General features: G+C 45.5%; 3 protein-coding genes, 2 long non-coding RNA genes and 1 pseudogene across 7 annotated transcripts; 4 read left to right on the plus strand and 2 right to left on the minus strand.

Moving 5' to 3' along the window:
- The first annotated feature begins 8,971 nt into the window (after nucleotides 1-8,971).
- On the plus strand, nucleotides 8,972-42,378 carry LOC102964173 (solute carrier family 22 member 9). Its single transcript, XM_007091937.3, has 10 exons — nucleotides 8,972-9,373; nucleotides 10,289-10,392; nucleotides 23,518-23,672; nucleotides 23,783-23,951; nucleotides 24,698-24,821; nucleotides 37,360-37,475; nucleotides 38,355-38,569; nucleotides 40,413-40,521; nucleotides 40,973-41,176; nucleotides 42,172-42,378. The coding sequence occupies exons 1-10, from the start codon at nucleotides 8,972-8,974 to the stop codon at nucleotides 42,230-42,232; spliced, it is 1,659 nt and encodes a 552-aa protein (XP_007091999.1). The 3' UTR covers nucleotides 42,233-42,378.
- Nucleotides 42,379-66,425: 24,047 nt separating this feature from the next.
- On the minus strand, nucleotides 66,426-77,748 carry LOC122231428. The gene is made up of 3 exons (XR_006208671.1): nucleotides 77,420-77,748; nucleotides 70,927-71,001; nucleotides 66,426-66,897 (listed from the first exon to the last, which is right to left on the minus strand). It is a non-coding gene; the product is annotated as an uncharacterized LOC122231428 (long non-coding RNA).
- A 4,554-nt stretch (nucleotides 77,749-82,302) lies between these two features.
- PLAAT5 (phospholipase A and acyltransferase 5) lies at nucleotides 82,303-99,932 on the minus strand. The gene is made up of 6 exons (XM_042959040.1): nucleotides 99,752-99,932; nucleotides 99,020-99,104; nucleotides 97,023-97,131; nucleotides 87,352-87,460; nucleotides 85,079-85,341; nucleotides 82,303-82,978 (listed from the first exon to the last, which is right to left on the minus strand). Exons 1-6 carry the CDS (start codon nucleotides 99,840-99,842, stop codon nucleotides 82,886-82,888), a joined length of 750 nt encoding a protein of 249 aa, XP_042814974.1. The 5' UTR covers nucleotides 99,843-99,932; the 3' UTR covers nucleotides 82,303-82,885.
- LOC122231319 lies at nucleotides 99,450-106,477 on the plus strand. 2 transcript variants are annotated; one of them, XR_006208508.1, is made up of 4 exons: nucleotides 99,450-99,620; nucleotides 104,339-104,501; nucleotides 105,833-105,964; nucleotides 106,222-106,477. It is a non-coding gene; the product is annotated as an uncharacterized LOC122231319 (long non-coding RNA). The 2 variants fall into 2 exon arrangements; XR_006208507.1 differs by having other exon boundaries at nucleotides 104,383-104,501.
- On the plus strand, nucleotides 105,591-105,688 carry LOC122231567 (annotated as a pseudogene).
- A 3,085-nt stretch (nucleotides 106,478-109,562) lies between the features above and the next one.
- On the plus strand, nucleotides 109,563-121,629 carry LGALS12 (galectin 12). 2 transcript variants are annotated; one of them, XM_042958473.1, is made up of 9 exons: nucleotides 109,563-109,726; nucleotides 111,640-111,728; nucleotides 111,812-112,025; nucleotides 112,917-113,036; nucleotides 113,565-113,603; nucleotides 114,182-114,208; nucleotides 114,800-114,888; nucleotides 119,491-119,641; nucleotides 120,492-121,629. In XM_042958473.1, the coding sequence occupies exons 1-9, from the start codon at nucleotides 109,658-109,660 to the stop codon at nucleotides 120,636-120,638; spliced, it is 945 nt and encodes a 314-aa protein (XP_042814407.1). In that variant the 5' UTR covers nucleotides 109,563-109,657; the 3' UTR covers nucleotides 120,639-121,629. The 2 variants fall into 2 exon arrangements, with proteins under 2 accessions (XP_042814407.1, XP_042814406.1); XM_042958472.1 differs by lacking the exon at nucleotides 114,182-114,208 and having other exon boundaries at nucleotides 109,602-109,726.
- Nucleotides 121,630-121,896: the final 267 nt, after the last annotated feature.

Below are 121,896 nucleotides of genomic sequence, written 5' to 3' on the forward strand. Positions count from 1 at the left end.
GTCTCTAACGAAAGGGCCAAAGTCCTTCTGTACTTTGCTTCGGCCAATATGTTGGTGTATTTAACATTTTCACTACAGGAGGCAATTGGACGGGTTCTCGTTGGACAGCTCTCCAGAGAAAGGCCAGGAATTTGGGTTTATTCCCAGGCGTGTCACTGAGCGAGGGCATTGGTACTTCTGATAGGAAAAAACAAGAGAGCTAGGGGGCCACCACCATTGGCAACTGTTCTAGAAATACGGTGCCAATAGACACATCTAGATTAATATTCACTCCCTTTAGAGTTACAGCTGCCATGTCTTGTAGACTATGGTCGCTGGGGGAACTGAGAAGGGTTACCTGGTAATTGTCCTGACTTGAGCTCCTATGTTTTAATAGGACCAGTCGATATATAAATGGGTGACTGTCCTTAGGAGGCGGGGCAAGCTCCAGGGAGCCACCAGGTCCCTGGGGTAATGCCCTGGGGAACTGATGGCTGCAGTTGGGGAAGTTGTTTGGGAGCAGAGGGGGCCTTGAGATCTTGGGCCATTGAAGTTGGCCTCTGTTAGTGAGATCATTGCTTGTTTTAAGGAGAGGAATTTGCACCAGGGCTACTGTGGGTCAAGGTCATCAGAGACCAATTGGCAGAACTGCCAGTATAGGGCACTGTGCTGTTAAGAATCATTTTAAGGGTCGCTTCCCAATAGGCTTAGCATGGGGCTCAGGGACCAGGAGGTGGGAAGGGTGCTCTGCAAGGAGCGTTGCAGGGCCCAGCACCCAAGGGCTGGCATTGGGGTTGTGGGCTGTCTAGGCCCACACCTGGGAGTCTGTGTGAATATCTCCTTCATAGCTGACCCCCATGTATGTTCCCTCCAGGGCTTCCTGAATCGTATAGGAGGCCCCATGAAGTAAAGGAGTCCAGACTTGTAATTGGGGTGGGGGGTCCCTACAAGGAGAATTCTCTGGATTTGGGGTCGATTTGGGGCCTCTTTGGAATTAGATATAAAATCCAGATCATTTGGGTTGCTACATTTAAAGAAAATGAGAGGTGTGTCTGGGTGGCTCAGTCAGTTAAACGTCCGACTCCTGATTTCGGCTCAGGTCATGACGTCGGTTCAGGTCGTGAGCTCCCGGTTCGTGAGTTCAAGCCTCACGTCAGGCTCCGCACTGACAGTGGGGAGCCTGCTCGGGATTCTCTCTCTCTCTTTCCCTCTCTCTCTTCCCCTCCCAAGTGCGCCCCCCTCAAAATAAATAAATTAACTTAAAAAAATAAATGAGAAACTCATTGGACTATACCAATCTCAGGGAGAAGGAGTCGGGCCTCATCTAGTGTCTTCCACTGGCTTTGAGAGGGTGGTTTACGTTTAATGGGTAGCATGCGAACTTCCTTGGGTGTTTTAGGTGGTACCAGCACCAAGTGCTCAGGCCATTTATAGTTCAGGCCATTCGATCTTGTGCCACCATGCCCGGGGGGGGGGGGGGGGGGGCGGAACCCATGATATTCCATAGGGCTGGGGTGGGGGACGGAAGTACCACAGCAGCACGGTATGCAGCAACAGAGAACTGCAAATCTGGGCTGCAAGTGCCTTTGCAAGGAGCCACGCCTCCCCCAGCTGGGGTGTCCCTGTTGTGCTGGTTAGGACTTAGGGTTCTGGTGGAGCCCACCAAGACAGCAGTCAGAGAAGAGGGGTCTGCCCCTCCTCCTTCTAAGGGCACTGCTGGCACCTTTATCCAGCAGCCCACACTTGGACGGAGGTTGCGACTCACATGCCCCAGCCATGAACTCATTCAACAGGACCTTGAGAAAATCATAGTTCATGTACCTACCAGTTGGCAGCGGGTCTGTGCTGAGAGTTGTGAGACATACCCAAAGTGGATTCCCTGCTGGGGGAATTCACCCTCTGTGGGCGTTAGCAGGTAGAAGACACATCCACCACCAAGCTCTGAACTGTGTGCGGGGTCTTCTTCCCTTTACCTTTAAGGCTAAAGCATGTTCACAGCCAGGGAGTTTTCTTGGCCCATGCCGTAGAATCCCAACAGTCTGCCTTGCTTCCTTTCTCCCTCTTTCTCTTATCTTCAGTCCAGGCTGGCCGTGTGTCTGTTAACAACAAATTCTCTAAAAATGGGTTGGCCTCCCATGCAACCCGGAGGCGCCTAAGCCATTAGACAAGCAGTTCCTACCCAGATCTTTCCTTGTTAGCGACATCGCTACCCTGACCTCTGCAGTGATGCTGCTCGATTTTATGAGCCACCTCCGAAAACACTTTAGCAAGTGGTGGCCCAGCCGCACCTCTGATCTTATCTCCAGGACATTCTTTCTCATTGTTTTTGCAATATGTGTAAGCTAAGAATGTTCCAAATATTCAAGTTATGGTTACTGTTTGCTTACGACTTCCTTCTTTGATGTCTCTCTCCCCTCTTCCAACTTCATGTCAGGGGCAAAGAGAAACCAGGTGGTACCTCCAATGCTTTGCTTAGCAACCTCCTTAGTTAAATATTCAAGTTCATAACTTATTAGTTCTACTTTTCCCAAAACACTAGAACACAATTCAACCAAATTCATTGGTATGTTATAAGAAGGATCTTTTTTCTATTCCAATTTCCAATGACATGTTCTGTCCATCTGAAACCTCACCAGAAGCATCTTTAACAGTCACATGTCTACCAATACTCTATTCAGGATGGTGTATGTATCATCTAAGATGATAAAAAAAACTTTCTCTAAAGCCCTCTCCTTTTTTCTTCCTGAGCTCTCAAAAGAATTGCCTTTGACATACATTTATCTACTAACAGTCTCTTCTGGGCAATTGAAGCATTTTCTAGCATGCACTTCAAAACCTTTCCAGCCTCTACCCATTACCAACTTCTAAGGCCACTTGCTTCTATATTTTTAGGTATTTGTTACCAGGAAGTAGAACTCCATATCCCAGTGCCAAAATCTGCACCACTATCTGGTACAAAGAACAGTAGGGATAGAAGCTATGCATAAACCCAACAACATTACTCCCATTGAGTAAGTCTGAATTAGCTACCATCACGGCTGAATGTCAATGTGCTGGGTCAATAATATGCCAATGTTGGATCAACAATGTGAGGCCATTTCTCAAAGAGACCAGCTAGAATACGGATGCCGAATTGGTCACATTAGATCCCTTTCAAGACCAAAGGGCAGTGATTCATCTTGACTCGGATCAACCCATATTCTGGCTAAGTATTTCTCTTTCTTGCCTTCATGACTCCACGGTTCAATAACCATTCCAAGGCACAGAGAAGCACGTGATTCACCCACACAAGCTTATTCGTAACAGTTCATTGAGCCAAAGAAGACATGCATGGAGCGTAAAAAAAGGCATGGCAGGGGGATCATGACCACCAAACCCCCTGGTTCAAATTTGCACTCTACCACACAGAAGCTGCCACTATCATAGAGCAATGGGATAGCTTTGTTAAATTTACAGTGCACCGAGAGCCAGTTAGGAGATGATACTCTGCAAAGACAGACAACTATTTCCAAATTGAATTACATACTCTAAATCAATGACCCCACTATGGTTCTTTATTCCCCATAGGTAGAGTAAATAGTTCCGGGAACAAAACGGTACAAATTGAAATAGCCCCATGTACCGAACTCTTAGTACCCTACCTGGGGATCTTGTTCCCTTCATCCCTACAAATCAGACTATGTATATAACATGGGGGTCTTGGTATCCAGAATGGGAACATTTCCACCAGGAAACACAGGAAGAGCATCATATGTCAGATTCTGCTGACTCCACCATCATGTCAGTTTCCTAGGCTAAGAGGCCAGAAGTCAAGGAAAAGAGTCGCCAACCTGACTGGATTAATAAAGCCTCAGCATCAGCAAGACGCAAAGCCGATCTTTCCAGTATGCCTACACATTCTTTTCCTCCAGAGTTGTTCCACTGGGGTGTCTCTTGGTACCTCCTTGCCCCACTTTGATGGTAAAGGGACATGGTAAAGTATGGAATGTAGGAAGTCTGACCTCTCAAAGATTAGGCCAATCCTGGTTATGCCTCCTGGTTATGGCTCTTACACCAGGACTGTCAGTGGTACCTAGGAGGTGTTATAGCAGAGAGAGAAGGAATCACACTCACAGAACTGAGATTAGGAGCAATGATGGGATCTATAGTTCATCAGACTTATTTCCTTTGTAAGTTCTCCCTGAAGGAACATTTCCATGGTGGTGATCGAACTTATTACACACATCATATGCATTGATCCAGCACAAGAGATGCACTATGTGGGTTGTGGGACACCACCTAGATACCCCAGGCTGTTAGGAGTTTTAACAGATAGTGGCTCATAACAGTATCTATCCCTTGGAATTACCCTTGGTGAAAGGAAGGTATACCCTGCAATGTTGTATCCCAGGGGCACTGCCTGTATCCACTAACAGGTCAATGGGGGGTGCAATGTGTTGTTCTGTGCCTCAATTACAGACATTTGTGAAGAATCAAGCTTGCGTTAAAAAGCGAAAACTTCTAGCTGTAAAATAAATAAATAAGCAACAAATAAATAAACTAAACCTCCAGCCGTAATATAACTATTTTGTAAATATAACTGGTGTATGGCGAGTAAGGAAGCAATAACTACAACTAAAATATTTTCTCGACAAATTATTACCCTTTCAAAAGTATAATTGTTGCTAAAACTTGACGGCTGTTACCATTAAGGAAAATTCATAACGTTGTTTCGAAAGTGAAATCTTGTTCACTTCATAAATGCGGCCGAACAGAAACTAATCTTTGGTTCACAAATTTGTGTTGTCAAAGGAATGAATAAAGTAGAAAATAACTTTGAATAAATAACACAGTTTCATTCTCAGCTAGTGGTGTGGTTTATATTATGACCATCCAAAGTTTTTCTAGTTTTCTTTGCACAGAGTTTTATGTATTCCAGCTAATTTTTAAAAGCAAGCATTTCATTCTTACAGACTGATGTTGTATAGCCATTTCTAATGCACTAAGATTTTTTCCCATCATTGATTAAGATGACTTTGTTTATAAACTTTATGTACTTAAACGGTAGAGAAACTGGATTGTTTCTGTTTAGAAGACCACTTTCACATGAATGCCATTACGGGCATTTGGGAGTTTATGCTGTAGGAGGTATTGTTGGAGGTAATAATAAATAATCTAATATTATGAACTATTTATCTGACTTCTTAAATTCATATATCCCTGATGTTAACCATTTCTAAAAAGCTGATTTCTACATATACATAAATGTGTGTGTGTGTGTGTGTGTGTGTGTGTGTGTGTGTGTGTATCTATTATACATATATATATTTTAGTAGAAATATCTGGTCTAAGTAGGGCCGTTAGGGTCAGATTTCTTTCTTTAAAAAAAAATTTTTTTTAAACGTTTATTTATTATTGAGAGACAGAGCATGAGCATGGGAGGGGCAGAGAGAGAGAGGGAGACACAGAATCCGAAGCAGGCCCCAGGCTCCGAGCTGTCAGCACAGAGCCAATGCAGGGCTCGAACCCATAAACCGCGAGATCATGTCCTGAGCCGAAGTTGGACGGCTAACCGACTGAGCCACCCAGGCGCCCCTAAAAAAATGTGTTTTAATGTTTATTTATTTTTGAGAGAAAGACAGGCAGAGCACAAGCAAGGGAGACACAGAGAGAGGGAGACACAGAATCTGAAGCAGGCTTCAGACTCTGAGCTGTCAGCAGAGTCCAACACGAGGCTTGAACTCAGTTACCTCAGGATCATGACCTGAGCCAAAGTCGGACACTTAACCGACTGAGCCGCCCAGGCGCCCCAGGGTCAGATTTATTCCAATGCTGCTGAGCAAACAATTGCATTTGCTTTAAATAAACAGAAAAATTACCAAATCTACTATTCGTATTGCCAAGCAAAATACATTACAGTTGTCAACTCTGAATTTCACATGGGCTAGTTTTACCAGGCTTCTGGAACTCAGTCTAGGAAAGTTAGAGGAAAAGACTTCAGGTTTCTGCTCTGACTTGTAAAGGGCATGAAAGATGTCATTCCTGTCCTCACAAAAAGAAGAAAAGAAACTACATAAACTGAAAACTATTCTTAGATCTATCAGAGAACTTAGGTCCCAGGGCACCCACCACTTGCCAAACTGAAGAGACAGAAAGCTACATAGAATCACAGCTTCCCGGGAGCAGAGGCGCCCTGCTGGAGCTGGCAGGAAGACTTACACCTTAATTAAAGAATTTGTCAAAGTCTCAGCAGTAGACCAGTTTGGGATTTAAAAGCTCTGAGGCTGTGGGGCTCCCACACATTCATGGAGCCCCACCAAGTTCTCCCTATGCAGAGAAAAAAAAAAAAAAAGAATAAAATGCCTTTTCCTTCCAAGAGGATGAGAAACAAAGTAAACATTTTGAAATATACCCAGAGCCCGGGTATCTGTTCTGGGCTCTACTTTCTGTAAGGAAGGAGGGTCCTTAAGAGAAACGATGTCACCAAAGCCTTATCTGGCCTGGAGAAAGGCAGTCAACTTCAGACCCTCTAGCCTTTCTATCTCATATATCCGGAGAGAAAAAAAAAAACAAAAACAAAAACAAAAAAATGAAACTCATCTGAAGATCACAGCGCAGGGACTCTTACCCTCCACAAAGAAAAAGAAATAAAGAAATGAGATTAATATCCTAAGGGCTCTAATGGAAAAAGCGGGCTATACGCTAGAACAGACAGATAATATAAGGCAGACAGAAACTCTAAGAAGGAATGCATGGAAATGCTGGAAAGCAGAAACTCTGTAATGGAAATGATGAATGCCTTTGATGGGCTCGACAGCAGCCTGGACACGGCCAAGTGAAGAATCCATAAGCTTGAAGGCTGGTTAACAGAAACCTTCCAAACTTAAATGCAAAACAAAAAATAGAATTTTAACCGTGAGACAGCAGCAAGCAGTGTGATATCCCTGCAATTGGGAATGCCAGAGGGCGAAAGGAAAATTGAGAATAACAATGCCTGAGCATCTTCCCAAATTAAGGACAGATCAAAAATCAGTGGAAAGGCCCTAAGGGGACTGATTTCTTTCAAGCCGAGGCAAATGCATCCAGGCAGAAATTGTACCGTTGGTTGCCAGAGTTTGGATGGAGGTAATCGGGATTGCACGTTAATAGTTAATGGAATGGTTTCTTTTTGGGGGTGATGAAAATGTTCTAAAACTAGGTGATCATTACAGTTTCAAAGTTTTCCCAGATACTAGACTTAGCAGAAAAATACTTCAAAGCAGCTATTAGATACGTTCAAAAACATATTTACATTTTTACACACTACATATTTTAAAGCGTTACGTTTTTGCGTATTAAAAAGATGTTACATTCTTATTTGAGAACGAAAGGCACGAGAACGACGGCTTGTCAAATAGAAGATATCAGCAAAGAGAATTTGTGACTTGGAAAGTACAGTTGCTGATGCGCTAAATTCACCCAGGTGTCTCCACAGTTGACTTGAAATGGCAGCAAAAAAGAATTCTCGAACGTGAAGATAGGGCCATAGAGATTATGACACCCAAAGGGCAGGAAGAAAAAACACTACTGAATTCTCCAAGACAGCATAACACCTTTGATGTGCAGAATGTAGCCTTTTCGAACTGGCTTCTTTTATGTAATAATTTACATTTATGGCTCAACCATGTCTTTTCCTCTCTTGACAGCTCGTTGTTGTTTTTTTTTCTTCTTTTCTTCTTTTTTAAGGTAATGGTCCATCCAGACAATGGACTCTTTATTTATCCATGCACCCACTGACGGATATTTGGGCAATGATAAAGAAACTGCTATGAACATCTGTGTGCACATAAGTTTTCAACTCATTTGGGTAAATACCAAGAAGCATGAGGGTCCCCATGTTTTCTCTTCAATTCCTCTCTGGCATATTGTGCATTTGCTATGTATGTGTTTTATAATAGCAGGTGGGGGCGCCTGGGTGGCTCAATCGGTTAAGTGTCCGACTTCGGCTCAGGTCATGATCTCATGGTTCGTGGGTTCGAGCCCCACATCAGGCTCTGTGCTGACAGCTCAGAGCCTGGAGTCTGCTTCGGATTCTGTGTCTCCCTCTCTCTCTGCCCCTCCCCCACTTGTGCTCTGTCTCTGTCTGTCTCTCTCTCTCTCAAAAATGAATAAACACTTAAAAAATATATAATATAATATAATATAATATAATATAATATAATATAATAGCAGAGTGTATTTATGTGCCCCTCCCTTACCCACCACAGCAGGAGACCCTTAAAGACCTTGTCTTACCCACTGCTGTCTTCCTGGCACAGAACAGGTCTTCACAAACATTACCCGAAGAAATCAATAAGCCTGTAAAAAAGTAAATGCCTTTCTGAGCTTACCACTGACTTAGCCCCCGCCCTCCATTGCTACCCACCCTGCCCACATTTCGAGTAATTTCTTTTCCCTGTGAACCCATGGTTGCATCTGAAGTGAAGCAGAATGTTACTTTCCAAAATGGAAGGATTGCACCACATTGCACTTGCTTGAGTTTAACTCACAGTGACTTTCATTAACTCTTTTAATCAAAATTCAGGACTACACAAGCCGCGCGCTGACCTTCAGTACTTTTCACAGGACAATCCCAAGCCGTTCGCTGTGAGGTCTCACAAGCGACACGTCCTGACAGGCATTGCAACCCACGCAGTAGGTTTATTTTATTTACAGACGTGGGGATCGAAGTTCAATGCCACTTCAGGGCACTGCTGACGAAAAGAATTTTTGCAAAGTACACCTTTAAACAGTGTTGGCTGTCAGCTGTTGGAAGTATCTCAGCGAAATACCGCTTGGTGACTTTAAAGACAGCGGTTACCCACCTGCTCCCCCCAAAGAGCCTGGAGAAACAGCTTCTGGGGCCCATTGAGGAAAAAGTGGGATCAGGATCAACACACGCTTACTGTGACGTACTGAAGGGAGAACTTTCTCCCTTTGAACTTTGCGTAATAAAGTCATTTTGCTCACATTGGAGATCGCTTGTTCGGCCACGATGGCCTTTCAGGACCTTCTGAATCAAGTTGGAGGCTGGGGGAGATTCCACATCCTTCAGATAGTTTTCTACAGCATCTTCAACCTCATAGCGTACCCTCACGTTTTATTGGAGAGCTTCACTGCAATCGTCCCTGGTCACCGCTGCTGGGTCCACATCCTCGACAATGACACGGTCTCTGCTAACAGCACTGGGATCCTCAACCAAGACGCCCTCCTGAGAATCTCCATTCCACTGGACTCAAACCTGAGGCCAGACAAGTGTCATCGCTTCCTCCACCTGCAATGGGGGCTCCTTCACCTGAATGGGACCTTCCCTAACACAAATGAGCTGGACACGGAACCCTGTGTGGACGGCTGGGTGTATGACCAGAGCTCCTTTCCCTCCACCATCGTGACGGAGGTAAGAGGTCCCATTTGCCTCTTGCGAGTACTAGGTCCGGGTGTTTAGAGGTAATAGCACAAATAACGAACATGCGCCAAGTTTTTGAATCACTGTTTGGGTGCTCGTTCTTTATTATTTCAGCAAATAGTAGTTACGTCTTTCTTAGATACCACCAATCTGCATATTTTATGAGTCTCATGAGCTAAAAAGTAGACGTGACCTTGAGATTATACGGCTTTTATTCTTAGAAAGACCAAAGGTTAAACACATAGTTTGTGTAATGTGTTAAAGGTGTTGTTTGCAAATGAGACACATCTGGGGATATTGATCAAAACTTCCCAAAGCACTGACTGTGTCTCCGGCCAGCCTTAGGAGATTGGTAGTGAAACTCTGCCATCGGTAAACGTTTAAAGCTCTTCAAAGGATTGCATTCTGTGGCCCAGGCTGAGAACCGCTTCATATGAAATAAAACAAGGCATGAATATAGCCAACAGGTTTAGATGAGTCTTCCTACAGGAAGTTGTATTTAAGCTGATACCTGAATGATAACGGTCAGCTAATGCAAAAAACAAATGGAAATTGGAAGAAGGGGGGCTGATATACAGAAGCTTGTAAATCATCTCAGTTGTTTCTTTAAAAAAAATTTTTTTTTAATCTTTATTTATTTTTGAGAGAGAGACAGAGTGTGAGCAGGGGAGGAGCAGAGAGAGGGAGACACAGAATCTGAAGCAGGCTCCAGGCCCCGAGCTGTGAGCACAGAGCCCGATGTGGGGCTCGAACTCACAAACTGTGAGACCGTGACCTGAGCCAAAGTTAGACGCTCAACCGACTGAGCCACCCAGGCGCCCTATATCTTAGCTGTTTCAATCAGGTTTCCATGAGGGGTTATAGGCTGCTATAGAGCACTCCTTTGCTGGTTTCCTTCTCTTCCAGTGGGACCTGGTGTGTGAATCTCAGTCACTGAAATCAGTGACCAAATTCTTATTCATGGCTGGCATGTTGGTGGGAAACATCATATTTGGCCATTTATCAGACAGGTGAGTGTCTCTGGATCACTGGGATATTTTCTCGGGGGTATTTTCATGAACTAACATACCATTCTTCCATTAAGCAACACTTGTTGTTACTTACACTGTCCTGGGGTTTCCTTAGTCCTGAGGGGTCTAGAAATACATGGGGAATCACAGTCAGTATAGCAAATGCTATTTTGTCAGCTGTGAGCTCAGCATACAGGACACAGAAACACCAGCTCCAGCAGACATGGGGACATTTTAGGACAGGGTTTATGAAGGAGGTGACACAACATGTGGTTTAGGAAGGTGAGAAAAAGTTAGCCGTGGGAACAGAGGAAGATGCTTCATGACAAAAGATCCAGCCTGTCTGAAGGCACACATATGTAAAACAGTGTTGCAGATTTTGGCCTGGGAGGCCATATTCAGTCCCTCCTGGACCCTGTGAACTGAGTGCTTATGGATTTCCAGAGCATGGTCATCATGTCCCTGTTTCCCAAGTGTGATGGGCAGGCATTCCCATTAAACTTGGGGTGTCCACAGCAATGTGTTTTGATGGTGTATAGAAAAAACCTTTTCCAGTAACCTCGATTGATATTTTTGTTGCCGAAAATAAAGCACTTTCAAGGTAAGTTTTCAACCATGTAAAGGCAAGTTTTCAACCATGTCTGACTTTGGCTCAGGTTGTGATCTCATGGTTCATGAGTTCGAGCCCCACATCGGGCTCTGTGTTGACAGCTCAGAGCCTGGAGCCTGCTCCAGATTCTGTGTCTCCCTCTCTCTCTGCCCCTCCTACTCATTCTCTCTCTCTCTCTCTTTCTCTCTCTCAAAAATAAATCAACATTAAAAAAAATCAACCATGTAATTAATCTAATGACAACTGCCATTACCATTTGCGTGGGTGTATCCTATGCCTGATGGTACATCTCCTGAATTACACAGCCAACCATTGCCAGCACTGAGCACCTCTCCTCTGAGGATTATGGGGGATTAAGTTTCCCTTTACCACCTACCAGCATAATGTTATCTGTTAGGGCAGCTCAAAACTGGGAACTCTGAATGTATGACAGTAAATGTAGCTTATAAAAGTGTTCAGAGTCAGCGGGCCCATGTCTAACAGTTCTGTAACGCAGAGCCACCCACGTACAGGAATAAAAATAAAACCACATATCTGTGGCTGATTCAGTTTTTGAAAAGGGTGCCAAGATCATGCAGTTGGTGAAATATAGCCCCTTCAACAAAAGGGGCTGTGATGACTGGATACGCACATGCAAAATAATAAAGTGTGATCCTTACCTAAAGCCATAACAAATGTTAACACAAAATGGATTAGTGACTTAAAGATAAGAGCTAAAACCATAAAACTCTTAAAAGAAGACATTAGGGTAAATCTACATGACTTTGGGTTTGGCAATGGATTCTTTGGTATGTCACCAAAAGCCTGAGTGGCCAAAAACTAGACAGATAGATCAGACTTCATCAAGAATTAAAAACTTTCTGGGGGCACCTGGGTGGCTCAGTCGGCTAAGCGTGTGACTTCGGCTCAGGTCATGATCTCCGGTTCGTGGGTTCGAGCCCTGCATCAGGCTCTCTGCTGACATCTCGGAACCTCGTGCCTGCTTCATATTCTGTGTCTCCCTCTCTCTCTCTGCCCCGCCCCTCCTTGCTCTCTTTCTCTTTCTCTCAGAAATAAACATTAAAATTTTTGTTAAAAATTAAAAACTTATGTACATCAAAGCACATTATCAAGAAAGTGAAATGATAACGTATGTAATGGGAGAAAATATTTGTCAATTATATATAAGCCATAAAAATAGGCAAATAGACCAATGGAATGGGTTTAACATTCTCCCACAACTCAACAACAAAAAGATAAACAAAAAAAATTTTTTTCAATGAATAAAGGGCTTGAATATACATTTCTTTAAGAAAGATGTACAAATGGTACATAAACACATGAAAAGATGCTTGACATCATGATATTTAAAAAATGTAAGCCAGGGGCGCCTGGGTGGCTTAGTTGGTTGAGCATCCAACTCTTTTTTTTTAAATGTATTTTATTTTATTTTTTCAATTTTTTTAAACATTTATTCATCTTTGAGAGGCAGAGAGAGACAGACAGAGTATGATTGGGGGAGGAGCACAGAGAGAGAGGGAGACACAGAATCTGAAGCAGGCTCCATGCTCTGAGCTGTCAGCACAAAGCCCAATGTGGGACTCGAACTCACTGACTGTGAGATCATGACCTGACTCGAAGTCAGATCCTTAACTGAGCCACCCAGGCGCCCCGAGCATCCAACTCTTGATTTGGGCTCAGGTCATGATCTCACAGTCTTGGGATCGAGCCCCACGTTGGGCTCTGGGCTGAGCATGGAGGCTGCTTGAGATATTCTCTCTCTCTCTCTCTCTCTCTCTCTCTCTCTCTCTCTTGCTCTCATAAGGGAAGGGAAAAAAATTAAGCATACTCTTGTCACACAATTCAGCAGTCGTGCTCCTTGGTATTTACCCAAAGGGTAGACAAAAGTCTACCTACGGTTATAGCAGCTTTCTCTGTAATTTCCAAACCTTGGAAGCAACCAACATTTCTTTCAGTAGGTGAATGCATATACGCTGTTGTACATCTGGACGATGGAATATTATTCAGTGCTAAAAGTGAAAAAAACATGGAGATAGTAAAAAAATGAGGCGTTGGAAGGAGAGAGAGAGAAATTAATAAGCACATCACAGAGGCTTTAGGGCAGTGAACTACTCTGCAGGATGCTGTAATGGTGGGTACCTGTCAATACACACGTGTCAAAAACCACAGAATGTACAACACGAAGAGTGGACCCAATGTAAACGGTGGACTTTGGGGGATAATGATGTATCGTTGTAGGTTCAATTGTATCAACTGTTTCACTTGGTGCAGGATATTGATAGGTGGGGACATTGTGCATGAGTGGGGGCAGGACGTATGGGAAATCTCTGTACTTTCTGCTCAGTGTTGCAGTCAACTTAAAACTGGTCTAAAAAATAGAGTCTATTTTAAAACACACACACACACACACACAAAGTAGTTTAATGGAACAAAGAAAAAATAGGAACATGTGGTTCATAAAGCCTAAAATAATAGTTATCTGGCTCTCTACAGGAACTATTTGCTGCTTCCTGCTGTAATAGCACTCTGAGGCTTTTTGTTCCCCTTCTTAAATCATTTCTCTCTGCCCTTGACCTTCTACAGCCTCTACTGATCTGTCTTCAAAGAGTCTCTCTTGTGTCAATATAATCGTTAAGCCCATCTAGTGAATTTTTATATCAGAAGCTACTTTTTCAGCTCTCGAATTTCACTTATTTTTGGCTTATCTGTTGCCGTCTCTCTGAGAATGCTGATTTCTGAGCTGTGATTTTCATATGTTAAAATCATATTTTATTTCTGTCTTAGAGGATAGTTATGTCACCACTTTAAAATCCTTGTGGGTTAGTTCCAAACTTTGTCTCCTCTTAGCAGAAGGTCCGCCAGATTTCCAGTCTATTGGGAATGGATTTCCATTTTCTTGGTTCTTCCCATGCCAGGATACTATGAATTATATCTTGAATATAATTCATATGAATTATGAATTCATATGAATATATGAATATTGAGCGTGAAGATTCTATTTGCCATTGTTACTCACCAGTAACGCTGATTCCATTTATTTATTAATTTTAATTTTTTTCTAGTGTTTATTTTTGAGACAGAGACAGAGTATGAGCGGGGCGGGGAGAGAGGCAGAGAGAGAGGGAGACACAGAATCCAAAGCAGGCTCTAGGCTCTGAGCGGTCAGCACAGAGCCCGACGCGGGGCTCAAACTCATGAACCACGAGAGTGTGACCTGAGCCGAAGTCGGAAGCTTAACCGACTGAGCCACCCAGGTGCCCCCGATTCCTTTATTTCAGCAAATAACTTTCAAGCCTCAGATTTTGAACTCAAGACTGTTTCTTACACAACAGCTCCAACCTCAGTTCAGAAATTTGTCTAGAGTTGACCTTCTTTGAGCTTATTCTTTACAGGCACGCTTTAGTGGCTATTTAGGGGACGTGTGGTAGACACGATTTAAGGATTCCCTCTTTGCCACTTTCCCTTGCTGGAACTCTCTCTTCATTGTTTCTAGTACCCCACCATCGGTGGCCTTGTTCCCCAGACCACAAGATGCATGGCGTTCACTTTGCTTACTGTGTGGATTGCACCTTACTCCAGTCTAATAGCCATGGAAATAGGACCCTCCCTGTATCGTTCTCCATCTGCCCTCCTTAGAGAGCAAACACTCCTCCCCACAGTCCACCTGCTTCTGTTCACTCTCTAGTAAGCTCAGGTAGTTCCTTTGTGTGTTCTGTTCATGTGTCTTTTCTGGGGGAGTGGAAGGCAAGCAGTAGAATTTAAGGCTTTTATTCCTGGAACCTGAAATGTATCCATCAGAGGCTTTTAAGAGGATTATTATGACAGGATCTTTTAAATCTTATTCTTTTTTTTTTTTTTTTTGACGCTTATTTATTATTGAGAGACAGAGAGGGACTGAGCGTGAGCAGGGGAGGGGCAGAGAGAGAGGGAGACACAGGATCTGAAGCAGGCTCCAGGCTCCAAGCTGTCAGCACAGAGCCCAATGCAGGGCTCGAAACCACAAACCGCGAGATCATGACCTGAGCCGAAGCTGGACACTTCACCGACGGAGCCACCCAGGCGCCCCTTTTAAATCTTATTCTTGATGCTTGATGCTCCTTTGATAATTCACGGGGAGAGCCAGAGTGGTGGTAGGGAAACGGTTTAAGAGGCTCTCAAAATAATCCTTAGGAAAGATGGTGGGCATTTAAACTAGGAAGGTGTAGGGGCGCCTGGCTGTATTGGTGGGTTAAGTGTCCAACTTCGGCTCAGGTCATGATCTCGCAGTTCGTGAGTTCAAACCCCCCGGCGGGATCTGTGCTGACAGCTCAGAGCCTGGAGCCTGCTTTGGATTCTGTGACTCTCTCTATGTCCCTCCCTGGCTTACTCTGTCTCAAAAAATAAATAAATGTTTAAAAAAGAAGAAGAAGAAGAAGAAGAAAGGCCTTCTTTGGTAGCAATAATTTAAAAAATTAATTAATTAATTGATTAAGATAATCTTGGAAACGGTAACAAGTAGCTGTATTTGGAACGTATTTTGTAGGTAAATGCAACAGAGTTTCCTGATGGTTTTGGATTCTTAAGAAGGAGGCTTTGGTGTGGCAAACAGAAGGCAATATCTTCAGCCTGAGAAAATGGATAAATGCTGACACTGTTTAGTGATATGAAGGAAAACAGAGAAAGCAGCGCATGGGGAGGAGAAAGTCAAGATTTCCGTTTGGGGCATAATGTATTGGAAGTGCCTATTAGTCACGCAGCAGGAGATAGCAGGTAGAGCCAAACCATCCTAAGAATATGGACCTGCTTGAAAGCAATCTGTCCCAAATACAACCCTTAGCCAAGGCTGTACTCAATAAGTACCCAAGTAGCCATCTTCCCATGACCCTCCCATTACAGGGGGACAGGGGGAATAATATACGGCCAAGCAAGGAGATTCGAAATGGCTGCTTCGGTGTCAAGGCCAGCATCCATTATGATGTGAACACCCCTCCTACCCATTCGAATACTACTTTCATCTACAACTTAAAATGATCAGTTTCATATTTTTGTCCGGGGATCTTCCTCCTTTCCTGTGTTGAATAGATATTTCACATGTTCAGATGGAAAGCAAGCGAAAACGTGCTGGTTTGAACTTCTCACACAACTTGAACTTCTCTCCTTAGTTCCAATTCAGAAGTACATTGTTGGTGTACCCCAGGAGGAGCCAACGGTCTAAACCCCTGGTGAGGGTGGCCAAGGCTATGGACATGGGCTATTGAAATCCAGAAAACTACCTTAGCAACGTGATCATAGTCTCCTTGTGCTCAAGGAACACTTGTCTGAGCTTAGATAGACTTACTCAGCATCGGTTCCTAGAACCCCTTCCCTTGAAATATCCAATGTCACCGCCCATTTTCTATTATTTATTTATTTTTTAGAGACCAATCATCCCATCTGCTGGTACATTCTCAGCTTAATGAGTAATAACACTCCTTCTTGGTTTCAAAAGTACCCCACTGAAGCTGAAAATTTTATGTTCACCCTACTTACTTATTCCAGACTGCGAGAGATGGGAGCGGGACCCCTGCCTCTCAGGGTTTGGAGAAAAGTGATCATTGCTGGCACATTCAAGCACTTTGATGGTGAAGAAAGACTTTATTGTAACGCCTTGATCCATCATACTGACTTTGAGAATATACAGAATGTCATGAGGTTATTTTCTGCCTACCTTCTTTCTGGGTCACAGGAACATTAAGAAGTGGGGCTGAAGAGGAGACATTGATAGAGTTGAAACTGTCTACTTGTTCTTTACTGACCATCAGCAACAATATTCCTTCCCTATTCTCACCTCACATTGAAAGGACTCTCCGAGCCGCCAGCAAATAAGATGCAAACACGTACTTTACTTTTTTTTAACCTTTTGTTATTTTCAGACCAAAAAACACGTGCTCATGGTAAAAAATTAGAATGTAGATAAAATATATACATATATATATTGTATATATTTGGTTGGTTAGGTGTCTGACTTTGGCTCAGATTGTGATCTCACGGTTCGTGGGTTTGAGCCCTGAGTCTGGCACTGTGCTGACAGCTCAGAGCCTGGAGCCTGGAGCCTGCTTCAAGTTCTGTGTCTCCCTCTCTCTCTGCCCCTTCTCCCCTCATGCTCTCTCTCTGTCTCTGAAAAATGAATAAACATTAAAACAACTTAGAAAAAGGGGCGCCTGGGTGGCTCAATCAGTTAAGCATCTGACTTCCGCTCAGGTCATGGTCTTACAGTTGGAGACTTCGAGAGTTCGAGCCCTGCATGGGGTTCTGTGCTAACAGCTCAGAGCCTGGAGCCTGCTTCAGATTCTGTGTCTCCCTGTCTCTGACCACCCCTGCTTGTGCTCTGTTTCCCTCTTTCTCAAGAATAGACATTTGAAAAAAATTTTTAATTAAAAAACCTTAAATTGTTCATAATTCCCATTCTACAAGACAACCGACCTAAACTCTTCAAAAAGGTAATGTCCTGAGAAAAGTGAGTGGAGTGATCATTCTAGATTTTAAAAGATTCACAAAAACATAACAATCATACGCAATGTGTAAATACTGGAGCATAGATGGGAAAAAAAGAAAAATAACAACGAGAAAATCATTTGGAGGACCTTTTGGGCAACTTGAATATTGTCTGATAGCTGGCGGTGGAATTATTGTTAGTTTTCTTTAGGTGTGATGTCAGAGTTGTAATGATATAAGAAACTGCTTGTATTCTTTTTTTTTATTATTATTGTTTCTTTATTTTTGAGAGAGAGAGACAGAGTGCGAGCAGGGGAGGGCAGAGAGCAAAGGAGATACAGAATCTGTAGCAGGCTCCAGGCTCTGAGCTGTCAGCACAGAGCCCAACGCAGGGCTTGAACTCACGAACCGTGAGATCATGACCTAAGCTGAAGTCGGATGCTTAACTGACTGAGCCACCCAGGCGCCTCTCGAAACCGCTTGTATTCTTAATACACGCATGCTAAAAAAAATTAGGAGTCTGTAACTGCCATTGAAATGGTTCAACAAAAAGAGTCTGTGAGTGGGGTGTGTGTGTGTGTGTGTTCACACATGCAAAGAAATAAAGCAAATATAGCAAAATGCTATCTAGTGGTGAATCTGTTTGGGAATTATACCAGTGTTAATTATAGTATTCATTTAAACTTCCATATTTGAAAAATTTCGAAATAAGAAGCTAAGAACAAATCCGCTCAAGTAGGAGCCAACATTCAATTTATCATATTTACAGACATCACAAATATATGTTTTAAATAAATTTGGTAAAAGTGAGTATGCAATTTTGTAACCTCTTTTTAATTTTTAAAAATCTTTTTATTTATTTTTGAGAGGGGGAGAGAGAGAGACAGAGCACGAGCAGGAGAGAGGCAGAGAGAGAGTGAGACACAGAATCTGAAGCAGACTTCTGGCTCTGAGCTGTCAGCACTGAATCCAACGCAGGGCTCGAACTTGTGAACTGCGAGATCATGACCTGAGCCGAAAGTTGGATGCTTAACTGACTGAGCCACCCAGGCACCCCTGTAACTTCTTTTTACACTTATGTTTACAGATCTACATCACATTTTCTTTTCAAATAAAATATTTTTTCAAATAATTAGGGAATGAACATATAGCCAAACAAAGAAACACACACAAAGCTTCTCTAATTACCTGCATCAAACACAATTATTATTTAAAAAAATTTTTTTTTAAGTTTATTTATTTTTGACAGAGACAGAGTGCAAGCATGAGCTGGGGAAGAGCAGAGAGAGAGGGAGACACAGAATACGAAGCAGGCTCCAGGCTCTAAGCTGTCAGCACAGAGCCCGATGTGGGGCTCGAACCCGCGAACTGTGAGATCATAACCTGGGCCGAAGTCGGACGCTCAACCGACTGAGCCACCCAGGTGCCCCTCATCAAACACAATTATTAAAACATTACTGTGTTAGCCAAGGTAGCTAGTTACAGTAAGAACCCAAGAATTATAATTGGTTATTTTAATAAAATCGTGATTCTCGCTGTTATCATAGTTTGGTGTGAGTCATGTGGCCCCCATCTTCTAGGCAGTGGCTCAAGGAACCAGCACCTTCCATTGTGTGACTTTTTCATCAGCACATTTTTTGTTTCCAGCCATGTTGTCAGAAGGAATGAGCAGGACCCGAGTAGACCATATATGGACAGGCCTGGGAATGGCTTAGGTCCCTTTTGTCCACAGTCCTTGGCCAGAATGCAGATGTAAGACTGTAACAAATATAAGACTAGGGGGGTGGCGCCTGGGTGTCTCAGTCGGTTGGGCTTCTGACTTGATTTTGGCTCAGGTCATGATCCCAGGGGATAGAGCCCCACATGGGGCTCTGTGCTGAGTGTTGAGCCTGCGTCAGATTCTGTCTGTCTCTCTCTCTCTCTCTCTCTCTCTCTCTGTCTCCTTCTGCTGCCCCTCTCCCCTGCTTGCACTCTATCTCTCCCTCTAAAAAAAATTAATAACAATTTAAAATAAAAAAACATAAGACTGGGAAGAGTAATCTTCCTCTGCATGCTGGTGGGCAGAGTCATGGTGAACATATAGCCAAATTACACAATTAAACACAAAATTAAACACAAATTACACAATTAAACACAAAACTAAAAGGCAACCGATGGAATGGGAAAAGATATTTGCAAATGACATATCAGACAAAGAGCTAGTATCCAAAATCTATAAAGAACTCACCAAACTCCTCACCTGAAAAACAAATAATCCAGTGAAGAAATGGGCAGAAAACATGAATAGACACTTCTCTAAAGAAGACATCCAGATGGCCAACAGGCACGTGAAAAGATGCTCAACATCACTCCTTATCAGGGAAATATAAATCAAAACCACACTGAGATATCACCTCACACCGGTCAGAGTGGCTAAAATGGACAAATCAGGAGACGAAAGATGCTGGAGAGAATGTGGAGGAACGGGAACCCTCTTGCACTGTTGGTAGGAATGCAAACTGGTGCAGCCACTCTGGAAAACAGTGTGGAGGTTCCTCAAAAAATTAAAAATAGAACTACCCTATGACCCAGCAATAGCACTGCTAGGAATTTACCCAAGGGCTACAGGAGTGCTGATGCATAGGGGCACTTGTACCCCAATGTTTATAGCAGCACTCTCAACAATAGCCAAATTATGGAAAGAGCCTAAATGTCCATCAACTGGTGAATGGACAAAGAAGTTGTGGTTTATATACACAATGGAATACTACTTGGCAATGAGAAAGAATGAAATATGGCCTTTTGTAGCAACATGGATAGAACTGGAGAAAGTTATGCTAAGTGAAATAAGTCACACAGAGAAAGACAGATACCATATGTTTTCACTCTTATGTGGATCCTGAGAAACTTAACAGAAGACGAGGGGGAAGAGGTCGGGGGGAAAAAGTTACAGAGAGGGAAGGAGGCAAACCATAAGAGGCTCTTAAAAACTGAGAATAGACTGGGGGTTGATGGGGGGTGGGAGGGAGGGGAAAGTGGGTGATGGGCGTTGAGGAGGGCACCTGTTGGGATGAGCACTAGGTATTGTATGGAAACCAATTTGACAATAAATTTCATTCAAAAAAATAAGCAAAAAAATAATTAATGAGACAATAGCTTTATATTTTACACAGCACAAATTTCTCTTCTTTTGAATACCAACCATCGATGGCTGAATGATCGTACTGCTCATTTCGTGAGACAGTGTCCTCATTAGTCTAGCCATGAATTCCTTTCATGGGTATATGTATCTGTTTCATTTTTTCCTTATGCCCCAGTCCCATTTCCTTCTTCCCAATATAGGGTTCATGATAATGCATTAACTCTATTTCTTTACATTCATATGGGTTTTTACAAAATACATGACATTGTTTGGTTTACATATATTTTAATTCACATATTTATGTAAATGTGTGATTATCTCTTTCTTTTTCTTTTGTGCAAACACCGCTATGGTTTTGAGGGACATACACATTTCTACAGATACTTCTAGTTCATTCTTCTGGTTGCTGCATGGTGCTCCACAGTGGAGATGCATTATGATGCTCTAATCCATTTTTTGGTGATGGACAACCAGATTATTGCCAAATGCCTGCCACTTTAAATGCGCTACATTTAATAAGTTTTATATGTGACTTTTCCCTGTGAGAATGCACATGATCTATCTTTTAAAAAAATTTTTTTAATTATTTTTTTATTTTAAAGAGACAGAGAAAGCCCAAGCAGGGGAGAGGGGCAGAAGAAGAGAGAGAATCTTAAGCAGGCTGCATGCTCAGTGAGGAACCCATCATGGGGCTCGATCCCACGATCCTGGGATCATGACAGGAGCCAAAATCAACAGTTGGACGCCCAACTGACTGAGCCATTCAGGTGCTCCTACATGATATAATCTTTATTTTATTTTATTATTTTTAATTAATTTATTTAAATTCAAGCTAGTTAAAATACAGTGTCCTATTGGTTTCAGTAGAACCCAGTGATTCATCGCTTACATATAACACCCAGTGCGCATCCCAACAAGTGCCCTCTTTAATGCCCATCACCCATTTAGCCCATCCCCCCACCGTCCTCCCCTCCAGCAACCCCCAAATTGTTCTCTGTATTTAAGAGTCTCTCATGGTTTGTCTCCATCTCTGTTTTTATCTCATTTTTCCTTCCCTTCTCCTATGTTCGTTCATCTGTTGTGTTTCTTAAATTCCACGTATGAGTGAAATCATGTATTTGTCATTCTCTTTAATACAGCTGCTTTTCGTTTTGATGGACCAGACTTTCCAATGATTGTCATGACATCATTTCATTAATTATAGCATTTATTTACATAGATTTTATTCCATTTTAAACGGAGAGACAGGGGCGCCTGGGTGGCGCAGTCTGTTAAGCGTCCGACTTCAGCCAGGTCACGATCTCGCAGTCCGTGAGTTCGAGCCCCCCGTCAGGCTCTGGGCTGATGGCTCGGAGCCTGGAGCCTGTTTCCGATTCTGTGTCTCCCTCTCTCTCTGCCCCTCCCCCGTTCATGCTCTGTCTCTCTCTGTCCCAAAAATAAATTAAAAACGTTGAAAAAAAAAACAAAACGGAGAGACAAATGCATGTGATGTAAGTATTCAGAATATAAAAGATTTAACAACGCATCATAATATAAATATTCTGCAAGGGTAGAAGGATTTCAGAGCCCTTGTCCGATCCCCTTGTTTGTCTGTTTATAAGTATTACTGGTCATACACAACCAGCACAGGCATCTTATCCAAGTTGTCTAGAAAAAGGCCCTCTCTCCCAGAAAACTGTGAAGCACAGAATTCTCATTCCTTTTTAAAAATACCTTCTCCTTCCCGGTTTCTTGATGTTCATCTTACCCAATCCTTTCCTTCGAGAACTTGCTCTAAGTTCTGTGTCTGGGTTGTGGCTCCCATCCATCTTATTTTAGGGAAAAAATGTTCAAGACCCAGACGTGGCAGAGAGAGGCTCTTAGGCAACCCATCAGCAATTTTGATGTGTTGTTCCATGGATGTTCCTTTTACATAATTTAGCCATGACCTGCATGGTCCCGGAGTCCCAAGTACAGATTTAGATCCTGTCTTAGTCAGCTTAGGCTACCACAACAAAATACCGTAGACTAGGAGGCATAAACATCAGAAATTTATTTTCTCAAGTTTCAGAGACTGAGAACCCAAGATTTAGGTGCAGAGAGATTTGGTTCCTGGTGAGAGCTCCCTTCCTGGCTTAAAGACAGCTGTCTTCTTGCTACAGCCTCAAATGGCAGAAAGAGAAGGAGAGAAATCTTTCTGATACCTCTTCTTATAAGGGCACTAATCCCATCCTAAGGACCCCAATCTCATGATCTCATCTAAACCTGATTACCTCCCCCAAAGCCCATCTCCAAATACCATTTCACTGGGGATCAGAGCTTCAATATATGATTTTGGGGAGGGGGACACAACTCGGTCCATTTTTTAAAATTTATTTATTTTGAGAGAGAGGGAAAGAGTGCATGAACAGGGAGGGGCAGAGAGAGAGAGAGAGAGAGAGAGAGAGAGAGAGAATCCCAGGCAGGCCCCCTGCTGTCAGCACAGAGCCCGATGCGGGGCTTGGTCTCACAAACCACGTGATCGTGACCCGAGCCAAAACCAAGAGTTGGACGCTTAACTGACTGAGCCACCCAGACACCCCAGATCCCTTGTGTTGTCGATACTGCACTGACTCTCTACTATGTTAACTGCATGTGATAGTCCAAGGGACATTTGTGATGTGTTAAAATCTCCAGCGTTGCAACCTGTCTTATACGGCTTCAATTGGCCTCAAAGATCTGGTAGAAGACTGGGGAAGAAGCTTGGTTATACTCAGGGTCTATTTACAAACAGGAAGGTTGCTTCCGGGAAGAAGGATCTATTTACAAACAGGAAGGCTGATGATCTGTTGATTCTTTCAAGTCTCAAGGACAAAGTTTCACTTATTAAAACACCCCCTAAACTTCAAAGCGTGCCTTCTTTTTGTTAATTTTTCCATCAGGTTGTTATACTTCCTGTAGCTAACCTGTTCCCACTCCTCAGGTTTGGGAGGAAGTTAATTCTCAGGTGGTGTTTCCTCCAGCTCGCCATTACTGACACCTGTGCAGCCTTCGCGCCCACCTTCTTCATTTATTGCACCCTACGCTTCTTGGCTGGCTTTTCTACCATGACCATCCTGGCAAACTCTGTGATGCTCAGTAAGTAAAAACTTCGGATATTGACACTCTCCAAGACTTAACTTTGACTTTGAAATCCCAACTTTGAAGTCAAAATCCTGCTTGTTTGTTTTTTTGTTATCGTTGTTCAGTTGTAGAATGGACAGTGCCCCAATTCCAAGCCACGGGAATAGCAATGACCATCTGTGGTGCTTGCGTAGGACAGATGATCCTGGGAGGACTGGCTTTTGCCATTCGAGACTGGCATACCCTTCAGCTGGTGACTTCTGTACCATTATTTGTCCTTTTTCTTTCCTCAAGGTATAAGCTTTCTTCTTCCCTTTGTCTTAGAGGATACTGGATGCAAGATACATGGAATGAGGACATAAGAATTGTTTGATCCTTAGTTAACTCTTGAGCACATGCTCTCCTAATAAGCGTCCAGCGTGCAGGTCAAGAAGCTGAACACGTACGGTTGTCAGATAATATCAAGGACACTCCGTTAAATTTGAAATTCAGATAGATAATATCTGTGTGTGTGTGTAACATTCCAAATACTGCAGGAAGCATAGCTACGCTAAAAATTATCCATTGTTTAATGAAATTTCTGTTTATTTGAGATTTCTGTGCTTTTATTTACTAACCTGATAAAATACAGGGCATCTCGTTAAAGTAAAATTTCAAGTCAACAAATACTTTTCAGTGTAAGTGTGTCCAAAATATTGCATGGGACATAGTTATACTCAAGAGTTACTCATATTCACTGTTTATCTAAATTCAGATTTAACAAGGCACGTTATTTTGATTTGCCAAACCTGGTAACATCCCCCTGAATAAGATGGGGGGGCAATATGACTCCTACTCAATGTTGCCATTAGTGAAAGTGTACTGCGAGGAGAGGTTATCCTTACAGTTTCCTAGTTACAGAATCAGCTGCTTTTCTATTGGCTGGCACAACAAAACAAGAGGTAGGTATCAGATGGGAGGGTAGAGGCATTTCAGGCCAAAGAATATGTGAAAAATGGGTACATGAGAATTGACTGCACCTCTCTGTCTTCTTTGATCAGGTGGCTGATGGAGTCTGCTCGGTGGCTGATTATGACCAACAAACCCGAGGAGGCCTTAAAGGCACTTAGAAAAGCTGCACTCTGGAACGGAAGGAAGAATGCTGGAGACGCCCTAACCATGGAGGTGAATAAATAGGAAAGAGAGTTGGTTATGGGATGTAGGGGAGACACAACCTGACATTTGCACTAGGTGGCGTCCGTGAGGTGAAAAAAGGGCAGGAACACAAGTCTGGCTTGGGGTCTTCTCTCCTCATTGTCCTGGTTCTCAATGGCTGTCAGCATTGTTTGAGTTAATATAAAGAGAGAGTATCCTGTTGCGGAGAACGAGACATGTATATTTTACTCAACAGGACCAGATAGCTCTTAGTGTTTCTGGTTGTAAAGATTGTGTATTTGTCTCTATGTTAGAGAAAAAGTAACAAAGACTAATCCATTTCTTTCCACTAATATTCTGACGGCCTTTTTTCAAGATAGTAAGATCGGTAGAAGGGAGGCTTAGGGACCATGCAGAATAGAGCATAAGGAGGATCACTTATTTGTTAATTAGGTCATACACTCTTTCATTAATGGTGTATTACCGAGTGCCTCCCTGGGCCACTTCTGTTCTCTCCAGGAAATACGGCATTGGCCACAACAATCCAAATCTCTGCTTTTTGGAGTTTACATTCTACTTATTACAAGTTCCAAGAGCATGACTCAGTGGAAATGCCTCAGAGAAGTCTTTTTTTTTTTTTTTCACCCTGGGCTTGGAAGGCAGATATTGATGTGGGTCATAAAGTAAACCGTTCATCATCACGAACGTATAAATTATTTATCAAAAAATCATAATGTGCTAGGCGTGGTGCTGGATCTTGACCAGCAGTGTGGTTCAGAATTCCATGTTTTAAGGAACTTTAGTATTAATAAGAGAAAAATTAATATTCATTTTTAAATTAACATGGATTATCTCTTCTTAAATTTTTAACTGTACAATACAGTATTGTTAACTCTAAGTACAATGATCTCTAAAACTTTTTCATCTTGCGTGACTGAAACTCTATACCCATTGAAATGCAATTTCCCATATCCTTTGTCCCCAGTCCCTGGTCAACCATTCCATTTATTGTCTTATTATTTTAGTATTTTATATACTTCATATAGGTGGGATCATGCAGTGTTTGTCCTTCTGTGACTGCCTTATTCAACAAAAAGTCCTCGAGACTCATCTATGGTAGTAGCGTATAGCAGGATTTCCTTTTTTTATGGATGAATAATATTCTGTTGTATGTATATACCACATTTTCTTTGTCCATTCATCCACTGATGGTCATTTAGCTTGCTTCCGTGGTTTGGCTGCTGTTGCAATGAACATGTGGATGCAAATATCTCTTCTCTGTTTATAATTCTTGGGGATACACAACCGGAAGCGGTGTTGCCAGATCATGTGGTATTTATATTGTTAAATTTCCTGTTGGCAATGATAAGAGAATGGAGAGAAAGCTAATAGAGACAAGGAAAAAATCATCTACGCTTGTTTAATTGAAAAAGGGAAGGCTTAGGGTTTAGACAAAGAGGAACAATAAAACATTTCTGGAAACATGTTCAATGCACATCTGAAAGATTTTTCTTTTTCTTTTTCTTTTTTAATGTTTATTTATTCATTTTGAGAGGGGGAGGAGAGGCAGACAGAGGAGAGAAAGAATCCCAAGCAGGCTTATATGCTCAGTGCGGGGCCCAACATGGGGCTTGATCTCATGGCTGTGAGATCATGACTGGAGCTGAAATCGAGAGTCAGACACTTAATCGACTGAGCCACCTAGGTGCCCCGAAGGATTTTTCTTAAAACAACTTTATCGAGGTATGAGTAACATACAAAAAGCTGTACCTATTTAATTTATACAACTTGGTGAATCTGATAAGCACACATCCAAACATCATTACCACTACCTATGCAATCAACATATCCATCACCTCCTAAAACTTTCTCCTGCCCTTTTTATTCATTACTTTTTGTGATAACACTCAATAATACACCTACTAATAGCAAATTTTCAATATGTAGTATAGTATTATAACTATAGACAGCCGTACAGTGGATCGTTAGGACTGATTCACCTTGCGTAACTGGAACTTTGTACTCTTTGACAAATATGTCCCCATTTCCCAAATCCCCCAGCAGCTGGCAAACACCATTCTGTTCTCTGCTTCTTTATTTCCAGTCTTACATCTTAGTCTCTAACCTTTCGTGAATTGATTTTTGCGTACAGTGTAAGATAAGTTTCCAGTTTCATCCTTTTATATGTGAACATCCAGTTTTCCACAACACCATTTATTGATGACACTATCCTGTCCCCACTGTGAATTCTCGACACCACTGTCCAAGATCACGTGACCGCATATGCTGAGTTTATTGCTATTCCGCGCCATTGGGCTGTAGGTCTGTTTTTATACCAGTACCGTAGTCTTGGATACAGTGGTTTTGTAATATATTTTGAAATCGGAACATGTGACACCTCCAGCTTTGTTTCCGTTTAAAAATTCTTTTGATTATTAAGGGCCTTCTGTGTTTCCGTATGAATTTTTGGATTTTTTTCTTTCTTTATTGAAGAACAGTTGACACACAATGTTACGTTAGTTTCCGGGGTACAACACAGTGAATCAACAACCTTATATATTATGCTATGCTCAACACAAATGTAGCTGTATCTGTCACCATACAACACTATTACACCATTAACTATACTCCCCATGCTGTACTTTTCTACCACATGACTTATTCATTCCACAACTGGAAACCTGTACCTCCCACTCCTCGTCATCCAATTTGCTCACCTCCCACCCCTCTGGCAGCCATCAGTCTGTTCTCTATATTTACTAATCTGTTTCCGTTTTTTTTAGTTTGTTTTGTTTTGTTGATCCCACAGATAAGTGAAAACTTGTGGTATTTGTCTTTGTCTGATTTATTTCACTTAGCGTAATATCCTCTAGGTCCATTGATGTTGCCACAAATGGTAAGATCTCATTCTTTTTTATGGCTGTATGTGCATATATGTGTATGTATACATATTTATGTATATGTATGTATATACATATACATACACATATACATACGTATATATTATACACATACCACATCTTCTTTATCCATTCATCTACCAATGGGCATTTGTGTTGTTTCCATATCTTGGCTATCGTAAATAGTGTTGTAAGAAATATAGGGGTGCATATGCCTTTTTGAATTAGTGTTTTTGTTTCCTTTGAGTAAATACCCAGTAGTAGAATTACTGGATCATATGGTATTTCTATTTTTAATTTTTGAGGAACCTCCATGCTGATTTTGGCAGTGGCCGCACCAATTTACATTCCCACCAACGGTGTTGTATCCTCTTATTGGATTGTGCCCTTTATCATTAGGCAATGCCCCTCTTTGTCTCTTGTTACGGTCTTTGTTTTAAAGTCTAGTTTATCTGATATAAGTATTGTTACCCCCAATTTTGTTTTTGCTTCCATTTGCATGGAATATTTTTTTCCTCATCCCTTCACTTTCAGTGTGTCCGCGTCTTTAGGTCTGAAGTGAGTCTCTTGTCAGCAGCATATGGATGGGTCTGGCTTTTTTTTTTTTTTAATCCATTCTGCCACCCTGTGTCTTTTGATTGGAGCATTTAGACCATTTACATTTAAAGTAATTATTGATATATATGTACTTATTGCCATTTTGTTAATTGTTTTCTGGTTGTTTTTGTAGCCCTTCTTTCTTCCTTTCTTCTTCTTTTGTCCTCTTTCCTTGCAATTGATGACTCTCTTTAATGTTGTTCTTGGCTTTCTTTCCCTTTATTTTTTGTCTATTATAGGTTTTCTTATCTTTATTTTCATGAGGTTCATATATAGCATCTCAAGTATACAGTAGTCTATATTAAGTTGATGATTACTTAAGTTTGAACACATTCTAAAAGAACTTCCTCTTTATCCCCTTCTCCACATTTTATGTATATATTGTCATATTTTACATCCTTATTTTGTGAGTTCCCGAAACTAATTCCTTACATGTAATTGATTTTACTAGTTTTGTCTTTTAACCTTCATACCAGCTTTCTAAGTGATTGCTCTACTACCTCTCCTTTAAATTTGCTTTTATTTATGAAAATGTTTTCCTTTTAGAATTTTCTCACTTCTAATTATGGTCTTTTCTTTGCCACTTAAAGAAGTCTCGTTAGCATTTCTCATAGGGCCAGTTTAGCGGTGATGAACTTTTTAAACTTTTGTTTGTCTGGGAAACTCTTGATCTCTCCTTCAATTGTGAATGATAATCTTGCGGGGTAGAGTATTCTTGGTTGTAGGGTTTTTTTTTTTTTTTTTTTTTCCCTCTCAGCACTTTGAATATGTCACTCCCTTCTGGCATGCAAAGTTGCTGCTGAAAAATCAGCTGATAGTCTTATGGAGTTTCCCTGGCCTCTAACTAGTGGCTTCTCTCTTGCTGCTTTTTAAAATTCTCTCTTTATCTTTAATCTTTGGCATTTTAATTGTCATGTGTTGTGAAGTGGAACTCCTTGGGTTCATCTTTTTTGGGGGCTCTCTGTGCTTCCTAAATTTAGGTGTGTTTTTCTCTGCCCGGGATAGGCAATTTTTCATCTATTGTTTCTCCAAATAAGTTTTCTACCCCTTTCTCTTTCTCTCTTCTTCTAGGATCTCTATAATGTGAATGTTTGTTCCCTTGATGTTATCTAAGAGCTCCCATAACCTATCCTCATCTTTTAAAATGCTTTTTTATTTTTGCTCTTCAGCTTGAGTGTTTTCCATTACCCTGTCTTCCAGATCACTGATATGTTCTTCTGCATCCTCTATACTGCTGTTGATTCCCTCTAGTGTCTTTTTCCATTTCAGTTATTGTATTTTTTTTTTCTCTGATTGGTTCTTTCTTATATTTTCTGTCTCCTCGTTGAAGTTCTTAGTGAGTTCATCCGCTCTTCTTTTCAGTCTGATGAGCGTTCTTATGACCATTACTTTGAACTCATCAGATAGATTGCTTATGTCCTTTCCTTTAGTTCTTTGTCTGAGGTTTTGTCTTGGCCTTTCATTTGGAGCATGTTTCCCTGTCTTCTAACTTTGCTTGACTTTTTGTGTTTGTTTTTATGAATTAGCTGGAACAGCCATTTCTCTGAAACTTGAAAGAATCATCTTGTGTGTGGTCAGCCCCTGGGTAGACTCTGTGTACCTCGTGCCTTTTGCTGGATGGCTGGCTGGAGCTGTGGCTGGGCATCCTGGGGCACTCCGTGCTAGGGCTGTCCTGGCGGGATGCCTGGAGCTGAAGTGGGCATGGGCCAGGGTGGTCCCACCTTGGTCCTTGGAAGGACAGCTGAAATTGAAGTGAGTGCAAGCTAGGGTATGCTGGGGAACTCTGTACAGGGGACACCGCAGCAGGTGGTTGGAGCTGAGGTGGGTGCAGTCCGGGGAGGGTCCAAGGGTACTCCGCACAGGAAGCACCCTTGAAAGTCATCTGGAGCCAAAGTGGTGCAGGCCTGGAGTGTTCCAAGGTGCTTTACACCTGGGTCATGTAGGAGAGACAGCCAGAGCTGTAGTGAGCATTGGCCAGGGGTGTCCTGGTGTGCAGCACACTGGGGCCACCTTGGTGGGATCACTGGAGCTGGTATGGGCTAGGGGCCCAGGGCTCACTGAGGCAGTAGGCTGGCTTAGGCGCCTGGACCCTGCTCCCATCTATGCTATCAAGGTGGAGGGGAAATGTAAACCCTGGTGTTCACCAGCACCTCTGATCTGGAGAGTGTTCTAACAGCAACTAGGGCTTAATCTTTTATTTTTAATAAACATAATCTTAATCTTTTATACTTTATTTTAGGTGCTCTTTTCAACTTTGGCCTTTTTTTTCCCCCTGAGCCCTAGGGCAGACAAGTCTGTTCATAGTCCTTCAGCACTGTCCCTCCTCGCTCCAGTTTGCAGTGTGACCGAGATGGGGGTTCCCTTAGCTACCGTGTCTCCATCTGTCTTGCCATTCTCCGTGTGGTCTTCCTGTCATTTGTTGTGCAGAAGCTGTTCAGTCAACCCTCAGTTCTTCTTCAGGATCAATTTCTCTAAAAATAGGTATAGATTAGTGTGCCCTGTGGAGGAAAGTGAGTTCAGGGTCTTCCTATGTTGCCACCTTGGACTGGAACTCAGGATTGTTTTCTTCCTTCTCCCCCTCCCCTCCTCCTTCTTCTTTTAAAAACATTTATTTGAGGGCTACCTGGGTGGCTCGGTCGGTTAAGCAACCGACTTCAGCTGGGGTCATGATCTTGCGGCTGGTGGGTTCACGCCCCACATCAGACTCTCTGCTGTCAGTGCAGAGCCTGCTTCGGATCCTCTGTCCCTCTCTCTCTCTGCCTCCCACTCTCTCTCTCAAAGATAAACAAACAAACAAATACATACATACATACATACACAAACATTAAAATTTTTTTAAAAATTTGACACTTCATCATGCAAAGGATTTGATGCAATTTACAACATTCACATATGTGAATCATTTGTGAGGGAAATAGAAATCAAAATTTAAAAAAACATTAAGATTGTAGAAAGAATAACACTAACACATAGACAAAAAAATATGTATATTCTCTAATATGTTCTGAATCTGTCCAACCATTTCTCAACTCCATTTTTACTACTGTACTCCAAATCCTTCTTCCCTCTGGCTAGCTTCTCTCCCACCTCCATTGTTGCCCCATTCTCATCCATTGTTTAGAAAGAAGCCAGAGGATCCTTCAGAAATGTAAGCCTGATCCTGTTAACCGCCTCGCTCCTGCTTAACGGCCTCTACAGACTCCCTCTTGCATTTAGGATTAAAGTCATGTCCTTAAATATGGCCCACTAAGCTTTTTGTGGTCTGGTGCTGACAACCTCCAGTGGCCGTTGTTGATTTTGAGCTGCCCAGTATCCATTTGTACTTCCAAATTGCAACCTGGTTTTCTTTTAAGGAATCATCTCTTTCCCGTTGGACACCGTCTGGTGGAACCATCAGTCAGGTGCCATGTTTTTTTTCTAGGCATGGGGCAAGAATTTTTTTTTTTTTTTTTTTTTGCAAGCATGTCTTAAGGGCAAGGCCAATTGATGGTCCAAGAATGTGAACGTTGGTGAAAGTTGACATCCAAGGGGCAAGCACCCAGACCTGGCCATTCTTACTACAAGACTCTTCCTGGACTTCCTGCTCCCTAGCACTTTGTAGATTCCCAAATCCTACCTATTTGGAAGCCTTTCCATCAATTCAGAATTGTTTTCTCTATTTCTGTAAGGAATGCCATTAAGATTTTGATAGGGATTGTATTAAATCTGTAGGTTACTTTGGGTACGATGGGTGTTTTTTTTTCAGTTTACTTATTTATTTTGAGAGAGAAACAGTGTGAATGGGAGACGGACAGAGAGACAGGGAGACAGAGAATCATAGGCAGGTGCCATACTGCCAGCACAGAGCCCAACACAGGGCTTGAACTCATGAAACTGCGAGATCATGACCTGAGAGATCATGACCTGAGCCATAACCAAGAGTCAGATGCTTACCTGACTGACCCAGCCAAGTACCCCTGGGTGTTTTAATAATATGAACTTTTTCAATCCATGAACATGGGATGTATTCCCTTTTTTCCTATGTCTGCTTTAATTTCTTTCTTCAGTGCTTATAATTTTCAGTATACAAGTCTTTTGTTCCCTGGCTAAGTTTATTCCTAAGGACTTTGTTTTTTTTTAATGTTTTATTTATTTTTGAGAGAGAGAGAGAGAGAGTGCACGAGTGGGGGAGGGACAGAGAGAGAGGGAGACACAGAATCCAAAGCAAACTCCAGGCTCTGAGCTGTCAGCACAGAACCGGACGCGAGGCTTGAACTCACGAGTCATGAGATCATGACCTGAGCCGAAATCGAACACTTAACCTAGTGAGCCACCCAGGCACCCCAGGACTTTATTATTTTTGAAGCTATTGTAAACAGATGTTTTCTTAATTTCATTTTCAGATAGTTTGTTGCTGGTGTATAGAAATGCAACTGGTTTTTATATTTTGACTTTGTATCTTGAAACTTTACTGAATTCATTTATTAGTTCTAACAGTATTTTGGAGGTGTCTTTAGGGTTTTCTACATATAAGACGATGTCATCCACCAGTGGAGATAATTACTTCTTCCCTTCTGATTTGGGCGCCTCATGTTTCTTTTTCTTACCTAATTGCTCTGGCTAGGACCTCCCAACCCTATGTTGATTTAAAGCGGCATTCTTGTCTAGGAAAAGCTTTCAGTTTTTCACCATTGAGTATAATATGAGCTGTGGGCTTCTCATAGATGGCCTTTAAGGTAAGTTCCTTCAATACCTTGTTTCTTGAGAGTTGTTTTTTTGTTTTGTTTTGTTTTGTTTTGTTTTGTTTTGTTTATCGTGGATGTGTGTTGAATTTTGTCAAATGTTTTTTTACATCTATTGGGGTGACCGTATGATTTTTTTTAATGTTTATTTATTTTTGAGAGAGAGAGAGAGGATCTGAAGCAGTCTCTGTGCTGACAGCAGAGAGCCCGATGCAGAGCCCAAACCCACGATTTATAATATCATGACCTGAGCTGAAGTCAGATGCTTAACTAACCGAGCCACCATGGCGCCCCGAAATGATCATGTGATTTTTAACCTTCATTCTGCTAATGTGGTGTATCACATTTTTAAAATTTGCTTATGTTGAATTATCCTTGCATCCCAGGAATAAATTCCACGGCTTCATGGTATGCAGTGTGCTGTTGAAGTTGGTTTACTAATATGTTGCTGATAATTTTTTTTACCTTTGTTCATCAGGGATATTGGCCTGTAGTTTTCTTTTCTTCTGGTGTCTTTGTCTGACTTTGGTATCAGAGTCATACTGCCCTCATGAAACAAATTTGTTAGTGTTTCCTCTTATTCTATTTTTGGAAAAGTTTGAGAGGGATCGGTGTTAATAATTTACATGTTTGTTAGAATTTGCCTGTGAAGCTGTCTGGTGTTAGGCTTTTATTTCTAGGATACTTTTTATTAGTGTTTCAATCTCCTTATTAGTTATTCGCTTCTTCAGGTTTTCTATTCTTCTTGATTCCATTTTGGTAGCTTGTATACTTCCAGGAATTTATCCATTTCTTCTAGGTCATCCACTTTTTGGCATGTAATTTTTTATTATAGTCCCTTATGATCTTTTTTTTAATTTCTGTGGCATCAGTTGTGATGTCTCCTCTTTCATTTCTGATTTTATTTGTTTGAGTCTTCTCTCTTTTTTTATGGTCAGTCTAGCTAAAAGTGTGTCAATTTTGTTCATCTTTTTTTAAAAGAATCAACTCTCTTATCGATATTTTTATTTTGTTTTTTCCCCCCCTAATTCGTGTTTGTGCATTTGAAGAAGGAGTCACCTCCTCCAGTCTTTACAGCCTGGCTTTGGCAGGAAACATAAACCCTCCACCAGTCACCATGGGTGGGATTCTGGGGAGACTAGTGAGCAGGGTTCATCAGCGAGCCTGCTGTCTGGGTCCGTGGATGTGTGGACCATTTGCCAGAATCTGCAGGGGGGTCCACTGCTAGGTTCATGAATAGATAGGTAAGGTTATGGGCTTGATAAAGCCTCTTTGAAATAAAGCAAGGGTGGTATGTGAATACCGAAGAGGGAGACATAACCTGGATCACAGATGTGTAGGAACTTAATGCTACTCGAAGGTAGTTACATTTGAAATGGGTCTTACAGGTTAAGGAAGAACTAGCCAGGTTTAAACCAGGCAGGGATAGGGGCACCTGGGTGGCTCAGTCGGTTAAGCAGCCCACTTCGGCTCAGGTCATGATCTCTCGCAGTCTGTGAGTTCAAAGCCCTGCATCAGGCTCTGTGCTGACTGCTCGGAGCCTGGAGCCTGCTTCGGATTCTGTGTCTCCCTCACTCTCTGCCCCTCCCTCCCTCTCTCTCAAAAATAAATAAATATTATTAAAAATTTTTGCAATTTAGAGGAGTCCAGACGACTGCAGAGGGGCCGAGCCAGTGGTGTGCTGGTAAATGTTTAGCACCTAACATTATAGGAGGAATAAAAAATCCATAGATCTCAAATTTGTGGTGATTGTCAACTTCTATAGTATGAACACCACCACCATTGTCAGTCAAAGCCACGAGCATCATGGCAACTGCTTCACAAACTATCTAAAAATTTAACAAGGGGCTTTTGTGAATTTGTACCCACTGATTCCAGGACACCAATGGGCAAGACTTCAGACAGGAGGCTACTGCATGCTTTCCACCCCAGCGTGGTGTTATGATTGGCACAGTTTTTTTTTTATTTACTAGCAAAGGAAAATCAGAGAAACAGATGCGTTTAAAAACCAAAGATCCAGCGGGCTCTCCGTTTGAATAGAGGCTTCCTCTTCCTTGAATAAGAATTTTTTACCAGGTAGGAGTAGCTCCTTTAGTGCCCACAAATGACCTCGCATTGCCTCCCTCAATTCTTCTGGAAACATCTCTGCTTTCTCACTAAAAATGAATGGCCTTGGTGAAGTAACGTCAGTGTCTCCCAGACTTTTACTCCGATATCGGCTGTGATTTGAGGCCAGCCTTACAGGTACAACAGGCCTCATCTGGCCCAAGTTTAAGGTGTCCTTGGAGCCCATTCCTAGAACGCCCCTGTGATAGTGGCCGGTGGTCCTGGGTTTCTGAGTGTTAGATGCAGGAAGGAGATGCTATCATGACTCTTCTCTTCCAAGAGGGTAAGTCCAGCATTTTGCTGCTTGAGCGAGCTCTGCAACTCGAAGACATTCTTGATCTGGTTGGTCTTCATTTGATGGGGAGGGGGGTGGGTATTTCTCCCAAGTCCCTTCTTCATGGAATTCTTCCAGTGGACTTCATGGTATTGCTTCATTTTTTTGAAGTTTATTTTGAGAGAGAGAGAGAGAGAGAGAGAGAGAGAGAGAGAGAGAGAATGAGCAAACGGGGAAGGGGCAGAGAGAGAGAGAATCCCAAGCAGGTTCCGAGCTGTCAGTGCAAAGCCTGATGCCAGGCTTGAACTCACGAACCCATGAGATCATGACCTGAGCCAAAATCAAGGTTCGGTCACTCAACCGACGGAGCCACCCAGGTGCCCCAGTATTGTTTCATGTGTAAAAGTGAGATGAGAATTAAATTGATAGTATCTGAATATTTCAGAAACAATTAAGTATCCGAGGTGTGTTGGGTAGAATTCCATATGTATGTTTGCAACCTCACATATGGCTAGAAAATCCTCGCGAGGGGCGCCTGGGTGGCTCAGTCAGTTGAGCGTCTGACTTCAGCTCAGGTCAGGATCTCACGGTTTGTGGGTTTGAGCCCCGTGTTGGGCTCTGTGCTGACAGCGCAGAGCCTGGAGCCTGTTCCGGATTCTGTGTCTCCCTCTCCCTCTGTGCCCCTCCCCTGCTCACACTCTGTCTCTGTCTCAAAAATAAATAAACATTTAAAAAAATTTTTTTAAAGAAAAGAAAATCCTCATGAAAAGGGTGCTATTATCTTTCTTCACCTATTTCTTCTTGTTCTTCTTATGCTTCTCATTCTTCTCGTTCTCTTCCTCCTCCTCCTCCTTCATTTTCCTGATGACAGGGACATTGGGGTTTAGAAATATTTAATCACCTTGGGCACGGTATATACCCAGCATGTTGCAGGACCATTAAATAACTCCAAATTATCACCAGCTCAGGTATAAATTATTCTACACCAAGACCCCACCCTGGTTTCATCCTCAAGTTTAATTCTAGGCATCTCATTCATGGAGACACAATATTCCAGGATTTCCCTCAAAAAGACTTAAAAATTTTTTTTTTCAATGTTTATTGATTTTTGAGAGACAGAGACAGAGTGTGAGTGGGGGAGGGTCAAAGAGAGGAGACACAGAATCCGAAGCAGGCTCCAGGCTCTGAGCTGTCAGCACAGAGCCTGACGTGGGGCTCGAACCCACAAACCATGAGATCGTGACCTGAGCTGAGGTTGGAACTCAACAGACTGAGCCACCCAGGGGCCACTCAAAAAGACTTGAAGAACCAGAATAAAGATTCTCAGGAAATGTCATTGTTCCTGAGATAAACAGTTTCTCTGCAAGGACAGCCGGGAATCCAGCTCAGCTCCCAAGTCTTTCGTGCCCATTTAGCATAAATGGAGCTTTGGACCTTAATCCAAGTGACTTGCATTTGATTCCCTTTCTGGTCTGAATATCTAACATACTCATCCGTTTTCATGCTCTGCAGCCCACTCAGATCTAGTGTTTAAAAAGTCCTTGCTGTGGGGCACCTGGGTGGCTCCCTCGGTTAAGCAACTGACTTCAGCTCAGGTCACGATCTCGCGGTCCGTGAGTTCGAGCCCCGCGTCAGGCTCTGTGCTGATGGCTCAGCGCCTGGAGCCTGCTTCCGATTCTGTGTCTCCCTCTCTCTCTGCCCCTCCCCCTCCTCGTGCTCTGTCTCTCTTGTGTCTCAAAAATAAATAAACGCTTAAAACAAAATTTTTTTTAAAAAGTCCTTGTTGCTACATAATTATCCTAAAGCTCCTTTCATGCCTTGATTCACCTTTCACATGCAAGGACGTCTTTGGTGTCTCTATCTCCTACTAAATATAATAGCAAGTGGCCTAGCTTATCCTCCGTGAGGGGCCTCCTGGCGCCTACATTTTGTGACAACTGAACAGTTTCTTGTTGCCATCGTTCTTAAAGGTTTTGAGGTCCAGCATGCAAGAGGAGCTAGAGGCAGCACAGAAAAAAATTTCTCTGCGTGACATATTCCGCATGCCTACACTGCGCAGGAGGATCTGTTTGATGTCCTTCGTGAGGTGGGTTTCACGTTGTGCCTGAAGAATATTCAAATGGTGGAGACGTGAATCTATTCCTGTCCAAGGGTATAGCCCGTTGCGGGGACAGATTTTGAGATAAAACATGGGGATGCTATATAGATAACTGCATTTTTAGGGGCACCTGCGTGGCCCAGTTGGTTAAGCCTCTGATTCTTGGTTTCGGCCGGGGGTCATGATCTCACAGTAGTGGGATCGAGCCCCATGTCGGGCTCTGCAATGACAACGTGGAGCCTGCTTGGGATTCTCCCTCCCTCTCTCTCTGCCCTTCCCCCTACTCTCTCTCTCTCTCTCTCTCTCTCAAATAAATAAACATTAAAAAAAAAGATAATTGCATCTTTTAGTTAAGGAAAGACTGACCCAGAATTAATTGTACAATGAGTTTTATTTATTACATCACCTGCAAGGCTCATCAGCTGGAAACTGAGGCTGTGAACTTCAATCACAGTAAAGACTTTGGCTGGATGTTTCTTCACTTGTTCTTTCCCACTTTAATTGAGCTAAAACTATAAACAGGAAAGTGCACAAACGTATACTGTTCGATGAATATTTACATATGCGTACACGCAACAATCGCCCAAATGAGGACGTAGAAAAAGAAATCTAAAACCCTAGAAAGCCTCATTATGTATTCTTAATAACTGTACTCTCACCCACCAAAAAGGGGTAACAATTATGACCTCCATCATCATGCAGTATTTTATGACAGTTTTTAAATCATTACCATGTAGAATATTCTATAAAACAGACCGTGCCTTTTTACCACCAACCACTGGCTGCCTGTCTGACAATATTTACGATCGTCATTTGTAGAATAAGGTCTAAACTTCATGACGTCTATCTTTTTCTTTGGTTCCACAGATTTTCAGTCTACATGTCTTTTTATGGCCTGATTCTCCACATCCAGCACATTGGAGGCAATATTTTCCTGTCCCAGGTTCTCTTTGGCCTAGTCAACATCCCATCCAGTTATATTGCGGTTTTGGCACTGAATCATATAGGCCGTCGAATATGCCAGATGATTTTCTTTTTCTTCCTTGGAATCTCCATTCTGATCACCACATTTCTGCCCAAAGGTGAGAAAAGAGCACAGGTTGAAGAGAGGAAATAGCTCAGGGACTCAGGGACTGTGCTCACACAAGGAAAGGGAGATGTTTCTAATGATCCCCTAAAACCAATCTGAGGATTTAGGACAATTCTACCATTAATGTGGTGGCTGGGAAAGAGTCAAAGGTCAGTACACGTTGGCTCAGACATATGGCTATCCTCATCACATGTGAGAAGTATCTGGTAATTGGTACCATTTCTTCCTAAAAGTTTCCCTAGGAGAGCAGTGGACCACTTGCCCTTTGGCTATGACCAATCACGCTTGTAATTCTAAATGATGGTATTGTGTCCATTATATATAATTGTGTCCCATATGAGGACACAATTTACCATCACTTCCTCTGCCTGGTTGCTTTCTGGTTACTACAGCTTCAGTGACAATTTACTCCCTGATGTCTAGTCTTGTATGAGGTCACCATCACTGCCATCCGGGTGTTGGGAACTTTTTGACTTCAAGGAAATCAAAGTACCTTGTCTTCAGGTGGAGAAGTATACCATAGGAATAAGCAGTTAAGGAGTTAAAGCCTCTCTTAGAATCAATTTCGCTAAATGAAATGATCATATGTAATGAATGGGGGAACCCAGGTGGTCCCACGCTTCAACCCCCAGCAAAGTTGTGCACTTTACAGGATCCCAGATGGACAGCTGTGCCCTGATCCTGGATGTCAGCAATGATACATGTTTGCTGCTGGACTACACAGCTTACTCCAATGTTATATAACGGTTTCATGAAATTTTTTAAAATTATCGAATACAAAACTGAACCCTGAAATTTTCTTCCAGAGGTCTCCAAAGTCCAACTATTTTTTCCCTAATACGGATCTTTATTCTTAAACCTTCAAATATTACTCTCGATCAGGATGCCTGGGTGGCTCAGTCGGTTAACTGTCCGACTTCGGCTCAGGTCACGATCTCACGGTTGGTGAGTTCGAGCCCCACGTCGGGCTCTGTGCTGACAGCTCAGAGCCTGGTGCCTGCTTCGGATTCTGTGTCACCCTCTCTCTCTTCCCCTCCCCTGCTTATGCTCTGTCTCTCACTCTCACAAATAAATACACATTAAAAAAGATTTTAACACATAGCACTCTAGATCGAGTTCCACTCCAGCTTATCCATACCATAAAACTCCTGTTCTTATTTTTTTTTTTAATGTTTATTTGTTTTTGAGAGAGCGACAGAAAGAGAGTGAGTGAGTGGGGGAGGGCAGCGGGAGAGGGAGACACAGAATCCAAAGGAGGTTCCAGGCTTTTGAGCTGTCTGTACAGAGCTTGACACGGGGCGCGAACCCACGAACCATGAGATCATGACCTGAGCCGAAGTCAGACGCTTAACCGACCGAGCCACCCAGGTGCCCCGAAACTCCTGTTCCTTCATTATTCTACTGCAGTACTAGCCCTATGTCAATATTGTGTACCCAGGGCTTAAACTTCTCAAGGATGTGGATAAGTTTCACATCCTTCAGTAATTATTCATATCACAGTCCTACTTTGTACATGCAAGGCAGAGGGAGACACTGGACAGAATTAATGAAAGCAAACTCACGTTCCCCTCTCCATCTTTGGCAAATCTCTGCCATGTAAGAGAGAGGTAATGAAAATAACTCAGGTTTTTTCATCTCTGTTGAAGTTGTAACATACAGATCGGTCACATTTCTCGGCTACTGGTCACTAGCCATTCTCTGCCCTGTGCGCTTTCCCTGCGATGCGTCTAACACATGCGAATATTCTAATTGTGTCTTTTTCATTTATCATTTGGTGGATGGTGGTTCCTTTGGCTCTAATTTTCTTCCCGAGTCTCACTGGTCTTCCTCTCCAGAAATGCAGACCCTGCGTCTTTCTTTGTCATCCCTGGGAGTCAGTGTTTCTGCGGCAGCTGTTGTGAGTTCTTCTACCCATGGAAACGAACTAATCCCTACCGTAATCAGGTACAAATCTCATGGAAGGTCCCGTAGGGGCAACACAGACCATTCCCAGCTAGTGAACATTTATAGCAGGAATAAAACTGAGTCATTATCCAAAGCATCAGTTATAATAGCATTGGCAGTAACGAAAATTGCAGCCAGAAATTATTAAAATCTGTTTTGGCAAGGCACCGTGTTGAGTTTTCTAACGTATCCCCTCACCTAATCTATTGAACCACGAAATCCACTGAACTACGGATAAGAGTAGTTTTTAAATAATGAAAATCTGTCCTAACGGCACTTGAAAAAAGTTGCCAGCAAATGACAGAGCATATTTGAAATGTAAGAGTATATTGTCAACCTTCATGTATCTAAGCACTGTTGTGGTATCTCCCATAATCAAAGCAAAATAATAAATCGCCAATTACATGTGTGGATTTATACCAAATTATTTTTGTATTGTTTGCACCCCAAGGGCAACTGTTACAGGAATCCTGGGGATTGCTGCTTATATTGGGGCAGCGCTGTCTCCCCTCTTGATGATCCTAACTGTGTATTCCCCCCACCTGCCCTGGATCACGTATGGAATCTTCTCCATCCTCGCTGGTCTTATTGTCTCACTCCTTCCTGAAACCAGGAATCAACCTCTGCCTGACTCCATCCAGGATGTGGAAAAGGAGTGAGTAAACCCCCTGGCTGTCCCTGAGGGGAGCTGTGTGCTCTAGGTCTGTAGTGAGGAAGGCAAGCCATCATTCAGGGTCACTGTCCCCAGGGAAAGATTTATGAACATTTCTTTTTTAAGTAAGCCAAATGCCCAATGTGGGACTTAAGTAAGCCAAACGCCCAAGATCGAGAGTTGCCTGCTCATACTGACTGAGCCAGCCAGCTGCCCCTCCCAGGGAAAGATTTAGACCTGGACTGTTCCATGTGGCCAGTGCCTCTGGTTTAGCTATAGCCTCATCATTCCTGCCACTAACCTCAGACTCCCCCATGGCTCCCTAGATCAGTAGGTTTAGTGGTTGCAGGGGCCAACATTAGGTGACCTCGTGTGACATACACACGCCTGAAGGCATTTCACGAGCATGCACACATCCAAACACCAGACTCTCATCCCTCAGACCCTGGCAGCCCCCAGCCCGGGGAGTGCAGTCAGCTCCCCGGGGCTGCCGGTTCCTGTAGGCCTGAGGACTGTCCTGGCCACTGAAGAAATCTGAACGAGATCAGGGAGAGGACCTGAGCCCCTCCCACACATGACAATACATCTCAGAGAAGTCCTGTTATGTGGTCTGTGACATTCAGACCATCTGGGTCCACTAGGAATGAACCTGTTAAGAAAAGAAGGAAAGTAGTAAACCTAAGTATTTTTAAGTGATCAAGAATTGGAGACGATTTTAAAACTTTGCATACTGCCCTTGCCTTTTCCAAATCCCTTTGGCGTCCAGATCCCCTGTCGTCCAAAAGTGAGAATCGAAACTACCAAAGCTGCCCTCCCAGATCCTGCCCCGGAAACTTGGTCTTCAGAAAATTTACTCAAACCCTTGGGGCAGGGGTCACGGATTTTATCAAAACTGGTGGGTCAAGAATAGCTTGCTCTGGAGAATGCGGGACATGTACACTGACTTGAGGTCTTCTCACTTTTGTGCTTGTTTGTTGGTCTCATTGTGTTTTTACCAGGAGAAAAGCCTCAAGAAAAGTAAAGCAGGAAGATCCCTTCATGAAAGTGACACAGTTTTAAGGAATTCCAGGAAATAACTGCCACTCAAAGAGTAAGATAGAAGAAGGAAAATCAGGACTATTCCCAGAAATTGGAAAAGTTTGTAAAATAAAATAAAAAGATAGAATGGAATAACAGATCCCATCTACGATTGCAGGACTAAGTAACTATGGATAAAATATCTACAATCAATCAAAATAAGAAGTTTGAGAAAAGTCGTAATACTTTTGAAAAAAGATTTTATTATCCAAGTCTAGTTGACATACAACGTTATACTCATTTCAGGTACACCACATAGTGATACAATTCTGTATATTAAAAGTCATAATATTTTTAAAGGAATCATAGTAAAATATATGTAAAATTGTAGACCTCCAGCATGTTTCTGGATAGAAAGATGGGATAGTATTAAAGACACTGATTCTTGATTCCAAAACCAAAGACCCCACTAAAAAGGAGAACGACAGACCAAGATCCCTGATGAACATGGATGCAAAAATTCTCAACAAGATACTAGCCAGCCGGATCCAATAATACATTAAAAGAATTATTCACCACGATTAAGTGGGATTTATACCTGGGATGCAGGGCTGGTTCAATATCCACAAGTGAATCAATGTGATACATCACATCAATAAAAGAAAGGACAAGAACCACGTGGTCCTCTCAATAGATGCAGGGAAAGCATTTGACAAAATACAGCATCCTTTCTTGATGAAAACCCTCAAGAAAGTAGGGATAGAAGGATCATACCTCAAGATCATAAAAACCATATACGAGAGACCCACCGCTAGTATTATCCTCAATGGGGAAAAACTGAGAGCTTTCTCCCTAAAGTCAGGAACATGACAGGGATGCCCTCTCTTGGCACTGTTATTCAGCATAGTGTTGGAAGTCCTAGCCTCAGCAATCAGACAACACAAAGAAGTAAAAGGCATCCAAATCGGCCGGGAGGAAGTCAAACTTTCGTTCCTCGCGGATGACATGATACTCTATGAAAAACCCAAAAAAATCCACCAAAGACTGCTAGAACTGATCCATGAATTCAGCAAAGTCGTAGGAAATAAAATCAATACACAGAAATTGGTTGCATTCCTAGACACCAATAATGAAGCAACAGAAAGAGAAATCAAGGACTCAGTCTTTGACAAAGCAGGAAAGAATATCCCATGGAAAAAAGACAGTCTCTTCAGCCAGGGTGTCGGGAAAACTGGACAGCGGCACGCAGAAGAATGAATCTGGACCCCTTTCCTACACCAGACACAAAAATAAACTCAAAATGGTTGAAAAACCTAAACATAAGGCAGGAAACCATCAAAATCCTCGAGGAGAAAGCAGGCAAAAACCTCTTTGACCCTGGCCGCAGCAACTTCTTACTCAACGCGTCTCCGGAGGCAAGGGAAACAAAAGCAAAAATGAACTATTGGGAACCTCATCAAAATAAAAAGCTTCTGCACAGTGAAGGAAACATTCAGCAAAACTAAAAGGTAACCATCAGAATGGGAGAAGATATTTGCAAAGGACATATCAGTTAAAGGGTTCGTATCCAAAGTCTATAAAGAACTTCTCAAACTCAACACCTGAAAAACAAATAATCCAGTGAAGAAATGGGCAAAAGACATGAATCGACACTTCTTCAAAGAAGACATCCAGATGGTTAACAGACACGTGAAAAAATACCCAACATCACTCAACATCAGGGAAATACAAATCAAAAACACAATGAGATACCACCTCACACCTGTCAGAATGGCTAACAGGAACAACTCAGGCAACAACAGATGTTGGCAAAGATGAGGAGAAAGAGAAACCCTTTTGCACTGCTGATGGGAATGCAAACTGGTGCGGCTATTCTGGAAAACAGTATGGAGCTTCCTCAGAAAATTAAAAATAGAACTACCCTACAACCCAGCAATTGTACTACTAGGTATTTATCCAAGGGATGCAGGTGTGCTGTTTCGAAGAGGCACATGCACCCCCATGTTTATAGCAGCACAATCGACAATAGCCAAAGTATGGAAAGAGCCCAAATGTCCATCGACGGAAGAATGGATAAAGAAGATGTGGCATACACATACAATGGAGTATTACTGGGCGATCAAAAAGAATGAAATCTCACCATTGGCAACAACGGGGATGGAACTAGAGGCTATTGTGCTAAACCAAATAAGTCAGTCAGAGAAAGGCAAATATCATATGACTTCACTCATATGTGGAATTTAAGGTACAAAACAGATGGACATAAGGGAGGGAAGCAAATATAATATAAAAACAGGGAGGGGGACAGTCCCTAAGAGACTCTTAAATATAGAGAACAAATGAGCATTGATGGAGGGGTTGTGGCTGGGGGGGTGGGCTAAATGGGCAAGAGGCATTGAGGAAGACACTTGGGACAAGCACTGGGTGTTATATGTAGGGGATGAATCACCGGATTCTACTCCTGAAATCATTGCACAACATGCTAACTAACTTGGAGGTAAATTAAAAAAAAAAAAAAAAAAGACATTGCTTCTGCTTCAATTAATGGTAGAGGAGTTGATGGAGTAATTACCATGGAAAACTCCATTCTTTTGGAACAGCTCAGAAAAGAGTTCCAAGTGTAACTGCAAATTAATACTAGACAAGCTGATTCGGGAAAATGAGGCTCATAGAGGGAGGGTGGGGCAGGTTTTGGGGGTTTGGCAGGTTTGCCAGAATGAGATGCGAGTGTCTAAACACCAATAGCAGATGCATTTGCAAATCAAAAGAAGACCACGGGGTGCCTGGGTGGCTCAGCCCCTTACTCAGTTCAGGCCATGACCTCACAGTTCTTGAGTTCGAGGCCCCGCATTGGGCTCTTGTGGTGTCAGCACAGAGCCTGCTTCAGATCCTCTGTCCCGCTCTCTCTCTGTCCCTCCTGCACTCGTTCTCTCTCTCAAAAATAAAAAAATAAACTTTAAAAAGAAAAATCAAAAGAAGTCCAGAACGATACGGTAGCATGTGTAATACTTAAAACTTGATGATTTGGGCATCGTAAATCACTAGTAGAAATCAATGATTACATAAGTGCCATTAACTCACTTTATAAATAAATGCTTAATAATTTCATTTTATTCTCTAAACCAAAAAAATATATTCCATGTAATTAAAAAGATAAGTGGAGGGGGAGCCTGGGTGGCTCAGTCAGTTAAGCCTCTGTCTTCCTTCGGCTCAGGTCATGATCTCGCAGTTTGTGAGTTCGAGCCCCGCATTGGGCTCTGTGCTGACAGCTCGGAGCCTGGACCCTACCTCGGATTCTGTGTTTCCCTCTCTCGCTGCTCCTCCCCTGCTCATGCTCTGTCTCTCTCTCTTTCAAAAATAAATAAACATTAAAAAAATTAAAAATAAAGATTTTAAATAAACATTAAAAATAAAAATAATAATTTTTATTAAAAATAAATAAGTAAATAAATAAAAAGATAGGTGGAACAATTAAGCCATGTTATTCAGTACAAAACTTGCCTATGAGCTCTTGGGATTGAAAAAAATGTTCTGAATAGTCAAGCAAACACCAGGAATGTAAGCAGAGGTAAACTGGACTGAAAACTCATTTAAAACCTCCATTGACAAGTCCTAGAGAAATAGGCAAAATCTAAAATAATATTCATAAAAGTGATAAAAGCTATTCACTTTTAGTGCTGTCCTTTTATGAGATTTACATTTTTTGTATTCTAAGTTTAAAAAGGATAATGCAACATTTAAAAATATTCTAAGGTATCATCGAAAGTAAATTGCAAGAGAAATGAAAATTTTTCAAAATGACTATATATTAATATGTGTATCTAAAAAATATGCATAAAAATACATAATTTAATATTAGGTAGTTAACAGCCAGGAGCATATACTTTTCAAAAGAAAAAAAAAGTCTCATAATCATAAAGCTATGAAGAAGTCTACAAAGCCACTGGAATTTAAAGACAGTCAAACTAAAGTAGCATCCTTTGGTCTTTCCAAAAGACCAAAGGTTTGTAAATAGAGATCTGTCAACTGATGGCAGAGTTATAAAGTAACACATGCCATTGAATGTTCAACACACAGGATGGTGTCATTATGAAGAGCTTTAAAAGTCTTTAATTGATTCCGTAATCATGTATGCAGCATATAACAGCTCCCCGGCAATATGCTGGGAACCCGGGATACAAAGAGGAAATGAGAAAAAGAAAAACGTAAAAGCGGATGTAGCGGTTTCAGTCCACGTGTGCACGTGCGACATCACGCTTTTATCTTCGACCCGCAACGAAATGGTACCGCGCTCAGTCCCTCCGGGCTGGTGGAAAATCGCAGATCCGTTGGTTATTTTCACAAATCCTCCACATCGGAGCTATCTAGCCTCCGTCTTTAGGCTTCCTAGACCCTCAACTCAACAAGCTCTTCTCTTACTAGCTGTCCTGCAAGGCCTCTAGGTATCCCGTGGGCCTCAGAACTTGAAACACAGTCAATCAGGCTTGGCTTTTTCTGCCTTTCTCCTGCCAAATGCCTTCCAGGCGATCAAGAGGCACAGGAATGACAACCAGCAAGATGTGGTCTAGAGTCCGCAGCTCTATTCCCAGGGAGGTGGGCCAGGAAGGCTCAGACCTCACCAGAACCCCAAAGGCAATGAGAAACTGTCTTATAACAGGCATTAGCAATGTCATCACCACTTTTTTAAAAAAAAATTTTAATGTTTCTTTTCATTTTTGAGAGAGGGAGAGAGAGAGAGAGAGAGAAAGAGAGAGAGCGCAAGCAGGGGAGGGGCAGAGAGAGCCAGGGGGACAGAGGATCCCAAGCAGGCTCCAGGCTCTGAGCTGTCAGCACAGAGCCCCACGGGGGGACTCAAACCCACGAACCTCCTTGAGATCATGACCGGAGCCGAAGTCGGACTCTCAGCCTACTGAGCCACCCAGGCACCCCTGCAACGTCATCCTCACTTACCATGTGTCTTCAGTCTGCACAATGGACTCCATGACTTTATAATATCCACAACCACAATTGGAAATTTTAGCAGTCCACAGTGGGGCACCAAGTATCATTGGACTGAAAAAAAATTTTTGGGGGGGTGCCTGGGTGGCTCAGTTGGTTGGGCGTCCCTTCCACTCAGGTCACGATCTCGCAGTCTCTGAGTTCAGGCCCCATGTCAGGCTCTGCACTGACAGCTCAGAGCCTGGAGCCTATTTCGGATTCTGTGTCTCCCTCTCCCTCTACCCCTCCCCCACTCACACTCTGTCTCTCTCTCTCTCAAAAATAAAATAAAAACATTTAAAAAAGTTTTTTAAAGTAAATCTTTTTTTTTTTTTAACGTTTATTTATTTTTGAGACAGGGAGAGACAGAGCATGAACAGGGGAGGGTCAGAGAGAGGGAGACACAGAATCCGAAGCAGGCTCCAGGCTCTGAGCTGTCAGCACAGAGCCCGACGCGGGGCTAGAACTCACGGACCTCGAGATCATGACCTGAGCCGAAGTCGGCCGCTTAACTGACTGAGCCACCCAGGCACCCCAAAATAAATCTTTTTAATGTTTTATTTATTTTTGAGAGAGAGAGAGAGAGAGAGCACAAGCGGGGGAGGGGCAGAGAGAGAGGGGGACAGGGGATCCAAAGCAGGCTCCGTGCTGACAGCAGCGAGCCCCATGTGGGGCTCGAACTCATGAACCATGAGATCACGATCTGAGCCAAAGTGGGACGCTCCACCGCTTGAGCCACCCAGGTGCCCCTCAACGGACTTTTTGATTTACCACACCAAGCTTTTGTGATCATGCGATATTTTTACGAAGCTTCTCTTTCTCCACTATCTCCACGATCACTGCAGTCACCTGCTTCCCTCGACCATGGTATTCTCTACTAAGACGAAGGGACTACAGGACAATCCTGGGGAAGATAGGTGGTTCCTGGAGTACACTCATCTTACTAACACACTTCGAATTATGACATTTTCCCACTGGGCACGTCCCCGGCAATTGCGAGAACTACCACCCATGGAGAACATCTATTCTCACAATACACTCAGCAGTATTAATCACCACTGCTTGAATGTGTATTGGTCCCCAAAGTCCCACCTACAAAATTGCATCAGTCCATTGTGCAATCTGAAAGTTATTTCCAAATCCCGCCAAAGTCAGTTTCCGATGCAATACCCCCTGGTAGCACAGCGGATGGTTCCTCGATATCCCCAAAATATGAACGAAATTCCTTGGTTGCCGTAAATTCTCCCAATACACCTTGATCAGTGCGTAATGTCTCCGGTGCTCCTCAGAAGCTGCTGGATTTTGGACTTTGCCCCAGTTCTGTTTGTTGCTGAAGGGAATAAAGTTTGACCAGAGACGTCACATCAAAGCCTTTGGATCAATACTAGGCCACACGGCATTGACCTCACCGAGGGGAGCTAGACTGTGTGCTGTAAATGTGCGAGGTCACTGATGATCTTCAGTCTGGCTCTTAAAACTGTACTGCCATCCCCTGGACTGAAACCCAGACAGAATATCCCTGATGAGTAAACTCTCAATCGCTCCTGTGGGTAACCCCTGATGGAATGATCAGATACATATGGTCCTATGGAGTGGATCTTTTTTTTTTTTTAATTTTTTTTCAATGTTTATTTATTTTTGAGACAGAGAGAGACAGAGCATGAACGGGGGAGGGTCAGAGAGGGAGACACAGAATCTGAAGCAGGCTCCAGGCTCTGAGCTGTCAGCACAGAGCCTGACGCGGGGCTTGAACTCACGGACCGTGAGATCATGACCTGAGCCGAAGTCGGACGCTTAACTGACTGAGCCACCCAGGCGCCCCGTATGGAGTGGATCTTTAATTGGCCTGTTTAACTGTCCCATAACCTAAAGAGCCTTTACCTTAGCTTGTGTCTATGCTTCTGTGAGTTTTGTTGCCCAGGAACGGAATCACTTTCCAGAAACACAAGAGCATATGTAACTGTCTGGGGAGCAGGAGAAAAATATAATCGTCCCCAGTAGCCTGGTTCTGCAGATTGCACAAACTGGTCCATCTGAACCTGGGTGAGTGTCTCATTATCTTATTTCAATGATAAATCCAGGCTCAAGGTACAAGGCCCTTAATAGAAGTGATAGCTCCCCATATTTGTATCCCTAGCTGCTTAGCAGGTGACATAAACTCATCCCAGGAAGGGAAGCGTTTTATTATAGATTTAAAGACCACCGAAACAATCCTCAGTTGCTGTGTACGTGTTCTTTCTTCATGTTCGCATCATCAGCCGAGTTCAACATAAAGAAGCTTCATAAAATCATTTTATTTTTATCAAGAGGATCTGTCAGGCACAATTCAGTCTCTTTAAAGGGACTTTGTGTGGCTGAATCCTACTCTGTGGCCACACCTGGATCCTTCCGAGGTCTTTTCAGATGGTTTCATACTTACATCCCCACTTGGTGTATAAAGATGTTTTTCTGGTAATATCCTGGATTTGGTATTTCTTTAGAACCCAATCCTAAATTTTAGCTCACTTGCTGTCTAGAAAACTGTCATGTCCTGGATCTTCTTACTTTAGGAGTTCTTGATTCAATTTGTGTCTCTCCCTTCACTTTTTCCTAAAATCAGCAAGAAGAAATCAAATGGCTTCTTCAATGTTTCGCTTGAAAATGATCTTAGCTATGTCACCCAGCTCATGAAGCCCATCGTCTGCTTTCCATGTATCAGTAGGGACAGTGTTGCTAAGCTTTCTGCCCTAGATAATAAGAAGCCTCATTCTTCCAGTTTCCAATAAGATTTTTCTTGCTTTTCTTTAGGAGCTCGCTAGCAACCAATTCAAAGTGAAAATTCTATGAATTCTGGGAGTGACATCAACTAGATGACAGAATAAGGAGCCCTAGACCTGCCTTCCTCACAGAGTTAACAGCGACCAAATGACAAAATTCCTCCTGTGAGAATTCAAAAGCCAGCTAGAAGATTCCTGCACCCCACATGACCATGAGGCCAACTGCATCAACCAGTAGGGAATTCCTCACGGTCTCCACTCTGGCTGGTCAGGGTCCCTCCCCACACTTAACACTGGGGTGCATGGGCTAGGAAACCACTAACTCCCGTATTCTTTCTGGGGAGGAAAATCAGAAAATTGTATGCCCAATTTTAGGGGGTTTCTGAGAAGTCACCAGAACATGCAGTACCACAGATAGACACTAGATGGAGACCAAGGGTGGTGATTTACTACAGCACCAGCTAGGCCACAGTACCAAAAATAAACACCAGGGGGAGCGCCTGAGTAAAAAGCAGCAACCCCCGCCCCCGCCCCGCCCTCAGACACAGGGGCGCCAAGGCCACTGAGGCCCAACCTCTGGCTTTTTGGCCGAGCACACCTATGATCTTTAATTCCTAGTGAAAATAAGTAGGCAGTTGTGGAATGCCTATTACACTGGTATTCTGTGGGTTGGCAGATTTATAAATACATTTCCTAATTTCTAGCAGTTTACTTTTCCTCGCAGGAAAATTTTCAATGTGGTACAAAGCACGTTTAACAATAGACCCCAATATCTTTAGCTCTTCTGTAAAAGGAAGCCAGAAAAAAGGATAAACCAATGTCCGGTAATGTTTCTGTATTTCATATTATTTGGAAATGATTTAGATATTCAGTGAATAACCATCATTCAACTTGTCTCCATATGTCTTCAAGATTTCAAGTTACAAAAAAAGAAATTTGGAAACTTTTTTTTTTTAATTTTTTTTTTTAATGTTTTATTTATTTTTAAGACAGGGAGAGACAGAGCATGAGCGGGGGAGGGGCAGAGAGAGGGAGACGAAGAATCCGAAGCAGGCTGCAGGCTCTGAGCAAGCGGTCAGCACAGAGCCCGGTGCGGGGCTCGAACCCACAAACTGTGAGATCATGACCTGAGCCGAAGGCGGATGCTCAACTGAGCCACCCAGGCGCCCTTGTGGGGGAGATTGTAATGCTTTTTCATAAGACTAGTCTTCAAATAACTTTTCCTTTTTAAAATTTTTCTTCTGACATATTTCAAGAGACATATTTTGATCTTTTTGTGTGTTTTTAATGTTTGTTTATTTATTTTGAGAGAGAGAAAAAGATGTGAGCGGGGGAGGGGCAAGAGAGAGAAGGAGAGAATCCCAAGCAGGTTCCACGCTCAGCGCGGAGCCCCACGCGGCGCTTGATCTCATGAACCGTGAGATCGTGACCTGAGCCAAGATCAAGAGTTGGACGCTTAACTGACTGAGCCATCCAGGCGCCCTGAGAGATAGATACATTTGGGTTCTAAAGACCCAAATAAATAGAAAGAGAAAGGAGGGGGAAAGATATTCCATGTGAATATTCACATTTAGATTACAAACAAATCTCAAGTGAAATAAGGCGAACACGAGAGGACAAATATAATGCCACTTATATGAAATATACAAAAGAGGCAAATTCATGGAGAAAAAGAATAGATTAGAGGTGACCAACAGCCAGGGAGAAAGGAGAAATGGGGAGTTACTATCTCGTGAGCACAGAATTTTTGTTGGGAGTGACAGAGGTTTTAGAAGTAGATAATCATGGTGGTTGCACAGCACTGAGAATGTAATTAACATCACTGGTTTGCACATTTAAACGTGATTAAAGTAGCAAAGTTTATTTTACGGATATTTTCCTGTAGTAAAAAAGAGACACAAAAATTGATATTAAAAGAAAAAAGAGAGAACAAGTAAGAACATTGATAAATATGGTATGTGGCTGACAAAACATCAAATAAGAATTATCTGGTCCTTTGCAGGAAATATTTGCTGGCTCTTGGGGTACAGCACTCTGGGGCTCTGTGTTGATTTTTCTTAAAAGCATGTTTCTCTCTGTTCATCACTTTCTATAACTTCTATTGCTCTGTCTTCTCCCTTGTGTCCCCGTGGCTAAGTCTATACGGTAGTTTTTTTCCTACTGAAAAGTAACTATACTTTTTCAGTTCTAGAATTTCAATTCTTTTGGTCTGTGTGTGTCAGTTTCTCCCCCACGAGTGCCGGTTTCTCAGCTGTGATTCTCATACGGCATTAAAGCACTTTTTGTTTTCTGTCTTTGAGGATATACTTATGTTACCACTTTAAAACGCTTACTGGTTAACTCCAAAGTTTGTCTCATCTGAGAAGACTTGAAAGATTTCCACATCCTTGGTAAAGGGCTCCATTTTCTATGGTCCTTCACCAATCAGGAGATTTGGAACTGTATCCTTGCTATGACAAATATTAAGTAGTGGGACATCAGCAACATTCCTTTTTCCTCTCCCTTTTGATTTGCAACTAATGAGACAACCATAGCCTTTCTAAAGAGTGCCTTGGGGGGGGGGGGGCGCGCCTGGGTGGCTCAGTTAAGTGTCGGACTTTGGCTCAGGTCATGATCTCACAGTTCGTGAGTTCAAGCCCGGCATCGGGCTCTGTGCTGACAGCTCGGAGCCTGGAGCCTGCTTCAGATTCTGTGTCTCCCTCTCTCTCTGCCCCTCCCCTGCTTGTGCTCTTTCTCTCTCTCTCTCTCTCTCTCTCTCTCTCTCTCTCTCTCTCTCTCCTCTATCTCTCTCTCTCTCTCAAAAATAAGTAAATGTTTTTTTAAAAAATAAAATAAATAAAGAGTGCCTCTACACAGCATACCAGGACACCCGTGAGACCCGTCTGTCTGAGCACCTCAAGGTGGGTGGACTGGACTGCCTAAGAGACGACAGAACGAGAGAAGTGGTAATGGAGCTGGCAGCAGCAGACCCGGTGACAGCAGAGAAGGTGATGGCTGGTCTGGCAGCAATCCAGCGTGACCCTCCTGGCAACTGCAGGAGGATGGTGACTGAAGCCGTGGGGGTCTGGCGGTAGCTAGAAGAACCGTTGTTTGCTCTGAAGAAGGACAGCAGTGACGAGGGTGAGGAGGGAAATAAAGGGGAAGTAGGCCAAGAGAACTACAGGAAAGCATCTCCTGCTGTCTGCCCCAGGAGGCAAGAGGACCACCCATGGACCTCTGGGACTCCCCCCAGTTGGAGGAGTCCTTGTCTGGCTGTGGGCACACCGGAAGACCCAAGTGCCACCTCCACACCTCCCCCCACCACTCTACTGCCACCCTTTGCCTTTTTTTAATTGAAGCATACTTGATATAAAATGTTACTTTCAGGCATAGACATAGGGATTCAACAACTCCATACGTTACTCAGTGCTCAACCAGTAAGGGTTGTCACCATCTGCCACCATGCAACGTTAAAATAATGTCATTGACTATTATTTCCTACGTTGTACTTTCCATCTCCATGACTCATTTATTTCACAGCTGGAACTTTGTACCTTTTTATCCCTTTTTTCTCTTTCACCCACTGATCTCCCCTGTGGCAACCACCAATTTGTTCTCTGTGTTTAAGAGTCTGCTTGTTTGGGCTGTTTGTTCGTTTGTTTTGTCTTGCTTTAATTTCACATATAAGTGAAATCCCATGACGGGGCGCATGGGTGGCTCAGTTGGTTGAGTGGGTTGGACTTCGGCTCAGGTCATGATCTCACAGCTTGTGGGTGTGAGCCCTGCATCGGGCTCTGTGCTGACAGCTCAGAGCCTGGAGCCAGTTTCAGATCTGTGTCTCCTTCTCTCTCTGCCCCTCCCCTGCTCATGCTCTGTCTGTCTGTCTGTCTCTCTCTCTCAAAAATAAATAAACATTTACAAAATTTTAAAAAAATAAGTGAAATCAACATGATATTTGTCTTTCTCCATCCGACTTATTTCACATAGCATAATACCCCCTAGGTCCTCCGTATTGTCACAAATGGAAATATTTTGCTCTTTTTTTATGGCTGAGTAATAGTCCATTGTGTATAAATACCACATCTTTAACCATTCATCCATTGATGGATGGAACTAGAAAAGATAATCCTAAAATTTGTATAGAACCACAGAAGACCTCAAAGAGCCAAAGGAATTTTGACAAAGAACAAAGCTGGAGCTATCACAATTTCAGATTTCAAGAGAATAAAGTTGGGGGACTGTACCTGACTTCAAGGCTTACAATAAAGTTGCAGTAATCAAGACAGCATAGTACTGGTGAAAAAATAGACAAATTGATAAATGGAATAGTATAGAGAGCCTAGAAATAGACCCGTATAAATACAAGCAATTGATCTTTGACAAAGGAGCAAGCTGAAACAAAGATATGAGTGACTTCAGCTCAGGTCATGATCTCACGGTTCATGAGTCTAAGCCCTATATTGGGCTGTGTGCTGGCAGCTCGGAGCCTGGAGCCTGCTTCAGATTCTGTGTCTCCCTCTCTCTCTGACCCTCTCCCACTCGCACTCTGTCTCTCTGTCTCAAAAATGAATAAACATGAAAATTTTTCTTAAAACATAAAAAAAAAAAAACCCAGGATCACAGGCTGAAATGCAAAACACAACCCTATCAAACTACAGGAAGATAACATAGGAGAAAATCTAAACAAACTTGGGTTTGATTATAACTTTTTAAATACGGCACAAAAGGTGTGCTCCATGAAAGAAAGAAACGAAGAGTGAATTTTATTAAAATTCACAATTTCTGCTCTGCGAAATACACTGGCAGGAGAATGAAAGGACAGACGACAGAACTGGGAGAAAACATTTGGAAGAAAAAAAAAACCCACATCTGCTAAAAAATTATTAGCTAAAAATAGACAAAGAAATCTTAAAACTCAGCAATGAAAAAAACCCAAATAACCTGATTTCAAAATAGGCCAAAGACCTTAACAGACACATCACCAAAGATATACAGATGGCTAATAAGCAAATGAAAAGATGTTCCGCATCGTGGGTCATCATGGAAATGCAAACTAAAACAACAATGAGATATCACTACCTATGTGTTAGAAAAGCCAAAATCCAGGACATTATCAACACCAAACCCTGGTGAGGACATAGAACAACAAAAATTCTGTTTCATTGTTGGAGGAGATGCAAAATGGTTTAGCCACCATGAAAGACTTAGAAAACTGTATCGTTTCCTACAGAACTAAGCATGGCCAACAGGTACATGAAAAGGTGCTCAACCTCACTAATCATTAGAGAAACGTAAATCAAGATTACCTCATGCCTCTTTAGAGTGGCCATCATAAAAAACATACACACACACACACACACAAAAACAAAAACCCAAGAAATAACAAATGCTGGTGATGATATAGAAGAAAGGGAACCTTCATACACTATTAGTGGGAATGTAAGTTGGTACAACCACTGTGGAAAACAGTATGGAGGTTCCTCCAAAAATTAAAAATAAAACCACCGTATGATCCAAACATTCTACTTCTGGGTACATATCTGAAGGAAGCAAAAACACTGTGTTGAAGAGGTATCTATACTCCTACTGTTCATTGCAGCATTATTTACAATAGCCGAGACATGGAAACAACCTAAGTGTCTATTGATGGGTGAATGCATAAAGAAGTTGAATGGAATATCACTCAACCATAAAAAGGAAGGAAATCCGACATTTGCAACATCATAAATGGACCCTGAGGGCATTTTTTAAGTGAAATACATCAGACAGGGTAAGACAAATACTATATAACATCTCACTTAATGTGGACTGCGAAAAAAATCGTAGAAAAAGAGATCAGACTTGTGATTACCAGATGTGAGGCAGTGGGAGGGATTGGATGAAGGTGGTCAAAAGGAATAATTTCCAGTTATTAGATAAATAAGTACTGGGGATAAAAAAAGTATAACATGCTGACTATAGTTAACATTGCTGTATGATATATGTGAAAGTTGCTAAGAAAGTAGATTCTAAAAGTTCTCATCACAAGAAAAAAATTTTTTTCTTTTTCTTTTTGTGTCCTTATGAAACGATTACTGTTAACTAACTTTATCATGGCAATCATTTCATAATATATGTAACTCAAGTCTTTATGCTCTATGCCTTAAACTTATACAAAATATATTAAGCACATACTAACAGATATAAAGGGAGAAGAAGACAACAACAATAATAGTAGGGGATTTAAACACCCGCTTTCGGGCGCATGGGTGGCTTAGTCGGTTGAGCGACCAACTCCTGATTTCAGCTCAGGTCATGATCTCGAGGTCGTGGGATCGAGCCCCATGCTGGGCTCTGTGCTGAGCGTGGAGCCTGCTTCAAATTCTCTCTCTCTTTCCTTCTACCCCTTTTGTCTCGTCTGTGCACTCTCTCTCTCTAAAAAAAAAAAAAAAGAAAGAAAAGAAAAGGAAATTAAATTAATTAATTAAAAAGCTTAAATACCTCGTTTTCAACAATGGATAGGTCATCCAGATAGAAAATCAATAAGGAAATATTGGACTTCATGTTAGACTACAAAACAAGTATTAGAAAATTTTAGAAGATCGAAATCCTATCAAGTATCTTTTCTGGCCATTATGGCGTGAAACTGGAGATCAATAACAGAAGGAAACCTTTGCATCAGCTTAGCCTTAGCTTTCAGGGCCCCTGAGACCCCAGAACAGATATGGATCCACTGAGTTCTGGCCACCACACAGACTCTCTCCTGCGCCAAAGGCATCTCTTCATACAAGGAATATTTATGATGTGCTAACAGTCCCAATATTGCAACGTGCCTTGTTTGAGTTTCTTTTTTTTTTTTTAATTTTTTTTTTAACGTTTATTTATTTTTGAGACAGAGAGAGACAGAGCATGAATGGGGGAGGGGCAGAGAGAGAGGGACACAGAATCTGAAGCAGGCTCCAGGCTCTGAGCCATCAGCCCAGAGCCTGACGCGGGGCTTGAACTCACAGACCGCGAGATCGTGACCTGAGCTGAAGTCGGACGCTTAACCGACTGAGCCACCCAGGCGCCCCGACTTGTTTGAGTTTCGACTGGTGTCAGAGATCTACTGGTAACAGATGGGGGAAGAAACTGTGACACCCGGTACCTCTTTGCAAACAGGCGGGTTGCTTCTGGAAAGATCTGTTGCCGATGATCTCTGTTGGTTATTTTCTTTATTAAAATTTTTTGTAACGTTTATTTATTTTTGAGAGAGAGAGAGGGAGACACAGTGTGAGCAGTGGAAGGGCAGAGAGAGAGGGAGCCGCGGAATCCGAAGCAGGCTCCCAGCTCCGAACTGTCAGCGCAGAGGCCGATGGGGGGCGCGAACTCACAAACCGTGAGATCATGACCTGAGCCGAAGTCAGATGCTTAACCGACTGAGCCACCCAGGCGCCCCTCTGTTGATTCTTTGTTTCAAGCCTCAAGTTTCATTTGATAACACATCACCCAAATGGCCATGCCTTTCTTTTCACACTTATTTTTACCATAAACTGCTGTCATTCCCGTCATCGAACCCTATATACTTATTCTTCAGGTTTGGGAGGAGGTTATTTCTCAGATGGGGTTTCTGCCAGCTCGCCCTGACTGACACCTGTGCGGCACCTCATTTCCTGCTCTCTGGGTTCTTGGCTGGACTTTCTATCCTGACCACCTTTGCAAATAGTTGTATGCTCAGTAAGTCAACACTTCTGGCCTTGTACCTTTTCCAAGCCTTGACTCTGACATTGACATCCCACTTTTGTTTGAACTCCAAATCCCATCTGTGTATTTTTTCAGAGTGGACAGCGCCATGGGAACGACTCTGGCCACCCATGTCAGGAGTTCCAGACATTTCATCTTAGGAGGTCTGTTTTTGGCCATTCAAGGGTGGCGTCATCTCCAGCTGGTGGTTTCTGTGCGTTGTTTGCTCATCTTTCTGTCTTTAAGATATAAACTCTCGCTTAGTCTTAGAGGATCCTGGGGTGCAAGAGGCATGGAACCGGGATACATGAATTCTGTGTGGTCCTTGGTCAACCCTTGAGCACGTGCTCCCCTACTCTGGGTGATTCCAGAAGCTGAACAAACAGGGTTGCCAGATAATATCTTGGACGCTAAATTAACGTTGAATTTCAGATAAACAACAAGTATTTTTGTATAATAATATCCCAAATGTGGCACGGCACATAGTTAGTTTGAAAATTATTTGTTTGTGTGACATTTCTACTTACTTGAGGGTTTGTATTTTTATGTGTAACCTGGAAAAAAATACAGGATGTCCCATTAAATTCAAATTTCTGATATAACAAATAATATTTTAGGATAAGTATGTCCAAAATATGGCATAGACCATAGTTATACTAAAGTTATTCCCTGTTTATCTGAATACAAATACAGGGCGCCTGGGTGGCTCAGTCGGTTGAGCATCTGACTTCGGCTCAGGTCATGTTCTCACGGTTCGTGGGTTCAAGCCCCATGTCGGGCTCTGTGCCAATAGCTCGGAGCCTGGAGCCTGCTTCAGATTCTGTGTCTCCCTCTCTCTCTTGGCCCCACCCCCTCTCGCTCTGTCTTTGTCTCTCAAAAATGAATAAATGTCTAAAAAAAAATTTTTTTTAATACAAATACAAATACGCTGTACTTACATTTGCTAAATTTGGTACTTCCCCCGAAAAAAAGGGGAGCCGATATGATTCCAAGTCTGTATTCCAAGCAGTGAAGGTACATTGCATGGAATTTTCCTAGTTATGGAACAAGAGGAAGTAGATTAAATATTTTCTGGTATAACTGAACAGGAGTGGGTACTAGATGGGAGGGGAAAGGCATGTATCTTCAGGGGAAGAAAACTTCCCTCTGCCCTGTTGGGTTCTGTGGATGGCCTGAGAATTAAACTGACATGGGGCACTTGGGTGGCTCAGTCGGTTAAGCGTGGGATTTCGGCTCAGGTCATGATCTCACAGTTTATGGATTCGAGCCCCGCATTGGGCTCTGTGCTGACAGCTCAGAGCCTGGAGCCTGCTTTGGATTCTGTGTCCCCGCTGTCTCTCTGCCCCTCCCCCGCTTGTGCTAGCTCTCGCTCGCTCTCTCAAAAATAAATTGAAAACAATTTTTTAAAAAAGCATCAAACTGACATAAGACAGATTAGCAGGAGAAATACATACACATTTATTTAATATTTTTACAGGCACATGAGAGTCTTCAGAAAGAAAATGAGGATTCAAAGAAGCCATTAGCCCTAAAAGTTTATATAGCTTTTTACCGCACACACACATACACAGTAAATTGTGGGAATGTGACACAACGAAGGGGCTGGGACTGAGGGCAGTAATTTGTGAGACAGGGAGTAGGACGTCTATGGGGAAACTAAGGGAAAAAATTCTCTGTTACAAGTTATTTTATTAAGTTTGTAGTTACTTCATTAAGTTTGTACAGGTCCATTTCGGTATCAACTCCCAGTCTCTATCGATAAGAATATTCTCCTTTTTCTGGCACAGGAGGAAGATTTTTGTCATGGGAAATTTTATGACTTATGTTTCGGTAGAAAGAGGGAGGTAAGAGCTCTTCCTGTGTTGGCTGTTTCCCAAGTGCTTTCAGCTCTAAAGAATCAAAAGGCCAAAGCAGCAGATTTGGGGTAGTATGTTCTGAGTCCTTCCCCATCTCAGGACAAAGAATAGGTGGAAAACGGTCACATGAGAATTGACTGCAACTCTGTCTTCTTCGATCAGGTAGGTGACAGAGTCTGCTCGGTGGCTGGTTATCACCAACAAACCAGAGGAGGGCTTAACGGCCACTTAGAATAGCCACACTTAGGAATGGAAGAAAGAATGCTGGAGACACCCTAGCCAGGGGCATGAGTAGGAAGGGAGCTGGATTTGGGATATGGGGAAGCCATAACCTGACACCTGTATTAGTATCCGTAAGAGGAATGGAAGGTAAGATCACAGGTATGGTTGTGGCTCTTCTGACCTCACTGCCTTGGCTCTCCATGGGTGTCGGCATTGTTTGGGTTAGCGTCAGAAAGCAATATACGGTTGCTGAAAGTATTGAACACTTTTTGCTCGAAGAGGCAGAAAGCACGGAGTATTCGCAATTCTAAAGATTGTACTGGTCCCACTCTCTGTAAGAAAAAGTAATACAGACTCATCTGTGCCTTTCCAACTAATGTGATGGCAGCCATCTTTCAGGTCAGTAAGGCCGGTGGAAGGAAGCGTTGGTGACCACACAGAACAGAGCGAAAGGAGGGTTTCCTGTTTGGTAATTCACCCACACACTTTGGTTTATGGTATACGTAGTGAGTTTCTGCCTGTGGCAGGCTTTGTTCTATCTCTGGAAATTTGTAACATTCTATTATACATATATACCGCATCTTCTTTATCCATTCATCTGTTGAAGGGCACTTAGGTTGCTTCCATGTCTTACCTGTTGTAAATAATGCATCAATGAGCATAGGAGCACATATATCTTTTCAAATTAGTGCTTCCATTTTCTTTGGGTAAATACCCAGTAGTGGAACTATTGGATAATACGGTAATTCTATTTTTAATTTTTTGAGGAACTTCCTTACTGTTTTCCACTGTAGCTGCACCACCAGTTGGCATTCCCACCAACAGGGCACCAGGGTTCTTTTTTCTCCACATCCTCACCAACACTTACTGTTTCTTGGTTTATTTTTTTATTTTTTATTTTAGCCATTCTGACAGGTGTGAGGTGGTATCTCATTGTGGTTTTCATTTGCATTTCCCTGTTGATGAGTGATGTTGGGCATCTTTTCGTGTCTCTGTTGGCCATCTGGACGTCTTCTTTGGAGAAATGTCTGTTCATGTCTTCTGCCCATTTTTAACTGGATTATTTGGGTTGATGTTGAGTTGTATAAGTTCTTTGTATATTTTCCCAACACCACTTATTGAAAAGACTGCCTTTTCTCCACTGTATGTTTTTGCCTTATCTGTCATAGATTAGTTCACCATACAAGCATGGGTTTATTTCCAGCTCTCTATTCTTTCCTATTGATCTATGTGTCTATTTTTAGGCCATACAGTTTGGACTACTATATCTTTGTAATATAGCTTGAAATCTGAGATTGTGATATCCCCAGCTTTGTTCTTCTTTCTCAAGATTGCTTTGGCTATTTTGGGTCTTTTGTGGTTCCATACAAATTTTAAGATTATTTGTTCTAGTTCTGTGAGAAATACTGTATTTTGATAGGGATTGCATTGAAATCTGTAAATTGCTTTGGGTACTGTGAACATTTTAATAATATTAGTCCTTCCAGTCCATGAGGATAATACATCTTTTCACCTGTGTTTTCTTTAATTTCTTTCATCAATGTCCTATAGATGTCAGAGTATAGGTTTTCCACTCCCTTTGCTACCCTTATTCCAAGGTATTTTATTCTTTTTGGTGCAATTGTAAATGGATTGTTTTTTAAATATCTCTTCCCGGTACTTCATTATTAGTGTACTGAAATGCAACAGATGTTAGCTGTGGATTTGTTTGCTGAGAGTTTTTATCATGAATGAGTGTTGAATTTTGTCAAATGCCTTTTCTGCATCTACTGAGATGATCATATGGTTTTTATCCTTCACTTAGTTATTGTGATGCATCACACTGATTGATTTGCGGTTATGAAATCATCCTTGCATCCCTTCTTATTCATGTTTTTTATGACAAGGAAATTGAGGCTTAGAGATTTCATGTTACTTTCCTCAAGGCATATACATAGCATGTTGTAGGGCCATCATATAATGCCAGGTTATAAAATCTGGGTGTAAATTATACTACACGAAGATCCTCCCTGATCTCATTCTCATATTGAATTCTAGGCATCTCACTCATGGAGCACAGCATGCCAGGATTTCTCTGAAAGAGGTAAACCCAAGAACCAAAATCTAGGTTCTCAGAAATTATCCTCTTTCCTGAAATAAACTGTTTGTTTGTCTTTTTTACTAAGAGTGGCCAACTGAGAACCAAGTTCAGTTACCAGAACTCCCATGCCCCTCTGGGGTAAATGAAGCTTTGGACCATAATCCTAGTAACTTCTCATTTAGTCCCCATCCTGATCTAAATCTCTCACCTACACACCTCTTCTGAGGCCCTGCAGCCCAACTGAGTCTCGCGTTAAAATGTCATTCCCAGAGCGCCTGGGCGACTCTGTCATTTAAGCATCTGACTTTGGCTCAGGTCTTGAGCTCAGGCTATGATCTCAATGTTCGTGAGTTCTAGCCCCACATCATGCTCTCTGCTGTCAGCATAGAGCCCGCTTGGAATCCTCTGTCCCCTCTCTCTCTTCCCCTCCCCTGCTCGTGCACTCTCTCTCTCAAAAATAAACATTTATTTTTTTTAAAAAAAAGTCATTGTCACTGTATGATTCCTCTCAGTCCCCTTAAACTCCCCAGTTCACCTTTCATAACACTTTCACACCTATCAATGCAGCTTTCATGGCTATATCTTCCCGCACATAGAAAAATAAGCCATCTGTCTTGTCGTCCATTATGGACCTCACAATGCCTACATTTTGGGACCGTGAGCAATTTCTTGCTGTTGTTGTTGAAAGTTGGGAGACCCAGCACGCAGGGGGAGCTGGAGGCAGCACCGAAAAACCTTCTATGGTTGACTTGTTCCACACTTGTTCTGCATCAAAGAACTGGGCCCTGTCCTTTGTGAGATAGGCTTTGCATACATAGTACATGAGGAATGCTGACATAATGGAGACACGATTCTGTTTGTTATTGCAGAGGACACATGCTCTAGAGACAGATTTGAAATAAAACATAAGGAAGCTACAAAGATAATTGCCTTTTGGGAGTAGCAAACGGGTCATGCAGAGACCAGCACAAAACAAATTGTACAGTGAGGGGTTTTATCGCATGGTCCCACCAGGCTCATCACTGAAGAGGATGCTGAGATCTTCAATCGTGGACAGACTCTGCTTTAAGTTCCTTCGCGTGTTTGTTTTCATTTTAATTGAGGTAAAATTGTAAACAAGAAGGGGCTAACATAGATGCAACTCAATATTTCCCTATGTGAACACATAACCATCACCTAGACGAAGATGTAGGGCAAAACTCTAAAACTCTAGAAGGCCCCATTATGTATACTCCACCACAAAACTCCCCACTCCCCTCGCCAAAAAACTTAACAGTTATAACCTCCATTACCATATCATTGTTTTACGACAACTTTAAAAAAAAAATTTAATGCCTTTTAATTTATTTTTGAGAGAGAGAGCAGGAGCAGGGGAGGGACAGAGAGGGGAGGAACAGAAGATCCAAAGCAGGCTCCACGCTGACAGCAGAGAGCCCGACGCAGGGCCCGAACTCATGAACTGCGAGATCATGACCGGAGCCAAAGTTGGACACTCAACGGACTGAGCCACTCAGGTGCCCCTTTATGATAACTTGTAAATCATTACCTTGCCATGAAGGTGTGTTTAAGTGGTACCCAGAGATTCGTTTTAATCAGGTATGGCAAGACATGCAGACTTGGAAACGATTGTCATGAAGGAAGTTTATACTCACAGATCCCTGGAAAGAGGAGGCAGGACGCATCAACAGGGCCATGTGGAGAGGCACCAGGGCCATTCCAGAGGCAGAGAGGTGAGAGCATGGCCTAGCACCTTTATTGCAGTTTGGGTGGGAACAGAAGATGGTAGGCCCCCGAGTAGGGTTAGGATTGGATGGTTCGAATAATTCTGGTGTGCTCTGGGTGATAGCAGTGGCCCCTAGTTGTCCCGTACCTTGCCCTGGGGTGATTTAGGGGAGGGGCAGTATTGGCATGGTGTGTGAGTTTGACAAAGATGGCTGGGCTGTGGGCTCTGGGCTGGTGGTTTGTATATCAAAGGTACACTTACAGGAGAGTCACTTGCTATCCCTATGAATTAGCTGGGAGAGCCAGTATCTCTGGGATCGTGGCCCCAAATGCCAGAGTGTCAAAAATACAGAAAATAAGAAAATGCCCTCAACACAAATATTCCACAAATCAGACTATGCCTTTGTATTTTATCACCAACCTCTGGCTTCCTCGCTCAAATTACCATTTTTAGGACAGAGAATCTAAACATTATGCCACCTGTCTCTCCTCTTTTGTTCACCGCAGACTTTAAGGAGGTCATCATGACCTCAAGAAAACAAAAATTCCTTGCCTTCAAGGAAAGGAGGACACAGCAGGAACAAGGCATTAAGCAGTTACGAGACTCTCTTAGATCCATTTTATTAAACTGAATGATTATATGTGATGAATGAGGCAACCAGGGTGGTCCCCACGCTTCCCCTAACGCCCAGCACTGTTGTGTATTTTACAGGATTCCAGATCGGCGGCTCCACGTCTCAAACCCAATGTCCGCAATGACGCGAGTTTGCTGTCTTACGACAGAGCCCGCTCCAATGTTGTAACACTCTTAATAAAACATTGGAAGGGGAGGGCGGGAAGGAGGTATCAAACTGACTCCCTGAAACTTGCCTTCTGTGACTTTCGAAGTCACACGTTTTCCTAGTAGAGGTCCTTAGACTCGATCACTGAAACGGGCTTCTACATCCAGCTGCTCTCCAGCTATCCGTTACGAAAGGTGCTGTTATTTTGTCATTCTCTTCCGCAATACTAGTCCCATGTCAACACGGTGCAAGCTCCTAGGTTTTAAACTCTGGAATACATGGAGGAGTCTTACACCCTCAGTAACTGCTCACATGACAGTCCTACCTTCTACATGATGGGCAGAGGAGACACGGGACAGAATAAATTAAAGCAGCTCCTGCTGGCTTCACCTTCCTCTCTCCTTTTCTGTCAAGTCTCAGAGACACAAGAAGAGTTGATGGAATACCTTTTCAAACCTTTTATTCACCGTAAGCCTAACGACGTAGGTAAGTCACAGATTACCTACTTACGTAGGTAAGTTAGCAGATTAGCCACTGCACCCATCCTGTTTCTGTGCAACGTCCATACGATGTATTTTACAAAGGCAAAAACATCTCCAAAAGTGTCTTTTTCACTTATCATTGAATGGATTCTGATTCTTACAGCTCAGGTTTTTTTAAATGTTTATTTATTTTGAGAAAGAGAGTGTGAGCAGGGGAGGGGCAGAGAGAGAGGGAGAGAGAGAATCCCAAGCAGGCTCCGTGCTGTTGGCACATAGCCTGACGCAGGGCTCGATCCCAGAATCGTGACGTCATGACCTGAGCTGAAATCAGGAGTCAGATGCTTAACTGACTGAGCCACCCAGGCACGCCTCAGCTCAGCTGTTTTCATTACCCTTGGCCTTCCTCTCTCCAGAAACGCACACTCTGCACGTGGTTTTGGCAGCTTTGGAAGGAGGAGTCTCTTCTCCCACCGTCCCTACTTCTTCCACTCACGAAAGTGAACTAATCCCCACCACAGTCAGGTATAAATCTCATGATGCTCTTTCAGGATCAAAACAGCCATTTCCCAGTGAATTGACACTTATTGGGAAAGGAGAACCAAAATTAGTTGGTTATCAAAAGCATCGATTTTAATAATAATTATTATTATTATACCTGAATTTTATTGAAAGCTAAGCTTTTGTCAGGCACTGGATGAAGCCGTTTAATCTAATAGCTCATGTGATCTTCTGAATCACACAAAAGGTAGATGCCATGGTTAACGGTATTTTTTTAATGATCAAATTGTGTCTTACTGCACGATTAAGCTTGAAAAAAAAATTGTTAGCAAATAAGAGAGAAAATTTCCAAAGCAAGAGGGTCTCGTCAACCTTCCTGGACAGCTGATGCGCTGTCTCCCATAACCAAAACAAAGTGATCAATCACAAATTACATGCGTGGATATTCACTATACTTTTTGTATTGTTGTTTGCACCCCAAGGGCAACTGTTACAGGAATCCTGGGGATTGCTGCTTATACTGGGACTGCCCTGTCTCCCCTCTTGATGATCCTAACTGTGTCTTCCCCCCACCTGCCCTGGATCACGTATGGAATCTTCTCCATCCTCGCTGGTCTTATTTATTGTCCCACCCCTTCCTGAAACCAGGAATCGGCCTCTGCCTGACTCCATCCAGGATGTGGAAAAGGAGTGAGTAAACCCCTGGCTGTCCCTTAGGGGAGCTGTGTGCTCTACATCTACAGTGAGGAAGGCAAAACATGAGTTGAGCCCACTGTCCCTCAGCTTTAGACCTAGACTATTCCATGTGGCCCATGCCTTTGGGTTAGCTACGTCTTATGTTTTCCAGACTCCCTAGGCTTCAGACCCCTCCCACAGCTCCCTAGATCACACAGACTAGCTCTTCTCAGCCTGCAATGGTAGGTTTAGTGGTGAAGGGGCCAAAATTAGGTGCCTTAGTGTGGCAAACACACCCTAAGGTACTTCACAAACACACACAGATTCTAACACCAGGCTCTCATCCCTCAGACCCTGACAGCCCCCAGCCCCAGGGACTGCAGTCAGCTCTCTGGGACTGCTGATCCCTGTAGGCCTGAATTAATCCGACTCTCCAGAGAAACAGAACCACTAGGATGTGTACATGTACAGAGAGAGATTTATTTTAAGGAATTGGCTCCCAAGATTGTGGAGGCTGGCACATTCAAAATCTGGGGACCCAGGGAAGAGTTGAAAGAAGAGACAAGTTCCCCAGTCTGAAGGCGATCTGGAGGCAGACTTCCTCCCTCATCTGGGGGACCTTTTTCTTTAAGGCCTTCAACTGATTGGATGAGCTCCCCCTCTCATCCCTGCCCCCCCCCCACCACATTATGGAGGGAAATGTGCTTTACCCAAAGTCTACTGATTTGTACATTAATTATATCTAAAAATTACCTTCACAGAAACATCTAGATTGATGTTTGACCAAACATCTGAACACCACAGCCTAACCAGGTTGACATATAAAGTCAGCCACCACCAGGCCTGAGGACTGCCCTGACCTCTGAAGAATCTGAGTGAGACCAGAGCCCCTCCCACAGATGACAATACATCTCGGGGGACAAGTCCTGTTGTGCAGTCTGCGAGACTCAGACCAACTGGTTTTGCTGGGAATGAAACTGTTGAGAAAAGAAGGAAAGGAGTAGTGATTTTAGGTGTTTTTAAATGATCAAGAATTGGAAAGGATTTTTAAATTTTTGCATACTGCCCTTGCCTTTTCCAAATCCCTTTGGCATCTTTTTGAGAGAGAGAGAGAGAGGGGCAGAGTGTGTGAGTGTGGGGAGGGCAGAGGGAGAAGGAGACACAGAATCCGAAGCAGGCTCCAGACTCTGAGCTGTCAGCACAGAGCCTGATGCCGGTCTCGAACTCACAAACCGTGAGATCATGACCTAAGCCAAAGTTGGACGCTTAACTGACTGAGCCACCCAGGCGCCCTGTGATTCAATAGTTCTATACATTGTTCAGTGCTCATCCATCCGACTTATTTTGCTTTTAGCGTAATACACTCTAGCTCCATCTACATCACATAACTTCTTAAAAAAATTTTTTTTGATGTTTATTTTTGAGAGAGAGAGAGAGACAGAGCATGAGCAGGGGAGGGACAGAGAGAGGGGGACACAGAATCTGAAGCAGGCTCCAGGCTCTGAGCTGTCAGCACAGAGCCCGACGCGGGGCTCGAACTCACAGACTGTGAGATCATGACCTGAGCCAAAGTCAGACACTCAACCAACTGTGCCACCCAGGCGCCCCCATAACTATTTTTAAATAAATGACTAATGTGATGTTATAGCCTAACCAAAAAATATTCTAATTAATAAAAATTTAAATGGAATAAATAAATCATACTTTTCGATAGAAAACTTGCCTACAAAATCCTGGAATAAAAAAATGTTTTGAATAGTAAAGCAAATGGCAGAAATTTAGAGAGAGGTCAATTTGAATAATGCTCACTTAAAACCACTGTTGGGCCAAACTTTAACAACTTATCAGAAAAAAAAAAAAACAGAAAAATATTCAGCAAAATGATAAAAACGATTAACTTTTATTGGTGGACTTTCCAGTGTGTGATTTTCAAAGTATTCAAAGTTTCAACAAAAAGTACATAAAATTTCAAAATATCGTGTCAAAAATAAAAGAGCAGGGGCACCTGGGTGGCTCAGTCAGTTAAGTGTCTGTTTCTTGGTTTTGGCTCAGGTCATGATCTCACAGTTGGTGAGTTTGAGCCCCGCATCAGGCTCTGTGCTGATGGCCTGGAGCCTGTTTGGGGTTCCGTCTCCCTCTCTCTCTGCCCTCCCCTGCTCTCTCTCTCTCAAAAATAAATAAATAAATATTTTAAAATTTTAATTAAAAAAGAGTAAATGACAAAATGAACAATTTTCAAAAAAATACACTTTTAATATCTACTAGAAAAGATAATAAATAATTCAATAGAAAATGGGTAAAAGGCAGAACATTAAGTTTTCAAAAGAAAAAAGCCACATGGCTAACAAATTTATGGACAACCATATAAAACCCACTAGAAATTAAAGACATACAAACTAAAATGGAATGTCAACTTTTATTTTCAAAAGATCAAAAATTAAAGTGTGCTCATTGTCAAAGTCGGTGAGAGTGTAGTTAAATAGAAATTCATTATTCAAGAGCAGAATTATAAAATAGTTCATGCTAGAAGGCTGCTAAAAACACAATTTGGCATCATTATCAAGAGATTTGAAATGAGTCTTCACTAATTCAGATGCCATTTATTGAGCATGTAGTGTTGGGCATGTAGTAACTACCATGCATACACAAAGCACTCCACATGCAGAGATGAAATGAAAACATAGGCATGAACAGAGGTAATGGTATATATCTTAGTGCACAGTGCAGGTATAGGCTCATATTTTTATTTTCTATAAGTCAACATAATTTTAATTTAAGTCCCAATTTCTGGGGCGCCTGGGTAGCTCAGTTGGTTAAGTGTCCGACTTCAGCTCAGGTCATGATATCTCAGTTTGTGGGTTCAAGCCCACGTCAGGCTCTGTGCTGACAGCTTAGAGCCTGGAGCTTGCTTCAGATTCTCTCTCTCTCTCTCTCTCTCTCTCTCTCTGCCCCTCCCCTGCTCATGCTTTCTTTCTCTCTCTCTCTCAAAACTAAATAAATATTTTAAAAAAAATTAAGTCCCAATTTCCTCCAAGTGGGCAGTAAATCACAAACTGGTTAGTTTTGTGGATTATTTTTATAATCCTTCCCTACCAGAACTATCTATATCTCACAGACATGTGCAATACTACAGTGATGGGGTGAGAAAAACCTACAGATTATCAGTTCTATGTTCAAAAGACTACCAAATGAATACTGACCCTGTGCCCTTGGCTGCTACAACCTTGCCATTTACCACTACATGAGGCATTGGCATTGGGGCTTCCAGTCTCGCTGATTAGCTCCCTAAGCAGCCACTCTGCTATGGGCCTGCTGTTCCCTGGGGTTCTACCAGATGTCAGGACTGGAATCCTTGTGGCCTGCAACGCACAGACCCTCCCCCATTTTTTACCCCTCCCACACACTCAACTTCTTTCCTCTTCTCTCATCTCTTCCAGAGAACTTCTCATGTTCCCTATGGATCTTAGGTTTTGAAAAGTCAAGCAGTATTACAAGCTCCTTCTGTTTTTCATCAGCAAAATGCCTTTGAAGAGACAACACAAAACAAAACACCCCTACAGATATGATAAACCTTAGGGATGTGGGAAAGACACAAGGGAAATTTCAAAGAAATCATCCATAATAGTATTGGCCAGCCATATCCCTCTTCCTAATGAAATGTTTGAGGCCCTATCATGAGAAGAAATACGGAGAACCTATTGTTCTCTTTGAAGAATTGTGGCCACTCCAGGTTCTGAGGTTTCTGAAGAGAATGCCCCACGGTTCTTCATGGGCATTTTATGTTGCAAACCAGCAGTTGGACTTCATGAGATGATCGGTGGTGCAAAGATTTAAAAAGAATTAGGTAGGGAGTGACATCATGGAAGATGGACACCAGGAATCCATCTTTTCGTCTGGATGACAAAAGCACTGGTAGAAGCTATCTGGTTAACGATTTAAAAAATATAGAGCCTATTCAAAGCTCGGAGCTTCCAGATGAAGTCTTGGCTTATAAAGTGTTTTTCATTTTAGTCAGTTTCAGCCACTAGCACAGTATTGGCTACTATCCATAAACATCCATCCTTGGGGTAGGTAGCTATGTCCACATTCCTTGGAACAAGCTATGGGGGCCAGCGTGGGCAAAAAGGGACTTTGTCCTTCAGACAGTCAGGTGAGCATCATCGGACTCTTGATTTCGACTCAGGTCATGATCCCAGGGTCATGGGATTGAGCCCTAGGTCAGGCTCCGTGCTGAACCTGGAGCCTGCTTAAGACTCTCTCTCTCTCTCTCTCTCTCTCTCTCTCTCTCTTTCTCTATCTCTCTCTCTGCCTCTCTCCCCCACTCATGCTCTGTCTTTCTCTCTCTCTAAAATAATTTAAAAAAAAAAAATAAAAAGAAAAAAGAAAAAATTATCAACTGAGAATTTTATAGCCAACAAAACTGTCCTTCAAAAATGAAGGTTAAATTAAAATATGCCTACATAAACTTAAAGCTTAGGGAGTTCATTATCACTAGATCTGCCCTGCAAAAAAATACTAAAGGTAGTTTTCAGGTTGAAATAAAAGTACGCTAGACAGTAATTCAAAGTTCCAACTATATGCTGTGTATTCACAATAGTTAAAAGTGAAAAGATGGAAAAAGATATTCCATGTAAATAGTAATCAAAAGGAATCTGGGTTGGCTACATGAGTATCAGACAAAAGACTTGAAATCCAAACGTTTACAAGAGGCTAAAGAGAACATTATATATTAATAAAAGTTTCAATACAACAAAGATATCTAACAATCATAAACATTTACACACCTAAAGACAGACCCTCCAAATGTATGAAGTAAGAAAGACTGCAAGCTAGGAAAGTTAAGGCACTCATTCCCCCCATGGCAACATTAATAAATTTTTAAACACTACAGACTTAAGAAAATAACTTCATAGGAGCTCTGGAAAACAATCAAAGGACCACAGCGACCAAATGAAAACCAATCGAGGATAACAGCACATTCAAAAAGGTAGGAAATTTTTACTTACCTTACCCCCACCCTTTCCATAATCTGCACAGTAATGGCCTGGAGGAAAGCCCAGCTTTCAAAGCCTTCTGTAGAACTGGAAGGAGAAGAGAAAACCTCATTTGGAATGTTCTCACCTGTCTGGAGGCTGCCTGGAGTAGCGGTCTCTGTTTCAACTAACCAGGAGCTCAAGGCAGGAAAAGGAGCATAATTCATCTCGGGCTGAGTAAAGAGACTGAAAGTGGTGGACAATGGCTATAAAAGCTGGAGGGACTATAGATGTACAGAAGGCAGAAATTACAGGTGAAGAAATACAACAGACCATCTCAAGTCCCAAAAAGAAGGAACGCCTGGGTAACTCTGTTGGTTAAGTGTCTGACTCTTGACTTCAGCTCAGGTCATGGTCTCACAGTTCATGGGTTCAAGCCCCATGTCAGGCTCTGTGCTTGGGATTCTCTCTCTCTCTCTCTCTCTCTCTCTGCCCTTCCCCAGCTTGTGTGTGCTCTCGCTCTCTCTCAGAATAATCTTAAAAAATAAATAAAGTCCCAAGGGGAAGCTGTGATGAGACTCTGCAAAATAAAGAAATAAAATCTTCTTTCCCAGGACACCGACACAAGACAAATACTAAAGTGTTCATGGGTCTGCAGGAAAGCAGTGCAAGGTTAGCATGAATTTTGTTTCTTTGGTTTTGGCTGGAACCATAATAAGTCAGAGAAAGCTACAGTTTTCTCTCTGGACTCATCATGATGATGGAAAGAGATTTAGTAGGTAGAAATGACTGGATTTGGAACTGACTGAGCTTTGAGTGAGGGTAAAGGGAGAGTGAATGTGTATTGTAAAGGCTTTCACTTGGGTAACTGGGTGGGTGAGAGTATCATTTACAGAGACAGACAAGAGGAGGAAGTGACAGTAAGAGGACCAGTGTTTGAAGGAGATAGCAGCAGTGATACATTTCTCTTCTCTTGTGGTTTTGCTAGCCATTCCTAATGTCTGCTTTGCTGGATACAACTTCTCAAGGCCCTCTTTAAAATCAGAGTCAAATGGTTCATGAGATCAAGCCCCATGTCGGGCTCCAGGCTAACAGCACAGAGCCTGCTTGGGATTCTCTCTCTCCCTCCCTCTCTGTCTGCCTCTCTCCAACTTCTGTATTCATTCTCTCTCTCTTTCAAAATAAATAAATAAGCTTTAAAAAAATATAACAAAATCAGAGTCAAAAGAGTTCACCCTTAGCGCTCTTCTCTTCTCCTTTGACATAACCATCTTTGATGTTCTTGACATTAATAGGGACTTAATGTGCACCTACACCTGCAATGTCGCCAGCCCAGACCCTCTATTTAATGTAGACATATATTTCAAATGCCAACTGGAAAACCCTCCTTAGATATCCCCAGCAAATAATGGAAAGAAAGCATAAATTTGCTCCTCTTATATTCTGATTTTAGAGAATGTCCACTCAGATGCACAAGAAAGACAATTAGGACTCAATCTGATTTCCTATTCCTAAATTCAATATTCAATGATACACAAAAATCTGGCGATAAAAATATATCACCATATAATACTGCCATAAGATATCTCTCAAAATCATTTCTTTACATCCACCCACAATGACACAACTTTAAGACATTCTTTGCATTTCACACAGACTGTTGCAGTATCTTTCCAACTAGGTCTCCTTGTCCTTGACTCTCCTTGACTTCTTCTTTCCTTTTCCACTCACCTGTCGGTAATTTTTTTTATAAAACACAGGAGACTATGGCACTCCTCTTTTTAAAACCTTTTGATAGCCCTTTAGTATCTGTGGCAAAGCCAACTTAATCATTAAGCATGGCAGGCACAGTGCCTGAGGCATATAAACATGTTTAAAAACATTTTATTTTTTATTTAAAAAATTGTTTTATTGTTTATTTATTTTTGAGAAAGAGAGAGACAGAGTGTGAGCTGGGGAGTGGGGGGGGGGAGAGAGAGAGAGAGAGAGAGAGAGAGAGAGAGAGAGAATCCCAAGCAGGTTCCATGCTCATCACAGAACCCAACATGGGGCTCAATCCCACGACCCTGGGATCATGACCTGAGCCAAAATCAAGAGTTGGACACTCAACCAACTGAGCCACCCAGGTGCCCCCTGTTATCCTGGCACAGTTATTCAGTCCCCCCTTACTACCAAAAGTGCCTCAGTTTTGCTTTTATGATCATCCTGCCTAAGGCCTTTCTTTTCAGGTCAAGCAGCTGGAAGTGAGTCAATGAACTAGGCATGAGCTTTCACGACATGGGAGGAAACCCGTAAGATAAACCAGCACAATTTTTAGCGTGGGTTCACAAATCCAGTATCAGGAAGAATTAGGAAGACAGCCTATTTAGCAGTCCTGTCCTCATGCCATTCCCTCAACCCAAAGACCAGCTAAAGATCTCTCTATCCAAAATGGAGAGAATAAAGTCTCCCACTTAGCAGGAAGTCAAAGGCTTAAGGAGGTACATTCAGGTAGAGAATCTGAAAACAATAATACAACTTACTAAGTCAGCCTCTGTTTTCTTATCACCAGGCATCAGCAATTTTAAATAATGTAAGTGATAAACTCTTCCTACCCAACCAAAAAAAAAAAAAAATACTTTGTCGGTCCGAGTTCTAGACAATAGATGTGATTATTGTTAAGTTTTGATAATGTATCTGTAGGCCTTAAGTTAGCACAGTTTTGTTACTTGTCACTTAATAGATATTGTATCCAGGGGCGCCTGGGTGGCTCAGTCAGTTAAGGTCTGACTTCGGCTCAGGTCATGATCTCACGGTCCGTGAGTTCGAGCCCCGCGTCGGGCTCTGTGCCGGCAGCTCAGAGCCTGGAGCCTGTTTCGGATTCTGTCTCCCCCTCTCTCTATGCCCCTCCCCCCCACTCACACTCTGTCTCTCTCAAAAATAAAATAAAAACATTAAAAAAACTTTTAAATAAATATTGTATCTACATGGACATTGATTTGGAGGACTGAGCCATATCAGTGGTCCCAGGGATCCGTGGACCCAGCTACACTCATTCCTTCCAAGAAGAAGTTCATGAAGATTTAGAATCCTACCAGCTCCCCTTGGGCACTATCGTGCCTTCCATCCCTGTGGCACGACATATTCCTGCCTTTCCATAGAGGGTTCAAACAAATGATGAAAGCATAGTGATTGGGAAGATAAAGAACTTGAACTTGAATTACTTAAACTATGTCATTTTATGTGGCCACCTGGCATCTCATCTGTGTTTAAAATTTAAAACAATAAAACAATGCCAACTGTGAGATGTAACACCTTTGTCTGGCAAGTGAACATTTAATTTTGTGTAATGAAATATTTTACTGAACTTGAATAATATTTTCCAAATGGAACTTACATTTTTAAGCCTTTACCTGTTTTAAAACCAATGAATAAATTAAGAAACACAAAATGTTATGTCAGCGGTAGAAGAGGGGTTGCTTCTGCTGAACCTTTTGCTGATGTTTCCATTTTGTTGTGTCCGGGTTTTTTTGGTTTTTTGTTTTTGCTTTTTTTTTTTTTTTTTTTTTACTCACTGGACAATTATTTACATAAAATACCATTTCAGGCTGTAAGCAAAGGATCAAAGTTCAAACGGCAAGGCAGGATAAAATCTATTGAGCACATAGTGGCACTTTGTATTAGTTGTTTTTTCTGTTTTAAAAATTTTTTAAGTTTATTTATTTTTGAGAGAAAGAGAGGGCACAAATCGGAGAGGGACAGAGAGAATTCCAAGCAGACTCCACACTTTGCACAGAGCCGCACATGGGGCTCGATCCCACGACTGTGAGATCATGACCTGAGCTGAAATCAAGAGTGGGACATTTAACCGACTGAGCCATCCAGGCGCCCACACCCCATGTATTAGTTTTATGTATTCAAAATTCAATTAAAAATATTTTGTCCCTATGAATGCTAGCTATGATTATTATTTGCTTATTTCATTATTATTACTGACAATAATTTTGCCATATAAATGATGAAGAGCTTAAAATATGTCCTATTCCGGGTGATATGCTAGGTGCCCCCCCCCCCAAAATTGGGGAACTGAGGATGGAACGAATTTGTGCAAGACTCCCAACAGGAACTTTTGTCACTGGACAACACTCTCGATGTTCCCCTGACACAAAGGTAGGGAAGCAGCAAAGTACGGATGGCTAAACGACGGGAAGGGTGTGAATGCAGACCCAAGCCTCCCCTCCCCAGGCGGCGAATAGGCCAAGAGAACAACCAGAGCTAAGAACGGATGGCTGGAAGGAGTTTCAGAGTCTTGAGGAGGGTGTCCCCCGGTGGACAGTGGTGTGAACTGCACCTTTTTCCTCCACAAGGTGCAAGCGACAGGGACTTCACCTGAGGCAGATGGAAGCAACAGAGGAGAGGAAATAGGTACGACTCCACCCTCTTCCGTGTCATTCAAGGTATCTCTCGTCCAGGAGCAAAAGAAAGAGAAGAAAATACTCGGAAATGACTCGCCCTTAAACCTGAAATAACTGAGTACCGATGCTGTCAGGCAGACCTGGGACTCTAAACAGACGGAAAGTTGTATTTTTTCGAAGTTGTATTTTCGCAGAGCCTAGTTACTTGGCTTTGAGGGAAATCTCGTCTGCAACTCTTGCGTGGGTGTTGAGTAAAATCCAGGGGTGCCTGGGTGGCTCAGTCGGTTGCTTCCGATTCTGTGTCTCGCTCTCTCTCTGCCCCTCCCCTGCTCATGCTCTGTCTCTGTCTTTCAAAGATGAATAAACGTTAAAAAAAAAAAAATCCAAACACCATCCCTACCCCACCCGCACCCCAAAACAGGAATCATTTTGCTATCTGCCAACAGAATCGCATGGACAGCGTCTGTGGAGGGCAGATGACGCTTTGGTTTTCTGTGCTGCGGGCATCCCCTCCAGAGGCTGAACTTCTCAAGGACTCTTTCTATTGTTGACTCTCCAGAAACTATCGTGGCGCCTGGAAACGTGATCACCGTGTGCACTGCTGTGGATTGCCTACACGCGTGATGTGCTGCCCCCTCCCCACTGTCTTCAGGACTGAAGGATGCATTTTCCACCTGCTAGGAGTGTTGACGGCTGACAGCTCCCAACTGAGACCCTCTCTGGGAGGGTCACCCCTTGTCCTTGGCAGCCTGCAGCCACCAGCCAATAAACACAGAGGCCCTCTGGTAAAGGACTGGCCTTCCGTCCTCACTGCAGGACAACCCCGTAAGGGCTATTGCAGCTCCCCAGCTCCCCGGAGGCTGGCTCAGGCCTTTGCCGTGACAGCATCGCGGCTCAATTCTCTCTGCCAAGTTCTGCTTCCTCACCCTCCCCCAGGGAACTTCCTGCCCGAAAACCTCTGTCTCAGGGTCTGCATCCCAGGGAGGCTGATCTGCAACAGTAGAGCATGTTCTGGGACCTACTGGAAAACGAGCAAGGATCCAAGATGGTGAGGTGTCCTGAAGTCATGTGCTGTTTTGTCTGCCCGACTCCTTCACCTCCTGATCCACAATAATCATACGGTTCTGGAGAACCGGCCTGTCGTGTTATTTTAAAGCCGTCGTCGGGGCGCCTGGGTGGCTCAGTCGGTTAGGGGTCTGACTTCGGCTGAGGTCCTGATCTCGCGTTCATGAGTTCGAGCCCCAGGTCAGGCTCTGTGCTGACAGCTCAGAGCCTGGAGCCCGCTTCGGATTCTGCATCTCCCTCTCTCTCTCTGCCCCTCCACAGCTCACGCTGTCTCTCTCTCTCAAAAATAAATAAACATTTAAAATAATTTAAATGTATTTAGATTTGGGGGCACCTGGGTGGCTCAGCAGTTAAGCGCCTGACTTTGGCTCAGGTCATGATCTCACAGTCCATGAGTTCAAACCCCACATCGGGCTCTGTGCTGACAGCTCAGAGCCTGGAGCCCGCTTCTGATTCTGCGTCTCCCTCTCTCTCTCTGCCCCTCCCCCGCTGTCTCTCTCTCTCAAAAATAAGTACACATTATAAAAAATGAAAAATAATAGTGACATTCACGGAGTGCTCACGCTGTTCTAGGCACTGTTTTAAACGGGTTAGGACCTTCATCCCCCCCCCCCCCCCACCATGTTCCATATCACCTTCGTTGCAGGCTCTGTGGCCCCTTAGGCAGCTGCCCCACTCAACCTGCTTTACCCAGTGCCTTACGTGGGTAAATGTTTATAGCAGCAATGTCCCCACTTGGCGAAATAAGGAAATTGAGACCAAGAGCTGCTTTATGATGAACCCAGAGGTAACTAGGGGAAGAGAGTACATCAGGGCCAAACCATGACAATGTGGGCAGGGACCAAAGACGGCGTCAGCCACGGGACTCACAGGCAGAGGCAGAGTCTGCATGTGACCCTAAGGCGCGGGGGGGGGGGGGGGGGGGGGCATGTAGGAGGTGAGTAGCAGTAGATGCTAGTGGGTAGGATAAGCTTTTGCAGCCGATCTGTGCCACGTTTGGGATGCAAGGTGCTCTGCAGCCTCCAGATGCCGAGAGGTGTATTCGCCCGCACGCGGTATCTACTCACAGAGCGGAAGCAACAAGTTGCGTTCTCTTCCCAGGAGGTGGGGGAAAACGCAGTCCGGGGAGCCACAGAGCATCAGAATTTCTTTGGCACGAATCAGCCTCGCGGGATCGACGTGGCAGAGACCAGCAAGTCGTGGGTGCCCCCGAGCTGGCCCAGACACCGACGCCCGGGAGGAGAGGGCAGCTGCGGGAGCCCAGCCGGGGGCGCTTTTGCCACCCTCTCGGCTCAAGGCGGACAGAGAAGTGTCAGGATGTCGAGCCCCCCTGCGGAAGCGGAGGTCTTCCACGTCTCCCAGGGCAGCCCCGAGGCACCTCCCCCGGAGCCGTGGGGCTTCACCGGGCAATGGGAAAACTGCTCATAGGGCGTTGATGCAAGGGGTCTTACACTCAGGACTACTGCTCCGCAAGGCTGGGCTCCGGAAGGGGGGGGGGAGGTGGGGGAGACTCACCGGCCGTGTCCATCAAGAACATACACCCATGACACTCCAAGCCCGAGGACCCTGGCAGATGTATAAAGAGAAGTGTGGAAAGATGCATGTATATCGTGACCGATCTGTCATCCTCCAAAGATGGGGAAATAACCCTTTAGAAGCTTCTCGAAGTCTCTTTCTCTAGATATTTCCAGAGCCGCAAATAGACCTGTCTTAGGACTCTGTCAGTTGCAAGGGCTGGAAAACTCAACAATAAGCAGAGTGAGGAATTTACTTGTTTAAGTGACTATCGTATCCTGGAGTAGATGAGTCCAGCTGTAGATGATGTCAGACTTTTTTTTTTTTTTAACGAGACTTAATTGCAGTTTCAATCTCCCCCAGAAATGTCTTTTTTTTTTTTTTTTAACGTTTATTTTAGAGAGAGAGAGAGAGAGAGCACGGGAGCAGGGGAGGGGCAGAGAGAGAGGGAGACACAGAATCCGAAGCGGGCTCCAGGCTCTGAGCTGTCGGCGCAGAGCCCGACGCGGGGCTTGACCTCACATACCGTGAGTTCACGACCTGAGCCAAAGTCGGACGCTTAACCGACTGGGCCACCCAGGAGCCCCAGAACTGCCCCATTTTTATCCCTTTTACGCCATCAGGCAGCTCGATGACATCACGCTTGAGGAGAGGGCTCTGCTGCTAACGTCACGTGAAAGCCACTGTTCTGGAAAATCAGCTGAGGCCACAGCGGCCTCGTCTTTCTGACTCCAAACTTCTCGCTGCCACCCTGGTCACTGCTCGTGGGTTCAGGCAAAGGTGAAGGAAGCCACTTTTCGTCAAGAGGAAAAGACACGGTGGGAGCTGTGGGCTCAGCTGAGTTTTTCAAAAGCCCTTCTTCTGGGGCAGAAGTACCCCAAATGATCCCTTGACAAAGCATCACCCACACTGCTATAAACTCCACTATGCTTTACCTCTGGAGCTGAACTTTATAAGCAGTCTGTCTGAACACAAGTATCCAAACTGATCTTTTAGTTTTAACCTGGCAAACTGAACAATTTGGGTTACCAAAATATTTCTTAAAAAAAACAAAAACACTAATCAAGCCAAAAAAAAAAAAAAGCCCAAACCACTCCTTCTGTGCCAGGAAGCAGCACAGGGTTCATAAATAGTTGCCTTCTCTTCAAAGAGTCTGCTTGGCCAACAATTGGCTTCAATAGCCCTGGGAACAGAAACTTTGAGAGAACAGAGCCTTAGGCGGCCCAAATAGCCTTCTCAGAGTTTGTATAACCATGTATTGGTCTGCTAACGTGACAAAAGAAGTTTCGGTAGGAACAGTGTGGGGGTCAAAATGCTTTACCATCATCAGAATGCAGTGTTCAATTCCCACTGCCCTTATGTTGTGCTGGACCCTGTGTGATTATAAGCAGCCATCCTTCCCTTTAAAATCTTACTTTTTTTTAGGGGCGCCTGGGTGGCTCAGTCAGTTGAGCATCCGACTTCGGCTCAGGTCACGATCTCACGGTTGGTGGGTTCAAGCCCCGCGCCAGACTCTGGGCTGACAGCTCGGAGCCTGGAGCCTGCTTCGGATTCTGTGTCTCCCTCTCTCCCTCTGCCCCTCCCTGTTTGCACTCTGTCTCTCTGTCTCTGTCTCAGAAATAAAGAAACATTAAAAATTAAAAAAATAAATAAATTTTTAAAAAATACGTTACTTTTTTTGACAGAGAGAGAGAGAGAGAGAGAATCAAGCAGACTCTATACCCGGCACGGAGCCCAGTGCGGGGCTCGACCTCACGATCCTAGGATCGGACCTGAGCTAAAATCAAGAGTCAGATGCTCAATGGACTGAGCCACCCAGGCACCCCCAAAATGCCACTTTTTTGACCAAGCCCCGCTCCTGCATGACTACAGGACATCCAGTTCTCTCCCAGGGTTTTCCAGAGGACATGGACAGGGAGACTCCCTGGGCTGCTCGCATCTGACGGACTCCTTCCAGTGCTCCCCGAGCCTCTTCCCTCGCAGCTCTCCTGGGGACCGCGGCTTGTGCACTGGCTCTCCACTCCCCTTCCCAAGACAAGGCTTGAGAATAACAAAAGGTGATTATACACAGTAGACAAAAAAAACCTCAAACCAGGACCTGGGGAGCAGCTTATCGCTACTCCTGGCGTCCCAGGACTCCCCTCTGTGCATTTCCCCCCTTAGCCTCCGGCCTGCTGCCCGAGTGGAGGGCTGCCTTCTCTTTCATGCAGCTGGCATCCCCGACCGAGACTGACGTTGTTTTCTACTCCCTACGTCCCGCTCCCAGGCAGCGAAACCAGATCCCTTTACCCATCCCTCTCCACCTAACCTCGGCAGAACTTATTTCTGAATTTTTTTTTTCCTGAATTCAGCCTCTCAAGCAGTAAGCCACGCACCTGGACCGCGTGAAGCACCTGTCGGCTCATGTGTCACTGCCACTGGGCCCCCCTCCCCGCCATGAGGGAAGGCAGCGCGTTCAAGTTCTCCGACTTGCCCTGTGACACCCCCAGTGAACCAAGATCACCACGACCGCCCCCTCCCCCGGCCCAGCCCCCAAAAGTGAAAAGGAATACACACTAAAAAATAAGCACCCAAACGAGAGATCCGGGTCTAACATCTCAGAAACACTTCCATTTCCATTGCTTTCCCTTCGGATTTCCCAGAACAGGGGGGGATGGGCCTTATACCTGCGAGAGTAAAAACCCTCACCCGGGGTTCAAAGCAGAGATTTCAGTTTTTACCCGAGAACCGCACACACTGCCCCGGGGTTTTAAACGGCGCTTCAAGAAACTCTGCCCCCACGTCTGCAAGGTGTGGGGTGGGCATTCCAGACCCCACGGCTTTACAGGCAGCTGGGAAGCAGAGGCTGGCCAGCCGGCAGGCGGTCTCTTCCAACGACTCAACTTCCCCCTGCCGTTCCCCCCACCGCTGCTCACGGGTTCAGGCCCAGGCCCTCTGCCCCACCGGGTGCAAACCCGAAAAGAAGCCAGGGAAGCGTCTTTCTGTCCCCAGCGTGAGCGATGGATAAGCCCTTAGTTTAGGAGTCACCAAAACACTCCCTGGTGTGGGGGAGTTGTTTGTTTGATGATCAAACAACATCCCGTTTATTAAGGATTAAAAGGGGCGGGGAGTTCAAAGTCTCATCCTCAGAATCAAAAGGGTCACTAATACACGACTGAATTCATTTAAGACTAAAAGGAATATACTCCAGAAAATATAAATTCCTGGCGGCTGCGTTCTGCTTCCAAGTGTCAACCCAGACCATAATGAGTAAGGAGACTGAAGGGAGAGGTACGGGGGGCTCAGCGGATTTTGGAGGGGGGGGTACGGGGGAGATGATGGGAGCGATAAGAGGAAATGACTTTACGCTCGTCCCGATTCACAGAAATGAGGGCACAGGCTCTCTCTACCGACACCTGGAAATGCCACGCAAAGCAAAGAGGGAGGCCATCGGGCAGGGCGGGTGGAAGACAGATGCACACCCAGACTCCAGCATCTAAGAAACAGGAGGATACGGTCAAGGCTGGATCGCCAAGAAAGGAATGGAAGGGGGGAGAAATGGAAGAGTTTCACTGAGGGTCTGCTTTCTCCAAACAGGAGAAAGGCTCACGGGAGATCCTGACAGATCTTAGGTGAAATGCTTTGGGGGTTCCGTCCTGCTCTCCTAGCCTCTTCAGGAGCCCTTTTCTAGCTCTCCTGGATGGCTTCAGCTCTCAGAGGGCACCAACCATCCCTGGCCATAATTTTATTTTATTTTATTTTATTTATTTATTTTATTTATTTATTTACTTATTTATTTTTTACACTTATTTATTTTTGAGAGACAGAGACAGAGCACAAGTGGGTGAGGGGCAGAGAGAGAGAGAGAGAGAGAGGAAGACACAGAACTTGAAGCAGCCTCCAGGCTCCGAGCTGTCAGCACAGGGCCCGACGTGGGGCTCGAACTCACAAACCGCGAGATCATGACCCGAGCCGAAGTCAGACGCCCAACCGACTGAGCCACCCAGGCGTCCCCCTGGTCATAATTTTAGCTCTATCACACCAACAACAGTCAACGCACAAAAATCACTCCTTCCCCTCCCTCGTTCACACAGAAGTCCCCTGTGTAAATCATTTGAAATATTCATCTGAAATCGGTGAAAATAACAATTTCATATTTCCTGGTAATTGTAAGGTAGAAAAAAAAGCAAAGTAAATGGTCATGTTGATTATACTTGAAAGTGTGGGGGGGTGGGGGTGCCTGGGTGTTTCTGTCGGTTAAGCGTCTGCCTTCAGCCCAGGTCATGATCTCACGGTTTCTAAGTTCAAGCCCCGCATCAGGTTCTCTGCCTCTCCCCCCCTCTCTCTGCTCCTACCCCGCTTTCACACGCAATCTCTCTCAAAAATAAAAATAAAAACTTTAAAAAGAAGAAAATTAAGTGGGGGGGGGGGTTGGTTAAACAATGAAGAACAAGGCTGATGTATGATTTTTTTGAAATCCAAGAAAGATTTTCTCGGATTAAGGCACCGAGGACCCTGAATCGCAAGTCACGAGCTCCCTTAAAATCCTCCTCCCCCTGCACAGCTCTGTGGGTCAGAAAGAGCAGGATTCGCATGAATGCAAAATCCGGAGTCGTCTAGCTCAAGAAAAAGAACTTCGCAAGAGCTCTTCGTCTCTGGGAATGTTCGAGCCGAGGTCTCCGGGATGTGTCAGATGGTATTCCGGCATCACAGACCAGAGTCGGCCTCGGAAACCAGCAAGACCCGTCCCACAGAGAACAAAATGAAACGAGTATATGAAATGATGCCTCGCAAGGTGCCTGGCGCCTAGGGGAGGCATAATAAATATTCGGTTCTTCTCACCCCGAGAGTCCTTGGATCTATGATCACATATATTGGATGTATTTCTGGAGGGGTAATTGGATACACTCTGGATTCCTCCAGAAGCTCCCGATTTTCTCGGGAGGAGCTATGGCGAGAGAAGGCAAGGGGAGCAAAGGGGCTGTGATTGTCCTTGCTGGCGGCAGCCGTTCTTCCTCTGCCTGGAATTTCCAGCACCTTCAGGCGGGGCCAGGCTTGGGCCGTATGCTGTCCACCACAGCTGAAAGAACCACACCGGCAGCTTTCGCTCCTTCCATCAGGGCGTGTTCCACCTGCAGAGCAGAGGGGTTCACAGGACACTCAGAGGCTGGTGCCCTGCCCTACCCCTACACCTCACCCCTCCCCTTCAGGAACCGGCCTGCCTGGAGTCTTTTTCTAGAGGAGGAAGCGACCTGGCTGGCCTATATTTCCAAAGATTCGAGAGAGGTCAGGATGGCCCGGGATGGACAGCCGAGGCAGATGCTCTCCCTTTCCCCCACGGGCATCCAGGGCTCCTGGCCCCCTTCTTCCCTCGGAGTCCATTCAGCTCAGGGTCTGCCTCTAGTGTAGGGCTCAGAGGCAAAGGATCTCCGAGCGGCACAGCCACGGGGGCCCTCATTCCACATACAGGGAATCTGAGAGCCACGGAGGGGGGACTCACTTGGACACAACTCACTGGGACAAAGTCACGAAGTGAATTAGTGTCTAAGCTTGGCCCACACTCCAGAGAAGGCCCCCTATGATCCATCTGATCCTTGGGGGTCTTCTTTTCATGTACAAACGCTCAGGGGACAGGCGATCCTTCACACCGGAACCCCCAAGCCCTCGGCCCTGGAGTGAGGCCTCCCAAGAACGGTGTACGGGCCACGAGCGGACAGAGTACAAAGGGGGAAGGTGCACAAAGTAGAGGGGGCAGGGGCGGGGGCTGGGTGACCCGCTCACACTCAGCAGTAGTAGACAGACTGGGATTTGAGCCCCGCAGCCAGAGAGAACATAAAAAGACATAGGAAAAAAAGCAGAAACATTACGTCCTACCTTTCATTCTTGGTATTTTTTTTTTTCTTCTCACAATTAATCTTTATTTTTACTTATTTCCCTCTTTATTTTTTTTTTAATTTTTTTTTAACGTTTATTCATTTTTGAGACAGAGAGAGACAGAGCATGAATGGGGGAGGGTCAGAGAGAGAGGGAGACACAGAATCTGAAACAGGCTCCAGGCTCCGAGCTGTCAGCACAGAGCCCGACGCGGGGCTCGAACTCACAGACCGTGAGATCATGACCTGAGCCGAAGTCGGACGCTTAACCGACCGAGCCACCCAGGCGCCCCTATTTTTACTTATTTAGTTTTTAATTCCTGACTTCTTAATCTATGAAAAAGGGGACGACAACTACGTCCTCCACTCATCTCAGGGGGTTTTAGTAAGGACCGAATATAAACAAGGGCCGCCCAAGTTGTCACAGATATTTAGGTTTTCAAAGCTCTTGAACACGTGGGCTGTGCCTGGTTGGATTTACTTCCGCTCTGTGTGGTGGGAAGTCATAAACCCAGACACAGCACCGGCTGGCCAGGCAGGTTAAGCGGGTGAAACCGGAAGGTGGCACACCTAACCCCCGCCACACACACCGTCGAAAGAGGCAGACACGCTTGACCCCACAGCGTGTCGGCAAGCAGGGGTACGCGCCTGACGGCCTGATCAATTAGTTGTTCTAGGGAGGCTGTGAATCCAGATCTTTTCATATAAAATCTCTACGTGGTTAAATGCTGTTTGGGGCACCTGAGGGGCTCAGTCAGTTAAGCGTCCGACTTCGACTCAGGTCATGATCTCACAGTTTTGTGAGTTCGAGCCCCGTGTCAGGTTCTGTGCTGACAGCACGGAGCCTGGAGCCTGCTTCTCTCTCTCTGCCCCTCCCCTGCTCACACACACACACACACACACACACACACACACACTCTCTCTCTCTCTCAAAAATAAATAAACATTAAAAAAAAATGCTGGCAAGTCATTCAAATTAAAAAAAAGAAACTACTACTCATCCAGGCAAAACACGTCTGTGGGCCTCATGTCGCTGCTAGTTTGCAGCTTTAACAACAAAGTATGGACCTCGGTTCATCCCCATCCTGTAAAAGAACAAACAGTCTCAGAAATAAAAATGGTTTGACCGAGGAGACACACGGCCAAGCTGGGACTCGGCCCAGGGTCCTTGCTCTACAGTCCTCCGCGGGTTCCTAGCGGTGAAAGTACCTCCCGAACCGTAAAGCCCCGTAGAAGCAGAAGCCCAGTAGCGCAACCAAGAAGACGAAACCAGCGCGCACCGTTCCGACCAGCGACTGGGATGACAAGGCCCCAGGAGAGCCGGGCAAGGAGCCACCGGCGGAGCCAAAGGCGCCCTACCTGCTGGCTCCTGGACACACCGTATCTGAGGTCGTTGACGAAGTGCTCACAGTTCCTGTCAATCAGGCTGTACTGCACCATCTTGTTGACCATCTTCTTCGTGCGCCGGATGATCTTGTCCACGGGCAGGGGCAGGTACGTCGCATCCAGCTTGTTGTTGATCTTCCAAGAGCAGCCGTGCAGCACGTCCTCCAGGCGACTGTATTTCACCACGGCCCGGTTGCTAAAGATGGAACTGATACTGCCGGCCTCAAACTCCTCACCTAGAGACCCAGATGAACACAAGCTGGAAACCTGCAAGGGACAGCTTGGGGGCGGGGGGGTGCAGAGCACTGGCTCCCGCCAAGATGTTGGTCAAGCTGCTTCCCTCCGAGGCCTCGGCTTCCCCATCTATAAAAAGCATGGCAGGGGGCGCCTGGGTGGCTCAGTCGGTTAAGCATCCGACTCTCGGATCTTACGGTTCGTGAGTTCGAGCCCCGCCTGGGGCTCTGTACTGATCAGTGCAGAGCCTGCTTGGGATTCTCTCTCTCTCTCTCTCTCTCTCTCTCTCTTTCTGCCCCTCCCTCGCTCATGTTCTGTCTCTCAAAATAAAGAAATACGCTTAAACAAAAATCAAAAGGCACGGAAGAGGATGGGAGTCAGATGAAAGGAGTTGCCCGGGACCAACTTGCCCGTGAAGACTTTTACCCTGCACCGCACTCCCCACGGTCAACCCCCGCAGCAATCTCTCTCTCTTATAAAACTCTAGAAGAACCTTATGTCACAGCCCCGGACTCCATCCTGTGTTGCGCTGACCTGACAGAGTCCTAAGAGTCTTGAGTCTGGCTTTCCTAACTAGACTTCAGCATCTTTGCAAACGTGCGCTAAGCACCCTTACAGGTAAGTGTCAGCTCCCGGCTGTGGGGCTCTGTGACAGGCCTCCCTCTGCAGCCACCGCTGGGCACAAGCAGACAGGCCTCTCGCTGCTACCCCACTCAGCTTCCAGCCAGAACCACGATGCCTTTCTCTCCACTCAAACACTGGGATTTGGAAACAGCATTCCACGGATTCGAAAAGAGAAACATTTGAAAGGGGTTATGTTATCATATTCAGTCCTTAGAGGACACAGATGCTCAGAGAGGGTCAAGCACCTGCCCAGAACCAGGACGGTCGCAGTCTAAAACCAAGACTGGGTTTCTGCCGAGACCATATGGATAGGCCAAGGTGGGTACCCTCCTCCTCTGAAAGCTGTCTGAGAACAAGAAGTGTCCCTCGTTCTGTCCTTCCGTATTAGAAGACTCTCTGTTGATTTTACAAGAGCTGACAGCAGGGAATTCAGCTCCGAGGAGCAGAATTCATTTTCAGAGGAAGATCTGACGGGGAGGGTGGGGACGTGACTGTTAGCGACCTCTCTGGTTATACAAGACGGAGGCTCCCCGGACTCAGTCTGGGAAGGAGAGGTGGGGGAAACTGTAACGGGGAGCATTTTTTACTTTGTCCTGGTGTAGGCGGGGCATGGGAGAGGGAGGGGCTCTGCCCTGCTGGAAGGTCCCAGCAAGTGAGAGGCTGGGCCCAAGGAGGAGGACGGAGCCCCAGGCAGTGAGAGCCATGAGCAGTCCCAGTGCCCTTCTGTAATTCCATCCTGAACGGGCAGTCCTTGCACAGGATGCAAAATTCCAAAGGCATCAAAGAATATGCATATTCTCCAGCTCCTCCAGGGCCCTTCGCCCCAGGCGACCAGTTAACTGAGTCAGTTTCCTGTTCCGTTCTGTCAGTTTCCCCGCTTCCTCCCATCACATCTCCACTCAAGTTTTAATCAGCTGCCAGTTTCGTCTCAGCCTTTGTGGGAGGCAATGTTGACAAATGAAAGAACAGCTGGGTCCACAATGAGGCCCAGCAGCCCCGGACAGGTGGAAAGCGCAGGGAGACAAGGGCGGGCGGAGGGGCCCAAGCGATCAGGGAGCCGGAAGCAGCATTTGGGGACGATCGGAACCTGTAAGCATCTGCACTCCTCCCGGGGAACCCTCAGAAGTATGAGGAAGGGGGACTGAGGTTCAGGGCACAGGGGGACACTTTCTGACTTTCCATCTCCCTTAGGGCTGGACACTCAGTGGTTTTTGGTAGACAAGAGATCAGGCTCTATTACCCAGTTCAATTAAGGCCCGGTAATGCTTCGAGAATTCTACGGCTAATGAAAGGCAGCAGCTGAGGAACGTGATAACTAACTGTATTTCTTTTCACTTCCGCTAACTTCAGTATCAATATCAACATTTCAGTAGAGTATCCACTCTTACTCGGGGGAGCCAGATGGACCACACAGTCGTCTTCCACGTAGATGGCCCAGTGCTCATAGCCGATGCGAAAAATCTCAATCAGGTCTCCAGGTCTGGGTCTTGGTTTGCTCTGTGACGGAAGAAATGAGATCGAAGAAAGAAACTGCACGTGCCCAAGGACCCGGTTTGGAGAGCAGCTACCGCTCAGCCTGAAGACACCGGATTCCATCGCTTTACAGAAATCCCGGCGGCAAGAAGCTCTCTCCACACGCGGCACCAAAGGACCCACCCCCCCCTCCTGCTGTCACCCTCGTTATGAAAGCCACAGAGGCTAACTGTGCCAGCTATCAATGTATTGCCCCTTGGTTCCAAATGCACCCTCCAGATGAGTTCTGCGATATGTGCTGGAACTCTTTTCAGCTTTTCTCCCTGAAAATGAGCACTGTGGAAGGGGTTCTCCTGCAGGGGCAGGGGTGGGGGGGGGGTGGTGAGGAGGGTGATGGTCAGTAGTGTGGGTGTGAGGACTTCTAGTGGAGCTCTGCCTGAGCCGGATCCCTCCGACCCCATCACCTGGCAGCCTTGGCCTGGCAATAACCCTTCTGGGGCCCTTTTGATGGAGACATCAGTGCCCAGACACTTCCTGCACCTGCTGATGTCCCGATTTCCTCTACAGGTCACCACGTGGACCACCTGTGGTCCAAAGGGTCCTCCCCTCCTCTGCATGCCAGCTCCCCACACACACTCCAAAGGGTTGCATTTGCCCAGCAGTCACGGTGCCGTCCCAGCCTGGCCAAACCAAACTTCTCTGCTCACCTCTCTAACCGAGTCTCAATCCCTTCCAAGCCTGTCCTTCCTTGAGTTTTCTCCCTCAGCCCTGGGAGACCATACTGAGTTTCTTCATACCTTTTTTTTTTTTAATGTCTATTTATTTTTGAGAGAGAAAGAAAGAAAGAAAGAAAGAAAGAAAGAAAAGAAAAGAAAGGAAGAAAAAGAAAAAAAACTCTCATATCCTTCCTATCCCATATCCCTCCTTCTGTAATGTGCGTCCCTCCCAAACTATCCCTGTTTGTCCTGGGAAGAAGGTCTGTTCCCTGATTCCTCCCTGAGAAAGGAAGGTCAGAGCCAGTTTAGACAATCAAACCACCCCACCGAGCCATCAACTTTACAGTGGCTTTGCCACTTAACGCCAACTTTGCAACAATTTGCCCACATAGCCTAACTTCCTCAAGGCTATAGCTCACCTCCCCGTTCCCCCCTCTATTTCCCTGGCGAAGGACAGCCATTCGCCTGGGCCAAACCTCCTGGAAGTAAAAGGGGGGAGGGAGGGGGTTCACCTGTTTCTTTTCCAAGTTACAAATTCACAAAGTTTGCTTAACCATCACCACCATCCAAGTGAGAACGTGGATTGTCCTAAACATCCGAAGAGATTTCTCGTGCCTGTGTAGACCTTCCCATCTCCTAACCCCAGCCCCAGGCAACCCTGGGTCTATCAGCCCGTCATTCACCTTGATTTTGCTAACTGCCTTTTCTGGGTACAAGGATAAGATCACATTATTTCTGTCCTTCATTAATATGGTGTAGGACATTAATTTATTTGAGGGTGTTATACCCAACTTGCACACCTGGGATAAATCTCAGTTACGGTGTATATCCTCTTTCTGTGTTGCCGAATTCAGTCTGCTGGTATTCTGTTGAGGATTTTGACATCTATACTCACAAGAGATATTAGTCAGTGGTTCTTTTCTTTGCGGAAGAGGAGGGAATTTTAGAATTTTCGGGAGTTTTCTTTTGTTCCTTAACACTCTTCACCTGCAGTATTACCACTGGATAGGGGTAGTAAGGTAAAAACTTGAATGTGATTCACAACAGACTCAATAGTCAACAAGAATTACCACTCCCTTGCTAGATTTTCTCTAAGAAATCACTAAATCGATTTTATTGAGCTTTGGGTCTCCACCTTGGTTGCACATGAAAATGACCTGGGGAACTTTTAAAAATTAAGACTCTGGGGCGCCTGGGTGGCTCAGTCGGTTAAGCGTCCGGCTTCGGCTCAGGTCATGATCTCACGGTTCGTGGGTTCAAGCCCCGCATTGGGCTCTGTGCTGACAGCTCAGAGCCTGGAGCCTGCTTCCGATTCTGTCTCTCCCTCTCTGTCTGCTCCTTCCCCACGCTCGCTCTCTCTCTCTCTCTCTCTCTCTCTCTCTCTCAAAAATAAATAAACATTAAAAAAATAAAAAGGTAAGACTGATCTGGAGTATGGCCTGGGGACTAGAGTTTTAAGCGCTCCCCAGGTGACTCTAATCGCAACCAGTGTTATAGCTACATTGGAGGCTTTTCCAAAGTCTTGTCCTTCCTTTTCCCTGTACTTTATCCTCCCCAGCATTTCATGGACCTCACAGAACCGTCTATAGCCTCCAGGACAAACCTCCAGTCCCCAGTGATGTTCCAATCTCCAATTCCAGATTAGGGTCTCTGTGCCCTCTTTCTCTCTTTGGAGTCAGATGTTACTTCAAAACGTTCCATCCACCTGCCTTTTATTCCCTTTGCAGAGACCGGCAACCCGGCTCTGCCCCTCCTCCCAGAATTAGTCACCTGCTGAGAAAAACCGGTATTTTGTAAGGCCCCGGGATAATGTTTCTGAAAGTTTTATCAATCTGACAGACGTGGCAGGGAAGTGGGTCGCGGGTTTGTTCCTGCCTACAGCCTGTGGCAGGTTGGCAAGAGCAAAAATCACAAGGTAAGAGCAATAATTTGAACTCCTAGGAGTAAAAAGGTGAAGCCCTGGGACCTTTTCTAGAACGCATGGACTCTCGGGTCAACCCCTGACCAGGTATTAGAGCGGATGTGGAAAGCCAGCGGTGTAAGAAAATCCTGAAGACACAAATATTAGGAATTCCACTTTAGGCTCTGACCCTGACCCCGACAACATCTCAGAAATAAAACCCAGAGCCTGACTCTCTAAAACCGGGGAAGTGAATGAAACCATGTATCAATGATATACAAAGTCTCCTACAAGGACCCATGATAATGTTGCTTATCACATTGTAATGTAAGTCTTATCTACTTCCTGTTTCCCCACACAGTCTGTGAGGGCCTTGAGGGCAAGGATCCTTCCAGATCTCTGCTAAATAAAAAAAAAAGGAGGGGGGGCCTGGGTGGCTTAGTCAGTTAAGCGTCTGACTTTGGCTCAGGTCATGATCTCACGGTCTGTGAGTTCGAGCCCCGCGTCGGGCTCTGTGCTGACAGCTCAGAGCCTGAAGCCTGTTTCAGATTCTGTGTCTCCCTCTCTCTCTGACCCTCCCCCGTTCATGCTCTGTCTCTCTGTCTCAAAAATAAATAAAGGTTAAAAAAAAAATTTTTTTTAAATGTAGCCAAGGAAACTTCGATAGTCCTTATTTCACTGCTATTAAGTAAAATCCTATTCATCTCTTACTACATTTTTGCCAGTAACATTGAGTCCTACAGACCTGCTTTTTGCTTATAGTGTTATCAAATGGGATACTAAAGCCTACCCTTAAAAATGCAAGGTTGTTTAAAAGCAATCTTCTAGGGGTGCCTGGGTGGCTCAGTCGGTTGGGCGTCTGGCTTCGGCTCAGGTCATGATCTCACAGTTCATGAGTTCAAGCCCCCTGTCGGTCTCCGTGCTGACAGCTCAGAGCCTGGAGCCTGCTTCCGATTCTGTGTCTCCCTCTCTCTCTCTCTGCCCCTCCCCTGCTCATGCTCTGTCTCTCTCTGTCTCAAAAATAAATAAAACATTAAAAAAAATAAAAAATTAAATAAATACATAAATAATAAAAATAAAAACAATCTTCTAAAACGTCGAAGGTGATGTCCTCCCCGCAGCTAGAAGGGCAACAGCAACTTCCCACATCATAAAGCTTGCTAAAGAGTCTGACTTGGTAAAGTACTAAACTGAAAACACTTACAAAAATATCAACCTTGTTATATATTGTGCAATATGGGGGCTTCGTGAACATTTATGACTGCTACCCACTCGCTCTGCTCTCTGCTAAGCTAAGTCAGTCCTTAGAGTACCATTTGAACAAAATGGTCTTGAAACATTCTGGAAGTTGGCATAGTGTCCTGTGAAAATACCCTTCAAGGAGAAACGGAAATTCTTATTGGTGGCTGGCCTTGATCATTCATTGGCCTGCTAATAATGTTCTAATCATCGACAATGCTACATTCCTGAACAACATAACTAAGACCAACTCGATTGGCACTTTCCTCTTCTTTCATAGAATCAATTGGCCCTATCCTCTTCTATCACATAATGAGAAATAAAAACCTTTGACTGTCAGGATCATTATTTTACTAAAGAGGTCAAAAGCCTCACCTCCTTTAAGCGAGTGCAATGCAGAGGGTCTTAATGAACCCACAGTAACTGGGACAGTCAACTTCTGCAGGCAACTCTCAGCACCTAGAATCATATCACACTAAAACCACCTCTAGAAGATACCTTCAAAAACACTGGGTCCAATCTCTTCATTTTTTTCTCATAACTTCAATTCTTTTCAAAGGCAACTGACTGGGGGCGCCCGGGTGGCTCAGTCGGTTGAGCGTCCGACTTCGACTCAGGTCATGATCTCGCAGTTTGTGGGTTCGAGCCCCCCATCGGACTCTGCGCTGACAGCTCAGAGCCTGGAGCCTGCTTCAGATCCTCTGTCCCCCTCTCTCTCTGCCCCTCCCCTGCTGGTGTTTTCTCTCTCAAAAATAAATAAACATCAAAAAAAAAAAAAAAAGGTAGAGACTGTTAGATTGGATTAACAAGCAAAACCCAACTCCATGCTGCGTACAAGAAACATATTTGAAATACAAATGCATAAATAGGTTACAAGCAAAAGCAAGAAAATTTTATGCCATGCTAGCACTAATTGAAAGGAAGTTATACTGGGGCGCCTGGGTGACTCAGTCGGTTGAGAGTCCGACTTTGGCTCAGGTCATGATCTCATGGTTCGTGGGTTCGAGCCCCGCATCGGGCTCTCTGCTGTCAGCTCAGAGCCTGGAGCCTGCTTCGAATTCTGTGTCTCCCTCTCTCTCTGCTCCTCCCCCACTCGTGCTCAGTCTCTCTCTCTCTCTCTCAGAAATAAATAAAAACATAAAAAATAAATAAAAAATAAAAAATAAACATAAATAAAAAAAGAAGGGAAGCTAGAGTGGCTATACTTTGAAAGTAGATTTCAAAGCAAAGAATATTACTAGTTTTAAAGAAAGTAATTTCATAATAAGGGAATCCGTTTATCAAGAATAAATAATAACCCTAACTGTCTACATGTCTAATAACGGGCCCCATGATTCATCAAGAATGAACTGATAAAACTGTAAGGAGAAAGAAACAGATCCATAATCATATTCAGAAATTTCATACTCCTCTATGTAATTAATAGAAAAATATCAACATAAGACCTGAATAACACTATGGACCAACTTGACCTAACTGATATTTATAGCATACCCCATCCAATAATAGCAAAATACACAGTCTTCTCAAGAGCTAACGGAACATTTACCAAGATGGACCATATTTCGGGCCATAAAGCAAGTCTCAATAAATTTCAGATGGATTCAAACCATATGAAGTGTGTTAAACGGGGAAGTTTAGGGGCGCCTGGGTGGCGCAGTCGGTTAAGCGTCCGACTTCAGCCAGGTCACGATCGCGCGGTCCGTGAGTTCGAGCCCCGCGTCAGGCTCTGGGCTGATGGCTCGGAGCCTGGAGCCTGTTTCCGATTCTGTGTCTCCCTCTCTCTCTGCCCCTCCCCCGTTCATGCTCTGTCTCTCTCTGTCCCAAAAATAAATAAAAAACGTTGAAAAAAAAAAATTAAAAAAAAATAAAATAAAAAATAAAAAAAATTAAAAAAAAAAAAAAAAAAACGGGGAAGTTTATAGTCATAAATGCCTATAATAGAAAAGAAGAAAGGTCTGAAATCAATGACCTCCACTTCCACCTTAAGACATTAACAAAGAAATGTGAGGGGTGCCTGGGTGACTCAGTTAGCTAAGCCACTGACTCCTGATTTCAACCCAGGTCATGACCTCATGGTCGAGAGTTTGAACCCCATGTCAGGCTCTGCACTGGGCACGGAACCTGCTTAAGATTCTCTCTCTCTCCCTCTACCGCTCCCCTACTCTCTCTCTCTCACATACACACACACACACACACACACACACACACACACACACTCTCTCTCTCTCTCTCTCTCTCAAAAAAATAAACGAATAAATAAATAAGAATTGTGAAATAACACCAAAGTAAGGAGAAGAAAGGAAATGATAACAAATGGGGCAGCAGCAGAGATACAGAAAACAGAAGACAATAAAAGAAAATCAATGAAATCATAAGCGAGGTCTTCGAGAAAACCAATAAAATTGATAAAACTCTAACCAAACTGATTGGAAAAATAAAGAGAAGACAAAAGTTACCAATATCAGGGATGAGAGAGATGACATTATTACACATTCTGCAGATAGTAAATGGGCAGTGAGGGAATATTACAAACAACTTTATGCCCATAAATTTGACAAATTATAAGAACGGCGGAGATTCTTTGAAGACACAAGCCATTAAGGCTCACTCATGAAGAAACAGATCATGTGACCACCCCATATCTACCAAGGGTTTGTAGTTAAAATTCTTGTAGGCTTGTAATTAAAATTCTTCCCACAAAGAAAACTCTAAGCCCAAACGACTTCACTGGTAAATTCTACCAACCATGAAAGGAAGAAATGATATGAATTCTACACAGAATATTATGAAGTGAGAATACTTCCAAACTCAATCCATAAGGCGAGCATTACCCTAATACAGAACCAGACAATTACAAGAAAATAAAATTACAGATCAATATCCTTTATGAATATCAATACAAAAATTCTAAGCCAAATTCTATAAATCAAATCAAACAATGTATAAAAAGGATACATCATGGCCACGTGTGAGTTGCCCCCCCCCAACCCAGTATTTCAGGGTTGTTAGAACATTTGAGCACCACTCAGTGCAATTCAAACTAAAAAAGGAAAACTGTGATCTCAATAGGTACAGAAAAAGCACTTGTTAAAGTTCAATGTCTATTCCTGATTTAAAAAAAAAAAAAAAAAAGCTCTCAACAAATTTAAAAAGGGATTAAAAAGATCTGATAAAATGGCTCTATGAAAAACCTACAGCTTACATCATGTTGAATGGTAAAGACTGGATGTTTTCCCTTTAAGTTGAAGAATGAGACAGACATCTGCTGCCACCCTGCTAGTAAGCATTGTACTGAAATTCCCAGCTAGTGCAATTGAAGACAAAAAATAAATAAAGGCATCCAGATTAGAAAAGAAAATGCCAAACCGTCCTTATTTGCAGATGATGTGATCACCTATGTAAAAGGTCTATTGGAATCTACCCCCCAAAGGATACTAAAGCAAGTAAGTAAGGTTGAAGGTAAATCTACAAAAGTCAATTGTGGGGGGCTCGGTTGGGTAAGCGTCTGACTCTTGATTTCCGCTCAGGTCATGATCTCATCGTTCATAGGATCGAGCCCCATCCTGGGCTCCATGCTGACAGCATGGAGCCTGCTGGGGATTCTCTCTCCCCCTCTCTCTCTCTGCCCCTCCCCTGCTCATGCCCTGTCTCACACGCGTGCAGTCTCAAAATGAATAAATAAACTTAAAAAGTATTTCCGATTACTAGCAACAAACGGTCAGAAATTAACATTTTTTTCAGTTTAAATTTTCAAAATTGAAATCTGAAAAAAAATTTTAAGCTATTTCAGGGGTATCAAAAAATATTAAATACTGACCAAAGATCTGAAAATCTTTCAAAAGAGGTGCTAGATCTGTATGCTGAAATTTATAAACCATTGCTGAGGGAAATGACAGAAATAAATAGCGCATCTTGCTCATCGGACAGGAGACTCAATATTGTTAAGACATCAATTCTCTTAAAGATTTGATGCGATTCCCATCAAAATCCCGGAAGGCTTTTTGTAGAGCCAAAAAGGTTGGAGGACTAATATTACTTGATTTCAGGAGTTATTATAAAGCTATAGTAATCAAGATAGTATGGTACTAGCCCCACAATAGACAAGTAGGATCAACAGAACCAAACAGAGAGCTCAGGAAGAGACTTACAGTACATAGATAACTGGGTTTTACGCAGGTACAAAGACAACTCAATGGAGAAAGAATGGTCTTTTCAACAAATGGTGCCAGGACAACGGGATATTCATAAGGAAAACAAAACAAAACAAAACTTCAATCTGTACCTCACACCATATACTTAGCTCAATACGTATCAAAGATGTAAATGTAAATGTAAAAAAAAAAAAAAAAACTAAAACTTTAAAATATCTAGGGGTAGCTGAGTAGCTCAGTCGGCTAAGTGTCCAACTCTTGATTTCAGCTCAGGTTGTGATCCTGGAGTGGTGGGATCAGGCCCTGATATTCTCTCTTTCTCCCTCTGCCCTACTCCCCTGCTCGAGAGAGCATACTGCAAAGCACGTATCTGATGAAGGGCTTGCACACAGAATTTCTGAAGAACTCCCAAACACACAAACCCAAGGCAAACAATGGGCAAAAGATTTGGACACTTCACCAAATAGGATATATGTGAATGGCAAATAAACACATGAAAAGATGTGCAATATCATTAGTCATTAGGGAAATACAAATTAAAACCACAATGGGATCCCTACATACTTATTAGGATCGCAAACATTAGACACTAACTATGCCAAACACTGATGAGGACACGGAGGAACTCAATCGTTTGGAAAACAGTGAGTTAAACATACATCTACCGTATGATCTAGCCATTTCATTCCTACATATTCACCCAAGAGAAAAAGACAGCATATGTCTGTACAGTGACTTGTGCACAAATGTCCACAGAAGCTGTATTTGTAAGAGCCAGAGACTGGGAACAGCTCAAATGCCCATCAAGAGGTGAATGAAAAAAAAATGGAATACTACTCAGTAGTGAAAAGGAATCAACTATTAATAACACCCAACAATATGGATACAACTTAATTGTTTTTAATGTCTATATTTGAGAGAGAGAGAGTGAGTGAGCGGGGGAAGGGACAGAGAGAGACGGAGACAGAATCTGAAGAGTTGTCAGCACAAAGCCCGACACGGGGCTCGAACTCACAAGACACGAGATCACGACGTGAGCCAAAGTCAGACACTTAACTGACTGAGCCACCCAGGCGCCCCTGGATACAACTTTAAATAATTACATGAAATCATGTGAAAGGAGATGGACAAAAAGGGCATGTATGATATGATTTCCTTTACATAAATGTCTAGAAAATGCAAATTAATATACAGTGACATAAAGCAGATCAGGTGATTCCTGGGGATGCAGGTGAGAAGTGGGGGGGGACTTACAAAGGGAAACAAAGTTTCGTAAGTTATGGAGATGTTCATTATCTTGATTACGGTGATGGTCTCGTGGGTGCACCCATATGTCACAACACATCCAACTCTGTATATTCTAAATACGTGCAATTTATTGCATGTCATTTATACCTCAATAAAGTTCAATGAAGAGTTCAACAAAGCTGTGTTTAAAGAATTTTTGAAGGCATAGCCAACATCCCAAGTCGCTAGGCAGTTCAACCTGCCACACAGTCTAAATAAAGTAAAACACAGTCTGCAGAGAAGCCACAGGCACGTTAAAGATACGCGCTAAGAATTCTTGGGATGCCCACCTTGGCGGCTTGCTTTGCTAACTTGCTTGCACTCTCAGGCTTCGGGGTTGAATGTGACTCTGCTCTTTTCTGGTTGGGTGTGGTCTCCAAGTTAACTCCGGGCTCCTCCCTAAATGAATGTTGGGATCACGTAGTTAACAAATCACACTATTTCACAAACACTGGAAATTCTGCGTCACTTCAGATGTGGGATTTTAAGATACCTTTCAATTTTCAGATTCTAGGAAACATTTTCCCCAAGGCTTGTTTCTGCGATCACGCATTTAGCTGTCTACAAAATCACCGCCATTTACTGCTTTTCAGACGACTGTTTAAAATGCTAATGATAGCAATGAGTAGCTCTCAGGATTTTTTTTTTAAATTGCTGATAATCTTTCTTACTTATCAAAGGGACACTTGGACATAGCTTTAAAAAACTAGTAATAGTACATAATGGCTTCTAATGAAATGCAGTAGAACTCTGCTCCCTCCCTTCTCTCTTCTGGTCCAGCTGTGAGAGGCAAGCCCCTTGAACTCTTGAGCTCTTTCTTCCAACAACTTGCTCCATATTTCTGAGAAATCTCATTAGGCCACAACAGTGTAACTGCAAGTGTCACGAAAGAAATCAGTAGATTTTGTCCCTTAAACAAAATGTTGCAGGAGAGGGCTGAAACCAAAGGCAGGAATGTGCTTTGGGATAGTGTGGTGAAATATATTGGGGTCAAACAGACACATGGCTGGCTCAGTCGGTAGAGCCTTGGGAGCACGGGACTCCTAATCTCAGGGTTGTGAGTTCGATCCCTACATTGGGTTTGGAGATCACTTCAAAAAAAAAAAAAAAAAAATCTTTGAGGAGCCTGGATGGCTCAGTCAGTTGAGCATCCAACTCTCGGTTTCAGCTCAGGTCATGATCTCACGATCTCGTGAGTTCGAGCCCTGCATCCGATTATGTGCTGACAGTATGGAGCCTGTTTAGGATTCTCTCTTTCCCCCCCTCTCTGCTCCTCCCCCACTCACGCTCTCTGTCTCTGTCAAAAAATAAATAAATAAATAAATAAATAAATAAATAAATGAATAAACTTTAAAAAAAATTTTAAATAAAAATAAAATCAAATCTTTACAAAAAATTTTTAGTGTTTATTTTGGAGACAGAGTGTGAGTGGGGGAGGGGCAGAGAGAGAAGGAGACAGAATCTGAAGCAGGCTCTGAGCTGTCAGCACAAAGCCTGATAGGGAGCTCGAACTCACGAACAGTGAGATCATGACCTGAGCCAAAGTTGGGACACTCAACCAACTGAACCACCCAGGTGCCCCCCCCCCCAAAAAATAAAATCTTAAAAAAATTAAAAAAAAAAAAGACGTGGGTTTGAATCCTGGCTCTGATATTTGCTGTCCAACCTTGAACTAGTAAATAAATCTGTCTGAACATCAGTTTGATTATCTATAAAACAGAGATGAAAGTATTTTTCTCAGAATTCCCAAGAGAGTTAAATGAGAGACCATATGTACACGTCCGGTACATTACCAACCAAAAAAATGGCATTTTCTTGACCTTTCCCTATGCTTCACCTCTTCTCCAAAGTATAGTGTATGGGAGTGGACAGAACCCCTCCTTTTCAACATAGCTCTTTGGGGAACTTTCAGACCCTTAAAATCTTCAAAAGAAGCAAACTGTGTTTTCAATTAAAGTGAATCAAGGAAATTTGCAACAAGATCTCATCATTCATTAGTGAGACCAACCGGCCACATTGTAAGCGTTCTTCTAAAGCGATTCTGTCCGCAGGGCTCTGGGCAAGACACTGTGACTAGAACTGCCGCAAGGCAGGTCCTGTCAGTGGCCCCAAGCCCTGGTCACAATCTGGTTATTACCAGGAGCACACGAGCCTTCCGATTACTGGTTAATGGTAGGCTGGTTCCTCTGAAAACCACCTCCGTAATTATAAGAGCTGCCGTCAAAGTCGGTTCTTCAAAAGGCTCCCCCCACCCTAAAAGCCAGTCCCTCCATAGGGTGACTCTTACCCCTCCTGGACGCTTCTGTCCAGTTCTGAGGTTCCCTGCTGCAGGTGCTTGGGGGAGAGCTGGACCAACGCTTGAGAGGATATTTCTAAGGGGGAGAGGGGAGGGAAGATGCTTTTTAAACCACAACTGCCTCCTACAGACGTGAAATCTGTGAAGGGAGAGTTGGAGGCAGCGCCTCGGACATCTCTGTGAAGGTGGCTCCGAGCTCCAGCCTGGCCTGGTCAGCCCTCAGTCGATTTGGGGGGGTAAACGAAGGGGGCTGTGGGACTAGGTGCTGGAGAGGTCTCGGCTCCTCCGGTTAGGAAAGACTTAGGAACTCTCCGGGATAGAATGGGGAAGAAGGTGGAGGGAGAGCCCAGAAATCCCGGGACTAAACCCGGCAGCAGAAGCTTCTGAGGAGCTAGAACCCTAGAGCCGTTCTCAACTCCGCCTGCCCGGGACTGCCACCCCGCTAGCCCTGCCGCCCCCAAACAGAGTCGCAGGGCTCGCGCTGATGCAATGAACATCAAACGCTCCCTCCCGAGCGTGCACTCGTTCCGGTCAACCGGCATTTCGCGCCATCAACACGTAGCTACGAGAAGGGGCCTGGAAGACAACTCTGGTGACTTCTCGGGGCGGGGGTCCGAGAACCTCCCAGTAGGGCCTCCAGGCCGGGGCGCGGCGGCTCGGTGGGGAGGGGCCGGGTTGCAGCGGCGGCGCCCGGGCCGACGGGGTCACGGCTGGGCCCCGTACTTGCGGCTCCGGACGCGGGTTTGGGGCGGGGCCCGGGGGAGCGGGAGAGGCGGAGCCTGCTCTTCCCGGGGGCGGCCGGGCTCAGGCCCATCCCGCAGCTGCGGCTCGGCGCCGGCGCGGCCCAGGCGGCTCTGCCCCGGGTCGGCGGGGCCGCGGACGGAGGGGCGCGAATCCCGGAACGCGGGGCGCGCGGCCAACGGCGGGGGCGCGCGGGGCGCCGCGCGCACCGCCGAGGGAACAGAGAGGGCGCAAACGGGGGCGCTTGGAGGCCCGGGAAGGGCGGGGGAGGGGGGCGGCGGAGGTCATCCGTGGGGCGGAAGGCCACGCGGGCCAGTAGGCACGGAGGCGGGGGTGTGCCATCCGACCTCGCTGCAGAAGCCAGACGTTAAGGAGCGACAAATGCACTGAGGCCAGATTAGGAGGGCCTGGGGGAGGCACGCTCAGGAGTTAAAATCTTGAGGGATCCAAGGTTTTTAAATTATTTGCATGACTTAAATTATATATTTTGTAATTAATTACATATAATATGTAATATACACAAAACGTATGGAATGCACGTAATTGTGAAAACGTGATAATAAAATTACTCCCCGTGAATACACCTGCCTACTTAAGAAGGGGAACACGCCTAGCACCCAGAGGCTAGGTCCTGTGTGTTCCTCCCTTATCCCATCTCCCTGCCGCCCTCCGCCAGAGGTATCCTCTGCCTACTCTTGTGTCTATCATGCCCTTGCTTTTTTTCTTTTTTTCTTTTTTGAGAGAGAGAGCGCGAGCGAGGGAGGGGCAGAGAGAGAGGGAAACACAGAATCGGAAGCAGGCTCCAGGCTCTGAGCTGTCAGCACAGAGCCGGACTCCAGGCTTGAACCCACAAGCCGTGAGATCATGACCTGAGCCGAAGTCGCACACTTCACCGACTGAGCCACCCGGGTGCCCCTATACCCTTGCTTTTTAAAATGGCTTTTTAGGGGCACCTGGGTGGCTGAGTCAGTCGGTTAAGCCTTGGACTCTTGACTTTGGCTCAGGTCATGATCTCCCGGTTGGTGAGATTGAGCCCTGCTTGGGGGCTGACTCTGCCTAACCTGCTTGGGATTCTCTCTCTCCCTCTCTCTCTCTGGCCCTCTCCCTCCCCCCTCTTAATAAACTTTTAAAAATAAATAAGTAAAATAAGCCTCTAAAAAACAGCTTTTTAAAATCCTTTCTTTGCATCCCTAATACATTGTTTGGTTTGGCATACTTGAAGCCTTAGAAAAATGGTAAGCTGCGTTAACAAGCTTTTTCTTCTGCAACTTGCTTCTTTCAAAGCTGTTTCTACAATACATACCTATTACCGTGCAGATCGGTAATTCATTTTCCCTGCGGAAAAACATTCCATTCTGTGAATACACCACAATTTACTGACCCAGCGATAACGCCACTTGGTCCTTTTTTCTCATTTGGAATTCGAAACTATGGAAAAGAGCCCAAACTATGCCCGGGTGTGCACACGCAAGAGATTCTACACAACGGAATAGTAAAACGTGTTCCCCACTGAGTGTACCAATGTCACTTCTACCAGTGTGTGTAAGAATTCTTATGGGTTTACATCTTCACCAAGACTTAGTGCTGTCATACTTACTTTTTCCCGGTGAGTGGATATAAAATAGTATTTTACGAAGGAGTTTTACTAGAAGTTGTGTTTTAGGGGGGTGGGGGTGCCTGAGTGGCTCAGACGGTTAAGTATCTGACTTCGGCTCAGGTCATGATCTCATGGCTCGTGAGTTCGAGCCCCGCATCAGGCTCTCCGCTGTCAGCACAGAGCCTGCTTCAGATCCTCTGTCTCCCTCTCTGTGCCCCTCCCCTGCTCGCACGCTCTCTCTCTCAAAAAAAAAAAAAAAAGTAAATATTTAAAAATTAATTTTAAAAAAAGAGAGGTTTGGGGCACCTGGGTGGTTTAGTCGGTTAAGCATCCAGCTTCGGCTCAGGTCATGATCTCATGGTCCATGAGTTCGAGCCCCTTGTCATGCTCTGTGCTGACAGCTCAGAGCCTGGAGCCTGCTTCGGATTCTGTGTCTCCCTCTCCCTCTCTGCCCCTTCCCCGCTCATGCTCTGTCTCTCTCTGTCTCTCAAAAATAAATAAATGATAAAAAAATTTTTTTTGAAATAAAAAAAGGAGAGGCTTGATTCTATTCCTATAAAAATACCTTTTTTTTAAAACTAGAAGTTTTAATTTACATTTCACTGATCATTAAGATTGAAACCTTTATATATAGGTATAGCCATTTAGATTTCTGCTCTTAAAAAGTGCCTGTTTGTGTCTTTTGCCCAGTTTTCTTTGGAGTTGTCTTCTTATTAATATGGAGAAGCCGTTTATGTGTCTTTGATGCTCATCTTTGTCAGTTGTATTTTTTTTTTTTTCATATTTTCTTCCAGTTAATGGCTTAGCTTTCCACTTTCTTTCTGAAGTCTCCTGATAAGGAGATATTATTAACTTTAATGAAGTAGACTGTATCAGTCCTTTCTTTTGTGGTTAGCACTCTGTGTCTTTCCAGGAAGTCCTTCCTCGCCCTGAGGTCTGAAAACTATTCTATATCTTCTTGTGAAAGTTGCAAAATTTTGTCCTTTTCACTTAATCTGTCTGGAACTGATTTTCCCCATGTGAATAATCCCCATATGATTTACCTCAGCCTGACTTATTGATAGTTTCTTCTTCCCCCAGTAATGAGCAAGACCATCTCTGTCACACCTCAGGCTTTGGTGAATGAGCAAGAATATTGTTGACTGTATTCTATTCCACTGGTCAATGTGTCTCTCTTTGTGCTACTATCAAGGGATTTTAACCATTATATCTTTATGATAAATCTTAAATTAAAAAAGAATTTTATTTAATGTCTATTTTTTGAGAGACAGCGTGCATGGGAGAGGGGCAGAGAGAGAGGGAGACAGAATCTGAAACAGGCTCCAGGGTCCGAGCCGTGAGCACAGAGCCCGACGCGGGGCTCGAGCCCACAAGCCATGAGATCGTGACCTGAGCTGAAGTCGGACGCTCAACCGACTGAGCCACCCAGGCGCCCCTATGATAAATCTAGATATGTGGTTATCTTGAGATCCTTCCCTCTCCCCCTTATCCTTCCATAGAAGCTTCTTGACTCTTCTTGAGCTTTCACTCTTCCATAAATATTAGCTTGTTAAATTGCTCAAAATACTCTGTCGACATCTTGACTGAAATTACATTGACTGGGTGGCTCAGTCAGTTAGGCGTCCGAGTTCGGCTCAGGTCATGATCTCACAGTTTGTGAGTTCGAGCCCCATGTCGGGCTCTGTGCTGACATCTCAGAACCTAGAGCCTGTTCCGGATTCTGTCTTCCTTTCTCTCTGCCCGCCCCTGCTCACACTCTGTCTCTCTCAAAAATAAACATTAAAAAAAAAAAAAAAAAAAAAGGAAGAAATCACATTGAGTCAATAAATCAGCTTGGCGATTTTGACATCTTTACAAAATTGAGTTTTCCAGACGATTACATATGATCTCTATCTGTTAGGTCTCCTTTAACCTCTTTCGATGAAGTTTCATATTGTTCTTTGTAGGGGGCACCTGAGTGGCTCTGTCGGGAAAGCATTCGACTCTTGATTTCTGCTCAGGTCATGATCTCATGGTTCATGAGTTTCATTTGTGCTGTCAGCATGGCACCTACTTGGGAGTCTCCATATCTCTCTCTCTCTCTCTCAAAATAAAGAAACAAACTTTATATTACTCTTCGTAAAGATTTGATCTTAGGTATATTACATGTTTCCCTCTACTCATTTGGAAGTTTACACTCTACTCTTTTATTTATTGCCCTTGAAATTTTAACATGCGTGCTCAAAGTCTAAAAGTAATATCTTAAGCACCCCTCTGAAACAATGCAAGGGTGGAGGGGCAAGAACTGGACTGGACGGCTGGGAGAGGAAGGACTCCTACTTCTAGAAGGGTCCAGGGGCACCTGGGTGGCTCAGTCGGTTGGGCGTCTGACTTCGGCTCGGGTCATGATCTTGCAGTCCATGAGTTCAAACCCTGCATCGGGCTCTGTGCTGATGGCTCAGACCCTGGAACCTGCTTCAGAGTCCGTCTCCCTCTCTCTCTGCCCCTCCCCTGCTTGCACTCTGTCTCTCTCTCAAAAATAAAATAAAAACATTAAAAAAAATTTTAGAAGGGTCCTAAGGGAGACCTGGGTGCCTCTCTGAAGAGGTCCTCAGAGATGACCGAGTATTGGAGTAAAGGAACTTTGCCTGCATTCTGTCTACCGAGACCACATAAGCAGAGGCCTCAGCACTAGGACTGAAATGACACAGAGCTGGGGACAGTCCACGGACCACCCCCGGCTTCCCGGGGCCTGTCAACTCTGACCTTCCTCCTTGCCCCCACATGCGGTGATGTCTACACTCTCCTCTGCTCCCAGGCCCTCAGGCCATGCACCTCACCCCAGGTGAATTAGGACACGCGATCAAATCTGTACACTGAGCTGTGGTTTTGGTTTGGTTGATTTTCTTGGTTGGGTGTTTTCTTTACTTATCTTAGGGTTTTGCTTGCTTTTGTTACTTTTTATTATGGAAACGCGCACATAAAAATAAAAGTCAGAGGAAACCGAATAATGGATCTCCACTAACCTTTCACCCAGCCTCTCTGGCTTACAGTGCATGGCCAGTCTTGCTTCATCTATACTCCCCCGCCCCGCCAACTTCCTCTCAACAACCAGATTTTTTTGGAGCACATGCCAGATGCCGTATCATTTCATCTGTAAGTATTTCAGTACATCTGTCTAAAAGATAAGGAATCTTTTAAAAATGAAGATGACCACGGCACCGTTAGCGCATTTAAAGACGTTAACAGTTCCGTAATGTCATCAAATAGCCAAAGTCTACCTCTCCCTGATTTTGCTTATGTGTTTTTTTACGTGGTTTTTGTTTGAGCCCAAAGCCACGTGGATCCACAAATTACAACCAGGGGATGTGCCTCTTAATTTCCTTTTGTGAAAGTAGGAGTCAGCAACTACCCTCTAACTGCCATCCAGCCATTGCCTGTTTTTGTATGGCCTGACAGCTAACACTGGCTTTATATACTGTTGAATCATTTATAGGGATGTCTGGTTGGCTCAGTCGATTTCCGTCCGACTTTGGCTCAGGTCATGATCTCATGGATCATGGGTTCGAGCCCCACATGGGGCTCTGTGCTGACAGCTCAGAGTCTGGAGCCTGCTTTGGATTCTGTGTGTCTCTCTCTCTGTCCCTGCCCCACTTGTGCTCTGTCTCTCTCTGTCTCTCAAAAATAAGTAAACATTAAAAAAAAATTTTTTTTAACACAAAAATATCATTTATAGATTTTTGTAAAGTTTATTTATTTATTTTGAGAGAGAGAGACAGGGAGAGAGAGAATCCCAAGCAGGCTCTGCACTGTCAGCACAGAGCCTGATGTGGGGCTCGATCCCATGAACCAAGAGATCATGACCTGAGCTGAAATCAAGAGTCAGATACTTAACCGACTGAGCCACCCAGGAGCCCTTATTGTTAAACCACTTAGAACATAAGAGTATTTGTGTCATGCGAGAATTATATGAAATCCAACTTTCAGCATCCATGTTTGATTTAAACATCACCTTTAAATCCCCTTTATTTCACCTTTAAAAGCCCTTTATTTTCAGACCGTGTTTGGCAACTTTCGCACGACAAGGGCAGGGATGTGTAGTTGCTGTGGCATCTGAGACTTTATGGCCTTCAAAGTGTAAATATTTACTCGCTGGCCCTTTACAGAAAACGTTTGCCAACCTCCAATCTTACCGGCTTCTCCTCCACCTCTTTTCTTCCCTGAAACTTTTTCATTGAAGTAACATGGGCACCCTACGTGCTAAAATTGGAACAATACTGAGATGATTACCATGGCCTCGGTGCCAGGATGACACACACATTTGTGAAGCGTTCCATATTTAGAGGGAAAAAAAAAAAAAAACAAACCCCAGAGAACCAGAGTTATTTGTCTTGTACAATACAATCATTCATGCCCTATATTCCTAGACACTGGTAACTAAGTATAGAGACTCCATCAAATTCAGCTTCGGCGACTTTTTATTCCAGAGGATTCCATTAGCGTCCATGTGTTCTTCCATCAGGAAGTGAATATGTCTGCTTCTGTATCTTTCTCTGATGTCACCAACCGTTGACGACCAGCGCTAAACTATTTTGAGTTCCAGTAGCCAAAAGTGACTGGTGAGTGACCGGAACTGTCTGGGATATGATGAGGTCTGTAACCCCGCGGGAAAGAGGGAGTCAACATACATGGTCAAGAGCCATGGTTGGGAATAAAAATCAAGCTACATCAAGTTTTTAGGTTGAGATTCTGCAATAAACTTATGTTCCATGGGGGAGGGAAGAAGGGTCGTAGGCTATACATCAAAGTAATGAGAAGTGTCGTGTTAGCCTTCGGAGGTTACTGGTGATGCTTGCTCTTTCCCTCCGTTTTACAGTATTTCTGTCCAGATGGTTTGATCTCTTTGGGAGAAAAAGAAGTCGGCTCTGTCCTATTGGCTCTCCCCTCCAAGGGTGTGTTGTCTCTCCAATTAGACTGGAAGCTCCCTGAGAGCCAGAGTGACTGCTTCTCCCTTTAACAGCCACCGCACCCGGTCATGCAAAATGGCCGCGACCATGAAAACGCACGGGGCAAAAGAGAATCGGAATAAATGGCAACTGTTTTCTCCAGAGTGTATTAACATGCTTCCAGACAACAGCATCTTTATTCCTTCAATAAATGCTGATCGAACATTGATCGAGGCCCTGCCCAGGCTCTATCCAGGCCGATTCTTGCACCCCCACGTCCTCCAAACTGGTCTCCACTGGAACCAGCCAGCTCACACACCCCCCCCCCCCCCCCACCCCAGATTACCCACAGCTTCCCTGTTTTTCCATGAATGCACCAGACTCTTCGCAATCCATTGGTTCAGGAGGCTGGAGTCTTCTGTCTGTTTGTGCGTTTGTTTTCCAGCTCCTGTTCCTCATCTTCCTTATCCAGCCACCTGTCTCATTCTGTGGATTCTTCCTCCCAGATTTCTGCTCATTATCCCCCCATTCCGTTCCAGGATGGGTCCACACTGGTCCCGAGGGAAACAGGATCCATGAGAGTTTCCAGTGACCTAGAAAGGGAATCAGATAGAAGAAAGGGCTAAGATGCAGAGCAAAATAGGTTCATCTGTCATTGGTCCCTCCCTAGGCCCAGAGTTACACCCATTCAGCGGCAGGGATTGGGAAAGAAGCTGCTGGATCAGAGAACAGGGGAGAGTGAGGAACCCTGAGGTCCCTGACCGTGGATTAAGTTTCCCAGGCTACGAATTGGTTATTCATAGATAATCAGGTAAAATCGCCTCGGTTACAATCCGCAGCCAGTTAGAAGAAAATGTGCCTAGTGTCTGCTTGGGCCAGGACTGCTGGGGAAGCGACAGAGAAGGAGGTGGCAGCTGGACAGGAGCCATAAACCACAGCTTGTTACAGTCATTCAGTCTTTAAATACATTTTGAGCACTTGCTCGGTGTCGGGCGTTGCTTGGTACTGAGGGTGTAAGAATAAATTTGCCCTCATGGAACGTATAGTCAGGAAGGAGGGGGAGGGAGAGACAAACATTAAACGATTCTTCAATACAGAATGATGAGTATGGTAAGTGCTCTGAGGGAAAAGTCCAGGGGTAGGGAGCTGGGGTGGGGGTGGGGGGCCACCAGCCTGGGGCAGGGGAAGCCCCTCTGGGTTCAATGTCAGGGTCAGCAGCAGCCCTTTCCCCCTCCCCCACAAGTTCCCCTCACTCTGGCTCAGGAAGAGGGATTTTCCCTCTCCCACCCCTGGACAGACCAACGGGGTCTCATATTCGGTCTTGGGGGTCCAGGGTGACACCGGTTATAGGAATTTCAGGCTGAATTGTGCTCCGCTCCCAAAAATCATTATGTTGAAGTCCTAACGCCGGTAACTGTAGAATGAGACTATATTCGGACAAAAGGCCTTTAAAAGGGTCATTAGGGTAAAATGAGTTCCTATGAGTAGGATCCAAGATGACTGGACCACTTACAAGAAGAGATTAGGTCACAAACACACAGATCAAGGAGCGACCCCTCTGCAAGCCAAGGAGAGGGGTCTCAGGAAAAAAAAAAAAAATCCTTTCCGACACCTTGATCTTGGGCCTCTAGCCTCCAGAACTGTGAGAAAATAAACATCTGTTGTGCAAGCAGGCACAACGGGCAGACTAAGACACCCTCCGTCTGCATTCAGACGAGGACGGGGGACTGAGGCTGGGTTGGGGAGTGGGGGAGGGCACATTTGCCCCTGGCCCAAAGATCTGTGCAGGCTGGGAGACTGGGATGGGGCCCCTGCCCCTGCCCCACAGGATTCTCCACCTCGGCTTCTCCTCCACAGGGGGGAGGGGGGAGGGTGACCCCTCTGATCGAATTTCCCAAGGCAAAGCGCCTTTAGCAGCCCAGCTCCTCCTACCTCCTACCCAGCAAGGCTCCTGGCTCTGCACCCCAAGCCCCGCCAGTGAAGCCCTAAGACAGTGAGTGCCTCTCACGCATCAACGTCACCTGGAGAGTGTGCAAATGCAGATTCCTGCGCCCTAGCCCTGCCACCCAGAGTCTTCTCCAGTAGGTCTGGGGTGGGGCCTGAAAGTTTGCATTTCTATCAAGCCTGCTAACTAGCCACACTGCTGCTGCCCTTGAGAGGCTCTGACCGAGATGGTTTTTCCCGGAGGCGCCCCTGCACTTGCCCCTCGATTAGAGCAGCGGCTGACTCCTCCCTCCGCTAAGGCGCCCCGGAGCCTCGGCCCAGCCTGGTCCTGCAGAGAATTCCCTGCTGCCGGCGTGGTCGGATCCTGGGACCTCCCAACTCAAGATGAAGTTGAGAGATTGTGCTGCCTTGTAGAGGGAAGGCTTTATTGGAATTTGAACCAGAACTGGAGCGACTCTAGTCCAAAGAATCCTGGGGGATCTTGATAAAGATCCGACCCCCCGCCCCATGTGCCCCCCAGACACAGACCTCCCGTGGAAACACTCTTCTGGAGTCGCTCAATATATAGATGAGCAAAGGGAGTCACAGAGAGGGCAAGTGACTTGTCCTAGGGCACACAGCACATTACAGCAGCGGCTGGGTGAGAACCCAGGCTCCCTTCAGCACCGGATGGGTCCCGCCCTCTGCACCTCGCTGCTTTTTCTGAGCTTCAAGGGGTGCCCCTCTCTTTCTGCCCCTTTCTCCCATCCCCTGCCTCCTTTCTGGTGACCGCAGCTGGGCCCTGGTATTTTTAGCCGAAGCCGAAATGGAGCCTCAAGGGACTGTAATCTTGCAAAAGGGAGAAAAGTGGAGGAAGGGGCAGGGAAACGAGGGGAAGAGATGAAAACCTCATGGCAGGAAGGGAGTAGGGAATGGGAAGCCACGGAACGGGGGCCAAGAAGCAGGGGCGGGGCTTCTCCGGGGACCTGCCCACGTGCACCATCACCCCTGCCTTTGACTCGGGAGAGCTCCCATGGGAGCCCCAGAAACCACAAACCCTCCGAGGCCTTAGAAGAGCCTGCCTCTGCCCTCCCTCGGCGACAGCTCTGTGCTCCAGACCCGGGTGTACCCGGTGGGGGCGGGGAGCTGGTTGGCCAGCTGCTGAGTTAGTTCAAGCTTCCTGCTCCTGGACTCGGGTTTCTGCTGCCAGCCCCAAGCCAGCCGGTGGGGCTGGAGCTGGGGTGTGGACCAGGGGTAGACCGCTGCCCGGACCTGCCCTCCCAGGCCGGCTCCAGGAGGCACTGGGGCCCGGCTGGGCCAGGTGAGGCTAACAGCTGGGAGAGCTGTCCTGGCACCAAGGATCCCGCCGGGGGAAGGCGAGTCAGTGGGGGCAGGGCTCCTGGAATCCGGATCAGCAGGTCGAGTTGGAGGCCCTCGACCCCCATGTCACCCGGAGAAAAACCGGACCCACTTCCTGACACCTTCATCCTGCAGCCCCCAGTTTTCCACCCGGTGAGCAGCCACTGTGGTCTGGAATCTCCAGGTTTCGGGGCTCCCCCCACCCCAGCGGGGCCCAGACTCCCCGGCGGTGGGTGGAGAGGCCTTTAATCTTGGGCCCTTCTCCCCCTGCACCTGCCCACGGACTCTGGAAGGCCCTCCTGAGCTTAGCAAAGTAGCTGACCAGCTAATTCCCATTTGGGTGGGAACGATCGTTGAGCTCACAGGGTCCTCACATTTTAAGAGCAGTAGAGCCTGCCTGCCGGGAGTCAGTGCTGTGCTCCTGCTGCAAGACAGGGGGCTGGGAGGCTCTGGGCTCCGGGGTCGTACCCCTGGGGGGAGCCACTGAGTACCTAGGGTACTCTCCTCTCCAGCCTGGACGAGAGTCAGGTTATCCAACTCAGGGATGGCCGTGGGGGTCCCCTCACTTCCTCCTCTTGCTCAGTGCCCTCACAGATTTTCTATTTTTTGTTTTCCTTTTAAATGTTTGCTTATTTTGAGGTGGGGAGGGGCAGAGACCGAGGGAGAGAGAGAATCCCAAGCAGGTTCCATGCTGTTAGCACGGAACCCAACACAGGGCTCGATCTCACGAACCGTGAGATCGTGACGCAGGCGGAAACCAAGAGTGGGGCGCTTAACCAGCTGAGCCACCCAGGCGCCCCCATGCAGATTTTCTGAAGTCTGGCCCTGCTTTACGGAAGGCTGACCGCCCAGCACACTCCGCCCTCCCCTCACTGAGCACTAATTACCACTTTCTCTTTACTTGGCCCTCTCCCCCCAGGAGAGCTGCATCAGGTCCCTAGTTATAGGCCAGGCCCAGAGCCTGGGAAGTGGGAGGGACGGAGGTGCTGAGCCCGGTCAGCTGTGGGCCCTCTGGAGCCTGTGGGGCTCCAGCAGCCTGAGTAGCGGGGTGCAGCCGCTGCCCAGGTCACGACCACTCCTCTCTTTGCACGCTGCCAGCTCCTGCCTGGAAGGCAGCACTGTTGGGGCTCAGCTCCTTCTAGATGGTTCGGGCTTCTAAAGGCTCCTGCGAGCTGGAGAACACACGTATGCCCACGCGTAGCCGCTACATGTTCACATTCGTTCTGCAGACACCTATTCAGAGCCCATGCTGTGCCCCGCCAGGCGCTGAGCACAGAAGGGGAAGACAGGGCTTCAGTTTTGAGCGGCCTGGGCCTCCCAGGCCCCTGGTCTCCCTTTAAGCCAGCCAACCACCAAGCCAGCCATGCGAGTGAAGTGTGCTGGGAACAGCAGGGAAGGGAAGGGAAAACTCGGGCGCCATAGTGGACAATGCTTGGAGAAGGTGTCGGAGAACCTGGAAAGTCAAGTTGGATTTCACAGCGTGGAGGGAGAGCACAGGAAGCAGCCCCGAAAAGGTAGGGACCGGTAAACGTGTATGGTATGTTTTAGGAATTCCGCACAGCTTCTGTGTGGGGAAAGGTGAGCCTGGGAAGCAAGGCTGGGCCACCACTGGGTATCTCTCCAGGCGTCTATATCAAGGTCCCAACTTGTCCATCCCTCTGCCCGCCCAACCGCCCCCATTTTCTGGGCTCTGGCCAGTAAACGGTCCTCGAGAAACCTCAATACAGGCTTCTAGAGGCCAAGATGGCACCCAATGGACAGCAAGCCTTGCTTGGGCTTGTGCCCAAGGAGCCGGGGAGAGGGGCAGGGCTGGTGCTCCAAGGGGGCGATGAAACTGAACTCGGCCTCCCCAGGGCAACGTGGCTTTGACATGTGAAGGTCCAGGAAAGGGGAGAAGGTGGAAGAGAACAGACCTTTCAGAGAAAACTGATTTTTTCCCCATGAGGGCGGTTTCTGTTTGGGGCCGGAGAGTCGAGTCGTCTCGTTCCTCTTCTCCCCCCACCCACCTGGTCCTAGTAAAGCCCTCTCTCCAACCCTGTACGGATAGGTCTCTCCCCCTTGTTCAGGTGGTTCCTTACGTGACGACAATTTTCGGCGGCCTGCGGGCAGGCAAGATGGTCGCGCTCCAGGGAATGGTCCCTCTCGACGCACGCAGGTGAGGGCGTGCTCCGTGGGGAGCTGGCGGCCCCTCTCTGCCTTCGGGGTCCCTGGGGGTCTCTGACCAGGGGTGCCCACCAGGTTCCAGGTAGACTTCCAGTGCGGCTGCAGCGTGCATCCCCGGCCGGACATCGCCATCCACTTCAACCCTCGTTTCCACACCACCAAGCCCCACGTCATCTGCAACACCCTGTACCTCGAGCGCTGGCAGGCTGAGGCCCGGTGGCCCCGCCTGGGCCTGCAGAGAGGAGCCAGCTTCCTCATCCTCTTTCTCTTCGGAAATGAGGAAATGAAGGTGAGGGGGGAGGGGGTGGGCCTCGGGGCCTAGAACCTGCTAGACACGGCGATGCCCTTCCGCTCCTCCTTCCTTCAGCTGGATGCCCCGGGTCACTGCGTTGAGGGGCATTGCCGGGAGGGCTTGAGAACCAAGAGGCCCAAGCAGCCGCCAAGCCCAGTTCCAAGCTGCCCCTGGGCCCACACGGCCTGGTACACGGGGCAGCAAGAAGGCCCTGTCGTGCCTGGCCCTCAGGGGGCGCCACCGCCACGGTCATAGCAAGTACCTGGAGAGAGCCTGCGCTGTGCAGGACTCTGCTCCAGCCCTTCGATATCAGCTCACTGAATCCTCACCGCGTCTCTGATGAGGTGGGTCCCCACCAGGGAGGGGAGCGGAGCAGGGGCAGAGCGGGCAGGGGGCAGGGAGAGAGAGCTCCACCTCGAGGCTTTCACCGCTGATGTGAACTCCTGCCAGAAAGATGCCAGGACCTTGACCTCCCCGGGGAAAAGGGGGGCTGGGGGGAGCCAGCAGTGGACGGAGGGCCCTGGGGTGTAGGGGTCACGCGGCCTCCTGGACCTCTACTTCCTCACCTGTGGATGGGGCTGCTGGGGCCACTAGGGCAAATGAGGAACAGCGTGGGGAAAGTGCTGTGTCCCAGGCAGAGGGGCACAGAGGGACAGTGAGAGGTGCATTGGTTCCAAGGCCAGGTCTGCCGCCCGCCAGCTGTGCAACCTCGGGAAGGTCGCATAAGCTCCCCAAACCCTTGGGCACCTCGTCTGTAAATCGTGCCTGTCTCTTAGAGCTGGTGTCAAGTTAAATGAGGGACATTCCAGGTGAGGTGCCCACCGTGGCCTGGCACGTATCAATTCAGTGTGCATCCAGGGCTGCTGTGCTGTCTGTCTGTCCCTCCAGGTGAGCGTGAACGGACAGCACTTTCTTCAATACCGCTACCGGCTCCCGCTGTCCCGTGTGGACACCCTGGGCATATTTGGTGACATCTTGGTGGAGGCCGTTGGGTTCCTGAACATCAACGTGAGTTCCCTTGGGGCCAACGTACATCCAAGTGGATGCCTAGACAGGCCCAGGTCCCCCTGCCGCCCCAGACAGGCCCTGTCACACCAGTTACAACCAAGGTGGAAGGGGGCCATCAAGGTGTGGGATGCGAGCGGGATGAGAAGGGGACCACAGAAGGGGACCCAAGAGCAATGGCCAGGAAGTGAATCACTCGGACACTTGGCACCATGGGGCCCAAACAGCAGCTAGCTATGCCATTCGCACCCGAGGAGCTTGTTAAAAATGCAGATTCCGAGGGGCACCTGGGCGGTTCAGTCGGTTAAACGTCCGACGCTGGCTCAGGTCACGATGTCGCAGTTTATGAGTTCGAGCCCCGGGTCGGGCTCTGTGCTCACGGCTCGGAGCCCGGAGCCTGCTTCACCTTCTGTGTCTCCCTCTCTCACTGCCCCTCCCCTGCCCGCGCTCTGTCCTTCTGTCTAAAAACATAAGTAAACATTAAAAAAATAAATTAAAATCCCGTGTGTTGCTTTTTCTCTTTCCTGACAGCCATTTGCAGAGGGCAGCATTGAGTATCCGGTTGGATATGTGAGTCTCTGGGGAGCAAGGTCGGCCTTTGCGGTTCCAGCCACACTCGCTGAGCCACTGAGCTCCCTCCTCCCCCCTGGCCTGACCTGGTTGATAAGAGCCAGCTGCCCCTTCCGTCCCTGCACAGTTGCCATGGATACCGCTGGCCCCACTCCAATCCCAAGCCAGCCTGGCCTTTCCTCTCCCAGCCCAAGCTGGGGTGGCTTGGGAAGATGAGTGGGGTAGGCTGGCTGCCCAGTATGGCCATCAGAAGATCCCTCTGGGGGGCGGTGGTGGGGGGGGTGCTTTCTGTTCCCAACCTGGGGAGGAAGCTGGGGTTGGCCTGCAGGACAGAAGGGGAGATGAGGCCCAAGGCCACTGAATAAGTGAATGACAGACCCTCTCTCCGGTTCCTCCCCATTTTCCCAGAGCTGATGTGTGAATCCAAGAGGGCCCCCCTGGGGCTCCGATCATTCACCTGCATTGTCTTTAGAGAGATAAACCCCAAATGCCCTCAATTCTTAATAACAATATTAGGAGGCTCTCTCCCACTGAGCAAACACCACATGATCTCCATGCCCCCTCTCTTCCCTTGACAGCCCTTCCTGCTGAAGAGTCCCAGCCTGGTGAGTGACCTCCCGCCTGGGTCTGGTGGAGGTGTCGTCCTGGGAGGGCACCCCCCCTACCCCCCCCACCCCCACCCCCATGGGAAATGGCCTCAGCACCAAAGTCTCCCCTTCCTTTATAGAAGAAACCTGTGGGCTGCGGGTGGGCCAGGCTGCTTCCTGCTGAAGCTCCCGCTTCTTGTCTTTTCTCCAGTGATTCTGCACACAATTATTTGATACTCTTCTGTGCCAGGCCCGGTGCCAGGCTCTAGGATAGAGGGACTAGCCAGTCTCAGCCCTCCAATGGATCGCAGGCTGGTGGGGGAGACAGGCCATCACAATTCAGGGTGCAGCGCTGGGGGACATACCTGGTGCTCGGGCCCCCGGAGAGGGGGGTGGCCACAGAGCTCTACCCTGAAGGGCCAGGGAGAGTCGAGCGCAGGAGACCACGCATGCAATAGGTGTTTAATAAATGAGCAAAGCTGAGTCTTCTCCTGGCTGCAGGCCTGACGTCAGACTTCCCCCGCTCCAGGGCTCCACGGCCCCTGGGGGCGCCAGCCCTCCCCAAGCCCCTCTATGTGTCCCTTCTCACTTACCTCCGTCCCCCTACAGGAGGTGCCCTGCTCTCGGGCCCTTCCCAAGGGTCTCTGGCCGGGACAGGTGATCGTACTGCGGGGGCTGGTCTTGCCAGAGCCAAAGGAGTAAGTATGCAGATGGGAGGGAGAGAGAAGCAGCTCTGAGCCACGTACTTTGCAAGGATTTCCTCTTTCGTCTCCAACACCACCGCTCAATCGCCGAGTCTGTGGTTGGGACAGGTGCTCAGGCTGCCTCCATGGCCCCGACAGCCCCAGTGCTGGGAGTATCTTCCCCGCCGGTACATCTGGGCGGGCCAACCAGCCTCTCGTCGCAGGTCCCAGCTGGGACTTCGGGAAAGGTCCTTTAAAGGCTCAGGCTGAGACCCAGAGGGCAAACTCCACCTCCCAGGGCGCCCCTGAGAGGAGGCATTGGGAGCTTGGAGCAACACACGGACCACACGGACGCTGCCTGACCTCTCCCACAGGGGGCGCTCCTGCTCCATTCCCTAAACCCCAGGGCTCCGAGCCAGACTAGTCTTTTCTTCCTTTCTCCCCTCCTTTCCTCCTTCTTGCTGGAATCACGCTGGATTCCCTGACTTTTCCGGGCCAGATCCCCCGGGTTTGACTTCTGCGGAGGACACTTCCTCCCTGTGCCCCCTCAAGGCAGTTTCTTTTCCCTTCTGGGCTTCAATTTCCTTGTCTGTAAAAAGTGGTCATAATACTGCCAGCTTCAGGGGTGGGTGCAGGCTTAGAATTGAGCCAAGCACATAGTAAGGGCTCCACAAATGTGGTAGTGGCACAGTTATCTCCGCGGAGGGGCAGGAGAGGAAGGAGCGTGCCCCGTATTCTCCCTTTCTGTTTTGGTTTTGGTTTTGGTTTTTAAAGCACTGACCTCACTAGTCTGTTGGCCCTGCACGCTCTTGATCAGGCCTGCGAGCTCTGGGACAGGCTGGCAACACAGCCCTGCAGGGCACCGACCTCCACAGCCTGGCACACCTGGGTTGGAATCCTGGTTTTGCCTCCTATAAACTATGTGCTCTTGGGGAAGTCACTACACCTCTCTGAGGCTGGAGTCCCGAGTTTCCCCATCAGAAGTAAAAGAGAAAGATCGTCTCCGTCGTAAAGGGAAAATGAAAAAGTCCCCAGCGATAGGAGGAACACCCTCCCCAACAAAACTTGGAGACACGACACCAGCTTTACATCCTAGCTCAAAGTCTAATGGTCATTTATATTTTATTTTTTGAGATTTAATGATCTATGTTAATTTTTTATCTTTTTTGAATCCAAATATATATTTTTTTCAGGAGTAGAATTTAGTGATTCATCACTTACATCTCCCTTACATATAACACCCAGTGATCATCCCAACCAGGGCCCTCCCTAATGCCCCTCACCCCCTCACCCCCTTAGCCCATCCCCCCACCCAACGCCCCACCAGCAACCCTCAGTTTGTTCTGTATTTAGGAGTCTCTTGTGGTTCGTCTCCCTCTCTGGTTTTATATTATTTTTGCTTCGCTTCCCTTACGTTCATCTGTTTTGTATCTTAGATTCCACATATGAATGAAATCATATGATATTTGCCTTTCTCTGACTTATTTCACTTCGTATAATGCACTTTAGTTCCATCCGCGTCGTTGCGAATGGCAAGATTTCATTCTTTTTCATTGTCGAGTAATATTCCATTGAATATATATACATCTTCTTTCTCCATTCACCAGTTGATGGACACTTGGGCACGTCCCATGCTTCGGCTATTGTCGCTAGTGCTGCTATAAACATTGGGGTGCATGTGCCCCGTCGAAACAGCACACCTGTATCCTTTGGATAAATACCTAGCAATGCAGTTGGTGGATTGTAGAGTAGTTCTATTTTTAACTTTTTGAGGAACCTCCATTTTGTTTTCCAGAGTGGCTGCACCAGTTTGCATTCCCACCAGCAGTGCAAAAGAGATCCTCCTTCTCCTCATCCTTGCCAACATCTGTTGTTGCCTGAGTTGTTAATGTTAGCCATTGTGACATGTGTGAGGTGGTATCTCATTGTGGTTTTGATTTGTGTTTCCCTGATGATGCGTGATGTGGAGCATTTTTTCATGTCGGTTGGCCATCTGGATGTCTTCTTTGGAGAAGTGTCTATTCATGTCTTTGGCCCCTTTCTTCACTAGATTATTTGGTTTTGGGGTGTTGAGTTTGAGAAGTTCTTTATAGATTTTGGATACTAACCCCTTATCTGCATGTCATTTGCAAATATCTTCTCCCGTTCTGTTGGTCGCCTTTTAGTTTTGTTGACTATTTCCTTTGCTGTGCAGAAGCTTTTTATCTTGATGTGGTCCCAATAGTTCATTTTTGCTTTTGTTTCCCCTGCCTCTGGAGACATGTCAAGAAGTTTCTGCAGCTGAGGTCAAAGAAGTTGTTGCCTGTTTTCTTGTCTAGGATTTTGATGGCTTCCTGTCTTATGTTTAGGTCTTTCATCCATTTTGAGTTTATTTTTGTGTCTGGTGTAAGAAAGGGGTCCAGGTTCATTTCTCTGCTTGTCGCTGTCCAGTTCTCCCAACACCATTTGCTGAAGAGACGGTCTTTTTTCCATTGGATCTTCTTTCCTGCTTTGTCAAAGATTAGTTGGCCATACTTTTGTGGGTCCATTTCTGGGTTCTCTATTCTGTTCCATGGATCTGGGTGTTTTTGTGCCAGTGCCATACTGTCTTGATGATTACAGCTTTGTAATACAGTTTGAAGTCCGGGATTGTGATGTCTCCAGCTTTGGTTTTCTTTTTCAGGATTGCTTTGGCTATTCGGGGTTTTTCTGGTTCCATCCAAATTTTAGGATTGTTTGTTCTAGCTCTGTGATGAATGCTCGTGCTATTTTGGTAGGAATTGCATTGAATATGTAGATTGCTTTGGGTGGTATCGGTATGTTAACAATATTTGTTCTTTCAATCCATAAGCATGGAATGTTTTTCCATTTCTTTGTATCATCTTCAATTTCTTTCAACAGCCTGGACATTTCTCCAGGCCACTTCAGCCATGGGCCGCCCACATCAAGACATAACACGGTGCCTGGCATTTAGCAAGCCTGCAACAAATGTTGGCTGTTACTGTTGTTTTCTGGAAGCGACCGTGGCTTGAATCGGACAGAGAGAGGAGGAGTTAGAGGGCAGGGAATTCGCCTGCGTTAAACATCTGTCCTTTCCTCTCCAGCCCTCCCCCCAATCACTGAGGCTGTGGGGGGGTGGCTACAGCTGCTAAGAGGTTCCACAGAACTTCTCTAGGTGTCTGTGGGGGGGAGCCTGTTACCCGGCCTGGGGCTGTGCTGGACAGGGCCAAGCTGGGGTGGGAACGCTGAATTCTTAGGCCAATGGGAAGACAAAGACTTTTCTGGGGAAGCACAGGGGCAAGGGTTTGGGGCTGGAGGCAGGGTCCCTGCCTTCCAAGCTTCTTCCCAGTGGTGAGCCCTTGCCGGCCCCCACCCAAGGCTGGAAATGTACGGGGCGTCCTCCTGGCCCAGGTCCAGCAGGATCCCTTTTCCACACGTTGCCCTCCCACGGGCATCCTGGCCTCCCAACTGTCAACCGCCTCCTGCTAAGGGGTCAGTCACCAGCAGCTTCGGGGGTTTTGTTTCAAAGGTGACTTTGGAAGCTCCCAAGACATGAGACAGAATCTGGCTCCCCTGTGAGGGGCAGACGCCAGGCAGCAGGAAGCCCCCCCAGATCTGGCGTTCTACATTGTTCGCATCGCAGCCCAAAGCCCCACAGCTCTTACTAGTACCAGAGTCAGTCTCGGAACTTCTTGTCCCCGTCAGTTATATGCGCCGATGAGCCTCCAGGCACAGGATTTCTGAGAGGACTCCGGAGAAGCTAACAGTAGGCGGTAAGACACCTCCTGTGTGCCGCGAACTTCTAGATCTCCCGTCCCTTATCTCCTTTGTTCCTATCGGTGGCCCTATGAGATAGGTATTGTATTACATAGTGGTATTTTTAATTTTATTTTTATTATTATTTTTTTAATGCTTATTTATTTTTGAGAGAGAGAGAGAGACAGACAGAACGGGAGCAGGGAAGGGGCAGAGAGAGCGAGGGAGACCCAGAATCCGAAGCAGGCTCCAGGCTCTGTCAGCACGGTGCCCGACGCGGGGCTCAAACCCACGGACTGTGAGGTCATGACCTAAGTTGAAGTCAGACACTCAACCGACTGAGGCCCCCCCAGGCGCCCCCATAGTAGTATTTTCTAAACAATAGATGGGATTCGCGTGCTTATTACGTGCCAGGTCCCGTTCTCACACTTTACCTGTGTTAACTCAGTTCTCACAACTCGCGAGGCAGGTACGGTACTCTTCTCCCCACTTTACAGATGAGGAGACTGAGGCACAGAGACAGTGCCTTGCCCAAGCTCGCAGGACTAGAAAGTACCAGAGCAGAGCTGAAGCCGGGTAGCCTGGCTCTAACCCCTATAGCTATTTTCAAAACACTTAAGGCAACACCTGCCGTTTGGAAAATACTGGTAAATACTGGCGACTACTGATACGACGATCCCCATCTTGCCGGAGGGGAAATGAGGCTCCGACAAGGTCATGTGCTCCCCCGTGGTCCCCGGGCCCGTGGCTGCAGGTGTGCTCAGGTGTCCCCACCCCTCTGAGCCGCCGAACCTTCCAGCTGCTCTCCCACATCTGCCCCTCCCCTCAGGATCCGGCAGCCACAGCTCAGGGGCGGCCCCTTCTCCGACCCCCCTCTTGCAGCGTCACGCTGAGCCTGCGGGACGAGGCGGCTCACGTTCCTGTGACGCTCAGGGCTTCCTTCGCAGACAGAACTCTGGCCTGGATCGCGCCCTGGGGGTGCAAGAAGCTGATCTCGGCCCCCTTCCTGTTCTACCCCCGGCGATTTTTCGAGGTCAGTCGGAGCCGAGCGGCCTCATCCCGTCTGGTGGGAGCCAAAAGCTGCATTCCCGTGGGGAGCCCAGGGGTGCGTCCTGGGGAGGGGTGGAGGATGCGGGGCTGGGGCCAGAGCCTGCCAGAGAAAACAACTGTGCCACGGCTCTCAACCCCCTACTCCCCAGACGCGGATTTAATTAATCAGGGCTGCCCCTGGCATTAGTGGTATTTTTTTTTTTAGATGAAATTTATTGTCAAACTGGTTTCCATACGACCCCCAGTGCTCATCGCGACAGCGCCCTCCTCCATGCCCATCACCCTCATTGGTGTTTTTTTTTTTTTTTTAAACGTTTATTTATTTTTGAGACAGAGAGAGACAGAGAATGAACAGGGGAGGGGCAGAGAGAGAGGGAGACACAGAATCCGAAACGGGCTCCAGGCTCTGAGCGGTCAGCACAGAGCCCGACGCGGGGCTCGAACTCACGGACCGTGAGATCATGACCTGAGCCGAAGTCGGACGCTTAACCGACCAAGCCACCCAGGCGCCCCTCATTGGTGTTATTTAAAAAAAGAAAAAGCCCCCCTAATGACTCCAAAGTGCAGCCAGGGTTGAGCCCACTGCTCGAGGGCACGCAGCCGGCACAGAGGGTGAAACTGAGGCCCAGGGCTGAGACGATCCTTGTGGAAAGGTCACAGTGATCTGGTGGCAAGCGGGGCACCCAGTCCTGCCCTTTCCCACCACCAGGCGCCCTACGGTTCCCGTCTTTGTGACCTCTGAGCGGAGGGCTTGCTGGGCGGGGCATCGGGCAGGCAGTGCGCCGCCTGTCTGTCCGTCTGGGAGCCTGCAGGGCCCTCCTGTCCATTTCCAGGTGCTGCTCCTGTGCCAGGAGGGAGGGCTGAAGCTGGCGCTCAACGGGCAGGGCCTGGGGGCCACCAGCGTGCACCAGCAGGTCCTGGAGCAGCTGCGGGAGCTCCGGATCAGTGGCAGCGTCCAGCTCTACTGTGTCCACTGCTGAGGAGTGAGCCAGGGGCCCCGCCAGGGAAGAGAAGGACCAGCCCACGCCCGGCACCCCTCGATGCGGCTCCGCTCTCCTCCCTTCGATACACTGTGCGCCTGTCACCCCCCCCCACCCCCTGCTTTCGGAGGCCCCAGCCTGGGATTGGCACCCCCTGTGTGCGCTCACATCTCATCCACAAGCACTCGGTCCCGGGGCCACGCTGTGTGCAAGGAAGGCTAAAAATGGCTCTCCAGCGGGATGGCCGTGTGCCCGGCCATGGTGCTACTGCTGTGATTCCTGGTATATGTGGGGCGTTCCTGGTATGTCTGTTTATACCATCTGATTCTGTGGTGGCCTCCACTTCCGGTGCTATTTTTCCTTGTATTTTCAGCTTGCCTGCTTGCTGTCGGGTTGATGAAATCTTTATCACCCTGCCTACCTTTTTTCTCCAAAACCCTCTCTTGTGTCACTGCTTTGGCATCCTACCTCCCGTCATCCCTCCCCTAACCCCAGCCACCCGAGGATCTGTTTTCCACTCCTACGTGTGGCCTGTTTTGGAAATGCCGTTATCAATGGAATCCTACAGTATCCGACCTCTTGAATCTGGTTCCTTTCGTTGTGCATCATCGTTTTAGCTCCATCTAAGTAGCTGTCTAAGCATCAGGGACCAGTTCTCTTTGTTACTCAACAGTATTCCATCGTGCCGCAATTCATTTACCGACCGACCCATCGAAGAACACTTGGGTGGTTCCAGGTTTGGGCAGTCATGAGTAGAGCGCTACTAAAAACGGTTGTGTACAAGTCTTTGATGAACATGAGCTGTAATTTCTCTAGGGGAGGTACCAGGTAGTGCGATTTCTGGATCATACGACAGAGGCACCTTTATCAGACACTGCCCAACGGTTTTCCAGAGTTATTTCAGAGCGGCTGTGCCATTTTGCATTCCCACCAGCAACGTGGGAAACTTCTAGCGGTTTTGCATCCTCGTACTTGTGATTGTCAGTGGGTTTTTTTTTTTGTTTGTTTGTTTGGGTTTGGTTTTTGTTTTTTAATGTTTATTTATTTTTGAGAGAGAGAGACACACACACACACAGAGCGGGAGCGGGGAAGAGGCAGAGAGAGAGGGAGGCACAGAATCCAAAGTAGGTTCGAGTAGGTGTGGCAGCACAGAGCCCGATGCGGGGCTCGAACTCGCGAACCGTGAGATCATGACCTGAGCCGAAGTCGGACGCTCAACCGACTGTGCCACCCAGGCGCCCCTAGAGTTTTGTTATTT

Source organism: Panthera tigris, chromosome D1, assembly GCF_018350195.1.
Source record: "Panthera tigris isolate Pti1 chromosome D1, P.tigris_Pti1_mat1.1, whole genome shotgun sequence".
Lineage (NCBI taxonomy): Eukaryota > Metazoa > Chordata > Mammalia > Carnivora > Felidae > Panthera > Panthera tigris.

What these genes read in the sequence shown, in the direction of transcription:
- LOC102964173 (XM_007091937.3), top strand. Translation starts at nt 8,972, where the DNA reads ATGGCCTTTCAGGACCTTCTGAATCAAGTTGGAGGCTGGGGGAGATTC. An exon ending in TGTTTGATGTCCTTCGTGAG is followed by an intron (nt 37,476 to 38,354) that starts GTGGGTTTCACG and finishes TTGGTTCCACAG; the next exon opens with ATTTTCAGTCTACATGTCTT. An exon ending in CTAATCCCTACCGTAATCAG is followed by an intron (nt 40,522 to 40,972) that starts GTACAAATCTCA and finishes TTGCACCCCAAG; the next exon opens with GGCAACTGTTACAGGAATCC.
- PLAAT5 (XM_042959040.1), bottom strand. Translation starts at nt 99,842, where the DNA reads ATGGGCCTGAGCCCGGCCGCCCCCGGGAAGAGCAGGCTCCGCCTCTCC. An exon ending in GACAGAAGCGTCCAGGAGGG is followed by an intron (nt 97,132 to 99,019) that starts GTAAGAGTCACC and finishes ACATTCATTTAG; the next exon opens with GGAGGAGCCCGGAGTTAACT. An exon ending in GGTCCATCTGGCTCCCCCGA is followed by an intron (nt 85,342 to 87,351) that starts GTAAGAGTGGAT and finishes CTGGGTCTCTAG; the next exon opens with GTGAGGAGTTTGAGGCCGGC.
- LGALS12 (XM_042958473.1), top strand. Translation starts at nt 109,658, where the DNA reads ATGTCACCCGGAGAAAAACCGGACCCACTTCCTGACACCTTCATCCTG. An exon ending in TTGGGTTCCTGAACATCAAC is followed by an intron (nt 113,037 to 113,564) that starts GTGAGTTCCCTT and finishes CTTTCCTGACAG; the next exon opens with CCATTTGCAGAGGGCAGCAT. An exon ending in ACCCCCGGCGATTTTTCGAG is followed by an intron (nt 119,642 to 120,491) that starts GTCAGTCGGAGC and finishes GTCCATTTCCAG; the next exon opens with GTGCTGCTCCTGTGCCAGGA.